This window comes from Cinclus cinclus, chromosome 1 (genome assembly GCF_963662255.1).
Source record: "Cinclus cinclus chromosome 1, bCinCin1.1, whole genome shotgun sequence".
Classification (NCBI taxonomy): Eukaryota; Metazoa; Chordata; class Aves; order Passeriformes; family Cinclidae; genus Cinclus; species Cinclus cinclus.
The window spans coordinates 144,361,762-144,505,940 of record NC_085046.1 but is presented as its reverse complement, the minus strand read 5'-3'; the positions used below and the strand labels follow the sequence as shown (position 1 = coordinate 144,505,940).

Genomic DNA, 144,179 nt, shown 5'->3' with positions numbered 1-144,179 from the left:
TCAACTCTAATAGCCCAAGGAATCTGAGTTTCATTGTCCTATAAGTGCTCTTTGCCTTTTCTACCTCTTTTTATGATGATTCTTTTTAAAGCACCTCAAATAGTCTATGAATTAAGCAAACTCATCTTATTAGAAGAGTCTCCAGGGTGCCTTCAGTACTTCAACTTCTAACTTCAGACCCTGGACACAATCAATGAATGAATCAATAATAATCAATGCACAGAGCATTTCAGCAGGATTAATGACTGGCTGGGAGGTGCTGATGGGCAGAAATTAAGTCAAGGGCCATTAATCCCAGCTGGTCATTTGCCTCCAGGCAGTGCTTTGTGCCAAGGTCATTGCTGCTATTCTAAGGAAAAATAAAAGGAAGCTGACGTTGGCACATAGATATTTTTAACCTGGCTTTTGTAGAGTCAGTGGCTCCATATGACTCTTTCTATTAAATGTGAACCTCCTTCCAGCAGGCACTTCCATTGCATAAGGTGTCCCAGCAGCATTTTCTCCATTTAGTGAATCAGCAGGTATTTTCAACCACCAACAGGCTGCACAGAGATGCACTAGGGCTTATGGAGCCTGGCAGACCACCTTCTCCTGCAGTGAGGATTTACTCACTTCCTCTCTACACTCAGCTGGGGGTAGGATAACACTTCTTCATGGGCCAAATTCTAAGAATTATGTCAGCCACGTATCGTGTCTACTTGGCCTTCAGAAAATCCTGTCAGCTCAAGTCAGAGAGGGATCTCAGAAGGAAAAGGACTTCTAAAGTTCTTTTTGGGTAAGCCCCAGGATGGTCATCTATCCACACAGATACACGCACACAAACAGATGGGGTGACACTGGAACTATAAACTTAGAATCATGGAATGGTTTGGGTTGAAAGAGATTAAAGATCATTGAGTCCCAACCTTCCTGCCGTGGTCAGGGACACCTCCTGCTAGACCAGGTTGCTTAAAAGCCCCATCCAACCTGGCCTTGAATACTTCCAGAGACAGGGCTCTAACCTGTTTCAGTTCCTCATCACCCTCAAAGCAAAAAAATTTCTTCCTAACTTCTAATCCAAACCTACCCTCTTTCAGTTCAAAGCCCTTGTTCTATCATTAAATGCCATTGTTGAAAGTCTCTCTCCAGTTCTTTTGCAGCCCCTTTAGGTGCTGCAAATCTCCCATAAACAGTATATAACTTTCCCAAAGAACCCTAAATATTCCTAACCCATTATGCATGGCAGATATACTGTGTCAACAAAACAATGGTAAGAGCAAACATTAAGGTCAGGACCATGCTTGTTGATCAGCAGACAGAAGGTTGTCAGAGACAGTTTGGCAAATCCACCTGCTGTACTCCAGAACACCTTGTTCTCCAAAGCATTCCAAAGCATTCCAGTGTGTGTCCTGAGTGTACATTCCTAAGGCACAAAGCCTGTCCCTTACTCCCTGTGCTTGCAGACTGTGTAAAATGGGCTATAACAAAATGAGTGGACAATCCAATTCAGGCTCCTTCACATAAGGATGCAGCTGTTTCCTTTTTCAAGGCACACATATTATGGATCTCTCTATATTGCTCTTGGTTGGTTGCAAAGAGAAAGGAGCCAGGCAGTCCTAATCAGGCTAAATCATAATGTTACAAGGGTCAGGAGATTGCCTCGTTTTACTTGCTGCAAGATGCACTGAGATGCATTCAAAACACTGCTTGAAATTTCCCCCCATTTCAGACTTTCATGTCATTCAAACAGGAAACTGGTTAAATTGAAGTGCCCCTCTGTTGCATGCAAAAGCAACATGTATCTAAAAACAAAAAAAGTCTGAGCTTCCCCATGTGCTCCACAACCCCACAAGTAGACTAATTTTCGTCAAAATGCAAATAAGAAATCTTTAAAAAATGTTTTGAACAGACATGGATCTTTTGGAGGTAAAGATACTAGATGAAAATACCTGAGACAGCAGATTCTACTTTCTGATAATTTGTCAAGTTTACCAGAGGTGTTACTTGCCTCCCAGGAATTTTGGAAAACTTGCATCCCAGGGAACACAGTCCAGTAAAAAAATGAAAGAGCGGAGACCATTTGGCTCAAGAGACAATGTGAAAAATCCCATTAAGGGAGGATTTCTTCTTTGTTTCATTTGGGCAGAAAAAAAAATGCAGATGAAGCCTGTATTCAGTGCAAGCATGATATCAGCAGCAGTAGTCTACAGACTGGAATCCCTCCATGTGCTGTGTGAACAGTAGTTACTTTCTGTGTGTTATTTGGTATAATCCAGTTTTTGCTAAAAGAAACCACCTGGACAGACTGGTTCCTGTTCACTTTCTGCAAGCATTTACTGATTTATAGGCTTTGCCTACGTCCCTCTTATGGCCTGTCGTAGGATGGCTGTCAGAAAGGACTATATCCATGTGTATTTTTTCCTTATGGTAAAGCAAATTTTCTGTTGAAACATTAGCAAGGCAAGCCGTGTGTTACAAGAGATGCTGATCAGGTGCTATTTTGATGCTTGAAAAAATTAATAGTTGGCAAATAAAGCAGTTTTCTACACACAGTTTTTGTTACTTTGTTTAATGAAACTAAGAGGAAAAAAAACAGTGGCTTACTTAATGACTTAAAATCCTGAGCAAATTATGCAGAACTGATAGAAATCTGGATACTGTGGGCTGGAAAACGTAACCTCTGTAGCTTCAAGAGAAGCAATGACAGTCTAGTGTTGGCCTAATTATCTTCACTAATAACTGGATCACTCTCAGCCTATGGCTACAGACATACTATAAGATATTTCTGGTGTGATTTGGAAGTTGGTGTTAACACCATCCAATTAATTAGCAATTGGCTACCTCACCCTGTACAGGTCCATATTTAGGTACAAAGTGTAACTCTGCACTGGTAACCTAGGTTCTCTCCCAGCTTCACTGCCAGGGTTTAAGCCCAAGGTGTTTATGCAGACAGCCATATTCAGTGAGATGTCTTGTTCTGGGGACTTTCTGGAGTGCCAGCACTGCAGGTCCTTTTCTTCTTGGTCCTGCCAGCTCACACAAAGCCAGCCAGTACTGTGAGCAGCATCCTGTTTCAGAGGAATTCCAGAGTGTTTCCTGGGGATATGTGTCTGAAGTCAGAGAGAGACTGTGGAGAAGATAAATGACAAAGGGACCCCCAGAAAGTGGTGCAGGGGTGACTCCATAGGTGCCATTCAAGGAGTCCCAGCAGTGAATTCTGTGCCAGTGTTGTCACTTACCTCAGCTGTACATTTGTGGTTCTGCTGCCTGGCTTCTTTCATTCCCACTGCAATTACAGGCTGCTGAGCTGCTCCTGCCTGTCAAATCACTTCAACCCAGGTCTCAGAAAGCTTTTAGTCCACGATGGGAGCAATGCCCATGGCCAAGCTTCTTTGCCACTGCTGCAGTCACTCCTGGGAGCAGGGGTGTCCTTTTACCAGGTTGCAGAGGCTGGAAGAAGTGGCAAATGACCAAGCTAGACTAGATGTCATGGAAGCAGGGCTTGGCAGCAGCAAAGGAAAAGCTGAAACAGTCAGGCAGGAAGCAAAGTCTAGCAGCTCAAAATGCAGTTAAAACATCAGCCTGGAATGATTTCTTATCTCACAAATATTTGAAATTGTTTCCCAGGAGGGCAGATGAGATATCTTGTGTTTTTTCTGATGAGAGAGGAACTGCGTTCCTGGTTGAATAAACTGTGTTTGCTTAGAGAGAGAGAGAGAGAGAGAGAAAGAGACTTTTAAATCCAAAGCTGTAATTAAATGTGCAGCAATTCTGAGAGTATTCATACTAGTAAATGTTATTGACATTTCCTTTCTGCTTTTTCCAGCGGAAACAAATTATTAATACCCTATTGTTGCAATAATGAGCTCTTGATAGACATATTTTTTCTTGCATTGCATTAGCTCTGAATCAGTTCTCACAAGTAAAAAAAAAAAGAGATAATTTTGTTTTAGCATCACTGGCAGTGACAGAAAGAGGAGTACAACATGGGAACACCATGAAATGCATGGCATGGCTGTTCTAGAGTCAAGGAAGGCAAGTCATCTGTGATAGTTGCCCCCTTCCAGTCACTGAAATGGGATGATCTGGATAAGCTGTGGAAGCAGTAATAGGAAACCATCTGACCCAAAACACTCATGATATAGAAACCAGCTTTTAAAATTAAAATTTCCTTTCCTACTCCAGGTAATTGGTTAGACTTGGAGCTCCTGGATCTACTGCCTGTAAGGTGCTTTGGTATCCGAGTTGTTCTACAAGCAATTACTGCACCTGTCCCCTGAGCAATCACAGACTTGTTTTCTTCTTTACTTTAAGGTCAGTTGATTTTCTTTTTTTTTTCAGTTTTCTAGAAACAGATACTTTAGAACATTCAGCAAAGCACTCTAGAAATCTGGATAACTACTAAATTATATTGTTCAGCCTCTCTCCAGTTTACCACTAATTAAATGTCCTTAGGATGCACTGGGACGATTATAATAATTGATGGGTTTTCAAAAACAGCTGAGTCAAAATACTTTTCTGCTGGAAAATGCCTCCTTGTGGAGCTGGAAGATGAAAGGAAATAATGTGATAATATTTTGTTGTACAGGAATATAAAAAATAAAAATGTCTCAAATAAAAAATACAAAATTCAGCAGTTTGATCTGAGTAGAACAAATCACATCAGTAATTAAATGGCCTTTTTGTTGCTGTTGTTTTGTTTTGAAAATTATTTCATTTTATGGACAGGCATGACTTGTAGGGAGAATTAATGTTTTTTATTACATGGGATGATACAGGTGGAAAAAATATTCTCATAGGCATGCAGTCCTTAATTTTCTTATAAAAATTCTAATATAGAAAAAGAAATGCTATGTCAAAATCCAAATACATTATTTTCTTTTTTTTGGAAACAAGACATTCAAAATCAGCTGAATTCTCCTTTAGCCCCATTGCCTTCATTGCTGCTTTAGAATGGAAATAAGTGTTACCTGGGAAGAAAAAAAAAATTAAAAGGGTTTTCAGTTCAGCCATACCAGTAAATTAGGGATGAAAAAAATTCCAGACACCAGATCTGGATGAAAATGAAACCCTCTGCCTGGCCACGGAGCCATCTGCCAGCAGAGCAGCCTCTCTGTGCTTTGATCCATTGATCAGGATGTTGGCAACCCTGGTCAAAGGACCCAAGTGAAGTGCAGCCCCGGAGTGCCATTAACAGGGTGGCTGTGTGTGCCCTCCTGGGGCTGGTGGGCCGGTGCTAAACGTGCCTTGGCACAGCACACATCCCGACACCTTCCCAGGCTGGCCCCATCCCTGCTTCCTTCGCTCTGCCCTGGAGCAGGGCTCTCCTCGCAGTGTTTACACTTCCCTGTGAACACAGTCCCCCAGTGTTTATCTACACAGCCAGAAATAAAAGCAAGCAAATAAAAAAGAGGCTGGGACTGTTTCCATCTGCTCTGCCCCAGAGCACTGAGCATCCTGCATGCAGCACAGCTGAGACCTGCTGCTCCTGCTCCTTTCTGCTGGGAACAGCCTGCTTGCAAGCGCTTCAAGCTGTTTTAGGAACTGATACCCACAGCACACAGAAATACAAAGTCCTTTGTGCCTAACTTACCACTGTGCCATGGCTTTGAAGAAAAGTGGGATGTGGAGATTTTTGCACAAGGCAATGCACTGTTTTCTTTTATTGTTTTCTTTCTTGTGTGCAGGTTGATTTGAGGCATTTCTGGAACTTAAAAATCTGAAGAAGGAACTTATTGCTCATTTGCACTATCTTAATTAACAACTTCCTTAGAGAAAAAAAAAAAGAAAAAAAGAAAAAAATAAAAGCAGCATGGAAACTTCATTTCTTGCTCATTGGAGATTTGTTAGACACAGGTAGACATCGCTACTTGGCTATTATAAAACTGCATTTATTGACTCTTATTTCCTCTCTAGTCCAGGCTCCTTTAGGACACCTTGGAAGTAACTGGGGCTCTACAAGAGCACTCAGAGCTACTTGCAAAATGACTTTCTGGCCTTGCTGCCCTGCATGACCATTCCCCAGACTGATCTTCCTGCTTTTCCAGGTCCTTGTCCATTGCTCTCCTGATGCCATGGGAAGCAAGAAATAACAACAAAAACTTGCCCTGACTTGAAACCCTTTAGTTTAAGGGCAAATAGAAACCATCTTTGTTCCATGATGTCTTGGCTCCTTTGGATGGACCATCGCTTACTTGCTGTGTTTCTTTCCATGTGATTTGAAAGCTTTCCCCAGATATACCAGAATATATCAGAAATCAAAGTGATATATATTTTGGATATGAGCAATGCAATGTTCAAACTGTATCCCATAGCTTTCCCCCAGAAGTAGGCAACAAAATATTGTGTGCAAAATGCAGCATGAAAGCACTGCCAGGATCCTGCTCCCATGGGTCTGGTGGGCCTCCTGATAAGCAAGGAAAATTGCTGAGAATGAGATTTTGGTAGCTAAGCCTGTCTTAGTGCTGGTGAGTATCTCTAGACTGTGTAGAGTGCTCTGTCATGCAGAGGTGCTGTTACATTTGCATGCAGTGTGCAGTGTTATTTACAGCTAAAAACTCAACTGCAAATTATTTCTGGCTGCCCTTTCTGCTTCAGGGGAACACATGGATGCCCTTCCTTACCCAGAGTATTAAACCATAGTCAGGGAGTGGGCAGTGCAAGTGTGTTTGGCTCTCATTTTGAGGTCCACATGGTTCATGGCATCATAAGTGACATGATGAGCCACCACCCATAGGGAATGCAGCATATATTGTTTGACCAGCCTAGGAGTTTAGAAAGGGAGAAAAGTAGCACTGATGGGAAGAAGGGAGGAAGGAAGACACAGAGGAAATACAGACTATTTCTGCATAGAAGAGATGGGGACTGTACTTGACGAAAAAACTGGTGCATAAAGGAAAGGAAATTATAGCACAATTTTGTTGAGTTGAAGACATAATGGTCCATTCAGGGAGAACACACACTTGAGACCCTCCTCTTACTTTGCCATATAGTGATAATATGAAGGAAGACAGATGTTACAAATGTGGGAGCTAACATTTCTACTGCTGTGTGGAAATACACACCTTCTTGTTCTCTGAGACCACTGATGAGGAGAGCACTCAGCAGGCTTTCCTGGAGCAGACCCACCACACTCAAGGGCAGAGCCAGAAAATTTCTCTATTCCCTGTCCAAGCATCAAATCAGGAAACACTAGAGAGAACACAGGTGCATGATATCCTCTCATCCATAACACATCAGAAATTTTAATGCATAACATAAGGTGCCTGCTATGTGATAGAGAGAAAAATAGTATGGGTTATGCTTTACTGAAAAAAACCCCACACTACTGATATTTTGGTTCTGTTTATCTTTACTTACAAAGGATAAAACCTCAGGGATAATGGGGACTGCCTGTCTGTACATAGTATTTTGTGCTTAATTAATTTTATGTATGGACACGAGCTGCTTTATCTGCTAGATTAGGTATCAGCTCTAATGTAACATTTCTTGCTTGTAGTTTGGGGGACAGGGCACCATTTTATTAGCCATTTTAGATTGCTTGTTTCATTTTTTTATACTTCAGTAAAACTTCTGGCATAGCTGCTGTTTTCCCTTCTCTCATAGTTGAACAGACAACAATGTAAAATTTTCAAACAAAAACCCTGGAGGTTTTACTGAGCTCCCAAAGATGAACAAAAGCAATGAGCACAGTCAGACCTGTCAGCAGAAGTTGTTTTGTTTCAATGATCACTCCACCATGTAGAATTCTTGCCACATAACAAACTCAAAAGCAGCATCTTCCAGAGACTCTCTCTGACTCCTCCAAGAAGTACCCTAGGAGAGGTGGAGCAAGACGAATGGTTTGTACCTTGCCCCTGAAGAGAGACTGATGATTACCTGGATGGGACCACAGAAGGCACTGCCAGCCAAAATCTTCCTTCCTGCAGCCATCCTACAATCTCTGTACCACTACCCTTGTGAGGATAAGACAAACCCTGTCACTCACTGAAAGGAGTGAATAGCTCAATAACAGCTTTTACTTAAATTCCAATACCTGGGGAAAAAATTTTGCATAAGGAAAACCTGATGTCCAGCATCACACAGAGCAAGAGCAGAAGAGTCCAAAAAGGCTGAGACCATGGGAGACCAGAGGAGGCATTCCTAGCATCCCAGTTCAGCAGGAATCCTCTCAGAGACACGTTCAAACCACTCTACAAGGAAAGAGCTTTGATATCAGTAGAGCTTAAGGGCTTGGGCTGAAACTGAGCTTCAAATGCTCATCTCTGAATTGAGGATGATGAGGTAGTTTAGGAAGTAATATGAGCTTGAATATGATATACAATATGATATAGACTTAACCTAAGAAAACCAGAAGAGCAGCAGAACTCCCACTGTATACAAATTACTGGCTCTATATATGCCAAAGTGTGACCTCCAGCTAGGATATAATAACCAGCTTTCATGAACAGCACTCATTATATTGTGTCCATTGTAAAAGTGCAGCTACATGACAATGCCATAGGCTATAATGTTCTCACTTAGAAGAATTTCAATTTTCTTCCAAGAGACGTCTCCCTTTTGCAGGTTTATTTTGTGCATTCTGTGCTCATTTTTATTTTATAGGGTAGGATGTAGGGTATATTTTTGAGGTTCTTTTCTTCTAAAGCAACAAAGGAACTGCACACAAAAAAAAAATCTGTCTTGATTTGAGAGGCACAGAAAGGCAAGGATTCAACCAGTGTAAATCAGCATGAACACCAACTGAAGACTTTTGCCAGACAACTATAAATCTGCCGGATCAAAGTGTTTGTCAATGACCAAAAATATCTCAGACAAATGGCCTGGCTGGCCTTCTGTTGACACAGTAGAAAGATATTGCTAAATCAGCACGAAACCTTGAATTTGTTGTGCAATGACTTAAAAGAGGTTTTCTCAGTTATTGTCTCAGCTCTTCTTCCTGAGTACTAAATGTGAAACAACTCAAGGAGCACAAATATCTGGCTAAGGAGTGGGAGAAACACCTGTGAAATTTTGGATAAAATACTGAATGACATAGGCAGATCTAGGCAGTCTGGCAGAATTTCTCAACTGTGAGTTACTTGTGCTCCAATATAGCCAGGAAGCCACAAAGATACTTCCACATGCTGCTAGGCCTGTCTTAAGAGACCCTACAGATCTCTAGTGTATAGAAAGCTACACCTGACAAAGTCTTCCCAGCACCCTTCATTCAGTGGTGTGGAGATGGAGATAAGGGAGAGCAGGATGCCACCCATCTAATCCTAAAATACCTAAAACAGCTGGGGAGAACTGCACCTCCCCACTGCTGAGTTCCTTCTTATTAGCCATAAAGGATGTGGAAAGGAGCAAACTCCAATAGTTCTGGTGTTTTCATAAAGGTCTGAGACCTGAAAGTCACTTTCCCTAAAGAGATGCCAGTCTGGGTGAGTTCATGGCCTGAGTTTTCACAGAAGTGTGGGGAAATGCATGGCAAAGTCTGCCCCCAGAGAGACAGGACAAGCAGGTTTCCACTCCAGGTGCAGCAGCTGCTACCTCTCAGCCCAGGCAGACACAAATATTCTTTGATACATCTTGCACTGAAGGTGAACAGCCCTCCTGAGGACTCTCTCTAGAATACTAAAATTTTCCACACAGCCAGGAAATATTGTCCAAGGCTGCCTTGAGGACACAATTCTGCAAAACCCAAGGCAGAGTTCACACCAGTTCCTGTCTTCAGTGTGACAGGAGGGAACCAGTATTCTTCCAAGCCTTGACAGGGATTGTAGCTGGGTTAAAACTGAGGAACAGATTTCCCCAGACCAGCTCACTGTAGAGGCACCTGCAGCCCCCTGCTCATCCTGGCTTCTCTGGGGGGCTCCAGTGGCTCTGTCTGGGCTGGAGTTAACTTTCCCCACAGCAGCCCTGCTAGTGCTGTGTTGTGTTTGTAGCTGGCACAGAACTGATAACACACCAGCGTTTTGGATGTTGCAGAGCAGTGTTCCCACAATATCAAATCTTTCTTTCAATTCCTCCCTCAAAGACACATAGGCTGGGTTTGGAGAAGACCCTGGGTGGTGATATATCCAGGACAGCTGTCCCAGATGACCAAAAGGCTGTCTCGTACCACAGGATGCCATTTTCAACAAAAAAAAATCTTATAAAAAGGGTAAGGGCAGGGCATATGTTATTAATGCATTTGTGTTCCAAAGCAACCACTACACGTATTAAGATCTACTTCCCAGAAAGTAGCTGAACATCATATGCTGATGGAAAGTAGTGAATTTTTTTTACATCCGTTATTTCCATACACAACTTTTACTTTCTTTCATTAAACTGTCTTGACCAACAAATTTTTCAGCTTATTTTTTGTCCTGTCCTGCTGAAGAGAGGGACTGACAGAGGAATTGGGTGGGCAACTGAGAGATAGACAAGAGCAATCCACCACACAGAAGATGTTGTCAATCAATGGTGCCAAATCTACACATAAAAAAAAAAAAGTTGTAAAAAGTGAAATGGCCAGTGGTAAATGATGAACCCATCAAAGAATCAAAAAATCACTACACAAGAAGAAGGAAAGACTAGGGAAGGTGGACTTACCTCTAAATCATCAGTAGTAAAGCCATCAATGGAGAGATTGTGGTTTCCTGGGTCATTGCTGATTGGAGAGCTGCAAAGAGGCATGTTAATAGAGACATCACATTGTTGTCTTCTCCTCTCCAGGATGAGTGCCCCTCTCTGCCTGCTTGGTGGTCCCGCTGTCCTCTCTCTGCATGGCTTGTGGGACACATCCCCAGGTCAGATTTCTTTGTTCTCTCCCATGCTAGTAGCCCTTGCCAGAGTATCCCAGCAACAACCATACAAACTTTGGGAAATGATGGGAAGACCAGAGAAATTGTTTCACACTCCTTGGGTAATATCAGTCCTTTCTTGCAGTCCCAGTTTCCAGCTAAACATTTTTTGCCAGTCTCTACTTTTCTTTAAAGCCCACTGTCACCAATGCAATTCAGTTTTTCTGATTAGGCTGTGTGTCTGTGTGATTTGTACTAACAACCTCTGAACCTGCTGGCCAAAAATATTGACAGATGTCAGAGCTGTGGAGTTCTAACACTTCATGAAAACCCTGTCAATCCTTCCAGTGAGAAAACCTTGAGGCAAACCTTAATGAGTAAATGCTTCAAAAAGCTTTTCTAGGCAACTTGTGGGTTTTTATTTCACTCAAGTCATCTCCTTTGCACGTTTGGGTAGCATTTCTTTTTCCCTCTGAGCTAAGAACTTGCGTGTGCAAGTAACCATGTGAAAACATTAGGGAATTTTCATGATGGCAAGCTTGTGGAGGAAGGATACCCCAAAGATACCCCATAGTCTCTACAGGTGATGTCAGAGAGGTAGATGTTTATGTTATCATTTTTGGCTGGTCTACTCATCTCCTTCATGAAAGAGTATTTTATTTACACACTAGGTGAGATGGCAGACCTTTAGCACATGGTTGACCATTAGGATTCATGATTCATTCATGGCACAAGATGAAATTAAAAACTGTTGCCAGAGTTCCCGAGTTCTACCTCCCCTACACTTGGCATGATGGTTTTTATAGCAGTACCTGCCCTAGTAAGAAAGCACCAGTAGGGCATTCATTAATAAGTTCAAGTTCAGGAAAGGTGTGGGAAGATCTTGTTGCAGGTATTTCCTGTTTCCAGGAGGAGACATACCAAATATGTCTAAGAAAAGGTCTTTCCATGCATTAATTAGAGCAACACTGAGTCACTCATCCCATTAAACTGTTGATAGGGATCAGCAAATAGTTCCTCCACAAGATTTTGACATATTCCAGGGGCTGCAGGTAACAGTACAAAGGAACATATATATACACCCTCTCTTTCACTGACAACTTCTGTGAATTGTTTTCTGATGGATCAAAATGTTTGCTATCATCTTCTGGAGGACTAAACACAGAGGCTGGCTCCTCTTCCCTGTATCCAGGACAGATACTTGGGAGCTGAAAGCTTGATACCCTCCCAACCTGGCCTGATGGCACAAGGAAGTGAGTGCAGTGAGATGTCTAATTGGTAATGTCCAATTACTGCAGAATGTTTCTAGCCAGTGACAGGAGAAAGAAAAAGAAAAAAAAAAAAAGGAGGAGAAAAAGGCCAGCAAAACAAACTCTCAGCACTCTTTAAGCAATAGTGTTTCTCCATATTTAAATTCTAGGAGAGGTGAAATGGCAGTTTTGTGCGTCTCAGGCCTTATTGATGAAATTAACCCCACTAAATCTTCCAGGCTGGCCAGAGGGTGAGAATGTTCTGTCATCTCACCTCCTCTTGCTACTAGAAGGAGAGCAAAGGAAGGAGATTCACACTCTCTTCTTTAATCCTAGTCTGCCTGCAGTTCCCTCAGCTGAAATTCTCGTGACAGATTTGATGTCCCTTTTGCTGGGAGATTGTAAAACAGCTTTTCCCGGTGAAACATCAAACTGTCTCGAAAAAACCTGTGCTCTTTAATGGAAAAAAAAAATCATTTGACCATGTCCATTAGAAGTTTTTTTAAACAACTCCACCAAAAAAGAAGCTGGAGTTGGTGATTTCATTTCTTATACATTTTGAAACAAAATTTCAGTCAGCTTAATTTATAGAATGTGTGATATGTTATTATGCAGAAACTGAAGACCATGTCATAGCTCATTTAAAATTTGATTTAGTATTTTAGGAATCATGAAGTTGTTAGTGTTAAAAAAAGAGTATTTTCATAATGGGCAATAATGTACACTTGAGTCTTGTAAGGAAGCACTCGTGTGTGCCCCCCCCCCCCTTTTTTCTCTTACAAGTCAAAGCACAAGCTAGACAGCCTAAGATACATTTTAGAGCATCTCAAAACTCCCTTTGGCAGACAACTTACTCACACTGTGGAAAAAGCGCTTTTCCAGGTTCAAAAATTAATTAAAACTGTCTATTGTGACTCAAGAAATCACACACAGAACCCCTGTGATACATTTTTAATGAAAAAATACTCCTGAAATTCATTAAATGTTATAGATTTGTACCTTCCAAATAATTCAAAGCAACATCTCCAGAATTACCAATGATCTAACCTCCCAAGCTGAAAATTATATGAAATAAGGCATTTGACATTCAGTAAATACTCCCAGATATTGTTCCAAAAAAAAAAAAAGAAGGAATAAAAGTGGAATAAAAAATACCGGTAATTAGGAAGACTGAAGGGGAATATGTCATTTGATATAAATCAGAAATGACTGTTCACAAATAATTCAGTGCTTCCATTATTACACTTTAAGTGTTTTGTAGGGTGCTCAGTGCTGCCTGCTACCAAATAACTCCACCACAAATGAAGTTATTTTGGATTGCAGGTGTGGAATTTCTGTACTGATTTGGTGCAGGATGACAGCAGCTATTTAGAAGCAATAAAAGATCTGTGAAGTGACTTGTGCTCCAAATTGACTGTATTTTTGATGGGTGTCTTGAGACACCTTGGAGGGACATGGGTTTTAAGGATTCACCATGCTCACTGCTTCCTCAAGTGTGTCTGATAAACGAAGTTGTGTACCCAGAATTGCTAATAAAGCTTTGAAGATCTGGAATAGAAATGTGCATATTAATCCTTAAAAGAGCTCAATTTTTAATTCTATTGTTGCTGCCTCCTTCTAGAAAAACATCAATTTCTCACCCTGAAAAATCATGTCTGCTTTTTTTAACATTCATGTTCTTTAAAAAAGTACATTAAGCACTTAGATCCCAGTGTCATTGAAGGGTTGGATGTGTGTTTTAAGTAATCCTTTAAAAATTTGGATCCTGATTTAGTTTGGGGAACCATGGAAGCAATGAACATCTACAGGAATTAACTGAACTCCCATCATTGACCTCCAGGGGATTCCTTCCATGAAACCCTGGTGCCCAGCACATGGAAAGGATGCATAAATGAGACTTTACCACAGGGGAAGACAAATATTTGCAAAATGTGGCCAAGGCGACCATATCTGGGAGTTAAATGCTGGCTGTGGATGAGTTACTGGCATCACACTCAGTGTAGTAATGGTCTCTGGCTAAACAGGGTTTTGCACCATCTGTCAGGGTTACACTTACACATTCCTGGGCAAAGCAGGGCAATGAGAAGGGGCTTGAACATATTGTTTCTTTAGACAGATGTAGTGTGACCACCTACCCTGTTTTTGCTGCCCATGCATTTTTATCCATCAGTCTTATACTCCAGTTAAAAACTGCCAATCCAGTAAAAAATCCAAAATTCTTGAGAATATTTGTCTACATGTGTGGTGTTCCTTTTCCTTTCATATATGTTCTTCTTCTCTTTAAAATGTTGATAATATCCAATTGAAGTCATATACTAAAGATAACTTCATGTTCGTCATTGCTACAGCTAAGGAAGTGAAGGGTTTGAAGTGATTTTAAGTGCTCCTGTATAAAAGATGACCCATCTGGCATTTAATCTAAAATCAAAATTTTTATGGGCCATTATGAGTCAGGAGAGTGAGAAAGAGGGAAACAGATAGATATACACAGTGGTTTGTAGCATGTGACATGGGTTGCGATCAGGCTGGTGGAACATCCTGACCTCATTGATGTAAGAGAGGCCACAGAATTTAACCCATGAAATAGCTAAAATGAAAATTAAAAAGAGAAGAGTAAAAAAAAAAAAGCAATAAAGAAGAAGGAGAAGGAGAAGGAGAAGGAGAAGGAGAAGGAGAAGGAGAAGGAGAAGGAGAAGGAGAAGGAGAAGGAGAAGGAGAAGGAGAAGGAGAAGGAGAAGAGAAGGAGAAGGAGAAGGAGGAGAAGGAGGAGAAGGAGGAGGAGGAGAAGGAGAAGAAGGAGAAGAAGGAGAAGAAGGAGAAGAAGGAGAAGAAGAAGGAGAAGAAGGAGAAGAAGGAGAAGAAGGAGAAGAAGGAGAAGAAGGAGAAGAAGGAGAAGAAGGAGAAGAAGGAGAAGAAGAAGAAGAAGAAGAAGAAGAAGAAGAAGAAGTAGAAGAAGAAGAAGAAGAAGAAGAAGAAGAAGAAGAAGAAGAAGAAGAAGAAGAAGAAGAAGAAGAAGAAGAAAAAGAAAAAGAAGGAGGAGGAGGAGGAGGAGGAAGATGGGAAAAATAAAAAAGTAGAAGAAACCCCCCCAAACACTTCCCTTCTCAGAAATGGGGGGACAGGAAACTGCTGGGTAAAATCTCACCTTTCACTGTAACAGATGCAGTCTTGCTGAAGATAGTGAAGATAGTGAAAGCATGCACAGTGTGCATGAAGAGTAATATGTGCCACTTAGTTGGTGCAGTGTAAATCAAGGCATAAGGGAGAGGAAAGTGAAAGGGAGAGAAGAAAATATAGATACAATTCCAATATCTCTTGAAGTAACAATTTTTAAGGTTTCTTTTGGATAACAACATAAAAAAACACATCACCCTAAATCTTCCAAACTGAGTCAAAAGAGCAAGACTCAGGTTTTTTTTCTGCAAGGAGATTAAAGAACCACCTCCAAGAAGGCAGAGCTGTTGTTTTTGGCTTCCCACAGAGTGTGAAGCAGCTTCTCAGCAGTGGTAGGGCACAAGCTGAGCCCAGCCCACCTGGCCTGAGAATCTGTTCCTGCTCCCACTGAGGATCTCGACAACCTTCCCTCCAACCTCACACTAAATCCCAGGCAGAGTTGAGCCTTCCCCCATGGCAAGCAGTGGGCATTAAAATTCCAAAGATCTCAGCTGGCTCTGCTATATGTTTATGCCAGCTGGAGATAATTTCTTCATAGCTTCCTGATCCAGAAATATTCAAGTTTGTAATGTCTTGAAATCCCCTCCTCCAGTTGAAATATGGCATTTTAAAAACCATTTCCTTTATCCGGAGACCTCTGTGGGTTTTGAAAATGCCATGGGTTTAAAATATTTCTTTTAATGGTTATTCTTTTTTTACTGAAACAAAAGTCAATTTTCACAAAACCACAAATGTCTGTGGTCACTCAGGCTTACTAATACTTTCCACAAATATCTCAGACAGTAGTTAAAAGAAAGGAATTTTTTAAAATCCTGGCACCTGAAAACAGCTTCTGTGATTTTTTTCAATATTTTTCTTTAATTGCTTGGGAAAAAGAAAATGGATGCACTCTTTTTTGCAGTATTTCTTAAATGTTCCATCAACCAACCAAGTGATAGCAGATTAATACTTGTGGAAAATTCAGTGCAAATTGACAGGTAAAATAAAATTAGCTCAGAAGGTACTAAACCTCCTGTCCTAGAGTCAGGTACTAGACAAATACATGGTTTATGCTACCTGAGCAGGACAATGAATGAATGCTTGTTTCTTTGCTGGTAAACAAATGCCATTTCTGGGATGAAAAAGAAAAATGAAATAGAGTGGGCTGTGAAACAAAGGATGCTGGCCCTGCTGAGCAGGTGGGAGGACAGTGAGCATCAGTCCAGGCGCTGAGGGATGTGTGGTGGTGGCAGAGGGCACCGCCACAAAGGTTTCACCTGAGAGCCCATGCTGGAGTCCACATGGCTTCTACTTCACCCCAGCTGCCTTAGGGAGCAGGGAAATGCACTTTCCAAGAAAAGAGGTGATTGGCTCTGGGCTGTAAATCCTGGGAATCCTGCACTGCTCTCTTGCTTCAGCTTGAGCATTAACCTAGAAATTCAAGACATTTATGGCAGCTTCCTGCACAAGGCAGGGACTGGCCTCCGAGGAGCCCCTCTCGAAGGAAGCTGGGCTGAATGCAAAGCTGCTGGCGCTGCTGACTTGTTCAGAGTAGATGTTCATAATGTTCTCTCACAGCATTACTGATCCTCAAGCTTTTTTCCACACATCATGTGGTCTTCATGACATTTTTACTTTGTGTTATCCCTTCCTGGAAAACTGAGCTCTAAAAGCCTCTCTTGTAACCAGCTGCCCTGGGCTACTGTGAAGAGAGCCCCTTGAGAAAGAGCAACACATGATCTCTACTCTGGGCAGATGTGGAGGTCCCAAATCTGTGCCTGTCGCCACCACAGATGTGCTGCAGCTGCCACCACCAGCATCCAGCACTGTTGTCTCCAGCACACCAAAAGGGGTTCATCAGGTAGGATAGAGTGAGGCTTGATTTGAGATTACAGCAACCTCTTGAACAGGCTGAGAGTGTGCTTCGCTTCAAAAATTCCTGATTCCTGTTGAAGAAACTTGCTGTTCCCTTCAGTACATGTGCAATCAATTCTCATGCTTCTGTTTCCAGCAGACAGCTCCTCATTGTCAGCTCAGTGCTGCTGTGCAGAACCTGCCACTCCTCAGAACTAGTGCTGCAAAGTCTGTGACTCAGAAGAGGATCCAAGGCCTGGCTGGCCATGAAGATTGAATTGTTTCATCATGCCTGAAGCATGGAGGGGTCCCTCAAAGGCATGGTGGGGGGAAGAATGTCTCCACCTCTGGAAATCTCTGCCTACTGCCTATTCATAAAGAATCATTTTTCATTTTTCTTTTTTTTTAATTTTAAAAAGAAAAAGTACAGAGCAGCATATGCATTTCTACAGTCTAAATCACAAAACCACAGAAAGGCTGAGGTTGCAGAGGACTTTGGGAGGTCATCCAGCCCAAACTCTTTGCTCAGGCAAGGCCACCTACAGCCAGCTCCTGAGCGCTATGTCCAGATGACTCTTGAATATCTCCAATGAGGAAAACTGCCCAATCTGCCTGGGTAATCTGTGTCAGCATTCAGTCAGCCTTGCAGTGAGGAAGTGTTTTCTGGTGTTCAGAGGGAACCTCCTCTGTTTCAGTCTTTGCCCATTGCCTCTGGTCCTAGCACTGGGCATCACAGAAAAGAATCTGACTCCATCTATTTGCACCCTTCTTTCAGGCATTTGTCTGTATTGGTAAGATCCTTTTGAGCCTTCTCTTCTCCAGGTTGAATAGTCCCAGTTCCTTTCTGCATATCAAAAATGCTGCATTGCTTTAATCATCTTCATGGCCCTTTGTTGGACTCTCTCTTGATTATGTCCATATGAGCCAGCTCAGCTCTGGATACAACATTGCAGATGTGTCTCAACCAGTGCTGAGTAGCAAAGAAGGATCCCATCCCTCATCCTGCTGGCAGTGCTCTGCCTGATTAAGCCCAGGACAGCACTGTCCTCTCTGTTGCAAGCACTCATTGCTGGCTCAGGTTCAACTTGGTGCCCACCAGGACCCCCCTGTAGTGCACAAGTGATTTCCATCTGTGGATTCCTTGGTGTTTTCCACCACATATTGTTGCATGAGGCTGTTCCTTCCCAGGTACAGGAATTTTTCCTTCCTTTTGTAGAACAACTAATCCCATCTTTTAGAAGTAAGAAACTCAACAAGAGGCAGAATGAAATGCCAAAGTATGGGAATAAATGGAGCATCACTGAGGGCATCTCTGGTGGGGAACTGAGAGAGTGAGCAGCACAGAGGAAGAGGGGCTGTGTCCCTTTCCCTGCCCTGCCCGTGTCCTGGCCAGTGTGCTATATCAAGGCTGCAGCCAGAACACACCTTCACAATAAATGACATGGGGTTTGCTTCAGGACAAAAAATGCCAATGTAGTGAAAGTTGAGCACCCTTCCTCTACTTGCTGGGATTTGCAGGGGAAGAGCTGCCACCAGGCATGCAGCCAGATGGAAATATCCAGGGAAAGTCATGACAAATGTCATGGATATTTCTGCTTAGGAAAGTCCCCCTTGGAGCTGATTCTGGAGGAGTTGTGACAGGACAACTTCCCTGGCAGAAAAGGCATTGTTTTCCAATAAACTGCTTTGCAAGTGGTCATCAGTTTAACATATTACAAAATTTGAAGGCATTCTTAATGTGAGAAAAATTGAAACAACTTTCAACTTTCCAGTAATTACTCATCCAATGTTGACAGATTAGATGAATTTAGATCACATTTTATTGTGCTGTGTATGTGTTAGAGCAATATTGCAGTAATCTGGGCTACCAACCCTTTACTTTATCTTTTTTGTTTAATGCCCTGCATCTTTGAGATTAGGACTGTAATTTTAGTCCAGTACAGAACATTTCCCATTAGTCTCAGTGCATCCTCTGGGAATGTTAAATGGAGTCAAGGGAGAGAGAGAGAGAAAAAAAAGAGCACAGACCCAGTTATAAATATGGAACAATCTTTTTCTTTAACTGTGAACTTTTACACAATAAATGATATCTTCTGAGTCTGGTGTGGTTTATATTGGGCACATATATTGTCAGTAAGAGGAACTCAGGAGTTTTCTGCAGGGAATTCCTCTGCGTTTATTAAGATTAAAAGGATTTCACTTATAACTATGCTTAATTGCCTGCTGTCTTGACACAGCCTTTGAGAAGAGTGAGGGTTCCTCTTGCTTTTCAATAGCAGAGCATCCCCAGAGACCCTACTACCATGTTTTCCTTCATTTGCAGAGGTGCACTGAAAATTGAGGATAAGAGCTTTCAGTGTCAAGCTATGCTATAAAGAAGTTGAAAGCTGAAGACTAATGAGGCTTAGGGAGAACATCCTGCGACTTGGTCCATAGATCTGAAGGGCTAAAAAGATCTAAATTTCTTCACTAATGGGGAAAATTATGCCTGACCAATCTAGTGACATTATGTGACAGAGTGACTGCAGCAGGCAACAAGGGAAGACTGATTGATGCCATCTGTAAGGCCTTTGACACGACATGACATGATTATTTCCACATGGAGAGACATGGATTGGATGTGCATAAGGAATTGTGTGGATGGAGGCAGCCAGACAGTTGTGGTCAATGGCTCCTATGGCCAGGTAGAGTTTGGTGATGAGTGGTGTCCCTCAGGCTGTGTCTCGGAACTCTTCCATACCAGTTCTCTTACCCGTGATCTGGAAAGGGAAGTAGAGTGTGCTTTCAACAAATTTGCAGATGATACCAAGCTGAGCAGGGCAGCTGACACAACAGAAGGATAGGATGCCATCCAGAGGCACCTGGACAAATGTGAGATGTGGGCCCACAAGAACCTCACGAAGTTCAACAAGTCCAAGTGCAAAGTGTTGCAACTTTGTTGGGACAATCCCAGGCACAAGTACAGACTGGGAGAAGAACTCATTGAGAGCAGTCCTACAGAGAGGTTTTGGGATTCCTTTTGGATGAAGTGCTGGACATAGCCTGGCAATGTGTGCTGGCAGTCCAGAAAGCCAACCACATCCTGGGCTGCATCCAAAGCACCATGGGCAGCAGGCCAAAGGAGGGGATTCTGCCTCTCTGCTCTGCTCTTTGTGAGGTCTTCACCTAGACCTGCTCTTACAGGTCCTCAGCGCAGGACACAAACTTGTCAGAGCAGGTCCAGAGGAGGGCTGTAGAACCTCTCCTGTGAAGACAGGCTGAGAGAGTTGGGTTTATTCAGCCTGGAGATGAGAAGGATCAAGGGAGACCTTATGGTAGCTTTCCAGTATGTAAAGGAAATTTAAAAAGATGGAGAGAAAGTCTTAACATGGGCAAATAGAGGTATGACAAGGGAAAGTAGTTATAAACTTAAAAGGAGGAAATTTATATTAGATGTTAGGAAAAAAATTGTTTACTGTGAGGTTGATGAGACACTGGATCAGGTTACCCAGAGAAGTGGGCATCCCTGGAATGTTAAAGACCAGGTTGGATGGGGCTCTGAACAACCTGGTGTAGTGGACTGTGTCCTTGCTCTTGGCAAAGAGGTTGGAAGTAGCTGATCTTTAAGTTTCCCTTCAACCCAAACTATTCTAAAATTGTATCTGAGTAGGCAGATGAGGTCACCTGGGGAGGCAGAGGGCCAAGGGATGCCTGAGAGGCACAAAACAGTTGTAATTTCATCAGTTTCCCTCCAATCTAATAAATGCATTGCCTCAGTGGCTTTCTGTAAATGTTGTAGTACTTGGTCTGCTGCAGAGTTTTTTCCCCAGAGCTCTCTGCCTGTGCATGCCTTTCATTTAAGGCCACAATGTGAAAATGTCTATTTTCCAGGACATCTACTGCTCAGGAAAGGTCTTTGCCATGCCCAGGTCTTCTTCTGCAACATGCCTCTTTCAAGTGAGTCTTCACAGAGAGCCAGGCAGACTAAAATTCCCTTCAGGTGTCTTCTTTTCCTCCCAATGATCCAGGTGTAGCTGGAAGTAGGTTGCTCCCACCCACAACTCACAGGGAAAGAGAGAACAGGCTGGAAAATCTGAAGCTATAGATCAGACAAAGAGAACTGCAGTAGCTAAATGGATACCTCTGGTGACAGCTTAAGTAACCCAGAGAGACAAGTCTCCAGAGGCAATTGAAGTGTCCGCTGTCACAAGTGAAACATCTAAGTCTTAAGATGTCTCTTGCATCAAGCTTGGATCTCTGGTTCCTGTGTGGAGAGGTCAGCTGTGTTTCAAACCACCAGAGAAGATGCAGCACCAGACAGTGATCTACACCAGGGGAGGCTGGGAAGTGAACAAGGAAAGAACCAGTGAAGGGGATTGTGCAGAAGACAAAGCTGATAGAGAGAGATGGAAAATCAAAGTGTGAGGACACAGGGAGGAGGACAGCAAACCAGGGCAAGAGACAAAAGGACAGATTGGGAGAAAATGGGAGGAGACTGAAAGAAGATAGAAACTGGGGCAAGAGAGGAGGGTAGGGAAATTAAATGGAGAAAGGGTATGAAGAAGTGCTTCCTGAAAAAGGACAAGGAGAAAGGAGCAGAACACAGTGGACCAGAGAAGAAGAAGAAAAAATACTTCCAGAATGGCAAATGTTTCCATAGAAATAAGATGCAATTGGAGAGGGGTGTGGACCTTTACTTCTCCCCAGGTTGAATTAATATAAATATATGACCTCCTCAGCAACAGTCCATCAGCACCAAATAGTTATCTCAGTCCAAATCATCATAAAGGCTTATCTTTTATATGCTTATAATGCTATAGGAGAGCCACTTCCTCTCCTGGGAACAAAACAGTCAAAGCAGTCTCTTTGAGACTTGAGAACACATTTCATCCCCATATTTCTAAGCAATGAATTTCAGCCTTATATTTCTAAGCATCCAAAAAAGGAAGAAAAGAATGAAATTAAAGCCCCCTCTGCCCTCAGCAGGACCCAACAGACAGCTTTTCCTTTAGGGGTTTAGTTTCCTTCTAGCTCTTACATGCAGCTGGCATCATAGTGGCAGTAGGATGAATACAGTTGATTGAACCCAAATCTATTTTATGTCAGAGATGGTTTAAGGTCTTGCAATCATTTTACTCAGCACAGTTAGGAGGTGAATTGCTCCAGGGTGGGATTCCTTGATAGCTTCAATAGTTAGAGTTTTAGTAAGAACTTCTCTTCCCTATGACAGATGTTATTTCTGTTCTTTCTTCTTGCAAGCAAACCCTTGCCATCATCTTACCCCTCCCCTTTCTTTGTAGTTCTCATCAGAAAGTTGAAGTAAAAAGCTCCCCCTCTGGCTCTGGTTGTATTTCTCCAATCCTTCCATGTTCCTGTCAAAAGATGAAACATCCCAAAGCTTGTTTCTCTCTATCTAGCAAATCTCACACATCAGTCAAGCATGCCAACCTTCCATCTCCATTTCCCGTTGGATTTATGCCCTTTTGTTCCACTTCCCTTTAAACTTTGCTGCCAGGTACAGGAATCAAGTCATGGCTGGTACCCACAGCTCGGAGCCCAAAGTTTGGCAGATCTCTCTGTCTTCTTCCCTGTGGTGCCCAGCTCTGTGGCTTGAGGCAGAGCTCATCACTGCAGCAGAAGTCAAGAAACATCCTCCACTGTTAATTATCTGGTTAGTACTACCCAGTACCAAGAAGTAAAGCAGTGATGGCTACTCACTTCTTAGTACAGAATCTCCCATACCAATTCTTTTTCAGGTGATCTAATTATGTGGTGTTTTCCATTTTCTGAGTTCATTCCCTTCACCCCAAGACTGCAGTAGCAGCTTGAGACACAGATGAGGTAAGCACCACATCATTTCCCAGTAAAAGTAATTCCTCAGCTCTATTATCCTCTTTCATACTGCATCACTGTAGTCCAGAAATCCACCTTGCTGACTGTCTCTACACAGATATCACCCCAACAGAGCAGATCCTATAGAAAAAATGTCAGTATGTCATTTCAGTCTAGTTGAGGAATCAGTTAAATTTTGGATGACAGCTGCAAGTAGCAAAGAGCACTATTCAAAACTCCAGCTGCAAATGAGGCTGAGGTACATAATGCCTTATGAGTTGTATGGTGTATCTTGGGTCTGGTACAGAGAATGTAGGATGCATAAACATTGCAGAGAATAAAGCCTTTAGTCCCAAATGCCACTATCAAGAAAGATGGCAACATAGCGAGGCCACAAAGAAGGGGGTAATTTCAGGATTAAGAATGGGATTACTATGAGCTACTGCTTTCTTGCTCACTCCCCCAAGTCACTTAAAATTACCAAGCAGAAATGCCCACCTGCACAAACACCCTGACCATTAAGTTTAGCTTTTTAACCCTCCTCTCTTATTTGCTGGATCTAGTTGCAGACACTGACAATTTCTCAGACATGTTTTCCCTCACTATGTATATAATTATTCAGGCTACTAAGTTCATGTGCTACCAATATACCTAGTCTTGTAATCATTATAATAATAAAACATATTCTCTTCACTATTCCTATTTTTTTTCTGCAAAGTGACTGACATATAGAACTTTTTGAAATTTAAGTTTATGATGAGTTTAGATTCAGGTGTTTTATGATGAAAAATCTTAAGTATATTGAAGATTCTGTCCTCCCATCTCTCTACAACCACAGCTATGAGGAATGTTTACCCATGGAGAGGAATCTGTATGCATCCTGGAACATGCAACAACAATAAAAAACAAATAAAATACATCTCAATATAGTTCGTTCAGGAAGTTGCCATTATTTTATTTTAAAAACTCAAACACCCCTGCCCCACCAAAGGCAAATCAACAACAGCCACACCAAAAATCAAAATACAACTAAAAACCCCAAACTGCTAAAAGGTGTGCAGATCCTAAAAGGAATTCTTTGTTTTGCTGCCAGTTCAGAGTATCTGGGTGGCAATAACCAGTGCATCCAGCTTGCTGCAGCCTACAACAGTAAACTTATTTTCTAGATGAGGACACTGAAGAGCACATCCGATTTATAGTGCTTTGAAAGCACACACAGGAGACTTTTCATTATCCAGGCCCCAAAGGAGTTATAATTGGTTTCAGAATTTATGTGCAATAAATCCTTCTGCTTGGTTATTTGTTAATAAGTTCTGTTGATAATACTTTGCAATGCCTTTAGTGCCTCCTCTGTGTGTTGTTGCAATGGAAGTCCAAATTTTGTGTGTTGGACAGTTGGGGCATCAGTAACCCTGCAAACTTAGGTATGAAAATGGTAATATCTCATGCTAAGGCCAGAAGACAGTGGCCAGGGGAGGTCAGAAAAAGTCCTGCATCTTTTAAGTATTTTAATACCTTGGTGTCTCCCAGACAGCATTAGTGTGTCCAAGCACACCTGTCCCCTCCTAAAGATATTCTGGACCCCAGGAGAATAAATGGTGATGTTCACATGTCAGTGGGCCCCCAGGTGGGGTGAAGAGCGCACAAGTCATTCTCTGGCTGCTCTCTCTGTAAGGGTTAGACAGAGACACAATCACAGAACAAAACCATAGCAATCACAGGTAATTTCCAGGTAAAGAATGCTATGGCTGATCATCATCACCATTGCATCAGCAGGGAATCCCCTTGGGGATCAGACCAGAGCAGAACACTCTTGGATGACAAGGAAATCCTTTACCCAAACAAGGGTTTAGTTTAGGGTTGGTTAAAAAAAAACGCAATGAATTGTAAGGCTACATTCAAGAATGCTTGCCTGAAAGCTGATTCCACAGAGGTTTTGATTATCATCAAATATTATGAAACCACTTATTATTTCTAACCTTTTGTGTCTATAGCACACCCTTGCCAAATTTAGACTAGTAGATCCCTTGTATTTTATAAGAAGATATGACAGTGCAAGCAAAAACTGGACTTTTATGGTGAGTTATAACCTTAAAACATTGGAAAATAAATGGTTGGTATAAACTTACCACTGCACATCTACCACTGCCACCCAGTCTAGGAAAAGGATCTCACTGCCTTGACAATGTTCCCTGCATTGTTCCCTTTTCCTCCAAAAAGCCCCATGTGCAACAGGAACCATCCTCACTGATAAAATAGCAAGGATATGATTTTTCAGAATCTAATTTATGGCTGCCAGTAGTGCTCTTTCACTAGTGAATCTTTTGTTTCACTTATGTGGGAAGGGAAGGGAAGGGAAGGGAAGGGAAGGGAAGGGAAGGGAAGGGAAGGGAAGGGAAGGGAAGGGAAGGGAAGGGAAGGGAAGGGAAGGGAAGGGAAGGGAAGGGAAGGGAAGGGAAGGGAAGGGGAGGGGAGGGGAGGGGAGGGGAGGGGAGGGGAGGGGAGGGGAGGGGAGGGGAGGGGAGGGGAGGGGAGGGGAGGGGAGGGGAGGGGAGGGGAGGGGAGGGGAGGGGAGGGGAGGGGAGGGGAGGGGAGGGGAGGGGAGGGAAGGGAAGGGAAGGGAAGGGAAGGGAAGGGAAGGGAAGGGAAGGGAAGGGAAGGGAAGGGAAGGGAAGGGAAGGGAAGGGAAGGGAAGGGAAGGGAAGGGAAGGGAAGGGAAGGGAAGGGAAGGGAAGGGAAGGGAAGGGAAGGGAAGGGAAGGGAAGGGAAGGGAAGGGAAGGGAAGGGAAGGGAAGGGAAGGGAAGGGAAGGGAAGGGAAGGGAAGGGAAGGGAATTAGCAGAAATTTCATCCTTGCAGAAGTAATATTAGGGAAATAGTCCTTCCAAATAAGACCTGTGAGATCTTATTGGGTTATTATGAAGGGCATGCCCTCTCTCATTGCCCAGTTGTGTGGGGTCCCTTAGTCTCCTTTGCTGCCCATTCATTTTTAGAATTGACATACAGCAGCAGTCACAGACTCTCCTTCATTATCAAATACTGCTCTTCCTTTTGTCCTAGAGACATGTATTTTGAATGTTCTTCCCATATATAACTGAAATGACTGAAATGTCACCTGTCACTTCAGTGTGAAAGGCTGGAAAGACAGCTTTCAATCATGCCAGTGTCAATGGAAAGGGAAGGAGGAAGTACACAAAGCTCCCATTAAAAACTCTCATACCATTCCTTGTAGTGCAGCTTTGCAATACATTTGGAGGTGAGCTGGAGATGAGACAGAAAGGTCCTGGCAGGGTCTATCTTCAGCCCAAGAGGAGACAGTCTCAGAGACCTGTTTCTGAGCCAGTAACAAGAGAGCCTTGTTGTCATGAGTATGAACATTAGCAGTGGCAAAGGCTCACAAGGGCCTAAGCCAGATCCAGTCATCGTGTTGCAGCTGTACCAGCTGACTTCTTCAAACAAAACCTAAGACACCTCCAGTACTTGGTCGAAAGAGGGTACAAAAAGAAGATAAAATGAATCTTGCTTAAGTAAAAAAGTAAACTCTTAAGAAAACAAACCCTGAAGGTTTAGTCAAACACAAAGGAGAGGGGTTTTCTCTGGACAGTTGTCAAATCCTGATCCTCTTTCACATCTACAGCAGCAAAGGAATTGCCAGGTGCTCTGACCTGCTCCCTGAACCACATCAGTGGGCATCGCTCACAGCATGTGCCCCCAGCACCTGGACCAAGCTGATCTGCAGGAAGGTGAAGCTTAATCCTCTGTCTAATGAGCTGAAACAGCAGAGTGCTCCATTTCCTTCAGCCATAATCCAATTTCCACATACGGAATAATCCACTTCACCTTCAGACAATAACTTTATCCATCAAGGGTGAAAGAATGAAACAGATTATCACTTTACTGAATGAAACAACCTATTGGTCCCTAAAAAAGCCCTTGCCCACATGTGGCTCTAGCTGTTGGCTGCTAACAGAGAATGACTTTGTCACTGATCCTGTCCTTTAATGCATGTCTGTGCTTCACTGCGATGTCACTGTCACATATTTCCTGGACTCTCTTTTAATCTTATTGTCAGGAAAGAAGTTTGATCACAACCCCCTAAAGTAGATTCTGGCTCCTCACTCAACAGAGCTCAGGATGTTGCTTTACCTAGGTTTGCTGAAGACAACTGGCAGAACTTTGTTTACATATTGGCTAAGAAGCTCAGAACCCCACCCCCGTGGATGTCTGAGGTTAACGATGGAGTGAGTTAGTGTTCACAACAAGATTAACAAGATTATTTTATCCACCTGCCATTCTCAAGGTGCAATGAGAAGACCACATTGTTGTGTGTCCTAGAGTTTATCTACTGCTGTCCTATAGAATTGTACTGTGCATCAGAAACTACTTAGAATAAAACAGAGGAATTCCTGTCCTCCTTTTGCAGAACAGGATATGTCACTAGGGTGTGGAGAGTGACCCAGGACCTTCCCCTTCACAGAGTGACAATGGTTTGCAGCTTCAAAGAACTGTCTCCAAGAGGTTCTGCTACTGTTGCTACAGCAATTAAGACGAGGGGCTGCACCACAATTATCTTCTTGGAAACAAACATGGTCACACTTGTGGGGTGTGCTTTAAGGTGTCCAGAGAGAACTACATCTAGGCTAGTCCAGGCATTGTTTCTAGTTATCTGGATATATACCACAGTTTTAAAATCCGTACAATACTTCTCCTTTGTGTATAACAACAGGAGTGCAAGAAACAGGTCACTGAACTTTGATTAAAAGACAGCATAAAATACATTAAACTCAGTTTGGGGAGCTTTGGCATGAAAGTCTGTCACACAGTTGTTCAGATTCTTGCACCAAGTTTCAGCTGTTGATCAGAAATCCATTGTGTTATTTTAAGACAGTTAACCTATGTCCTTTGAAGGAAGGGAATTACTCATTTCTCATGCTGGGTCTGGGGTCTGTTGTTAGTTACCTAGTATGAAATTTTATAATATTGAAATAACCCATAAGTCCTAGACAGGATGGCTGGAGATAGACTGAATCATGAAGAGATATACAGAGATATGAGCTGCACGTATGTACACATACTGGTACTTTTTTTTCTGTAATGCTCATTACTTCAGCATCAAAGCATGCACTTGCTTATCAGCAATTCAAAGACCTGGAAGATCTTTGAAGGAAGCAGGGAAGAGGAGATTTAAGCTACTCCATTGCTGGAGGGCATGAAGAGAGTTGGTAACACTCACCTACTTCTTATAGGAAAGAGCATAAGAACCATCATCTTAATAATGAATTTAACACAGTTTGCATTTTATATTAGTGAAATTATGCTGCAGTTGGAGCAACTTAATGCTGTCCTGATCCAGTGTCAGTATGTATGAGCAGTGTGGCACACCAACTTTAACAGCAATGAAAAACTTCCTCCTCACTCCACGTGCCTTTTCCTTATCCCATAGGAACCTGGTCCACACAGAGTCAGCTGCTCCCGCGGCAGCAGTGGAGGAAACCCTGGCAAGAGTTACAAGCAGAAGATTAGATTTAATTGAACGACATTTTGATTTGTAAAGATCACACAGATGGAGAAGCCTGATTTAAAGGAAAGCTAAAGGTCATGCACTACTTAGGCAGGAGTGGAATTTGTCCATCCTGCTAACTCTAAAAATAAACTTTTAAGAATGTAATAAAATTCGACTTAGGACTAGAGGCATTTTGTATATTTTGAAATGCGTGTGTATGAGCTGTGTGGAACACGTGCCTAATGAAGGGAACAAGGAACTTGCATAGTGATTAAAAACATGGGCATGAACACTGTGAGTCTGCAAGATGGAAGCCACATTGCTGTCCCAAGTTCACCTGTAAACTAAGACAATGATTTCTCTTCCTGTGATTTGAGACCTTTCAGCAGCGATGTCTGTAACATTTGAGTAGTGTGCACACATGACCCAGTTACTGAGATTGGGAAGGGTTATAAGATCACATCCATTGACTTCAGATGGCTTAGGAAAAACCCTTTTCAACTTGTGTATATTTCTTTTTCCTAGTTAAATTCCATGATAGATAAGATTTGGGATAAGGAAAAAACTCACTCTTCCACTCCCAGAGGACAATATCTGACCCCACATGTACATCAGTTTCAGTTAGTGTTACCAGGAAAGGCAAGCCCCTCTGAAAAACTGGCTCAGGAATACTGATTTCTCTATAATGGGTAATGACTGTGAAAGAACTCTGAGCTCACAAAATTAAAACAGCTTTTTTTCTAAGAGAAATATTTACAAAGTTTCTGCAGCTTTTAAGCCATGGATGCATTGAGCGGTAGCATGGATATCTCTATTTCTCATGCCTACTAGTCTTGCTTGTCTCCTTCTGAGCCCCAAGATTATTACCAAAGGCACCAGCGACACAAGATTTGGTGGAAGAGTTACCTGAGCCACCAGTGCAGGTGACACTAAGTGCCACCTACCTCCTTGTAGGTCCTATAGGCAATGAAAAAGTAAGAGAGCTTAAAACAATTGTCACTGTCATGATAAAATGTGAAGCTGTCATCATATGCAGTACAATTCTTCCTTGAAAGTTATCAATCCAATGTGATATTTTGAGAAGACCAGCTGCTACAGAGAAACATTAGATATATCATCAGAACAGACTTCCACCCTAAGGGAGCATATTGTTACCAGTTGTTTGAGGAAAGAATAGCTTAATGCAAAAATAAATACTCTAAGGCCTTTTAATATACAAGCATGAAATGAGGCTTCATGCTACAATACTCCAAGTAAACACCAAACCATTTTCATTCCCAGTGCCCTCCGGTAAGAGCTGAGGGCCTCCATTTCCTTGAGGAGCTGAGTGTGCCTACAAAGGAAGGTTGCCAGCATGAGGATGGACATGTGCTCAAAACTGAATTTTGTTGCTCAGAAACAGAATAACTTTTCCCTACACAAGCAGGATTTATCATGATTATTATTTGAAACCCAGAAAGCAAATGCCAGTGAGAAAAACTGGGAAGTGCTGTCTTTCAGTGGGACTTGCTCACATCACTGTAGGAAGAAGGGTGATGTTTTGAGTGGCATAAAACTGCCTACAGACCTCAAATATACTTCTTTTTCATTGCATTATAATTTGTCTAGAACTGTTCAACTCAAGGAGTCACTTCGCCATGCATGAGAACAGAACGGTATAAATAACCCTTCAGGAGCAGGTCTGATGTGAAACTATGCTTGAGATCTGGGAAACAGAAAAGATGGCTTCTTAAAACAATTGCAAATACTTAGAAATGATCCAAAAAAGAAAATTTACACTGGGGAGTGCAGGTTTGCTGCACAGAAACCTTATTACAGGACTTTCTGTGTAGAGCCAGGCATTCAGTGAAATGCAGATGTACATGAAAACATCTGTCATCTGAGAAGAAACCTGCAATAGTCCAAGACAGGGGGTTCAGACCAGACATTCTCTATGTCCCAAACCTCCTTTTCACTGCACCTGATCTTTTCTGTGAACCTCACAAGGACATCAGTCTGGTGGTAAGCAAGAGATTGGAAGTCTTCCATATTCAGAAATCATGGTTTTAATCCTGCAGGAGCCAAACATAATAAAAGCAAACCTAAAGAAATTATTGCCAACAGGAAATTCTAATCACCCTTTGGCTATATCTATCATTTCCTCAGGGTCATAACCCAGACCTTTGTGTGCAGGTTACAACTCTAGTTTTCATCTTCCAAATAATTAGCACAGACAGGATTTATGTGTTTTGCTGGTTTATGGGGACTTGCATTTCATGAGAAGCATTTTGTAAGCTCTTAGACTTCTAACTAGCAAATTCAGAAATTAATTTAAGTTAATTCAAGACTGAAGGTTCCTTATATGATCAAATTGTTTTAGGGTCTGTATCTGTCTGATTTTAATAAAAATTATTCCCTTTGGATTTGGTCTCAGTGAGACTTTTAGTGTCAGAATCAGAAGAGAGACTAAGGAATTCAGAGGGTGAACTCAGTCTGTTGTTCTGTTAACAGTGTCCCTACAAACACACAAAAGGAATGTAGAATGGAAAAGTAAAATGCATTCCTGACTTCACCACTCATTAGTGCTGCTTTGGGGTGAGAATAACACCTCACTTGCGCTATGCCAGAGCAAGATATGAAGTAATCACCAAAAGAAAGATCCTTTTGTAAAACAGGGTCATCCTATTATCTCCTTGTTAAGAGCTCCCAAAAGATCTCTTCCCCTGGTCTCATTGCTCGGGAGCATGTCCTACATACAAGCACACCAACTGGCAGCCTATTTACTTGGGGCTGAACTCCCTTTTCACTCTACTTTCCTGTATTTGTTCCTCTCAAAACCTGTTATATCCTTCCTTTTCCCTGTTTTTGTTTCCCCCACCCCCCCCCCACCCCCCCCCCCGCCTATCCCATACCAGGTCTTGTGGAATCCACAGTTGCTCTTCCTCCACATCCAGTCATGTGTCCCATGCCCAGGCAGGGATGCCTTTCCCAGCTGTCAGGTGACCTGGGGGAGCTCTTTGTCCTGGGAAGGGTCTTGCTTCCCACCCATGAAACTGAGGCTTTCCTGGGACAGCCCCAGCCCAGTTAAGAGTCTTGTGTCTCTGACTGGGATATTATGGTTTCATGGATTGTCCTTCTGCCTTTGTGTGTGTGTAGATGAGCCTTTAATCACTCAACCTAATACAGTTCTTCCAAAATACATCACATCAGGTGAAAGAAGATCCCTAGGACAACTCTGTGGCTCTGCATTTGTGTCTTGCAGTTTTTCTGTATAGCTTTGAATAAAATATTTTCTCAATCTGTACCATGGCACATAACACACTGGGTGAAGTGGAGGAGGGTGATGATGTTGGGCACTTTTTTAATGGTTTTGAGATACTGCCAAAGACTTGGTTGAGAAAAGGTTTAAAGAAGGGAACACAGAGGGCTGTGCTTCATCTATGTTAAATACAAAAAGGGAAGAGAGAAACACGACTGTTCTGAGAGAAGGATACTTTGTGGGCACTTGAGCCATCCGTATTCATTTAAAGAGCACTGGAAAATCTCGGCTGTATGGAAGTGATCTGCCCTCTCTGAACCATGAAATAAGCCTCTGTGGGGACATGGGACAGGAGAAAACTAGAACTCTGGACCTGTGCTACCTTGCGCTATCACACATTCTTTATGGCATACTGCACAACTTCCAATACCAGTTTTGCTGCCCTAGAGGGTTACAGTCTGTCCATCTTCCTCACCTGGGGCATTAAATGCAGGTATTGATGCTTGTTCCATCTTCTCACTTGAGGCCAAGGTAAAACATTACTACACTTGCTGAATTTATAACTTTGTGCAAACTGCATTTACATGACAGCAAATCTATATAACTTTCCCATGTCCATTTACTCTGTTGTTTAGCTGTCAAGAAAAGGCAGCCCATCAGGTTCTTCCCAAAGGGCATAGTGGCTGCCTCTTTCTCCTGGCTCAGCAGGATCCTTTGCCCTCCATGAAGCCAGACACCAGAGCAGAAGCCTTCTTGGGATTTTTCTTCAAAGATGCAAAAAAAAAAAACAAAAACAAAAAAAAAAAAACAAAAAACCAAAAAAACCCAACCAGATCTCTATTCTAATAAATGACTGGGATTTTTCTTCTCAGTAGTTCACCTTTAACTTTTGACAATCAGTCTGCTTCCCCTTAATATTTCCTGTTTTCCATAAGCCATAAACATGCAAAAATCAGAAAAATCAAATCAATGGAAGAGGAAGATAAGTCCCAAGAACAGGTACCAATGTGAGGGAGGAAAAATCTTGGTGTATCTGTGCCTTGTTATTAGTCATGAGATGATGACAAAACGTCACTGTGAAAACAGGCTTTGGGTCTAATGTAAGGTGATTGAAATAAAAGTCACCCACAATAGAAATCTAAGATTGCCTGATAGGTCTAGATTGAAAAGAGGTCTGGTGGATCTTATATTGGACACTGAAGACATTTCTGTTCTTAGGGGATTCACAGTACCCTAGAAGATTTTCTAATTTCTGTCTTTGTTGGTTACTTTGGTCTTTTCATACCGTAATAGAGACTGCAGAAGGATATATCATAGTGTTTTAAATTGAATATAATCAGAAGAAAATAAAGATTATGCAGTTTGTAGAACTGAGTTTTGTTAGAAAATACTGATTTGAAATATCTGTGGGAATGTATTCATTGCAGCAATCTTCCATTAAACTCTAAACTTGCATGGTACCTTAGAGTTTGGAAGCCATAGGAGGTCCCAAGGCTCTCCATTCTACTGTTAGCTTTCAGGGTCTGTAACCAAAGTATCAATCCCCAAGTAGTCTCAAATCCTTATAGACTTCATCTTGGATTTTGGTATCACTCCCAGTTCTATCATGAACACCCCAGGCTAACAGGGGATTCTCAGACCTTCTGTGTTGTCTGAGGTGGTTGGAGGAATCTGGAAACTAAGAGACAATATTCCAATGGGAAAGATCAGCAGCAAAATGTAATCAGGCTGAAGTTGATTAACCTGAGCATTACTTTAATATTTACATTTTTTTATGAAGTATAGCATCGCTGGACCCTGCATTGCTAAATCCATCCTATGCACAATTTGGAGATATTTGAAAGAGTTAATTTTAATTAGAATTCAGTAAGCATATCTTCACAATTTTTGTAGTACCACTTTAAGGGAGAAGATGCTGACAGGACAGTAGATGTTTGGTTGTGGAGTGAAAACCAACAGATGTGACCCAGCAGGCTGCTGATCCCTTTTTCTACTCCTTTTTATCTTGCCCATGTCTCACAGCTCAGCAAAGAAATCCCACATGGATGGAATGAGGCAGAATTTTACTGGTGGTCAAATCTCTTCTTATGCAGTGAAGAAGACTCAGAGACAACTTCTTAAAGTAATTTTTTCAGTGCAAGTTTAACATCTAAACATCCTGAAAATTTGTCCTAAGCTAGTGTGAAAAATGAACCTTAGTCAACCCAAGTGTTAACTTCAGCATGCTGCAGCATAAAGGGGAATAGTTGTAGGCTCCAGTTTTAAATGAAACAATACAGGAGTTCCCAAACCTCAGCTCTGCTCACAGTGTCCTCTTTAATCCTGGGTTTCTCATTCCACTCATTTTCATGATTCATTTTCTCCACTCACCTCACAGCAGCCACCCTATCAGGTGTTGGGAGGAAACACATTTGCACAAAGGCTACACAACACTGAAGGATGACAGCCCTTGTCATCTGAGACCAAACAGGAGTGTGGAGGCTTAATGGGTTGGGACAGTCAGATTCTTCCTTAAAGCCCTTATGATTAAGAAAAAAATGTTAGAAATATGTTTTTTGTTGTTGTTGCTGGTTTTGTTTTGTTGTTTTTTTGTGGTTTTGGTTCTTTGTACTTCATCTTGATTTTGCCATTATGGTGACCCATGAACAGTGCAGACCCACCATGCTAGGACACTCCATTCTTGCCGTCTTCCATTCCCTCTTTGTTAGATCACAAAAAGCTCATCTCCACACCCACAGGAGGCACAAGGGATGTGGGGAAGTCCTTGTACCCCAGCCAGAAGCACCAACATCTACCAGGGCTGTCCAAAAGGAGTTTTGACTACATAGAGTGGCATCCCTGGTGTGGGCAGCAGCTCTCTGGGTCTCCTCATTGACTGAGGAGGGTCTCTGCGTGGGGATGCATGGGAACAACATCTTTGGATTGTGCAAAGCTTGTTAAGGGGTGGTGACAGGGGTAACCAAAGGCAGGGAAAGGAAAGCATTAGCAAGAATTAGGGAGGAACAAGCATTGGAAAATAGAGGGATAAGGGGATCAAGTGGTTGGTCAAGTATAAACAGGTTGCTGGACACTACGCTTGCCTGGCCATGCTCTGTGTCTCATGAATACTATCTGTCCTGTCTTCTCAACAAACACCATATCAAAGCTCATTTAATCTCCCATTTCCTGCGTGAGAGACTCTCTGCTTTTGTGTGGGGAAAGCTCCAACGCAGCAACTGGAATGGGACCAGGAGCCACGGGATCCCTGTGTCGGTGGTGCTGTGCTCAGAGTCTGTGGTCACTATGTGGCTGGAGCTGCACCAGACAGGGAGTAGGTGACATGGCCTGGGGGCAAGAGGGTCAGCAAGCCTCTGAGGTTCAGACCAAAGAAGACTGGAGAGACCAGGGGAGTCCCAGAGAGCTTTGTGTGTGAGTTGTTCTCTAATAGCAACAGAACAGGGGCTGTGATCCCAGGGACCGGCATCTCCAAGCGCCAGTGTTGGTGCTTACTGTGTTCGTGTGTGCTCTCTGTGTGTCTGTGAGCTGATTGTCCAGGATTTATGTGCTGCGTAAATCTGTGTTGTGTAGGTGTGCCCTTTGTGTGTGCGTGTGCCTGCAGGGAATGTGTGCTCAGCCTGATGCTGCTGGAACCTGGGGCACAGAGCTGCACCAGACTCTCCTCCCCCTGGCTGCTGGATCCAGCCTTCCCCAACAGCAACCACTACCACTGCCATGACACCTCTAGGTACAGATGGGAAATAATTTCCATCTCTGCCAGCCCAACATCGCTCCCTCAGCAGAAAAGACCAAGGAAAGAAGGGACGGGAGAGCACAGCTATAAACCTTAAGATGTGATAGTAGCTGTATCCATCAGTCATGAGTCTGCCTGATATGTGGATTCCACAGCTCCTCATCCCTTCCTATCTCCTCCATTTGCATCCCACCAATCTCCTCTCTTCTGAAGGGGAAGTGTGTAATTACTCCTCAAATCTAGCCAACATTTTGCTGCCTCCCTCCTTCCTCCTTTCTCAAACCTATTCTGTGATCAAATACACCCGCCAAAGTCAAATGTCTTTCCCGGGATTAACTTTCACACAATCTTGGGAACAGTTTTCTAGTTTTGTGGTTGGTGAGAATAAAAAATTAATGTGTTATTTTTTTCTGTGTAGAAGCACTAGTCATGTATTGTGTGTACACTAAATTCACAGGGTCATAGAAATTAGAGACTGAAGAGCCCAGAGAAGAGAACTGCTCCAGTTAAGGAGCTTTGCAAAATTGTTCTCTGCATTGCATTAGGGCAAGGAAGGTCTTTGAGCATTCCTGAACTGTCATGTTGTCCTTGTTTTCTTGTCACCTTCTTCCTGAAACACAGGTGTGGGCATTGTCTTTCCCAGAGAAAGTAGCTTATGAATTTTAATGAGCAAGGAAGATATATGCTGTTGAGGAACAAGCTCAAATTAAATTATTTTACTATTATTATTATTATTATTATTATTATTATTATTATGTAATCAAATATGGGCCTTCCACAGTGACATTCAAAGAGCCATGTCATTATTTTTAGTTAAAACCTGCACTGAGCTGGCTTATGATCCATTAACATCCCTGTCTGAGGATCTGACCCAGATTAGATTTATTTGATTCTATTCTCAGGCTATTATATACTCTCCAACTATGGATTGAGTCTTAATGCCAATCAAATGGCATTGGAAAACCTCCAAATTGTTTCAGCTGAGTGGGAATGGCCCTGTTCAGACCATGTGCTTAAGGTCAGTGTCTGCTCTCAGGTATAAATCCAGAAGAGTGTCACTGAAATCAATCGAGATATAACGGATTTATAGAGATGACATTGGCAGTAGCAATTGACTGGCTCTAAGAACCTGCTTGTGGCCTCAACTCAGCCCTGAGTTCTCAGGATGCTCACATAGGTGTTGAAGTCAATGCACTAGAGGACCTGCTGTCCAGTTATCTTATGACTCTCATTTGAGATCTTTTCTGAAGAAACACAGAAATTCGGTGCATTGATTCTGGGGTGGAACATCATGATTTGATTGAAAAATGTCATGTTTGCCATAAATTCATTGTCATATGTTCACCTATCCTTGTGCAAGTGGGAGCAACAGGAAGAAAGTGTCCTCTTTTCCTCTGCCACCTCAGCTGAGGGGCAGCCAAAACATCCCTGAATTTCTCTCTGGAAACCAGGACTTGCCCCATGCTGCTCCCACCATCCCACATCCTCATTTAGTCCCTGCAGAGATCCTGGAGATGCTCTCAGAAATGCCCTCTCTTGCATGATGCCTCCTCTAGACATCCCAGTGTGGGGTATGACTTTGCTGCTCACCTTTTTCATGTCCTGAATTCATCCCCTGCTTTGTGGATTTAAAAGTTCAGCAGAAGGGCAGCCCCATGCAAAGATTTAGAGGGTTCCTAAGATACTGCTGCAACAAATCTTAAACTCCCACTCCAAGCAGTGGAGGTCTGGACATAAGAAATGCACAAAGAGGAAGAAAAAAACATTTCCTTTAGCAATGACTTGCTGACGATGTGGTTTCTCTGTCAAAACCTGTGACCTGAATTATCACTGCTGTGCTGCTGGAGGGTTTATCGGAAAATGGATAGCTTTGCAGGGAAAAGAAAACAGGCTGGTGGACATGACATTTTTTAAATAAAAGGAAAAAAAACCACTTCCTTTTATTGCATATAAGCAAAAGGGACATGATCAGAATACTCTTGATGATGAATCAGGCTGCAGAGTTCATCTGGTCCATGTGAATCACAGGTCCAGGATGTTCCAAACTACCTTTGTGCCCCTGCAACTAAAGCCCCCCAAAATGCATTCTCCAACCTTCAGTTATTTAGATGCTGCTTGAGTTTCCAGTAAGCTGAAAAAAAACTCCCAACCAACACTCAGAAGAACGTCACAGCTGAGGGCTGTCCTCACTCCATCTCCCATTTTGTATGAACATCATCCCAGTAGAGTTCTGCAGCTAGCATGGTTTCTGGCAGCCTGGAGCCCTCATTCAGATGATGTTTCCAAGTCACTGACAAAATATTAGGGGTGGAGGAACTTCTTGCTCAGCTGTGGGCATAGGTGTATCCTGCCCCACTTCTGGATGAATGCACTGCCAGGACAGCAAACAGGCTCAAATGTACAATTCCTTTGGAGGTCTGAAAGACAGACTTGTGTGAGCTCCTGGACAAATTCAAACACAAAAACAAGACAAAATAAGGTGGCCAACAAGTCCAAGTGCAAGGTCTTGCACATGAAGTCAAGGCAAGCACAAAGACAGGCTGAGAGGAGTATAGATTGAGAGCAGCCCTGAGGAGAAGGGCTTGGATGTGTTGATTTTTAGAAAGCTTGACATGACCTGGCAATGTGCCCCTGCAGCCCAGGAAACCAACTGTGCCCTGGTCTGTATTCCAAGCAGTGTGGGCAGCAGGTTGAGGGAGATGATGATCTCCTTCTGCTCTGCTCTGGTGTGGCCCCACCTGCAGTGCTGCATCCAGCTCTGGAGTCCCCAAAAGAAGAAGGGTGTGGAAACAGAAGAAGGGTGTGGACTTCTTGAAGAGAATCCTGAGAGTGAAGATCAGGGCTGGAGCACCTCTGGTATGGATAAAGGTTAATATAGCTGGGGCTGTTCAGCCTGGATATGAGAAGGCTCTCAAGGGACCTTAAAACACCTACCAGTAACTAAAGGAGGCCTACAAGGGAGCTGGAGAGGGACTTTTTCTATGTGTAGATGGACATAGGACAAGTAGCAAGGACTTTAAACTAAAGGAGAGTAGGTTAAACATTATGAAGAAATTCTTCCCTGTGAGAGTGGTAAGGCACTAGAACAAGTTGCCCAGAGGAGTTGTGGATGCCCCATCCCTGGAACTTCTGCCATCTTCAGAATATTTGTTATTGATGCCAGTACTTCTGTTCATCTTCATTATTTTCAATGCTGTGGTGATTTTACCTTGGTTGAACACCAGGTGCCCATCAAGCCACTCAATCACTCCCCCTTCTCGGCAGAGGGAAAGTAAGATGTAAAATAACTTATAAGTAGAGATAATGCAATTTACTAAAGCAAAAGAAAAAGTTTACATTCACTGAAGCAGAGAGAAAAAAAAAATAATAGCATTCTCTACTTCCCACCAGCAAGTGATGTACAGCCACTTCCTAGGAAGCCAAACTTCAGCACATGTGACAGTTTTATCAGAGATCAAATATTTTAAATAACAAAAGCACCCTGTGTGCCCTCCTTTTCTTAGCTTTTATATCAGAGCTGATGTATGGTATGGCATATCCCTTTGGTTAATTTGGGTGAGCTGACCTGCTTGTGTCCCTTCCCAGAATCTTGCCCACCCCTAGCCCCTTGATGGGGGAATTCTGGGGATACAGTGTTGATGCTGTGCCAGCTCTGCAGGAGTCAAACACTGCTGTGCTACCACCACCTTTCCAGCTATCAATGTTCAGCAGAGCACTGTGAGGGCTGCAATGGGAAAATGAACTCAATCTCAGACAGACCCAATAAAAATGTTTTTCTTCCTTCTGAGTCTAGAGTTCCTGGATTAGAAAGATTCTTCTTTCTCATAACACTTCCATAAATGTAAGTAAAGGGGAAGTCAACACCCTGCAGATACAGATGAGATTAGGCAGTGGCCAACAAGCTTGACCACTCCCCTCCAGGCCAGCCTGTCTCAAAGTCAGCTTGGGTGAACCAGAATTTTGTACCTGCATTTGCCACTGGTAAGTACTTTTTTTTCAATTTTTTAAGAATAGTGGGTGGGCTTTTGGCAACAAAATGAGGATCCCAGCCCACCTTAGGTAAGTTCTTGCTTTCCTCATAAAGAACAATTCATCCCATCTTTATCAATATGTAAAAGCTCCTGAACAAACATCAGCAGTCAGAAGGGGAATACTCAAACCTGCTAAATAGAAACCTCAGTTTTTGAAAATGTGCGCATTACTGTAGAAGCTTTTTCATACTTCTGGGTGGTCCTACATGGCTCAGTGTTGTGATGTGTAGATATACCCAAGTCATGTCTGAAAACACTATGTCAAACACAGAAAGCAGGCTAATCATATTAATAGAATCTTCCAATCAATCAGTCCTCCTGAAAAGCAAGATAAAGAAGCCAGGAATGCCTGGTTGCCTCATTCAGGACTGTTGCAGTTTCTTTGTGTGTTCCTGCACTGCTCTGCATAAATACCCCTTGACTTACAAGCCTCATTTATTTGCTGAAATTAATGCAACAGTATGCAGTTACTATGGTGATGTGGGCTTCCTGACTGCCTCAAGCTAAATCCATACCCACTTGCGAGCTGGTTCTTTCCTTGCCTGAGGTTTGCTGTCTCCAGGGTACAACCAGACTGGAAGGCAACATGTAGGAATGGCTGGGTGATCAGGGAACATGGATACCACTTACACAGAAATATTGGCTCTGAAGTAGCTAGGGACTCTGGGCATCTCAATGTCTCTACATGCTCCATGCATGGAGGGAACGAGCACAGATGACCTTTAATCTTCATGAAGAAACCAATGACACAATTCTTGTCTCCCAGCCTTGTTGCTCATGTACTCTGCATGATGCTTTCCTTTTGCCAGGCTCCTGGCTTTCGAGACAGGAGATAAGGATAGTTCTGCCTTTTTCTCTTTACTGCAAAAGGTATGACCTCAAAAGTAGGTGGAATTCATGCAGTGACAAGGTCCTCAAAGTGTCTGAAATACCTTGAACGCTGTGACATCCTGTGTTTCCAGGGCTTCAGGGCATTTCACAGGTGAACAGTTCTTTCACTGGTCTTCTGCATAAAGGGCTCCATTGTAATTACTAGAAGCAAGTAGGGAACTTCCAAGAGCTTTAACAATTTCTCTGCAGCTGGGAAAAGGATGCACTTAATCAAAGCTGTGGTTTGCTGTGAATTACCTGCTCAGCTGTTGATGGCGACTGGCTTTACCCTGCAGCTTGTTCATGTTCCCTGGAGCCTTAGATACCTCGATGCTGCCATGATGATTTTATTTTGTTCAATCTTTTCTTCAGGAATAAATTTGTGTCCAGTAGTGTCTTAGTCAGCAGGTTTTTCTGCCTGGTGCAGCTCCCCATGGCACACAAAGCTATGCTGTAATATATTCTGGAAAAGAGCATAGTTGCTCAGATATGCTATAACAAAGATGGTTTCCCTACTAGGGTGGCACAGAAATATTTACTCTGTTGAGAGATTAAAGAACATCTGCGGAGTTTTCCAGTGACAGGAAGGCGTGACTTCGCAGCCAGTTGTTTGCAGAAGTACCCTGTCATTACCCAAGCACCCGGTCTGCAGCTATATGGTGCCCAGGGAAGGAAAGAGAAGTGGGCTCATTGCACAGCCTTCCTGGCACATGAGTTACCTGCTGCTTGGAGCACTAATCAGTGTCAGAACAATATGGACTACTAGGCTAGAACATAATTATGGGTAGATTTTGCAGTGTCTAGATGTAGAAATGTTGACAAAATTGGAGGGGGGGTGGGAAGCAAGCGGGGGGGAAGGAAGACTCATGGGTAAAGGGAATTTATTTGCCTAAGAAGTTGGGGATCTTAGAGCTCCTAATTTTTTTTTAAGTAACTGTAAAAAACACAACTGAGATCCATGGATGTATTTGAGCTCTTTACCTATGGAGAGTTATATCTGTGGATGCTCTTTCAGTTCCCACCCAGTCTAAAGCTTTTCAGGTGTTCTCCAACACCTGATGCAGAGAGAGATGGGGGCTGTGAGCTGCAGAGAAAGCTCTTCATAGAGACCTGTGAGGCTGACAAAATGCTCACCCATGGGTATTGTGAAGAAGAAGAATGAATGTCTCAAGCTCTTTTCACGTCTTGAGAGGTTACCTAGAAGAGGGGTTAGACAGTGTTAAAGGAATAAAGTTACTATTTAATAGAAGGGCCTTAAAGGATACACCTTGGGCACTACAAGAGCCCGGCTGAAGCTACACCCAAGATGGACCTGAGTCATGAGTTTTCACACTTTTATAAGTTTTGGTGCATTTACATATTGGGGTTCATTGTCCAATTACAGCTCCAGGTTATGAAGTCCCATCCGGCCAGTTTGCTCTCCTCCATCCATTGTTGTTTACACTTTCTGGGCCTGAAGCTGCAATGGTGTCCTTGGTTCTCAGGCTGGAAAAGGACTGTTTTGTTTAGCTAAACTGTGAAGAGAACTTGCTAACACTTTATATGAAGTTCAGAGTTATATACTATTGCAGTACAGAATCCAGAAAATATGAAAGCTGAAACTTAAGGCATCAGTTTCAAAGGTCTTTCCTGGAGATGGAAGAACCATGAGAAAGTGGAAAGACTGTAAAAAGATAGGTTTCAACATATCAAGTTCTTTAGCAACATCAAGGCAACAACTTCAGAATACATTTGCAGATTGTTTTAACCAATCTAAAGCAGCACAAATATCATCAAGCAACAAGCCCACTTGGACAGGCACTGATGCATCTGGGCTTTCAGCTCTGTCACCCCTCCGTATTTCAAAGAGAACTGTCTCCCATGAAACTTCCCTTTGCAGGGCACAGCACAGACCCAGATGGTTAACATGCCATGGTCCTCTCACACAGACTTTCCTCTTATACCTTCTTTGTTTTGTTTCTCTTGCAAGGAAATAATTTATTTTAATGCCATTTAAGCTGAAGGAATCTGGCTGCTGTTACTGTGCACTGTAATTCTGCTGCTCTTCCTGCACAGCACAGCTCCTCCCTCAACCATGGCAGCTAAAGGAAAAGGAGAGGGGAATGAGATCTGGGCTACACTGAAGTGATTATTTTAAAAAGCTCATTGAGCAGACCATTTGGCATTACAGATGTCACCTGCCATTAAAACGGGAAAGGAATTTACCCTTTTCTCTAGCGCACCGCAGTGGGTTTTGCCTCATTGAAATGTAATCCAGGTAACTGCCTCATTCAGGATGTACTTCCAACCCTGCAGTTTGGGAGTTACAGCTCTGTTTGACTTCTTAGGTAAACAAATAAACAATAAACTCTTCCCCAAAATAAATAGGAAGCAGAAGACTGGACCTCAAAGCTAAAAAACAAAAACCGTCCTGTGTAACCACGCAATGCCTCTCCCCTTATCTCTGTATGTCCACATTGTTTCCGTGCAATGTGCACAATCACCAGTGCATATCACCAACACAGTGAATTGGGTAGCTGTGGTTTTTTTCTGTACACTGGCCAGTTCAACCCACCCATGTCAGAGAAGAAAACAAAGAGAGGATTTGGTTATTCAAAACATTTCATAGCCATGACAGTCTGAAATGAAATGAAATGAAATGAAATGAAATGAAATGAAATGAAATGAAATGCTCCTAGTGTAGGAACTAGACTACAGCTAGCAAGCAAAGTAGTTAAAATGCAGATCCAGGTAGTTGTAAGGCTTCTCAAGGGTGTGGTGCTTGAGAAACTAAGGTCAGAGGAACCCTGAGTCAGTGAAGGCTTAGATGCTAGCAGGCATTATGTAAGCCAAAAGAGGGTAAGTAGTGACTGTAAGGCCAGCAGAAGCCTTTGTGCTCATCTCTGCTGAACTCCTGTGTAATGTACAGCAGGGTTTCCTCAGTGCTTCCCACGTCAAGTACATGGCTCCTGGCTAAGCATGAGTCCCTTTGGAAGGGCAGAGTCATCCTAAACCCTCAGTCTTGGCTAAAGATAGCAAGGGATGAATACCACCCCACTGCCCTCAAGAAGGAGATGTTAGAGGAGGAGCTTGGATTTGGCCTGGAAAACCTCTCATCCCACTGCTGTCATATCCTAGCTAGGACTAACACCCCTCTAAACCCAAAAATTTGCCTGGTTGCTGCCTCAGAGGGCACACATTAGGTCTTGAGCTTATTCAGAATTTAAGCTATTAGCTGATGTCTCTTAGCCAAGAGAAAAGGCTTCACACACACATAGCAAACACCAGTCCTAAGGAGTTAATCCTCTTGGAGGAGCATGTTCCAGAGGTGGTGTCTAGCCCCAGCAGCAGCTAATGGCCCCGTCTCACAGCTGCAAGGAGCTGAGTGTTTGTGTGGGTCCCTGTCAGCATCAAAGGTGGCACAAAACCTCTTTGGTGTTTACTTTGACCTTCTGGTGAAGCTTTGTTCTCCTTTTCCTGAAGAGTTTCCAAGTCTCATGGGGTGAGACAGTGTTAAAACCAGCATTCAAAGATGTTTAAGCACGGAGTAAAATATGCATCAGGACCCACCCTCTGTCCCAAAGGCAGGTTTTGCTGGCAGCACACCTCCCTTGCTTGTGCTGCTTATTTATTGGCCTTGCTGTGATGAACTTTCACGTTACAAACATATTTAGATTCACTTTTCAGACACTGTCTCTCATTGGATACAGTGAACCTGGAGTTGTACATGGGAAGTACAAGGCAAGTTCTAACTTCAAAATACTCCATACCTGCATAAGGAGTCATGCAAAAAGGCAGGTTAAAGGTGAATTCAAGAGCTCCTAGGCAAAATCTGTTTGGGCTGCAGATGTGTGAACATCTGTGCTTTGTCTGGTTTCTGCTTCTTGACTTCTAACTGAGCATCTGGAGCCTCTCCTTTGACCTTCAACATGCTGTGATCTGCAAGCACAGAACCCTGCCTGTTCCTTGGGAGCTCCCTGCAGGGCTACCAGTCAGCTCACATGGCTCCCAGTGCACTCATTGAATTTCACAATAATGCAAAATTCAAAACAGGTCAACTAGATCATCCCCAAATCAATGTCAAAATAGCATTCAATGTTGTAATAAATTTTGTAAAGTTTTGGGTTGCATTCTAGTTTCTGAACCTTCAGGGCACATTCAGTACATGTTCCTAGCAAAATTAGAAATAGTGTGTGTGTGTATATATATAATGTATCTAAATTAAAATACAATTAATATGCATTTACAGTATATTTAAGTATTACTATATAAACATTTAAGTACATAAATATTAAAATAATTCATCAAAGCTAATTCATCATTTCAAATATAAATACTATATAGAAATATTATTTTTCTAAATCATAAATATTCCCATGTATATTTTTTTCCTGTGATAATCTTAATTTTCTTTATAGCAGCTCATATGGTGCTGCTCTGTTTTAATTTGTGCTGAAAGCCAATGTTTTCATTACTGCTGAGCAGAGTTTGCACAGAGTCAAGGGCTTTTCTGCTCCTCATCCCGCCCTACCAGTGAGGAGGCTGGGGGGGAACAAGGAGCTGGGAGGGGACACAGCAGGGACAGCTGACCCCAGCTGACCCAAGGGGTGGTCCAGACCATTTGGGATCACACTCGGTGTATAAAGCCAGGGGAGAAGAAGGAAGAAGGTACATTCAGAGGGATGGTGGTTGCCTTCCCAGGTAAGGAGATGGATCCCAGTTTTCCCGAGGAGGAACACCTGCCTGCCCATGGGAAGTGGGGAATGCATTCCTTTGCTTGGGCATGCAGTTTTTGCTTTACCTGTTAAACTGTTTTTAACTCAACCCACAAATCTTCTCACTTTTACCCTTCTCCTTCTCTCCCCTATCCCACATGAGGGGATGAGCTGACTATCAGGGTTAAACCACAACACCCTCAAACAAGCTATTTCCAGAAATGGGGGATTTCAGTGAAACAGCAACACTTCTGTGCGCTGTGTTTGCTCAAATAGTGGCAGTGATTTTTCTCCCTTCAGATTTTGTTAGGGATGGAGCCTTAGCACAGAACAGTTCTAAAATTGTCACACAAATATTGCTTGTTACATCCGTAATTTGAATGCTGGGTATTCAGAAATGACAATTCAGTTTTCTAAAACTGAGCACTAAAAAGTAAAAGCTATTTCCAAAAGCCCATGAATAACTTGCTTATGCAATAACATCCACAAATCCAGTGTCGGAGCTAAACTTTGAATTCCACAGGCTTTAACTTGCAGAAACACACTCAGTCTCTGCATATGCTACCTTGGGAGATGAAGTTCCATCTGAAAAAGTCTATAAATGTGAAAAATAACTCTCATAAAAACTAATGTGATTTATGTAAGCACATTAAGGGGAAAATACCCTGAACAGTTGGTTTAAGTGTTTAGACTTCTTTCACTTAATATTTCCATATGGTTACATTGTAATTTAATATTTTGTTGTTGCTTCATACTCTTCTTTGTTAAATTTGAGAAACAAATCAAGGTACTGGCACAAAGAAATTAAGCAACAAAGATGCCTGCAATGAGTGCTTGATTGTTCCCACATGAAGTGATGATTTTTTCTACAAATTCCCCTAATCCTCAAGGAAACATTATTCCAATTGTCACAGGGCTGTTAGCATGATTGTCTGTGAACAGACAACCATAAAAAAATTCTGATATAAAAACCAGAAAAATAAGTGAAAAAAATGAACAAACTACATTTATTTTTTTAAAGCAGGATTACATTAGCTAAGTAAAGATTAGTTTCAAAATTCCAGACATTACTTGAATTCTTAGTGAATTGTTTCATGTTTTTAACACTTTCACATTTATCCCACAAGATTTTCACTTTTGCCTAGACTTTACTACCCCTGCAATGATCCACTACAAAAAAAACTCAGTTTATCTGGAGCTCTCAAACTGGCTTATGTGCTGTTTTTTCACTACAGCTTCAAAAGATCCTGAAAATTATTATTTTAACCAGCACAGCACATTGTGTGAACCTTCTCAGACCAATGCCAGCCCACATTATATTGATTTAACTGAAGCTGATTCCTACCAACTAAAACTAAATGGGTGCTAATCACTTATAGAGCAATGTGGAGCTGCAGGGGAGTGGTGCGATCTCACCTGCACATCTTGGCTCACTGACTGCAATTGTGTACAGCAAAATTCAACAAGAAAAATGTGATTTTTTGAGCAATTTCTTCTCCGCTGCAATTCATTCTTCCCGTCCCCAAAAAATATGTTAAGAGCAAGAGAGAAGACAAAGTAATAAATGCCATAATGAATTAGCTTTCATTTTCTCCATTTTATTCAGGACCAGTTTATGCGTAAAGAGAAGGTTGACGTTCAGATGACAGAGCAAGTTTTGGCCAGCTTGTTTCTCTAGCACCCCACACCTGTTGGGGCACAGACAGAGGAAAATAAAAATGGCAACACTTGTCCAAAAGTGCTGTTAATTTTCCTGAAAGTATCTGCAATCAGAGCCAGTAAGCATCATGGGGGGGGGGGGGGGGGGGGGAAGAAGACAGGGATGGAGAGAGAGAATGGGTAAAACAGAGGGGAGAGAGAAACAGATGGGGATAGGACTCACCTGAGCTGCTCCTGCAGCTGGTGGTGGAAGACCTCCATAAGGAACAGCAGGATTCTGTCAGGAAAGCTCCTTATTTCTCCCAGCCAGAAAGACTAGAAGTTCCCCTTCAGCCCCACCTGCCACTCATCCAAGTAGGCAATATATAAATATATCAATCACATTAACCACATGAAAACATTCTAACCAGACATTCTTAACATAGAGATAAGATGCTGGGCAGGAGAAAGGATTTTTATTGCACTTCTTTCCTTCAGACCTAATAAGAATAATGGATTGAAGGTCAACACCCCAACACTCAACACACGTTTTATGAATTAAAGGGAACCTGCTGAGATAAACAACTTTTTACATTTGTAGCAGAAAGTATGTAATTCTAACATGTCTTCTTCAAGTGACAGAGGGGAAAAAAAACCATCAAGAATGGATTCATTGTTCTCTTCTTTATAACGTGGCAGATGTAAGAATTTATTTAGCAATAAAACACCTGTCAGGTGCCTGGCAGGGCTAGCTAAGCCTTGTACAAGTAAATACAGCTGAATGGTTAATGCTGAAAACCAAGCTGGATGGAAGGAGCTGAAACCTGTGATGCTGCAATGCTTTTTAGTATCAGAAAAAGGGGAAAGAGTCATGGAAGAAAAAAATATCAAGATCAATAGTTACATAATCTGCTCTTTTTCCAGGAGACCATAATTATTAAGGTGTTTTCTCATCTGAACCACATGCAACTCATTAAAAAGGTACAATCGATAGAAAGCAAAGACCGTGGACTGCATAAGTATTGAAATCCAGCTCTATCTCCCTAGCCAGATTTTCGGTGAACTGCCCCTGTGTGCACCCCCAGCATTTGAGAGAGTCCTCTCATACATAGGCAATAACACCATGCATGTGCTGGAGACCTGCAAAGCCTCATCAGTGTGATGTGCAGAGGAGGATGCCAAGGAAATGATTCAAACCTGGGAAAATGCCTTAGTCCAAAAGTCAGATTCATCTTGCCTAAATACAGAAGTCTGTGATAAATACGCAGGCTGTAATATGAGAGGTACCCAGCACAGGGTTCCTTGATTGCTGCTGAAGAGAAATAGGAATGCCGTGAGGGACATTTATCCAGTCTGGTTTAAAGATTCACTTTGGGATGAGGCAAGCTTCACTGTGAAAGGGCTGGCTGCTCTGAGCTGACTCCAAGGGGATGGTGACTAGTGCTGTACAGCCATCTGTTGGGTAGAAGTGCACATCTGGCCAGATATATCCACGTGAGAGACTGAAAAAGTTCCATATACTTAATTCATCAGAAGCAGATCACAGTGCTAACATATCAAGGAGACCTTCATGTAAAGACAGTTTTGTTTCCAATGGGCATTGTTAAAAGCAGACAGAAATGAGAATTAACAGGTGTAGGCTGAAGCCAGATACGTGCAAGGAAAATACAAGATGAAGGCTTCTGTACAGTGAATTAAACAAGCCACTGCTCAGAAGTAGAAGTGGTTTCTTGATCTCTGTGAGCTTCCAATGTCTTTATGACACATCAATGCTTCATTTCCACTTAAAGTGGATTAAACAAATAAATCTATTAACCTCAATATGACTGTTTTGCTCTGTAAATCAGACCAGATCAGATTACTTCAGAATGTCTGGCTGGTCCCTGTCTTAAATTTGTTTTAAAACTTGCATACTTTTCTATACTTAACAGTCTTCTCATCTGTTCTGCAGGGGAAATAAATAAACACGTAGAAACACAGTAAGTTCTTTTGTCTTTAAAAGAGAGATAATCCGTTTCAAAAATAACTGCATTCTACACAGTCATGGCAATGAGCACAAAGATTTCATCTGCACAGACAGGAACAATTTTGCAAGCCAACTAGACCAAGTCACCTGAGCTGCTGCTCCTGGAATCAATGGTTCTTCAGTCTTGTACTTACTCCAAGTGACACATGTAGGTTAGAGGGGTTGAGTTTGTTCAGCCCCCTCCAGGTGATACTGGTGTCCATAACCACCTGGTTTCTGAGATAACAAGAAATATTTGCCCTGAGCTCTGCACTGCTGGCTCAGTTTAGATCTTAGAGAATTCAGTAGAACATGTTCTATTGCCTCATGTGAACTGCTGCCAGCTCCTCTGACTCCTTTGTGAAGCACAGTTAGAGCATCACAGGGGCAGCTGGGAGGTGATGCATGCACTGTGCTATGTCCTCATGTCCTTACACGTAACGTTTCTTGCTTTGCACATTTTCATTGCTGTAAAACAAGAAATAGCTTTGTGGAAACATGAAGCTACCATTCTTTATATAAGAAAGTGTCAGTCTAATGTATTAATGCAGGTTATTTTCTCAAACAGGAGAAGAATATAATATATTTGTCAGGAATGCAAGCCCCATATGCAAACTTCAGAGAATTTGTTTCTCCTGGAGGCTTTCCTGCATCTTTTTGACTTTTGATATGATGATTACAAACATTATTTTAATTTACAACCTGAATAAATTCACCTGCATGTGATACTCTTCTCTCCATCATCTGCTATACATCCCCCCTTCCCTGACATTTACTTCCCTATCAATCAACAGCAATGGGGTCCCACTTCAGCTCTCCCTTTACAAGGTTGAACAAATTTCAGTCACCCATTTTGGGGCTTCATCCTGTCAGCAGCTTCAAGTCTTCATGTACATCACAATCTTTCCTCTCCTACACTGGAAGTAAAAAGCTCTTATCCCAAGGCAGTTTGTTTTATAGATTTCTAAGGGTGAGGTTCACTCAGTTACCTTGCCCTAAAGGACATCTTGACAGTTCCTTCAAATGTGTTGACTGCTTTACAGCAGTTAATCTCTCAGTCCAGGTAACTCCTCCTACATGAATATTGGAGATAGTTTCCAGTCTTAATGATTCCATGGTTCTGTGCTTTATTTGGATAGCTTCTCTTCCTGAGTGGTAGGCTTACCTATTATCTTGGGTGATGTCACACCCTGTCTCATGGAGGTGTGCTATGCAGGACTTTGAACTACACTGGACATGAACCTTGCTCCAGGGGCTGTTTCTGCAACCTGGCTGCAGGCACAGCCTTATAGATCAGTTGTGCTGTTGCAGTGGTGAATGGGAGCACCTCAACATCAGGAAGAAAATAGTACATCCAATGAGATCATAGGAGATTTGGAAATGTTCCCTTGTATCCTTAGAAAGCTATTTTGAATCCACTTCCATTAAAAGCACCAAAGGCTCTGCACCTTCATAGAACCATAGTTTGGCTTAGGCTGGAAGGGACAATAAAGATCATCTAATTCCAACCCACCTGCCAAGAGCAGGGACACCTCTCACTAGTTGAGGTTGCTCAGATCCCCATCCAACCTGGACTTGAACATTTTCAGGGATGTGGCATCCACAACTTCTCTGGACAACCTATTCCAGTGCCTCACCACTCTCACAGGAAACAATTAATTTATAATGCACAATCTAGATATACTCTGTCTCATTTCAAAGCCATTCTTCCTTGTCCTATCACTATGTGACTTTAGAAAATGTCCCTCTCCAGCTCTCTTGCAGCTCCTTTAGGTCCCCAAAGGTGCTGGAAGTTATCTCTGACTTTTCTTATCTGGACTGAACAACTCAAATTCTCTCAGCCTGTCTTCATAGGAGAGGTGCTCCAATCCTCTGATCATCTTCAAGTCCTGATTTGAAATTCCAACAGGTCCACATCCTTTTTGTGTTGAAGATCCCTGAGCTGGATGCAGTACACCAGGTGGGATTCACTAGAGCAGAGCAGAGGCAGAATCCCCTCCCTCACCTGCTGCCCACTGGGCTTTGGATGCAGCTCAGGACACCTTTGGTTTCTGGGCTTCCAGAGCACATGCTGGGTCATGTCCAGCTTCCCATCCCATCCCATCCCATCCCATCCCATCCCATCCCATCCCATCCCATCCCATCCCATCCCATCCCATCCCATCCCATCCCATCCATCAGCACTCCCAAGTCCTTCTCGTCAGGGCTGGTTTCCATCTGTTCATCTCCCAGTCTGTGTTAGTGCTTGGGATTGCCCCAACCCAGGTGCAGGGTAGACCACGCTTATCACACCTGGATTCTGCACTACAAGTCTGCTTCTACCCTTTGCCCCCAAGAAGACAGCCAATTATCTGGGTATCTTTTTTCTGCTTAACTACAGGCCAGGTAAACACAATATATTAGTCTTTTCCTGAGAACAATTTATTGTCTCAATAAACGTACAAGATAATCCTGTTTACTGTCTCTCTGATAAACACTGATTTGCATTTTATCCCACTTTATATTTATTTCTGGATGGTAAATAGGTATTTTACTTCTGGATTTACTCTATGAAATCACACTGTATTGATCTTAGATTAATTGTTCTCTGGTTTTCTAAATTTTTTCCCCAATTTCTTAGACGTGGGTAATGCTCTGAATGCAGTGCCTGTCTGCCTTACACTAAGACCATTTTCAAGTCTTTAAAATCTTTGGTCCAGATCTCATATCTAATCATTAGAGCAATTCCTTAGCTTACACAACTTTGCTCTTCTGCCATCAGGGAAGTGTACTCCAAAGCAACCGGTGATGGCAAGATTTTCTCTAAATGTTTATTTGTTAATATCAGATCTAAAACAGTATGACTTAGTGCTGGTTTAGTGAAGCATTCTGCTAGCTTTTGCACACAGAAATAATGTGACATAAGTATTTTCTAGACAACATCTGGGGAATTGATTTCTAAACTTTTTATTTTTTTTTTCCTTACCAGCATCTCAGCTGATCTGTCCTGCACTGAGCTCCAAGCTGTGGGTTAACAGCAGATCTTCAGAATTATCCCTGCACAAGCACTCACCATCCCTCCTTGGAGGGATTCTTCTCATGCCATTTATCCCTTCCCAGCCAATCCCAGTAGCTGGAATGGACTGAAAAGTTATTTTAACCTATATATCTGGCAAGAAAGTAAAAAAAAAACCAAACTTTTCTATCCTACCTGAGTTATTATATTGCTTTTTTACCATTCAAAATAAATGCCTATTCATACTAAATTAAGCTATGTGAGTAACATCTGCCAGATGTGCTTCAGTGTTTTATTCCCAATTTTCCCTGGGGATGAATTTGACCTGAAATTATAATTTTGTATTATTTGTGTTTAAGTTAATACAGAATGTACAGCCCCTGGTATGTGTGTGATATCCTTTGAGGAAAATAATTTTTCTCGAGAACTGCATGGTGGCACAGCTCATGTGTTTCTGTGACATTCAGGAGAGATGAAACTGTTAGCTGGTGCTGATCAGACAAGCACATAAGCATGGCTTTTAAAAAGTTCTTCTGCATTACTATATTTATTTTGTTGGAGCCACTGAAAAATACGCTCTTGTCAAAATGTGTCTTTAACAGGCTTTGCTTGCCATTCTTCTTGTGGGCTGGAAACTCAGACAGAAGCCTAATATACACTTCAAACTAATCAACAACATTTATTTTCTGGGTTTAATTTCACCTTCTGGTTTACTCCTGACTGTCCTGGGGAATGAAATAAAATTGTGAAATGAAGAAAAAAAAACAAAACAGTGAAATGAAATAAAAATAAATTATGCTAATAACTTCACAATCACTTGATGCACATATTTTCAAGTCTGTGTTTGGGAATAGATGGCACTCAAGGCACTGTGAGGTCCAGATGGCCAAAGGTAAATTAGGTTTATTTTACTTTTGTGATGTTCTGCAGGTGACACCTGAACTGTAAAGAAGGGTTGTAAGCTTCAACCCTGGCTGAGCTATCAGGGTCGGTGTCTTCACTGAACTCGGTGATTTTATACAGAAAGAAAATCTGACCCGACTGCTCAGTAACTAAAAAACTTTAATAATAGAAAATAACAAAAAGCAAGCCTAACAGATTTTACTGAACAAACCAGGAAAGATGGTACAGGGAGACTAGTTCCATGCATGAGGGCATGAGGGCAAAAAGCAGGTATTAGGTCATGTCAGGGGTATTTATAAACTTGTAGGACGGGAGGAATTAGGGCAGAATTTAGGGAGGGGATCCAATAAAGAAGGGTGATTAAGAATATCAAAATTATTGCAGCAAAAAGGAACCAATGATAACAAGGGAAGCAGAGAACTTTCTGGCAATGATTAACATACTGGAACTGGAGGATTCTGGGGGTGATTTTTTACTCACCCCTACTGCAAGGGTTTTCCCAGAGCCTTAAGCTGTGCTCTTCTGCACTTTTATTGGAGGGTCATTTATATTGGAGAGATTGAAAATGCTACTTGTTCAATCTGTGAAACATACGGAAAGTACACACGGCTCCTCCTTGCCATGTCGTTACTCACCTTTATCCTAATTTTAGGTGATTATGTAATTTATTCCTTCTGCAGTAAAATATTTATGGCAAATAATTTTTGTGTTCTTTTAATCATTCTGTATTATAGAATCATTAAGGTTGGAAAAGAGCACTGAGACCAAGTCCAACCTTTGACCCTGCCCACTAAACCACATCACAGAGTGCCATGTTCACTTGTTCTTTGAACACTTTCAAGGATGGTGATTGCACCTCTAACCTGTGTTATGGTTTTTTCTTCTATTTTTATATCCCCTCATTGCCTTTTAATTTTTTTATAAGTGTTTATTATTCCTCTCAGGCTTTACACTGTCCTTATAACAAAACTTGCATTTATCTAAGAGTACAAAAGTGAAGAAGTATTTAATAGCACAGAGAGATTTTTATATGAGTTTGTGGGAGCTTCAGATTTGCTGAATATTTCTGTAATTCCGGCTTTTGGTGTTTACTGTGTGTTTTTACGTACTGCAGTACTGAAAGGTCTCTCTGACTTTCACAGACATTTATTGAGAGCAGATTGTACTGAATCACAACCTTTACCCATAGCCAATGCTCCTGTATACAGCACTAATGAGTCCTAGCTGGTAAAAACATGTGTCTGTGTAATAGTTTGGCCTCACAAGAAATCTTTCTCTAAAGTCACAGCTGTCTCTCATGTGGGTCTGCACCCAGGTCCTGCAAAGCAGATGTTGAGACCACTGACTGTGTGTCAGTACCACTGTGCTCTTGCAACTCCTCACCATTTGAATTCCACAAGCAAGGAGGGGAGGATGTTATGTATTGTTTTTCTTCTCTTTTCTCTTAATGCACCCTGGTGTCAGAGCCTGGCATGTGAAGTGTGGAGGCTGAGGATGTAATCTAAAAGTCTGCTTTAAGCCTGCACTCTTACTACTTGCTTTTAGAAGACTGGATCAGGGAAGGCTGTGACAATTGTCAGAAGTGTGGGGTGTTGTTTGTGAAAAAAAAAAACAGCATGAAGACCAAGCCAGACATGATAAAACTGTGTATCAGTTATGGCGAAGTCTATGGCCACCAAGCAGCTTTATCAAGTTTGTTAGTATGGTGTATAAAGTACTGCTGTTGAAATTATTTTATAACATAATATGATATGATAAGGGCAGTGACTCTTACACATTTGAATACGGAACACAATGTACCTCTTCCGTGGAAATAAGGTACATATATCTTCTGTCGTGTGTACGGATACACATATACCATCTGTTTCTTCTGCCAGTTAGAATAAATAAATCATGTACAGTCCATCTGCGGTCAATCTTCTTAATTTCATATCTATATAGTCTGGAATTATTTAATACCTTTCACATCTAGCCATACTGATCAATAGGCGTGTTTGTGTATAGTATAAAATAAACATGAATCATTAGATAATATAAATACATAGAGTACCAGCAAATCACTTTTAAAGGAAACCACCTGTGTGGAACTTGGTCCTGAGCTGGGGGCAAAACCAGCAAGGTCAATAATCACTCCTGCTCTGTTTGCTGAAACAGGAAACATCCAATGGCATTTGGGCTTGTGCCAGAGCAGTCCCATTCAACAGAATGAGTGGGAGAAGCTGGGGATGGGGCACTACTTGGCCACACTCCTGGATCCTCTCCTCTTTCCTCCCACTGGGAGCACAGTGCAGTGGTAGCACTTAGTGCATCTTTTAGAGCAAGCCAACCATTTTTGAATGACAATTTATTTACATAGGCGAGGAGAAACAGCTTCTTGGCAACTGTGTACATGCCAAATGCTGATTTTCTATTTTAACTTCTAGACACAATGGCAATTGGCTTATTTGAAATATGATGGATTGTGAACTGAAGGGAGAGATAATGAGGGGGGAGCAAATATAAGCCCAAAATCTGCACTTTCCCAGGGCACTGCCTCAATTTACAGCTTGAATTTGGGTTTGGGCCTAAGGAGATTTTGAAATAACCAAATCCATTTATTTTTAGCTGCAAACATGGAGTAACTTTAAAACAGAAATGAAAATCTGGACAATCCAGGAAAACAAGGAAGAGTATGGGAACCAGTTGATGAGATTGAAGCCCAGGCTGCCTTTGAGCATATGCAGGGTAGATGGCTCCTCTCTTTCTTGTTGCAAGCAGTCAGGAAGGGACAAGAAATGAAATCCATAAAAGGTGAATCATTGTTATTCACCAGCAATTAGCTTTGCCTATTAAAACTGTCAAGAATTACCCCAATGGCATTCCTAGCACAATATTTAGGGACTTAACATGAGGTTGGTAAAAAAGTACTCCAGCCATCCTTCAAAAAATAACCCAAAGACAGCATGTTTCATGGCTCCTTCTCCAGCACCACCTGGGTCCATCCCTTTTGCAGCCTTAGAACAAACACATCACAGCTTGGGGCAAGGCTTCTTAAGATGGGAGAACCATAGTTCTGACCACGTCTTGTTTAGCAGTGTGTATAAGAGGAAAAAAGTACTGCAATTGCTTCATTTTGCCTCTTTTCTGATCAGTGCTGGTGATAATGGTTTCCTTGTTATGGCTTGTAGACTCCAGCATGCCGCTGTGTTGAAGCATAGGAGGGTTCAAATCTGACTCTTAAATAAAAAAGGTTTTGGTTCCAGCAGAGCATGTTTGTAAAATATCTACTGACAAGTCAAAAATTGTTCCACATGGCCTGTAAAACATATGTTAAAACTTATGCATCATAGACCAGCTTTAAATTATTCATTTTTAATTCCTTCAGCCTTGAAGGGCCTTTAAACATTGACTACTGAGAAACAATCCTGTCACTGGGGGAACAGCTATAAAATAAAAAACTGGCTACTTAAAAATATAGAGAAAAATGCTATAGCTAGACACAGTTTCTGAATTTTAAAATATGAATAAAGGTCTGGATCCTCACTTGTTAAAAGCTGATGCAGCTCCTTTGAATTCTGCAGCACTATCCCCCATCAGCAGTTGAAAGCCATGGCCCAGACTTTAGAAGAGATATAGTTTCTCTACATAAGACGACAAGCAAGATTTGCATGGTTAGTTCAAACTATTCCATATTCACTGAGCTGTTGAGGAAATACTGTCTGTGAAACAAATCCTAGGTTCTTTCCCAAAACCCTCTAAATGACACTTGCTGGTGAAATGCTACAGCATGAAAGGGATTGGATCCAGCATGCAGGATTGGACCCTACTGTAATTTCGATGGCGTTATCAGAGAACACTTGTTACCTCCACACTCGTTGGGAAACATCAGGGAAGTTGAGAGCATTTGAAGGAATTAAGTGAGTGTAACACTGATATGAAAAGGAGAAATAAGCTCCACGCTTAATGTTTCAGGTGGATTTGGTCTTGTTCTCTGCTTTAGGCTCAGCCAGGTGCTGGCAGAGACCTGTGGATCTTTTCCATGCTCTGCACTTCTCCATGCTCCACCTATGTCACTATATCATACTCCCTTGATGCATCTCTGGGGCAAACATACTCCTCTCTGCCTTGCTTTACAGAAAGGAGCCTTTCTGAGCAAACCTAGACACTGCAGACCTCACCTCCATATCTCCTCCTTGCAACTTGTGACCAAGGCTGGTGCAGCTGGAGGGGTGCACCATATCTTATCTCTTGTGTGCTCCAGAGAAATAGTGAAGAGACAGGACTGAAAACACAGATTAAAAGAAAAAAAAAATTATATATCTCACTTCCTTTCATCAGTCACAGGATCATAGAATAGTTTGGGTTAGAAGGCATTTTGAAGATCATCTCATCTCAATGCCCCTGCCATGGTCAGGGCCACCTTCCACTAGACCACTCTGCTTAAAGCCCCACTCAGCCCAGCCTTGAACACTGAAAAGGATGGGACATCCACAGCTTCTCTGGGCAACCTGTGCCAGTGTCAACTTGATTAACTGTTAATAATTAGAACATTCTTGGCTGCTGGGTTAAGCTTTCCTTGATAAAAATTAGTGAAACTTTATATGTCGTATGATGATAAATCATCTATTTTACTAGATATATATTTTTTTTTTCTGTTGAATTCATGGACAGACCAGGTGTGGTACAACAAGTAGTGAAATGCAGAATGCTCAGACTCTTCTTTCTCATCACTTTCTCACTCTCCCTCCCTCCCCCAGAAATACTTGGGAGAAATCTCCAAACCTGATGCACAACCCTATTACTGGTGAGCTGTTCCCCGGGGATTCTTTTTTGTAAACAGTCCCACTCACCCACTATTATTGTGAAGCAAACAAAGCACCAAATTTAACCAATTTGCCTGAAAGTATGAGAGTATCAAGGCAAAAAGGTAACAGAGACACTAACAGACGATCAAATTGGATCTCCTCATCCCACCTCCAGCAAAGTGTCAAGCAGCTCCTGGGAAAAAGCAGTGAACAGTATTTAATAAACTGTTTCCACCACACAGTAATTCCTTGTATTGATACATTCCTTGTAAAAGAAGACTAATGTGGTTTCACTATTTTTTTTTCTTTAATGCTCATTACTGTAGATTAAATCCCTTCCAAACCCTGTTTTTGAAACATATAACATTATGCTGCTCTTCAGTATCCAGAGGCAGGATTTAGTGATGGGGTGAGTCCCTCAAAGGGCTTGTGTGGGCTGATGCTCCCTAAGCAGAAAGCTCAGGCTGCCACAGGTGCTCTCACCCGCATGCAAATGTCTGCACAGGCGGTACATGATGTGACACCGGGCTAAATCCACACTCAAGCTTTTACTAATATAACTCTATGGAAACAAACTCAGTGGTGATTGATGAATTACAGCTCCTAAATAGCACGCTACACTTTCCAGTGGAAGTACCTTGTGCTGGATTTAATAAACCAACAACCTGGACAGTTTCAGTAACTAGATTAATCACCTGTAAACTCATCTGCTTCACAAAGGAAGTTGTGCACTAGCTCTCCAGTGTTATGGAACATGTTTTTCAGAGCTCAGGAATGCACTTTCCCCTCTGATATGTGCTGTGCCTGACTAGGGAAAGGGTGGAGAAGATCAGAGATAATTTGCTTCTTTGGAGGTGCTACAATCCCCACACTTCTAGTCATGGCCCCAGTCTTTACACATCTCATGGCTCCTACATCGACAGTAAAAAAAAACATCATTATATTGTTAAATAGTTTTAGCAGACACTTTAACTCTTGAATGTATCTGTTTGGGGGATTCTTTAATGATGCTGCTTTCCTTTTTAATTCTACAGTTTTTTATGGTCACCTTAAAAATGTCTGATGCTGGACAGAAAGAAGAGGGCTGAAGTACCTCTCCTGTAAAAACAGGCTAAGGGTGGGGATTGTGCAGCCCAGAGAAATCAGGGGGGAGACCTTATAGCACCTTTCAGCATCTACAGGGGCTACAAAAAAAAAGCTGGAAATGTTTGGGAATTTTTTTTGTTTATTTTCTGTTTTGTTTTGTTTTGTTTTCCCAAGGGAATTCCCTATCACTATAGGACAAGGGGGAATGGCTTTAAAACAAAAGAGAGTAGGTTAAATTAGATATTTGGAAAACATTCTTTCCTGTGAGACTGGTGAGACATGGGTCCAGGTTACCCAGACCAGTTACAGATGACCCATCCATCAATGTGTTTGAGCCCAGGCTGGATGGAGCTCTGAGCAACCTGGTCTAGTACAAGGTGTCTCTGTCCATGGCAGGGAGGTGGAGACTAGATTATCTTTAAGGTCCCTTCCAACATAAACCATTCTAAGACTCTGTGAATATCGACTATGCGCTATTTTTATTAGTGATGCCACATAGATTTTCTGCCCTGAGAAGTGCCAAATTCCTTTCCACATTCCTTGCTGCGATCACTTTCGGTGTACATGCAGCCCAACTTCAGACACAGCAGTTTGGGGGTGGTGGGGAACACAGCCATTCCTGGGAAGCGACCGTCTAGGGAGGACCCGACGAGAGCCGGATTTCATCCCGGCAGCTCTCGGGGTGAGTCCGGGCTCCCATCGCACGTCTCCGATGGGGAAGGGCGATGGGAGGGGAATGGGGCTGAGGTTGGGGCAGTGATGAGGGGGGGCTGCTTGGGGCGTGGGACGGGGATGATGAGGCGGGTGAGATGGGGCTGATGGGGGGGATGATGACAGGGGTGATGACGGGAGGCGATGACGGAAGGTGATGAGGGCAGGTGATGAGGGGGTGCAGTTGGGGGGGTTCGCCCCTCCCGGCCCGGCCCCGAGGAGGAGCCGGCGGGGCCCCGCGCCGTCCACGTGGCCGAGGGCGCGCTATATGAGCGGCAGGAAGAGCCGGGGAGGGAGCGAGGGGAGGGACGGGGCGCCCGGAGCGGCTCGGCGGGCAGGGCCGGCAGACGCACACAGAAACAGACAGACGGACACACAGACAGCGCGGCGGCAGCCACAGCAGCGGCCGTCCGTCCGTCCGTCCGTCCCCACGGCCATGGGGCTCGGCCGGGCCCCCGCACCCCGCCGTGAGTACCGCGGGATCCCCTCCATCCCTCCATCCCTCCCTCTTTCCCTGCCGCCCGCCTTCCTCTCCGCTTACCTGCAAATCCCCCGCTCCCTGCTGCTGCAGAAGGAGCTTCCCAGCCTCCTGGCTCCTCATTCGGCTGTTGAGTTGTTGGGGTTTTAAATAAATTATTTCTGTTATTTAGAAGCAGGGGTGTCCCCGGCGCTGGCGGAGCTCGCAGCATCCTCCGGTTCGGTGCGCGGCACTCCGGAGCGGGGAGGCTTCTCCCCATCCAGCCGGGATTTCCCAGCTGGAGGGAGGCAGAGGGGAGGCGGCGGGTGCCGGGTGGGCTCCGGAGCAAGGGGCGATGCTCGGGGGGCGACAGCGCCGGGGAGCCCCGCTGGAGCTGCCCCACGGGGACCCGGTCCTGCCCAGCGCCGTCGCCGGGTGGGAACAGCGGGAGCGGCCAGCCCGGCGCAGACCTGCACCCCGGCGTTTTATGTTATTGCTCCCTTGGCTGGGCTGTGTGCCGAAAGAGTAAAACCAGTGTTACTCCGTTAGAGGGCAAAGAGCAGACTAGCTGTCCTGGGAATCTGCTCGCACGCTCTTCCTTGTAGAGTTAATTTCTAGAGAAGCATAAATAACTCATCTTCGAGGTCAGCAGTTTGCTTTTATTGGGTTGGTGTATTTATCTCAGTAGGGAACATCTGTCCCAGGTCCTTAGTGTGACTGTGTATAGTCTTGCCACAAATGAAAACAAGCCAGTGGGGGAAAGAAAAAAAAAAAAAAAAAAAAAAAAAAAGCCTTGATGTAGATTTACTAATTTGAGGCACACTAGATTTTTCAACTCTTTGTAATGGTTGGGCTTGAATGTATGCAATATACTAAAATAACTCATTCATGTAATTGTAAGTCTGAATTATATATTTGTCTGCTGGGCACATATGTTGAAGGAAAAACCTTCCTAATTATGGATCTTTCAGAGCGATTGGAAGGGTGACAAAGCCCTTGTAATCTTTTGGGTCAATTTTCATAAGCTCCAAAAGCTCTCTTTGAAAAGGAAATTAAATTTCAGTGTACAAAAGGGACAAGAGATTCAAGGATATAAAAAAAGTCTCTTATTCTACTTTGATCTTGTCCTCAGGAGTTCATTTACTTTGGTGATCTTCAGTGACACAAGTTAAAATAAGAGTTGCCTTTAACTGGAGTCTCCCTGCCTCTTGGAATTTCAGGAGGTCCTCAGTTAGCAGCACATCCCTCCTGTATATTATTTGCACAGCTTCACCTGAATGGATGACTCTGTGTGAAGCATCTGCTTGGAAATCCCTGGCTTGTTACATCCACAGCATCCTGTGCCACCCATGCCAGTTCACCCCTCCTCAATTTTTCTGTCTCAGTCCAGAGCCAGTGGTGCTCTGCCCACTGTGCACAATGCCTCGACAGAGCTGCTCTCATGTTAGAAGAAGTTGGGGGTGGCCCTGGGTTCTCTTTTCTGCTTTCAGCAGAGGCTGGATGTTATCTGCAGGACAGGGCTGTGCTTAAGGTCCTTTCTGGGCCGATCTGGGAACCTGACCAGTTTTATCTGCTTGTCCAGTTGGTGGCTGGGGTAAAGGAAGGAATGGTTGGATGTGGATAAAGAGAGTGGGTATGTTTAATAGCCTGTGTTTTCTTTGAGTAGCCTGGAAACAACAAAGCCCTGACATAGGCCTATGGTAAACTTGGTGCTCTGTTCCTCTAGCCAATTTCTCACTTCACTTTACTCTGTTTTGGTGCTGCTGTAGGGTAACATTTCCATGTCAGGAGGTTTAAATCCTGTTCCTCAACAAAGTCCCAGTCTATGGTTCTGCCAAACCAGCTTTAATGTTACCACTAAGTTTTTAAACTACAATTCTGCTAATACATGTTTATTTTACCTTTTTTTTTTATTTACTTATGTGTAGAAGCATTGTCTCTGAAAGTGCAAAAGAAGAGAGAAATTGTACTACTTATTCTTTTGGCTCACTCACTTGGTGCACAATCTAATTCTACAGGGGAGACAGTGAGTTGTCCTGTTTGTATGAATTTGTCACACATCCTGGCCAGAAACGAACTTGAAACCTTCTTTGCAGTTTTTCTTCCAAAGTTGATTATACTGATAATGGTAATGGCTTCTGAATTGAGGAAGGTTGCTTTTCAAACTAAACATAAATTTATATAAGACGTTGTACGTGCTTATCAGTTTTCTTTCTTTTGTTTGTGTAAAACTGGGAGCACCTTGAGAGGAAATTAAGGTTATGCAGATGGCAGTTACAGCTTCTAGGTTATAAAAACATATTTTACGTCAAGTGAGTTGCAAATGCTGCCATTAAATGATAGTAGGAATAAACTTTTACTTGGAACATCTTTCACACCTATTTTCAAAAGTGTAGTGAAGCAGAAACCTGCATTTAAAAAGCAAAGGAGAGAGAGCTAACTCAGCTCCACAGCATATTTCAAGTGCTGTTAATCCCACCACCTGGTGGAGCTTTTCATGGCTCTGGCTGAGGAAACTCTGAAAAGGATGCATTTTTTGTCTTGTTTCAACACTGTCACATGCCACATGTGGAGTTTCTTCAACTTTTTTCTTTTTCATACCAGACAATTAATTTTCTATGTCTTTTGTATCTTTTATGCTTTGCAGAAGGCAGTGTAGGACTATTGGTGTCTCATTTGAGGCAGCAGATACATGACCTGCTGAAGTAAGGGATAAAGTTTTCACCTACAAGTACTTCTTAAGTAGAAGAATTATTTTTAATTACTAGCCCCTCTGCCAAGATACTCTTGTGGAATCTTTCAGTGCAAGCCCATTTAGCTTTGTACTAATAATTTTTATATTTTTATATAAATATTACTATAAAATATTTTTATTTATGATAAAATATTTGCTAAACAGCCTGTGTTCAATCAAGCTTGCAAGGACCAGAGAGGCAGCTATATTTTGAACTGATCTGAGATTCCTGATGTAGGTTATTAAATCATGGGAACGAATTCCAGGGATTAAGGTGGAGTATGGCAGACATACTTCACCCTCCACCCCCCCCCCCCCAGCACAGTCTTGCCTGACTGCATCTAAGCCTGTCTGTTATGTTTATGGTGTGCCTCCTAACTGATACATGAAAATCTAACTCACAGGTAATGCCTTATGTATGCAAGCTGAAAGTAAACTCTGGGGTTATCTGTCAGCTCTCAATTCAGAGGAATTGTTTATAAGAGCAAGAAGGATCCTTGACCCATACACACATTTCCTGTGCATGACATGCAGCCTCGTGGGCAAAATGCTGTTGAGAATGTTTATATTGCTCTTTTTGCTACAGAGTCTGTGGCAGCAGCCAACAGACAAGTGGAGGCCGTGGAAAGCCTAGGAATGTGACAGCTCCCATCTACCTCTCCAGCCCTGGCAGGAATGCTGTGCCTGGTGCCACTGGTGGGATGGACAGATGCCTTTGCAGGCCATCCAGAGCTTGTCTGCATCCCTCTCTGGGCTAGCTTGGTGTCTGGTTCATTGTCCAGCCGGTATCTGCTCTGTATTACCCAACATGTACCTGCTTCAGGGAGCTGGGAATCTCCTACCAGGCTTCAGGGATCTTGGCTTCTCAACCATAGTCTCTTAGTGCTGTTTGAACCACCCTGGACTATCTGTCCTTGTCTCCTGGTGCCAGTACAGAAAGATGTGGCTGACAGCTGGTGCTGTATTTGAGACTTCAGGAGGGTGGGTTTCATGTCCAAGGTATCTTCAGTGGCACCTAAAATGTATTTGGCAACTGAATTGACCCTGTGGCTGCTGTGTGTATTTTCTGGGCACAAACTTCTATCTTATCAATCTCTTGTGACCCCTCTTGTCCTGATAAGGGCTCTTAGCTGACCTGGCACTAATTAACAATAGTCACAGAGGAACTTCTCCCACCCTTCTGGTTGCCTTTCCCACTCTTACCCCAACCTCCTCTTCCCACTGGTGCCAAGTGTCCTATGCTCTGGTTTGTGAGTAGCAAGCTCAACTTGCTTTGTGTAAAATGTCCTATAAAACTTTGAGAAGCTGTTTTAAGTCAGGGCTGCACAATCCCCTCAAGCTGTGAAATAGCTGTGGAATGTGGAAAATGGGGGTTCTTGACAGACAGGGAGCTCTTTTTAAAAGAATCTCCCCACAATATCAGTAGAACCTCGCTCTGTAGCATGAGTTAAGATTAGGAATGTCAACAGTTGTAGAGACTGAAGTAGTTGTAAAAATGCAATTCTGGGGGAAAGGAGGGTGGAAAGCAATTCTTTCCTGGCTTTGCTTCACTTTGAACTGCCTGTGATTAAGTTGCTTCATCTGGACTGACATGCACATCCTTCCTCAGGGAGAGGAAGATTTGTGCCTTGTGTATGAGATGACCAAACATTTGAGCAAAGAGGAGTTGTACTATTTCAGGAAACCTGTTAACCTCATCAAGCCACATCTGTTTCTCTGGGCCAGTCCCACAGCTATTTCTGCCAAGCAATTGCAAATTATACTAGAATGCAAGAGAGACACAACATAAGTGGTTGAAACCTGTACCTGGTGACAGATGTTTGAAGTGTAGCTTTCTTTTTCTGAGGACATAATCACAACAGAATTTTTTGTTTGTTTTTTGTAGTAATTTTTCGATCTCTTTGGAAGTCCTTTGTCCCAACAAGTTTTCAGTGCAGGCTCAGCACACTCTAGCTTTCCATCCCAAAACATTTGAGGGGAGGACAAGGAGGAATGGGTGACAGGTTAGAGTCTACAGGGTCCAAGAACTGCTGCTGACATGGGGGTGATCACACATACTCTTGGTATCCCCAAAACCCCTGCAGTGGGACTCCTTATCTATCCCTTTGGAGGATTGTTCTGGAGAGTAAAAATTGACACAGTGACACTGAGGTATTAAATGTGGTGCAGTTTAAAAATGTCTCTGGACTAAGTAATTGCTACTGACATTTTTCCAGGATATGTAGAGTTTTGGATTTTTATTTTATTTTTATTTTTAGAGCTTTGGTACACCAATGCAAAACAAAGGTGTTTCCTTTTAAAGACACTACATTATTTCTAGAGGTTGGATCTTCAATCAATGACTTAATCTTACTTATCTGAAATACTTTGTGTGTTGATGCATCACAGCTCGAAAAAGAAATCTATCAAATCTGCCAGCTCAGTTAACATGACCCTGCCAGGGAAGCATATGGCATCACCTTCAGTTCTTTTAGAAAGGTATCAGATTCCCACTGCCAGCTCAAATTCAAAGCACAGTGCACGTGGCCAGGTTTGGATTTTAATAAAATTTTCTAAGGTAATTCTTGCATCCTGGCATGCAAAACCACAGATCAAATTGGAAGATGTCATCTGAATATTTGTGTTGAAACATAGCAGTTTGAGCCCTATAGACAGTCCTTTGGGATTAGTCTTGAATCAGAGACCTGTGTTATTCCACCCTGAGACTTCAACAAGCTCATGGTAAAAGAAAGAGGTAAAGAACATGGTGTGGGGCTACCTGCAACTTGAATCAGAGCTGGCCTGGCAGTTTTTGTCTCTTTTTTTGACACTCGAGAGTGCATCCAAAGCTTCTAGGGTGTGATAAAGACACACATGCCTGTATCTTAAATTCCTTTAGCCTGATAGGAGATAGTGATCCCTTCTACAGAACCTGCAGCCTGCATTACTGCAAGACTTTCACTGCAAATGCTGTTGCTCCATGCATCTAAAGCTTTCTCTTACTAGAGCTTCACTTAAATCAGTTTGTGCAAATTATCTGACTTAGGTATTTTTGGTGACAACACTGAGAAAAATATTCATTTACATTGAGTTGAAGCAATTTTTAGTTAAACAAAGGCAGGTCAAAATAATTGTTTTGAGAAGTGATGCATTGTTGCTTTTAGATTTACTTAGTCTTAATTCCAGGTGTATTTCAAACTTCTCAGATAGTCAAAATTACTCATATTGAAAGAATCAAGTTTGTCTTCAAAGATGTCAGAATGACAGATGTTACCTGCATTGTCACAGTTTGACAGCCAATGGCAATACTGATATTATAGCTGAATTTGGGGTTTTGTTTCTTTTCTCTTTGAAATTATTTTTATAGTGGAGTTATTGTTCTTTGGAAGGTTTACCCTGCTTTTCTCTTCAGGGAAATTTCCATTATATCTCAAACAAGAAAAGGATCTCTCCTGCTTCTCAGTCTAGTGCTTACTTCTTGATCTCTTTTCTTTTCAGGTCCTGTATCCTCTGCTTTTCCCCTTCAGTTAAAATCTGCCTTTATTGAGAAGCATTGACTTTATGATCTGATCTCCTGTGGCTTCACTCTGCCTGTTAAAACAGACCTGCTGCTCTTCTCAATCAGCTGGCTTGATTCTAGCCTAAAAATTCAACCTGAAGTGAAAATGAACTTCTGCTTGCCCCCTATCCCATTAAAAAATATTTAGCTTCAAACCTCAGACTCTCATACTGAGGGCCACCTAATTCCCACCAGGGGAATCAAGCAGCAACACTGGTGGGCACACAGAGCAGGTAGATACTAAATTTGCAGGCAGGACATTGATGCATGTACAGCAGCTGAGAATGCCACAGCCATTGGAGCTGTGGAAGTTACCATGGAATCATAGAACATCCTTAGTTGGAAGGGACCCACAAGGATCATTGAACTGGCCCTGTGCAGGACATCCCAAGAATCCCACCCTGTGCCTGAGAGATGTCAAAATGCTTCTTGAGCTCTGTCAGGCTTGGTGTTGCTGCCCTGGGGAACCTGTTCCAGTGCCCAGCACCCTCTGGGGGAAGAACCTTTTCCTGATATCCAACCTAAACCTCCCCTGATGCAGCTTCAGGCCATTCCCTTGGCTCCTGTCACTGGTCACCAGAGAGAAGAGATAAGTCCCTGCTCCTCCTCTTCCCCTTGTGAGAAGCTGTAACTGCACTGAGGTCTCCCCCTCAGTGTCCTCAAGGCTGAACATACCAAGTGACCTCAGCTGCTCCTCATACAGCCACCCCTCAAGGCCATTCACCGTCTTCATAGCTCTCCTTTGGACACTTCCTAATATTTTTCCACCTTTATTGTGTTATGTTGCTGTTGTGATGTTATGATGCAGGTCTCTCATGCTCTGGAGATTGTGCTATAATGGCAATACAGAAATACAAGGGAAAACTGCATTACCCTTTATAAAAGGTCAGAAGCTAAACAGACCCTTGCAAAAACTTCTCTTGCTTAGGAAGGCAATATTGCAATCTAAACTGGCTCTTACAGAATAGCACCAGAACAGGCAACTTTGGTTTCCACATGATAAGAGGAATAAAACAATTTGGGAGGGTAGTGTGGGGATGCTTTATAAATTTGGTAAAAGGCAGCTCTTTTCTCTTGGGCTGCCAGAAATGCCTATGGTGTGGCTTGCTGGTGTAAGTGGGAACTCTGCAGTGGATTCATGGAGAAAATCTGGAAATTCTGGAGAAAATCATGGAGAAAATCAGGGGACACAGCTGTAGGGTTAGGATATGGCTTTTCTTCAAGACCACACCTATAGGCAAAGAGACATCACCTCTACTAAGGTTATTTTGTTGTGAAGTGCCCATGGAAGCAAAAAGTATGTGAGGTACTGAGAGTTTCTACAGAGCTTTGGGAGAGTTTTTTCTAGTTTTATCTCAATTTCTCTCCTTTCTGAGTAGGTACTGAAATGTCCTTTAGTCCTGCTTTTCAGGTGTTTTTCCCTGTCATGGTTTAACCCTCCAGACAGCAGCTACACCTCACTCAGCCACTCTCTCACATTCCCTCCAGCGGGACAGAACTGGAAGGGTAAAAGTGGAAAAACTCATGGGTTGAGACAAATTTAATATGTAAAGCATAAGCTGCACATGGCCAGCAAAGCGAACTAAGGAATTAATTCATCACTTCCCATGGGCAGGCAGCTGCTCAGCCATCCCCAGGAAAGCAGGGCTCTATCCCATACAAATGTTAATGGGCAGACCCATGCCATGACTCTGGACATGCCTTTTTCTTCAGCTCCCATCTTCGTATGCTGGTGATGATGCTGTGTGATGTGACGCTGGGTCAGTTGGGGTCAGCTGTCCTGGTTGTGTCCTCTTTCAGTTCCTTGTGCTCCCCCAACCTCCTTGCTGGGGTGTGATGAACAGCAGAAGAGCTTGGCTTTGTGTAAGCTCTGGTCAGCAATAATGCAAGCATGCCTGTGTTATCAGCAGTGAACACAGCAAAAATCTAAAACTCAGCCCCATACCAGCTACTGTGAAGAAAATGAACAATTGCAGCCAAAACCAGCAGAGACCTTCTTTTGCAAGTGCTTCTCGTCCATCCTTTTTCCACAAATTCTCCTTGCTTGAAGAGAACAGGCTATTCCTTCCTCTCCCATGCTTCATTCTCTGCATGCCAGGATCAGAATGAACCAAGACAGCAGAAGAGCAAGGGGCACCCAGACTTTGCATCTGGGGACGAGTGTGTGGTGTTATGGTTGAGAATTTGGAGTGAAGGCCTCCCCTTCTCAGCTCCCTGCTCCAGACTTTCTGTCTGCAAAAGACAGTATTTCAGTTTCCTGGAGGTTTATTTCAGTCTGTACAGTGGTTGGAGATTCCAGTAAAGATGTAAACATTGCCCTTTTGACCAACAGCTTGATTTTTGAATTACAAAAGTAAAGGGAAATCTACCACATGGAGAAAAGAGCTTTAGAGAAGGGATTCACTCTCTGCCATTCCATTGAGTGGTGCAGTCACCAAAGATGTGCAAAAGCACAGCTGATGCAATATAAATCATCTATATTTCTGTTTTGTTTACTACAATGAGGTTATCACCATAGTGCTACAAAGATTGTGCAATTTGGTACTTTATCCATGTGGCAGTTCATGAACTGCTTTTGCTTGCCTAGATCTTAAGACCTTACACAGGAACATAGTGTTATTAACTCCCTGTGGCTGTCACAGCAGATTTTGTTAAAAAGTATGCAAAAATAGATATGCGAAAGTAAAAACAGCTTCAAACCCAGAGTTATAGAGAAAAAGCCTGTATTGTGGTGGCAGGATGTGTGAAATAGTAGCAGCTTCACAACTTTGTGATAAAACTACAAGGATGCTGGAGCACAGCTGTCTTGCATCCTGCTGTTAAATCTATGTCTCTTCAGTTTAAAGACAAGGATGTTGTGTAGGACAGTGTGTCACATTCTGTGTGCAAGTTCATGTAGATGATGCCAGTGGCTCTTCCCTCATCCTGTAGCATTGTAAGACCCTTGTATGTCCATTGTAGAAGGCCACCAGATTTGTCAGGAACTATTTGACATAATGCTCACAATTACAGTTAATTACACTGTTAATTACACTGACAAAAGTTGGGTGTTTAATGCCCAAACAAGACACTGTTTCGTGTTACTCCAAAAGCTATGTAACTCTGTTGTGTAAAATGCCCAATACTTCAAACAGAAATTACCTCAAGCAACTGCATAACTGGTTGTGAGGCCAAAGAGCAGAGGAGAAGGAGATGGACACTGGGTGTTGAAAAATACAAGGTTATTGAAAAATAAAAAAAGGTGATTGGAAAAGGTGATACTGTAATTGCAAAAGTGTCTAAAACACTTGGAAGTAGCAATGAAACAAAGGAGTTTAGGATAAGCTGCTTCTCCCCAAGGCCAAAGTCTCCTGTCTTATACTGAGCTGAGTACTGGCAAAGGATGTTGCTACATAATTGCAATTAATTTTGGAATGTTTTTAATGGAGGAGAACGATGGAGATCTGTAGGGAAAAGAATCAAGGGGTTAGAATTACCAATCAAACTCCTTTGGAGGGGGATGTCTCTGTTTCACAGAGAACTAGAAGAGGCTGCTTGTTTATTCTTCTGTTTCCATCTGATCTGCTGCTGCTATAGGAGAAGGGATCCTTTGCTGGGCTTTGGTTTTGCTCTCCTAGGAGGATGCACACTTTCCCTTTGCCTGTAAAAGGGCTGGATGAAGAATTCTATAATAGAATCAATTAAGTTGGAAAAGATGTTTAAGATCATCCAGTCCAACCATCAACCTAGCACCAACATCACATTCACCATTAATCCATGTCCTCAGGTGCCACATCCACAAGTTTTTTGAACAATTGCAGGGATGGTGGCTCCACCACTCTCCTGGGCAGCCAGTTCCAATGCTTTGCAATGTATTTCATGAAAAAAAGTCTCTAATATTAAACTTCCTCTGATGCAACTTGAGGCCATTTCCTCTAATCTTGTCACTTCTTACGTGGGAGAAGAGACTGACTTCCACCTGGCTATAACCTCCTCTTAGGTGTAGAGAGAGGGAAGGTCTCCCCCCAGCCTCCTTTTCTCCAGATTAAACACCTCCATCTCTCTCAGCTGGTCCTCATAAGACATGTATTCCAGCCCTTTCACCAGTTATGTAAAGCTAAAATTCTACCAGACTAAGGCAGAAGTGCTCAGTGTGGCCACTGTCTCTTACTGTTCCTTGGAGAAAAACTTCCCACATTCCAGTGCCAGTAGCCCTTTGTCCCTTTGGTTTAAAATACCCAAGCCCTGTCTGTGGTGACTGTGATCACACTAATTGAGAAACAAGCCTATGAATTTTTCCCCATTTTCAAGTTATTATCTTGGAAAAAAAGAGAGTTATCTTGTGGGAACAAGCTGGACCAAGAGTTACATCTTAGTGCAGCAGAAAGCAGTCCTTACATCCTTCTCAGGAAAGCTGTCAGAGACTCACCCAACTTTTCTTCTTATGTGTGTGTGAATTTTTAAAGAAGCATTGCTCAAGATGTCTTTTTTTTTCTGACTTATCTTACCCCAGACAAACTTAGGAGTTCTCTGTATTTTATGAAATAAACCCATCAGGCACAGATCCATTTTGGAAAACAGCTTTTCATTAAGGTGCAACTCTCCCCTGCCTTGCTCTCAGAACCACTAACCTTATTTTTGTTATGTCTCTGAATTCAGAAAATAGTATTATGAGTCTGGCTCTTGTCTGCCACTACAATTTTTACACCTTTACTGTCTTGCTTGGAAATATAGTGCATCTGACATGCAGAAGATACCACTGTGTATCTTCAGAGAGGAGCTTCTCATGGAACAGACTGGATCTGGAATAAGACCCCAAGGCAATTTGATGCACTTGCTATGGGAGTTTCAGGCTTGGCAGAGGGGCACACCCTGAGGATGGGATTACCAGGGTGACATGTAACCCTTCCCACTCTTGGAAGAGACCAGCTGGCTTTACACGGCAGCTCTTCCTCAGGGAAGTGTTCCATTGGGACTGGTGGGACCCTCCTCACTGAAACAGAGAGATGTGGCACACTGCCACCCCTACCCCAAGGGTTAAGTTAAGCGCAAAGCCGGGAGAGGTTTCCTTGTTTTGATTGAAAAGTATCTCTTTCACAGTTCTCATCTCTGCAAAGGGAGTCCATCCAAATCTGCCTTTGTTACTTTTGTATCTGATCAGGCTAGTTCTTGGAGCTGGAAATTCTGTTATTAGGGCACTGATACTTTTCTGAATATTAAAAACCTCTTTCTTTTATAGCTGTCAGAATCAATCTTTCAGATCACCCCTCCCAGCTGCGGTGTTCTCTTGTGAGCTAATTGCTACTCCTGGGCAGGTAAGTGCCAGCATTGTTTTGCCTGGCACCAAAGGTATTGACTTCCAAGGAAAGGAGGGTATTTCTGCATCTGGGATCAAGTCCTGTGTTTCATTTATGATACTCTCTTCTGCCAGAAAAAATGCTGCATAACACTTTCCCCTTTCTCCAAGAGCGAATAAGGTCATGCTCAGTAACCTTGAGTATAGACTTGTCATATCTAGTGAGCTCATTAGAGTTTGATCTGCTCATTACCTGGAGAATGTTGAAGGCAAGACCAAAATATTTCAGAACTCAGCGAGGGCAGCATGCTTCCCTCTGAGTGAGCATGGGAATGTTGTACAGCACATGTATTTGAATTGATTGCTGAAGCTGACATCTGCTTACTGAGGTTTACTAGCTTGTGGCTCTCATAATCTGCAAAACATGACATTTGTGTGAACAGGCTTGCCAATTGTAGTTCCCTTACTCAAAGCCAACAGGACTCTTCCATTTGTGTAGCAGAGCCCTTTCCTTAGAGCCATCAGTCATCACTAAGAGTCTGTCTGAAAGTGAGTAAAAATAAAATTTTCTTTCTGACTCTTTCCTTCCCCAAGGAAATTCTTTCATAGGTGTGGCAGCCCTTACCAGTCCACTTATAGCTCCTATTGAATTTCAGCTTCCTGTCCAAAATTATTGTGATGTGAGATGGTTAACAAGATGTTCTTCCTTGAAGGCCACAGGACAAGGGATCCTTGTCAACATTACATAGTGGAAGTTTTCAAACCTGATGAGTGATCTTTAGGGCATAGAGCACGCACCCAGAGAGTACCTTGGGTGTTGAGAGAATTAAAATTAGTTTGGATTTTTTTTCAGGAGGTGCAGAATAAAGCCACAGCACCGTCATTCGCATTAAAGATGTCCTTCAGCCTGCGCAGTTGGCTATTTTAGGAGGCATAAGTGATGTAAACACCATGGCAGAGACTAAAACACTTGTGGTTTAACCCCAGCCAGCAACTAAGCACCACTCTCTCACTACCCCAGAAAGGGGCCTGGTGGGAGAATCAGAAAGGTAGAAACTGGAAAACTCATGGGCTGTGATAAGGACAGTTTAATAGGGAAAGCAAAAGCCATACACACAAACAAAAGAAGGAAATAATTTCCTGCTTCCTATGGTCAGGAAAGTGTTCAGCCATCTCCAGGAGTACAGGGCCCTGTCACAGATAATGGTGGCTAAAGAAGACAATCAACATCACCCCAAATGTCCCTCCTTCCTCCTCGTTCCCCCACCTTTATGTACTGAGCACCATGTCACTAGAATATTCCTTGCATTCCTTGTCAGTTGGGGTCACCTGTCCTGGCTGTGTCTCTTCCAGCTTCCCATGGATTCCCAGTCTTCTTGCCACCATGGCAGTAGGAAAACCACCCAAAACACAGCCCTTTACTGGCCCAAATCAGACACCACTCCAGAGCAAATAGAGTAGTGTTTATGCAGGCTCATGCTGTCCTTCTCAGTGGGTAGCTTCATAGTTCCCCATCACTTGTGGGACTTGTATCATTATCTAAACAGGATGGAGATCTGTCACTTGGCTTCTTTCATCAGGATTCTCTAGGGGCACACTGGAAGCCAGCAGGGGTGCACCACAGCATTGTGAATGGCAGAAGCTGCATCCTTTTGGTTTAGCTGAACAGAGATGAGCCTTTCATCAAGGTGGTTTCTGAGCCTACCTAAAAATAAACAAGGTGCTGACTGGCATGGTTATTTCTTCATTGCTTGACCAATCAAAGGAGACAGTGGCAGGGAAGGGACACATCTGAAAATGTCTGTAGCAATGCTAGAATTTCTATTGAGATTATTCCTAAGGATGTTGCAGACATCCTGAAAAGGCTCTGCTTATTCTTTCCTTTGATATATGCCCAGAACCAGAGACAGGTACTGTAAAATGGAATAATTAAATGTGTTGATTTCTTGTAAAAAAATGGTTACTGTAGTTCATTTCATAGTTTGGGGGTGGGGGGGATCTTCAAACATATTTTCACTCTGCTTGTATAATTTGAAGGTGGACTTTTTTCTCTTTTTTGGTGTTGGTTTGTGGAAGGATTTTTGGGTTGAGGTGTTTTTTTTTTTTTTCTTTTTAAAGCACAAGAATTATTTAAGAACTTTTTAAGAAAAATCATTTTGCAATGCCAAACATCTTCTGTTGTGTGTTCAGAGCAGGACTTTCTGCTCTTCAACTCAGAGTGCTTTAGACAGAATGGGAGAACGACATGAAGGAGAATTGTATTGTACTTAGCAGAATTAGAATAAGCCCACAAGCACATGGTTTGTACTTTTTAATTCCAAGAGCCTGAATCTGATCTCACTCCTACTAATCTCTAAAGGGATTATTCCTGATTTACACCATCCTGAATGAAATCAGAATCTGGCCCTGAAAGCCTGTTTGTACTTCAGACATTGTCTGTCTCAAGGCAGCTGAACTGCAAATATGAAAAGGAGACCTGAGTTCCTGTGGGTTAACTGTTTAAATCTGTCAAGCTAAGTCAACTACAGCTTGTTTAGCAGAGAAATGGTACTGCAAAACCTCAGGCTAGAACCCATTTACCTCTATTGGACTAATAGGAGGTAATCAGAGGATCCTCTTTGGTACAACACAGTGCTCTGCATTTGCATAGCACCTTTCATCTGAGGATATTAAATAACTACTTCATTGCACTTCTGGAAGCTGTTTAGCCAGACAAATCTCTTTAATGACCTGCTGTGACTCTGGTTGCTAGCAGTGAAGCAAAAATAAGTTAGTACATTGAGTCTCTGGTCATGAGTGGCATCTGTAAGAAGAGGTCTGCAACCTAGAACAGTGGGAAGCTGTTAGCTGAAAATAATGGGGTTTCTGGAAAAAAAAGTCTATGTCATACTTAGCTGCTGAGAAGAAAATTGATTTTTATTAGCACAGGTTCAGTTAGTGTTCACTGAGACAGGTACCAAAAGTAAATGTACAGTTTTAGGGCAGGAAACATTTGTTTTTCTTTAGGTTGCCTTTAAGTCATCATGCCAACTCCTTTATGGCCCCAAATTAATATTCTTTTTGTTCATGTTTTGGTTGTCTACATGCTCAGTTTTAAGGCTGTGTTTGTATATTGTGATTTAGGGAAAGTTGAAAATACTTTTTTGCAGGGTTGCTCTAAAGGAAACTCATTTATATATATTATTATATAACTGTGCATATTCTCAAATGAGTATGTTATGTTTGTCATTCTGCAAAGCACAATTTTGGTGTGGTAACGTATTTGCACGGTGTTTGAACATGCTAAATGCAGCCATGCTAAATGCAGATGAGTGTGGAGGGTCCTGTCTTTATGGACTGTAGGATGCCTACATCTCATTATTCACCCAGCAAAATGGAAAAAAACACTAAACTCTGGGACACATCAAAAAGGCTCAGTATAGGAAGATTTTGCTCACACTGGTTCAGTTATCCCATGCAAACATCTGCTGCTGCTGTGGAGCTGAGACACTTTTTCCTTTCCAACCTGAAAGCATGACATTAAATATATTGAACCAAATTTGACATGCACAGTCATTTGTCTGGAAAACACCCTTAATTTTCCTTACAATAAGTAAGAAAATCTGCTATTTCCTCAAAGATGTATTTAGTTTTATTGCTTGTTACTCCAAGTTGTTAGCCACGGCTGATGTAAGCCTTGCCTGTCTATCAGCAGAGACTAGAGGAGCTAATGACTGTATTCCTGGAGGTGAGACTTCATTGATTCAAACTGAAACAGCTGGTGAGCAATGCTCTGAGGAGTTGGCATTAGAATAAAAATCCAGGAAGGTTTGTGTCTATAGTTTATATGAGTAACCCAGAAAACTCTGTAGAGACATATCTGCATTTTTTATGTTTTCCACAAAAAAATCATCATCATCATCATCATCATCTCAGGTCCACATTGCTCTACCTTTCTATATTGACCTAAATATTGACCTTATTGATATAAACCAAAGTACTGTGTGGGCAAATGTGGGATTTACTGGGGGAATGAAAACTTCTGGTTAATCCCACACTCTTCAGCAAAGCTCTTCCTTCCTTTGATTTCACCTCTATGGTAATGTGTGCATCAGTCTGGGTCCTCTTCAGTGAAAAAGAGTGATACTGGACCTTCCTTTGAAGCTTTTGCTCTTTCATTGAATCAAATTCTCTAAAAATTCTCTCCATCTATCTATTCTCTCCACTATAAGAGACATTTTCCCCTGTTTCTCTCTGCTCTTGGTTGGTCCCACGAAGTCTGTTGCCACAGCAGATGTAAAGGTGGAGAAATTTTAAAATACACCACATACCAGATATAAAATGTGCTGCCATGCTGAACTGGCTAATTTTGCTTAGCTGACATTTCTGCAGTGTAGGAAAAGTTATATATTACTGGCCAAGCACTTTGTAATTTTCTGTTATTTCTAAAATGGATGCCAGCAATCGGAAATATTGAGTAATTTTTAATTGAAATTATATGATCAGTGGGTGATTAGTTTTTGGAGTGCCTTGTATGTATGCTGTGTTATAGACACAAGCCATCTGGAGCAGGGCTGTGGTTTAGCTGCTCTAATGAGTACCCATGGACTGCAGTGCCAAAATGACCAAGTTTATTACATTGATGAAGATCTTGAGTAATTCAATTCATTTTTGCAGATCTAAGTGAACTAAAATGGGAACATAATTTGGCCTGAAGTTTTAGTTTGATGTTCTTGATTATTAAACCGAGGATCATCGATGCATTTTCCACTATGCTTAAAATAACCAGCCACAGCAAATCAGGCTGTTGAGTTCTTTCTTCTGCCTGCAGCTTTTACCAAACTTGTCATGGCTAGGGTTTCACCACATTTTGCCTGGATGGCCAGTGTGACTTCATTAGGTGCTTCTTGTATTTGCTGCTCCTCTGATCTACAAGCATCACACTCTGCCTCTGGCCTTGGGGATAGGCTGACAGGGGAGAAGAATCCTAGAACCACAGAATGATTTATGTTGGAAAGCACCTTTAGAAGTCACCTAGTCCCATTCCCCTGCAATGAGCATGGACATTTTCCACTAGACCAGGCTGCTCAGAGTCCTGTCTGTGCTGACCTTGAATGTTTCCAGCTGTGGAGCACCCACCACTGCTCTGGGCAGCCTGTTGCAGTAATGCTCTCACTACTGGGGTTACTGGGCAGATGAGTCCAGCCATAAATCTAGGTTAGTCACAAAGCTTGCAACTTGCATTGCTGCAGGGTACCTGCAGGAGCCCTGTTTGTGTTGCCAGGCTTGTAGCTGCTGGACTTAATTACTCTAAAATGAAGACTGATTTGTGGTATCACACTGAAATCAATCCTCCCCCTTCCTGAAATTTTCATTACACAGACTTTTTGTTGAAGTCTGATCAGTCATGGTGATGTACAGCCCTGAAAGTTGAATCTGAACTGCTGCCCTGTATTCAATGTATCAAGAGGTGTTTGGAGCAGTGAGGGTTACTTGAGGAAGTGACTGGAAGTGGCTGGAAGAAAAGAAAAAGCAAATAACCTCTGAGAATGCTTTGATCTGAAATCAAATATCTGCACCAAGGAGGCAGTGTATTTTTAGGAAGAGGGCACAGGCTGCATGTAAGTAGATGTATTCCATTTGATGTGCCAAGATCAAGGTGTTGGAGTCTTAAACTGCTCATCTGGCCATCTTATCTTGTGTTTTCCCTCTTAATTTTTCCCTTGTGTTTTATAAGATTTTTTCCCCCTTTATTCTGTGAAACATTCTTATGCAAACCCAAGCCCCCTGCAACTCAAGTAAGCTTGTTTGTAGCACAAGAGCAAAGAGGTGTCAGAGTTTTGCATAAAAACACACCACTTATTTCCTTTTTTTTCCTCTCCAAGCTTGTTATTAAATGAGCAGTACTTTAATGAAGCATTTAATGGAGAAAATGAAACAAAACAACTTCTGTATCCACTATATTGTTCCCAAATCCCTGAATGAAAAGTTATTTAGAGATTAAAGCCTTTGTTGTTTCCTCTGTCATTTGAAAGCAATAATGAGTAGAACTTGAAAAGCTCTGCTCTCTCCTGGTTTGGAATACCAGCCTCTATCACAGCATCAAACAGCTATGCCAGCCCTTTTTCATGGTACCAGATGATAAAGTTTCATAGCAGATTCTCCCCCAATTTAATGCTGCTAGTGACTATGTGAATGAGAATTACAATATAAACACAAGTTTGAAATCTCAGCTTCAGCATTTGAGTTTAAGCAATCTGTACAGGAAGACACTTTTGAGAATGTAAGCATCAGTTTAAAATTGTCAAGTTTTCCAGTTTTTATTGCAATTTCTCCAAAGCCACGCAATCCACAACAGACACAAGAATAAATTGCAGGAATCAGGTTCTTGCTGTAAGCAGGGATAAGTGGCATGCCCTGAGCACTGGCACATGATGAACAAGTCAGTGGTTTCTCACAGCAAGAGGTGAGTCACTTGGGTAATTCCTATTTTAAACAGAACTGGATTCATGCTTCAAGCAGCCTCAGACAGCCAAAGAAGAATAAACTTCAGGTTAAAACCTTGTGTTTTGTGTCATTACCTTCTTCTCCTTCCTTTTTACCCTGGCAGTGATAGTGTGTCACAGGGTAAGAATGGGAGGGAGAGCTTTGCTGCATGTGGGAATAATAAAAACCAGCAAGGTGTGCACTGTGCAGTCCCAATCTGCAACAAGAGAAATAGAGCACTTGTCTTGCCTTCTGATGTACAGGAAAGAAAAGCAGAGGCAGGTTTAAATGGAATTTTAACTAAGTGGTTTAGGTTTTGAAAGCTACAACCCTGTAGCCTTTAATGCACTAGATGAGAAGAATGAGTGGCTCATTTTCTTTGGTGGTGGTGAGACACTGGAACAGGCTGCCCAGAGAAGCTGTGGATGTCACATTCCTGGAGGAGTTCAAGGCCAGGTTTGATGGTCCTATGACTAACTTGCTCTAATGGCAGCTCAGAGCACTGTCCTCCTGGGTGTCCTGGGTTGGTGCTGAGGACAGAAAGGGACAAGAGAAAGCTGGCAATTGGATCCAGCAGTCAGAGGAGCCAAGAAAACAAACAGCTAGGAAAAACACCTGGTTTCTGGCACTTATTTCCCTAAGAAGCAAAGTGGAGAGCAAAAAACATGTGGGATGACTAAGATATGAAAGAAAACCATGCTCATGTTTAGCTACAAGCCCTACCTTTCAGCACTGAGGGTAAGGCTTGGTTTCTTCATCTTGGTCCAGCGCTACTACATGTGTGGCTCTCATGGACAAGGCTCCCACTCCATCTGCCCCTTGTCCTTGCTGCTGGCTGACAGAGCCACTGGCAGAATCAATAATACTGGGAATAATATCCTGCTGTGACCCCATAATGTAAAAACAATCTTGCAGAAATGAGTCTCAGAGGGAATTGGATCTTCATTTTCTTTTAAGAATACTTCAGTTTCTCTTAATCAGGAGAAAACTGCTCTCCTTATGAAATGCAATGAAAGGCAGTGAGTGCATGGAGGACAGGCATGGTACAAGGTGAAAGCAGTTAATCTTCCTTTTGGAACAAGGAGAGGTATCCTGTGCTAGAATTTTCTTAGAGTGCAGATCAGTGTTGGGTACATCTGACACAGTACAAGCACCTGCAAAGCATGTGCTGCTGTCAGACCTGATAATCAGTTCTCCTTTTATGGGTCACAGTGAGAAACAGGTACTTTAATATGTCCTTTGTCTCATTTAGAAGAGTCATTGGAAAAATAGGCTCTGGAGGTGGGACTTGCTCTGTGCTGACAGTTAAAGAAGCCTGGAGGACTTGCTCTGGCATTGAGGTGTGACGTGAGATCAGACATGTCCTGCCCCAGCAGAGCTGGGAGTGAGATCCTATTAACCTCTTAGCTGGGGCTGCACGTGCCAGAGGGCAGAGGCTGGGGTGTCTAAATGAGGGAGCTAGTGCTGGGTCTGTTGTTACCTTCTTCTGTGGACAGCTTAAGCACCAAGGTAGTACCCATCCAGTAACCTGATGGAGACTTTCAGAGCCCAAATAGCACTGATTTTTCTCTACCTTAATAAAAGTCAGTGAGGGCCATGCTGCCTTGCTTCTTTTATGTCATTAAAAAAACTCAATCCAACACAAAACATATATATGTATATGTGTGTATGTTATCTTTTGAAAAATATCCAACACATAGGTGTTCCTTTTAGGTTAGTGTGGAAGAGATGGAGAAGGTTCCTTGTGGTCCAAAATGAGCAGATTCTGCTCCTCTCTGTAGGAAGAAAAAAATATCACTGGCCTGGTTGACTGAGATGTGTCCTGCAGAACTGAGGACCCAGACTCTTTTCCATAAAACCTTAATATATGAAACAGAGTCAAAACCCAAATGCTCAATAGTGCCCAGATCTATGGCTCAGCTGAAAACTGGTTGGTGCCTTCCTGCTGCCTCCACCCCCTGTACACTGTCATGGATAGGTGGTCCAGGCTGATCCGATCCCAAGTGCCCACACATGCAGTGTATGAACCCTTTTCAATGTGTTTTTTTTTCCACATGAGAAAACAGCTTCCTCAATATTTATTACTTTGCCTTGTCCCTTGATTGAAAGGATGCTGTGAGCCCTCTGTACAGAGCAAACATTAGGGTGTTCTTTTTTGTTCCAAATGAAAGGATAGCGACATTTGAGTTCCAGTGAAGTGGTGGTGCTTTGTCAGAGTCTAGTTGTCCCTGAAACTTGCTACTGTGGTATAGTTTTGAGTACACCAGGAGAGCAGGATTTCTGATGCACCACGTGCTGTGTCTCCTGTTTGGGCTGTATTGCTGCCTCCATAGGGTCAAGGAAGAAATGCCTCTTCCTGCCTGAAAGAACCTTTCATAACATTCTGGTGGTCTTTTGGAACACAGCTGCTGGTGATAATCTGAGGATGGACTTTCTCCTGTACAACTATCTGAACAGTTGTAATTTCAGTGGCAATTTCCCTTTGTACACATTGCTCAAATGCACTTTTCTGATGATTTGTAGCAGAGGGTTCATTAGCTCCTTTTTCAGCAGGACAGCTCTGCTGTGCATGCAAGTCAGTGTTGATATTAAAACACATTTGTCTTTAATTTGATAGCCCATTGCTCTTACACATGTTCACTGTCATTGAAAAAGTGCGCTTTTTGTTGGCTTTTCTCAGGAAGGGATGAGGGGATGCAGAAGTGAAATTTGTTTAGTGAAGAAATATCCTTTCTGTTCTCCGCTAACAGCTGAGTATGTAAAAAACTGAAGGCCAGAAATACTGGTCAATTGTAGAGAAGTAAAAGGAGCAATGCTTTGCAAATGCAGCTGAGTGATGTGAAAACATGATTCATTTTCAGAAGATTTTGTATTATAATTCTGCATCACACCTCTGGTGCTCAGCACTCTGTTCTCTGCCTCTCTGTGTGTTCAGCTCATAATATTCTGATTATTTGTCATTAGCTGGGCAGCTATAGCCTTAGTTGTGATGTGATCTAAAATCTCCTGAGATACCAAAATACTTGAAGACAAGGAAAGATGTTGCTAAATAGCACATGATATAGATGGAAAATCTGACCACAAAAGGCCCAGATTTCTTTTAGAGACACTATTTTCTTAATTACCTAATTTTGCATCCTTAAAATAGTATGTTAAAAAGAAACAAAGCTTGGTTGTGGGCAGTTTTTTGAGGTCTGACATGACTGTTACAGATGGTCCTTAGTCTGTCAGATGCTTCCAGAGAAAACAAACAGAGAAACCTCTACTGTATGCCATTATAGCATGTTGATTATTTTATTTATTAATTTTTAACTCTGGAAGCTTTTAAATCAAAAGTGGCGTTTCAGGTTGAGGAATACTAAGTCTGTTTCACAATGAGGCTTTCCTTATTTGCAAGTTTTTTTCTGAACCTTTTATAAATATTTGACTTTGCAGAAACCCCCAAATTACCATCTGCCCACGTGCAGCTTTGCTCTGGTGCTCTGGCTGCCCTTTCTCAGTGCCAGGCCTCAGGGAGTCACAGCATCCGTCACAAAACACTTGCCCTGTAGTTCTGTTTTTGCTTTGTTATATACCAATTTTTTTAAACCTTTTTTTCCCCCTCTGACCTGCTGATGATGACCTTGCTGAACTTCTGTCCTGATCTGTATCTTATGCTACCCTGAAATATCACACAGAGGAAGCATCTGGCTGTTCCCCTGCTGTATGGGGCATTCTTTCAGCGGATTATCTCTGTTTCATTCTGCTTCGTTCTGGCACAAAGCCTGCAAAAGTCATTTGACAAACCTAAGCCCTCTGCAGATCCAGATCATCCATCTCTCTCCACTCCTGAGACGCCAGGGGTTCCCGCGGTGTCCACTTGCTCCGAGCTGGCTGCCTTGGGGACGTGGGCATTTGTCAGGTTTGCTTTTTTCCCCTTCTCATTGCTTTGTCAGTCATACCCCCTAGAAAAGGAACTTCAAATTGCTAGGAGAAGGTGAATCAAAATGTGCTCAACTTTGGGAAGTGAAATGTGAGATGGAGATGGGATGTTTTTAAACATCCACTTACAGTGCTCATGGTGGCAAGGAGGGGGTGTGATTCTCACAAGCTTCTGGCTTCTGCATTTGCAGATTTCCTGTTGAGAAGGAAGTTAGCTTTGCTTTTGCAGGTGCAAGAAAGAACAAGTTTCTGTGGCTTCCTTCCGATTTTACGCTGGCTTTTCCTTTTTTTAAATAAATTTGGCTTAACTGCTTTGCACAGCCCTGGCAGGTACCCAGCCCCCATCATGTTTCTTTGTTGAGTCCACAATAAATCCAGCCAGGAGAACAGCTTAATGGTCTGTAGTAATCATCCACCCAAAATCCTGGCTAAAATCTTCATCTCTCCAACCTGTGTAGCTCCTTTCCTCCCCAAGGGGAACCATTTGTGTGTGGTGGGTTGCCAGAGGGTCCTTGTTGTGCCTTAGTGTGTGTCCAAGACTAGGCTGGATGAGGCTTAGAACAACCTGGTCTCGTGGAAAGTGTCCCTACTCACAGCAGGAGGCTGGAACTGGATGATCTTTAAGTGTCCTTCCACTCCATACCACTCTGGTTGTTTGTCATGAGTAGTGCAGGTGATGTTGGTGCAGCATAAAATGTTTAGGATCCCTGGCATCCCCACATTCCTGGTGAAGTATGTGCCTAACGTGTCTCCTTTTGGAAAATCAGGAGAACCTTCAACTGGGATGTAATACCTTTTTCCAGGCTAAAATATAGTCTGCTCAGTTCCAGATAAATGGGTTTCACTTTGATGCTGCAGTTTTTAGTCTTGTGCGTTATTGCTGTGTTGATAAGATTAATGATGTCGTCATGGTCATCTTAATGGTCTTTCACTAAAATGCCTCCTTTTCAAGTTGGGTAGCAATATGGGAATCTCTCCCTTCATGCTTTAGGTTTTTTTTCTGACTTTCCTATTAGCAGGATTAGCATTGAGGTGTGATTCCCAGTGCTGAGACTAGTCTATTCAAAGAATTCAAAACCTCATAGTTCCTGAGGGCCTACTGAAGGGTGTTTAATATTTGGGGCTGCACCAAACCCTTTGGAATACAGCTGCAAGGAACAAAAGCCTTTGGGAGATGTACTTTTTCATTACTGTGTACAGTCATACATTATAAAGTTTAATGCTTGCTTGCAGACTGGGTGTCAGGGACTCCATTTGCCCTGTGTTTGCCTCTTAATTATTATGATAATTTCTTATACATCATCTCTGAAAGGCAGATTAAGTCCAAGCATGGACCTGAAACCTCCCATGGTGTTGCTGCTGAGATCTGCCCAATAAAAGTAATGCTGGGTTTCTTTTTTCTTTTTTCTTTTTTTTTTTTTTTTTTGAGACAAGGTTCTTATTTACATATTAACAATCAACAAACCATGCAATTACTTAAAGATATCATTCTTCTGCTCAGTGGTTAAATAAGCCCCGAAGTCACACCAGTGGGGTCACCCAGGTACCTGCAAATGAGGTGCCTGAGCTTAGCAGCACTTTGCTAATTACAGCTGCTGCGGTGCCCTGGAAGCAGCATTCATTAGCACCATGCTGCTTGGCTGTGGCAGTTTCCTGCCAGGGTACATGGCATGCTGGTGGCTGTGCTGCTCTCAGCATCATGGAAATCCTGAAGTGAGTGATAACTCTCCACTCAGCACACGAGCAGAAGCAGGGCAGACATCCTGACAGAGACCAGCCAGTGCTGCTTGGTTCTCAGCACTGTCCTTGTGAACTGCAAGAATTCAGTTTCCCTTTTGGGGCCCCTGAAAAATGAGAACCATATTTTGAGTTCCAGCAGAAAATCAGCTCCTCTTTCCTGCTGAAAATCTCCCAGTGCTGCAAAGGTGTAAAAGTTAGCCAGGCTCTGGTTAACATGACATTTAGTGTTTTGTGTTTGCCAGACTGGCTCTTTTGGTGGGGTCCCTGTGCCCCATGTGGGCTGTGGCTGAGCAGGGGAGGTCCCACAGCCCTGTCACACTGTGCTGAGTGTGGCTGCCCTTGCTGCCTACAACTCCTTCAGCTCATTTTGTGTGAGATGTCTCTCTTCCAAGTGGGTAAACCACAGATGCAACTTTCTGCAAAATTACCAACTTTTACGGAGCACTTACTGCTCCCTGCGAGGTCTCCTCCTCCGCTCCCACTGTGCTGCTGCTTTTCTGAAGGCAAATTAAACAGATCTATTCCAATCTGACTGAAGCCATTGAGTTACTTAAACAAATTGACCTGACTTGGGCTTATCAATTTCTTTAATGAGGTGTCCTCTGCAACTTCTGCTTGGATTTTTGCCATCCTTCTCATTAAAAAATTTATTTTGGAATCTCTTTGTTCTAGGTGGAGTCATTGCCAAATAGTTGGCTGGGTATATGCCAGACCCTTACCCCCTAATAATACTTTAATTTTCATTTTTTTAACCTAGAAAAGGCACTGAGAAATTACCTTACTTATAGATGTATGATTTGGAAAGTGTTTAAGTGAGAAGCAGCAGAGAAGAGGGTGCTTCTTCCCTCTGGCACCATGGAAATAATTCTGCATAACAGAAAGAGTTTCAAGATTAAAATGCTGGTTTTTGCAGCCTAGGTGAGATGTCTCTTTATGGTCACCTTTTAAAACAGCAACAGTGACAGATTCCACTCAAGCTGGAGGGATAACGACTTCCCATTGAAACTTCTTTTTGAAATTGAACCTTCAGGATCAAATAGTGGATATCTGAAAGGTTTACCCAAAGTGTAGGGAAAAAAAATCATCACTGATGTATAGCAAAACTGTTGTGCTGCTTTGGGATGAATATGTATCAAAAATGGTTGGATTAATCCAGATTTACTCCGATAAAACTGTACTTGAGCATCTCTCCCTGGGCATGTATTTCTCGATGCTGATGGTCCTTCCCACTAAAACTGTTGAAATAGCTGATGTTAGGAGATTCTTTTGGTCTTTTTCTGTGAGCCCTTAAGGTCATTTATGTATTGTACATCAGTCAAGGACAGATCCTCCACATGTGCATGAAGTCGTGCCTGTTTGAAGGCCTTGCTCAGGCTGCAAGGAGAAATCGTATTTTGTACTCCAGATCCTTCAACTCAAACCTTCACCCAAAAGTACCTTCCAAGTTCTTCCTCCTCTCCAAAAAACTAACGAGCAGTGCTGGCTGTCTTCTTTCAGGTCACAGGTTATTAATCCTTCAGGTGTAAGCCTGAACAGGGCTTTCAGTGATGGGAAAAGAGGATGTCCTTCAGCCTTCCTCTCAACTAAACTGACTTTCTGCAAAAGCCCGTCTTGTCCGTGTGTGTTGGGCACGGCACATGCAATGTGGGGACTCTAAGGGAGCACAGCAGAGAGAGAAATGAGTGATTTTTGGGCATCTGTTGTATGCAGCCATGAGGTACAGGGCAAACACTCACCCTGTCAAGGTGCAGCGTGCTGGGACATCACACCAGGTACCTCTGAGAACATCACCACTGCTACTACTTTGTTTCTTTTTTCTTTTAAGACAAAATCTCTGTAGAGTTTAAGTGCCAGTGTATGAAGAGGGCTCTGACCAGAAGAGGTTAGATGCATAGGGTTTGCACTCAGGAATCTTCTTGCTGTCTCTCTGACTGTTTCCCAGAGCTGAGGACGGAGTTCCCTCTGAGCTGGCCAGGTTTAGCAGGAACTGGTTTTGCTTTCCTCTTCTGCATGTTCTCTCTATACTTAGTGGGGGCAGGTTCCCAGCTCCAAGGAAGAGTTTTATTCTTCCATCCTGATAGGAATAAATCCAATTTCATGCAAAGTTGCTGCAGAAGAAAAGCCTTCTGCTCTGGCAAATAAACCTTGTCTGTTCCTTGTGCCCCTCCTACATCAGACACCCAGCCTTGCTCTTGACAATATTTTCATCTCAAATACACAGTTAGAAGAGCAGGGCAGGGAAACCCAAGATACATCTTGCAAAATAGATACCTTCTATGTAGAAATACATCTCGTTCCCAGACAGAGAGAGGAGGAGGAGGAGTGTGTTTGGCTGTGGGCCCTGGAGCCAAGCAGGGTGCAGGGAAATGGAGGCATCCCTGTAGCATTAGTGGGGATGGTGTGTTTCTGATCCCAGCAGTGTGCTCCAGCCTCCTGGCTGCAGAGCACAGTCACAGTATTTATTACTGAATGCTCTTGGATTTTTGCTCTGATTCAGCAGAGCATTTGGATCTGCACTATTTAAGGGAGTGGGGAATGACTGTGTGGTTGCAAAGTTGGATGTGTGCTTAAGTCTTGCTGAGCTGGTATTAATTCAGAGAAAATAAATTGGTGCTTCCTGGCTTCAGTCTGGGGCCAGTGTGTGCAACTTGATTAGATTTAGGACGTTTCAGTTCTGAGTGCCTAACTTAAGAAGCCTCAACACAAAAGCTAATAAAAAAAATGTGAGCACCCACCAGAAAAGCAGAGCCTTAATGACATTAAACCATGTATAACACTCATTTGCAGAGGGCTTTTCAAGGTGTGCAGTCCAAGCAGTTGGATAATAAATGTGCAGCTGTCCAGAGGACCATGTATATTGGATTTGCAAACAGTGTTGTTGAGCTGTGGTCAGACTGACCCCAGATAGGCCTGTTCTGACTCAAATAATCAGGTAACAGTCTGCATGGAAGCTATAAGATTTTGGAGAAGGTATTTTTTGTGTCCTGTGTGTGCTCAGTGGGCCTGATCCTGTATTCCTGTGCTGGTTCTGAGAAGTTGACCATTAAAATCAAAGAGGCTTTTGACTGACTAAGAAGTTCAGACTGTATTGCTGTGGATTTTAGTTCCTTCCATTAATTTTCCTTTGATTATCAGTACAACGCTTTATTTTTGCACAGTGTAATATTTTATTAAAGGCACATTTGTAGCTAATAACATTTATGAAGAGGCAGCTTTGACTGAAACTGCATCTGAAAGTCACTTGAATAATGAATGGGAATTCCATATAGCCATTAAAATTTGAACAATGATAGCTGTATGTCTGTTAGAGTCCCCTTTTTGATGGATATGGCCAGCAGCCATTAAAATACAGTGAGAATTCTTGTTCACAGTCCCACACTTGCTGATAATAACACTCTTGATAAGAATTTGCAGCTCAAGACACCAATTTTACAAAAGGGATTTATTGCAGCTAACAGCAGCTCTGAAGATTAAAATGTAACCGTCACTCAGTTCTACTTTTACTTTAGTATTTTTTTTAAGTCTCAGGTATGTAAAGAAAGGATTTTACTTCCCCATCACTCTCTGGAGTTGGATTCCTGCTGGCTCTTATTAAAAGTTACTTACTTTTTGAATATAAAATGTTAGCCAATATCCCCACTGGTTTGAAAGAAAAAAAAAACAACAAAAAACCTAAACTTTTCATCCTATTTTTAACACAGAGAATTTGTAAAACTTAGAAATAGATGTGGCTTGGTGGGTCATCTAGTCAATTTTCTATACCCCTCCATTATTTCCTGCAAGCCTTCATGTTTCTGGACTTTTTAATGTTTATAGATGCATTGCTGCTGCAGCTGTTCTCCAGCTCAGTGATGTGTGGATGTCACCAGGCTCTAACAAGGAGACTCATGTGGCACTTTGAAGAAGGAGGAAAATAAGGAAAAATCTTCTTAATAGAATCTATCCCAGAAAGTGACTTTGCTTATCTTACAGTAAATATGGGGTGCTTCAAGAAATGTATTAACTGTAGAGTCTTGTAACTGTTTTCTTGGACCTACAAAGCTGATGCAAGAGGCAGTGTAGTACAGTGGGTGAGATGACTGACAGATTTATATTCTGATTTTTGACCTTCAAAAAGTCACTTAATCGAGCTTTTCCTTTCCCCCCTCATCCCTTCTGCAGAACAGGCTTTATCTGAGTAGAAAGTGCTTACTAAGCACCAATTGAACACCTACTGTGCCAGGACCCTGAGCTTTATCTCTCAAGCCTGGTCAAATCCAATATAATAGGTTGGTCTTCTGAAGAAATAGGTTGTTGGAAGAACCATGTAGGCTCGGATTTTCAACTGGCACAAATAACTGGATTTCTTAAGTATTTGGCAAGCTGAGTTTAGCTTTTCTTCTAAAATTATGGATATAGTTTGTTGACTTTGCTGATTCTTTACCTCCATTCCTGTGTTCAGTTCCGATCTGGCAGCAGGAGCTGGAAGGCTCACGTCCTTGCGCATTAAACAGGATGCAGTGCCTAATTATTGGCTTGATTAAATTTGTGATTAAGTGATCTGTAATTGTGTGCAAGCTCAGACATCCCAAGATATTATTCAAAGCCATGGTGACTGATCATCTGGTCAGGGTTGGGGTGGCAGTGCGTTGATTAAATCTTACTTTAAGGAGAAGTTGGTTCACATCTCTGCAAGCTTAAAGCTCTTTGCTGAGCAATATGTAAAAGTACATCAAGTGCAACTCTAGATAAGTAATAAATGTCAAGAAAGTATCAGAAAAACAGAAGGATGTATTTCTAAAATATATTAATGGCTCCCTGTATAATTTAAGAAGACAGAAAAATAACACTTTCCTTATAAATTTCTGAAGTACAAAAAACATGAGAAAATAAATATATGCCAGCATCATAACTTCCTCTGGATGACTAAAGCTATGGCATTTTTAAAGCCAGGGATGAAGCAATTTTAGGTGTGATTCAATTGAAATGTCTGCCTTTCTCTGTCCTCCTGAAATAAACCACCCATGCATTTTAAATTTTGCTCCATTCATATGTTATGGGATATTGATAAAAAATAATTACAATAAAAAAGCAAAGCAATGCCCCTTTATAGCAAAGAAAAGGCAGTCTGGTAGTCAAATGTTTATCAGGCTTGGTGTAACTTGGACTGAAAGACTGGAATATCACACAGTAATAAGTTTGTGGAGATTAAATCCACTTGGATAAAAAGTACAGAGCTATGCAACTTGACAGGCTGAGTCCTTAAGGGCAGCAGTCTTGGATCCAATAGTCTCTCTCATTTTGAATAATTGCTGTGCAACACAGAATCAAGCATTTATTGCTGAGTACAGGTGCATTTGCTCTCCCTGGCGACCCTCTATAAGCAAATGTGCAAGACGATTTTATTACCAGGAATGCAATTCACACAAACTGTTTGCTTTAGAGAATTAAATAAACCCAGACAAAGGACAGTCAATACTGTTGTTTTACCTTCTTGCATTTAAATGCTGCCTCCTGGAAGTTACAATAGCAAGCTGGAAGACAGAGGGGTTCTATGTAATGATTCATGTGAAAAAATTTACCTTTGAGGAAAAGTCACAAGAGCACTAAAATTAAGGGGTTACTTTGCTGTAGACGAATGCAGAGTATTACCTTCATCTGAGCAGGCTGCTGTGATTGATGACTAGTGAGAATTCAGTTGACTGGAGAAATCTTGGCTAAAAAATTTGTTTGCAAACTGGAATGGCCAAGCAGTGGCAAAGCTTTGATTTTGCTGCCAATGCAGCATTTGAAGAGTGAAACCATATTTGTGGCTGTGGTTGAAAGAGCTTCTAGGAGACTTTTTGAGCCCATGCCATGAATTTTTGAACTAGGAGCATTTTTCATTGCAAGGTAAAATGATATCTTGGAGAAGCACTTGCCTGGGAAGGGGTTGTGATCCGTCTTGTCTTTTGGGCAGAGACTTCCCTGAGACCAGTATCTCTTCAATGCAATTAAAGGCATTTGGTGCCTGCCTTTTGGTGATAACAGCACATTGTTTGGCTGTGGAGGGACATTAGGAGCCATTTAAAGTGCTCACTAATGCCTTATTTGTTATTCTACTGTATTCATACAGTGTTGACTATCCCTTGCTGGACAAAGGTTAATGCCTTTGGTCTTCTCCTTTCTATCAGCTTTATGAGCACAAGAGGGCTAAGACATCCCAAGTCTTTGTTGTCTTCATAAAGCCCTGAGAACTCCATTCAGAGATACAGATACAGATCCAACACAGCACCCTGGCCTCTCAAACCTTGTAATTGCTTGCATTCAGATACCGGCTGGTGTTCTTTCCCCCAGAACTGTGTTTTTTTACAGTGATAAGGCAAAGGAAAAGAGAAGAACTATAAAATATATATTGGATGTGATTGATAACACCTCATGGAAGCAAGAGTAAATACTGAAATGCTGATTTATATTTCCAAGACCAACAGCTGGGCTTTTTATGAGACTTGAAGTAAGGAATATAAACACTGGGTGACAGCCACAGTAGGACTGACTATTCAGGCTATACCTCCAGTCTATCCAGTTATTAAGAGCCAGCACGGAGCAGTGCAGAGAAGCCATCAGAACATTGCAGGAAGTCCTCAGCTGCTGCAGATCTGTTTGTGGGGCTGGAATGAGATTTCCTGGAGCTCAAACCCAGCCAGGTATTCTGGGGTGTTCATTCTCTGCAGGGTTCAGGATCAATCCTTCAACCCCATGGGGCACAAATATCACAGGCATGGGATAAAAGCCATCATGGAAAGGCATTTTCTGTGCATCTAGACCTGGGTCTGGAGCAATAAGTTTTGTCCTGAGCAAAGATAGGTGGAAAGAGATGTGTCTTCTCAGCACTCTTGAGAGTGTGGGATCTGGCAGAGGAGTCTTCTCTGCCAAAATTTTCTTTGTAATAATTTGTGAAATAAATAAACTAAAGATGTCACACAGCCAAATGAAATGGAAACTATGGCAAAGCTGGTCAAGGGGACTTTCCCCTTCAAAAACTCATGTAATGGGTGACCTCAACTTTCAAGACAAAATATTTGGCAAGTGAGTTCAAACTGAAGAAATTCTCATATTCACTCAAAAGCTTGTGATTCTTGCCAACTCAGTAATGTGCTATTGGGACAGGTAGAAAGGGCTACTTTCCAAAAATAAGCAGGTATTATGCAACAAGATTAGTTATATTAATAAGTGAAAAATTGATGTAATATTCATTATCTGCTTTCAAATCCAAGTAGACAGTCATACTGATGATTACTGATATTTTTGTTATTATTCTTACAAAGAGAAATGTTTGAGGAAAGGCAGAACTCAGTCTTTAGCATTCTTTTGATTCCACATTGCAGCTTGGTAATTGATGAAAGATGTTCCATATGTTGAACACGTTACTTGAAACTTTGCTGTTGGCTTTGTGATCTGAACTAGGTCTGACAAGTTACATCAAGAGTTCTTCTCAGGATACTCCCTATTGCAAGAGTAATAACCTTCTTGCAGGACCTGCTTCTGGAGTGCTCATTGAAGTGAATGGACTAGATGTGGATAGACAGCATTTGTCTGTATTCTGTTATTTGGAGGGGTTTTTTGTTGATTCTTTTGAATATAGGAGCTGTCCTGCATGTAATGTCCACTGTTATAAATAGGAGCAGTACTAAAATTCATCCTTAATTGTCTTTAAAAAGGGATTTTGGATAAAACAGCTGGTGGAAATAATTTGAAAGACTCATTTGGCTTTGTGTGAAGTTGGAGCAGGCTCAAAATACACTGACAAGTCCAGCAGTGAAAAAAATCTCTGTTGTCAGCTGAGGTATCTCCTTCCCCTGCACTCTGGGTTATTCTCACTGTCTCTCCTTAGGCACTGAATTTCAGTGTCTAAATTTGGAACCCAGTAAATGAGAATGCAAGTCTGATGGGTTTGCATGACAAGATTTTGGCACTGGAGGGATTGCTTCCAGGGGTGGCTTCTGTGAGAAGCTTCTGGAAGCATCCCCATCTCCAGCTGAGCCAATGCCAGCTGGCTCCAGGATGGACCAAGTCCATCTGCAATGCTGGTAGTGCCCCTGAGATAATGTGTACAACAAGGGGGAAAAGTTTCTTCTGAGCAGCAGCCAGAGGAGAGAGGAGGGAGAATGAGAGCAGCAGCTCTGCACTCCCTGAGGTGCCTGGGTCCTGGAGGATTGCACCCTGTGGAGGGGTCCCATGAACTGCTGGGACAGTTCATGCAGAACTACAGCCCATGGGAAGGACTCACATTGGAGAAGTCTGTGGAGGTTTGGCTCCCTGAGGAAGGAGGAGCAGAGACCAAGTGTAGTGAACCGACCACAGCCCACTTTCCCTGTCTCCCTGCACTGCTGGTAGGGTAGTAGGAAGAGAAATCAGGCGTGAAGCTGAGTCTCAGAATAAGGAGGAATGAGGGGGGAAGATATTTTAAGGTTTGGTTTTATTTCTCATTGTCCTGTTCTGATTCTCAAATTGAGTCTGTAGCTAGCTGTTATAGTAACTGCCTGTCCTTATCTCAGCCCACAAGTTGTTCATTTTATTTTTCTCCCCTGTCCAGCTTAGGAGGGGAGTGACAGAGTGGCTTTGGTGGGCACCTGGCATCTAGACAGGGTCAACCCAACACAGTGAGGCTCTCCACATTTCCAATGGCAGGAATGAGTCTCTGCACTGTTATCACTTAGGGGAAGCAAATATTTAACTCCAAAATTGCAAGTGTGCACTGAAAGCATGAAGCTGAGGGTTCTGTCTCAGAGATGAGAACTGGAACTGTCTCAGGGCTGGAACTGCACATCCTGGTTCTTATCCTGGGTGCTCGTGGGGAGTGACCCAAGAGCTTAAACACCTCCATTTACCTGCTCCATCATCACAAGCATACTTACATTAACCTCTGCAGGAGTACTGCTCTCTGCATAAGCAGCCTGCTGTTAATACCACACTAAGCACCCAGATTCATGTCTTTGCAACCTCAGTGGCCTAAAAGGGGTTGAGCAAATGTGAATAGCTGCATATGGCTTCTCTGACCCTGAGAAAGGCAGCATGTGAAATTTGGGGTTGTATGCTTACATGGCTATACATAGGTAGAAGAAAACAAATGAGAAACAAGTTGATAACATGTACCCGTGTCACACACAGAAATGCTCTTGTATAGGGTGGGTGACAATAGCATGGTGTCTTCTAGATGCAGGTGGAGGCAGCAGATAAACTGTGGTGACAGGAGCCAGGCAAACCAGCTCCTGCTGCCAGGGCCCAGCATGGAGCCCCATGGCTCCTTTGCAGGCATCACCATAGGTCAGAGAATCACAACAAGGGAACCAGCTGGTAGCTCTCTTTATCCCATAAAAATTTCAAATGCTACTCCCTGCTCCTTGCTTTTTAACAGATGATATTGTAGGAGTTTCACTTTCTTCCCCTCCAGTTTTTTTTAAGGTTCTTACTGCCTCATCATGTCATGGGTGATGCCCCTAACAGCTGACCACCGAATTCTGCACCAGCAAGATTTTCATGGAATCATAGAGGAATTAAGGTTGGAAAAGAACTCCAAGATTATCAGGGACAGATGTCTTTTTTCTTGTCCAGAAACCATTCTGTGGCAGGGCTGCCTAAAATCCTCTCTTCCCGCTGCAGGCACTAAGCCCTCAGCCCCCTCCAAATGGCTCCTCCATTCTTCTGCCAGAGGCATCAGGGATGGGGCACATCCAGACCCTGGGAACAGCCACCCTGCCTCCCTGCTCAGCTGCCCTTGCCAAGCAGCTCTGCAATCTGGGCTCGATTCCTGAAGCAAAAGGCAGCTGAAGCAGCTCAGTGTTACCCTCTCCAGGGATCAGCTGCTCTCACCTGGCGCCTTGCAGCTAATCATAGTGACAGGAGCCATTGTTTATTTTCCTCCATCCTTGTCTTTCTTGTTTTATGGAAAATTAGAGCAGGCAGGCAAGCCATCCATCAGCCCATAAATGCTGCAGAGTCTTTTGGCTTTGTGCTAAATAATTGTGCATTTTATTGCTATTTACACATTTATTTTCTGAGGCAATAAAATACAAACTGCAGTCCTCAAGACTTTATATTTTGCATCTGTATCGCAGCAGCCACACAGGCTTCAGCAGCAGCATGCAGCCTGCTGCCATAAATTCACTTTCTTATTTTAGTAGGTCTAACATTTATTTATAATTAATGTCAGAGACCTAACACAGGAATGCCAATTATTGATTTTTTCTTTTTTTTTAAGAAAAAAGAAATTACTTTTTTCTTATTACTGCCGTAGCAGCACAATCAAATTGCAGAGGCTAATCTGGCTCTTAAAAACTGAGTTGGTGGTAAAATTATAAAAAGCACCAGGCAACCCTTTAACTCTGGAGTTTGTATATATGGAGATTATTGTGTGGGGGGCAGGGGACAGTAATTCAAATTAGAAGCTCTGCTGGCATCAGTGAAGGCATGTGGGAATGGGAAGATCTACAGCAGGAGCCATTGTTACCACTGCAAAATGAGAATCTTTGGAAGTGGTAAGGGGGCTCAGTGTCCCAGTGCAGCTGGGAATGGGGTACCCAGGGTATGGGGTGGATCCCCAAACTGTGATTGCTGTGATTAAGGAGTGACTGCTGTGCTTGCAGGTTTGCACTGCCAGCAGTGCCCATGGGATGCAGCACTTCCTATACAATGATTGTACTTGGAACTCAGCTCCACGTGCCACAGTCACATGCACAAGGATGTGAATTGGACCAAAGAAGTCTTGAAACATATTTTTATGGTTTGAAGCTCCCATTACCTGCTTAGTGCTAAGATATCTACCCATGCATTTGTAAACTAAATGACCCTTACCAGTAGCCCTTGCACAGCTTGTGCTTCTCCTTCAGTCCAACTATGCCAGGAAATCTGCAGAGGGAGGCATCAGATTTGGCAAAGAGTGATGGGAACAGCAGCCAACTCCATATTAAACTAATTTTTACCTCTGGCAGGGATGGCTTCCTAACAAGTGTTCAGAGGCTGGAACACAGCCCTGAAAAAGCTGCAGGTTGGAGGCGTGAAGGGGCTGCAGAGGGCAAAGTAATGTGTCTGCTACTGCACCAGCTTCCCATTCCTGATGATTACCATCAAAATGCTCAGCAGCTTAGGGAAAAGGAAGAAGTGGCATTAGAAGCAGAGTTGGAGCCAGGGGTGGATGTTACTTTTCTACCTCAAGCACTATAATGGTGAGAATAAGACGGATGCCTGCAGGCTCACTCACCCCTTCCATATCTGCAAAGCAGAGCTGGCAACAGCATGTCATGTGTATGGTGGTATTTGGAGGGATTACAAAAAACAGGGCTGGTTGTGAACAGTTGTCATGGGGGTTGGATAACCCCCTTGTTTTTTGCCATATTCCCTTCCAAGGGGTTCTCCTCCCACAGCAAGTGAACCTCAGTGGGTCAGGAAATAAAAACAGAGGTGATAAGTCCATCTCTGTGACACCTTCCCAAAGAGCTTCAAAAACAGTAAGGAAGCCAGCCTGTGTCAGCTGGGAGGGCTGTGATGTCTGTACATGAATGTGGCAAGAGCTGCTGTCCCAGCAAAGCTGGATGCTGCTGGAACGGGGGTGAACTGTGTCATTCAGTCTGAGGAACAGCAAACCAGTCCTGAAGGATTCTGCTCTTCCTTCCTGGGGGTCTTGGGTGGCAAAAGTTGTGGAGAACAGTGAGGGGTGGATCCTCAGCATCTCTGGAAACTCATACCCCAAACATCTCATGTGGAGTGCCACAAATGGAAGCAGTGAGCGCTTTGGCTGTTATTTGGTGGCTTTTTTTTTTTTTTCTTTCCTAGCACTATTAGGGTTTTTCTTTCTTTGCTTGCTCATCAAGAAGACAGTTCTATTTTCATTTCTTAATTAGCTTGGTATTTTATACTCATTCAAAGATGTCTGGCCAACTTGAAGTAATGTGCAATACCTGCCAAGCCAAAGGCTTTGCACACCAGGACTAGATACCCTGGGAACAGAAGAACATGTGTTCTCACAGAGCTGTATTGTCTGGGCTTGGGGCAGGTATCACCCCCAAGAACCTCACCTGCACAAGGGGCAATGTTGCTGACAGGCATCTGGACATGAAGGAGCTTTATTCGAGCTCAGTACCACTGATGGGGCTGCAAAAACGTCTTTATTTGCTCTGTCTGATAGGAAGTGCTGGGGAACCTGGCCACCAAATGTGCAGCTCAGCTCACCTCCATGGGTTTTGTAAAGTTTTTTCTGAAAGCAAATCCTGATTTTATTCTGCTTGTGTTGAACAAGTTGAGCTGTAAATCATGTTTCACCCCATGGATGGTATTGCAGACCCAGCCCTATTTTTTTGAGTTGGAGAAGGCACCAAAAACATCCAAGGGCTTGTAGGAGTGGGACAAGGGGTAAAGGTTTTAAACTAAAAGTGTTTAGATTCTGACTAGATATAAGGAAGAAATTTTTATGAGGAGGGTGATGAAATCCTGGCACAGGTTTCATCGAGAGAGGTTGTAGATGCCCCATCCCTGGAAACATTCAAGGTTAGGTTGGATGGGGCTCTGAGGAAGCTGATCTTGTTGAAGATGTCCCTGCTCATTGCACAGGAGTTGGACTAGATGACCTTCAAAGGTTCTTTCAAACCCAAACTATTCCATGATTCTAATAAAAGCTATGAGGATAAAGACTCTCTCATTTTTTGTCCTTTGCTACACGGGAGTTTTGTCTCAGTGGGAGGTTGGTTTGATTTAGACCAGCAGAAGTTTGGACATCCCTGTGTGCCTCCTACCCTCCTTGCATGCAGCAGCATGACCCATCTAGGGGTTAATTCCAGCAGTAAGCCCTGTCAGCAGGTCAGTAAACTGCTCCCAGACCCTTCCTGCTCCCTGCTAATCCAGGCAAATCCTCTTTCCCTGTACCTTCTCCTCTTTCTTACCTTGGAGTAAAAAGGTGAGGGTGAAGGAAAGGAAAGAAAGTTATGGAAACACACTTTAACCATTTTGGCAGGTGCATGAGAGCAAAATCAGTCTCCCTGAAGTGCAGCATGGCCCCTGCTGTCCCTGTAGGCTCTGTCCAGATGTCTGTGTGCAGTCTGCCCACTCTACTTGCTCCTCCCCCCATGACTACCTGGACAATGCCATCCCAGGACTTCCCCTATCTTTCCCAGCACAGAGTCATGTCCTGTAATTAAGGCTGAGCTTATTTCCCAGGTTGCCTGTATCAAAAATCAGGGGGCCATTTCCTTCTGGGTTCATTTAGTCATGAGAAAAGGAGGCTGAGGGGAGACTTTCCCTACAACTCTCTGAAATGAGGTGGTAATCTGGTGGGGGTCAGTCTCTTTGCCCAAGTAACAAGATACAGAATGAGAAGGAACAGCCTCACATTGTGTCAGGGTGTTTAGATTGGATATGAAGAACCATTTCTTCACCATAAAGGCTGTTGAGCGTTGGGACAGGCTGCCCAGAGAATTGAGGAAATCACCATCCCTGAAAATGTTCAAACAACATATGGATGTGGCACTGGGGACATGGTTTAATGATGACTGGACAGTACTGGATTAACTGTTGGACTCTGTGATCTCAGAGGTCTTTCCCAGCCTGAGTGATTCTATGATTCTTGCCCCCTGTACTGCTGTGCAAGCCAGGGTGCAGCTTCAGCTCAGTCTCTGCAGGGGGATGCTCTGAGGTGATCCCAAAGAGTTTAATTTTTATTCAGGACAGTGTTTCATCTGAAGGCTGGGCTTTTTTCAGTTTCTTCTTTCAGTCCTGTAAGACTGTTAAATAAGACTTTGGGGAAGCACATCTTTTGCTGCTGTCTTATGATCTGGTGCTGATACCTAATCACTTAAGAGAGGCAAGAGAAGTTTCTTTGCTAGTTGTTTGTGGGGAAAGAGTTAAAAGGTCATCTATATGTGTGACTAGTTAGTACTGCCTTTGCATGGGAGGAAACCTCTCAGCACCTCACCCAGCTGAGCCTCCCACGAGTGTATGAGCAAATGTCCAGGATTAAAGCCAAACCATCTCAGTTTTGGGTGTCAGCCAGGAACTGCACCTCTCCGAGTGGCTCTGAGGGGTGAGCAGTCTTGTCCTTGGCCGCCGTTCTGGCTGGTAGCTTCATGAACAGAAATGACTGCAGATATTTGTAATACTCAGAAAAGATCACTTTGCCTCCGTGTGCAGCGTGCTGTCACTGTGAGCCTCCCTGCCGTGCATCTCTCATTGAGGAAATGAGGGATGCACCAAATATGCCATGCACATAAACCAGAGCAGGGGCAATGAAATTCAGAAGCAAGAAATACAGGAGGCTGCAAAATGAGAACGATTTCCATCAGCTGCAAGTTTGCAAACATCTCAGCAGCAGTGGTGCTGGGAACTGGAAACTTTGAAACTTCATCTTTCAAACAAAGATCCAGCAATACACTGAGGGACAGGAACCCCTGGTAACCATTCTCTTTTCCTAAGGATGTAAACTCCCCAGCAACAGCAATTGCCAAGTACTGGATCATCCCCCTGTAGCTGAGTGTAACACTTCTGGGGCTGAGAAATCACGACTCATGTCAAAGGAAATGAAAAACAATGGTGCCCTTCAGCTGATGCATCTCCTCTATAAGAAGTCATAGGTCAGTTCTCCTCTGAGAATGTCTGAAGTCCAGTTTGTAATGACTTCCTTTTGGATGCAGTCATTATTTTTCAGCGTTCACTTTTTATTTTTGAGTAAGAGAGGCATGGCATGAAAAGATTAAAAACTCACATTACCCTGTTTAAAACCAAGCCAAGCAGAACAGCACATTTCTCAGAGTTTCTTGGTATACACTTATTTGCAAATCTTAGAGAGATTTTAATTAAAAGTTTCTTTTTCCTTTCCTTAATAAAGGCAAAACACAAATAAAAATCTTGTAGCTGCTGATTTTAAAGCAAACTTTTGGACACAAATTGGTGGCTCATTTAAGAGAAAACCCAAAACCCCAGAGCTCTGCTGCCTATGATCACTGGGGACTGTTAGTATTTTACAGTGTGCCCATTAAAACTTGCCAGGAACTTTATTTCTAGAGTGAGTAGTGACATTTTCATAAACTCCATTTTCAAAGTTACCACGAAATTTTTCATTGGAGTGAGAGCAGGATCCCACATTCGTTGCAATAGTCATATGCCCAAAACCTTGCAATCTGAAAGAAAAGCTTCCCTGTCCCACTGAAAATGGAGTGATGATTTGGGGGGCCAAGGATATTGCAGTGAGTGTGGGATCCTGTTCTCAGTGTTTGAATGGGAGGTGTGATCTTGAACCCAAGGACAGAATTTAGCTTTAGATGTTGCCCTGCTGTGGGTTTTGTGCTGACAAAGGGCTCTTACAGTTTTGGTCACTTCAGGACAGGGACACTGAGGCTGAAGCTGAAGTTTCTGACAAACACCAAACCAGCCCATCTAGGACTGCTGTTTGGCTTTTGTTAATGCACAATAAGTTTTGTTTTGTTTGTTTTCTAATGTGTCCCTAACAGGGAAGATGCTGGAAAATATTACTGGAGAAAAGTCAGCAGCCAGGGCTTCCCCATCCTGATTCAATAACCAGGAGCCCAAAGGACAGAGATCTCCCCTCTATCACTCTTTGTCATAGGTAAAAGGGTCAATTCAGGCTGGTGTTTCCACAGCATCTTGCCTGCTACAGTTTGATTTCTAGGTGCATGCTGGCAGCAGTGCAGAGGCCAACACCAAAACAATATTGAATTTGCCACCACTTTCTTGTGTTAAAATTTCTCCTTTTATAAAATTAATGATACCATTTTAGAATTGAAAATTTAAGTACTTAACTAATTGAATCTTCCTCTGCTAATTATTTCTGTGTGGCTAAGTGATATTTTGAATTTCTCTTTGAACAATAAGTCCTTAAATATCCTAGGTTTGCTGGCTAACTTAGCAGACTCCCTGTTTATGTTTTAGCCATCTAAGTAAGACAGGTGGAAAAGATGCCATAGTTGTGTGATTGTGTGTGTTTCTCCAGCATTCAATTATCAGTATCCAAAACCTTAGTACTACCATTTTTAATGCAGTTCAGGATGCCCAGCTGAGTGCTGTATGTGCAGCTCTGATGTATGCAAATCCATTTTGCATGCAGCTCTTGACATATTTTCATATTTAGGATTATGGGAAGCTTTTTGTGTGCCACTTTGATGTATGCTAATCTTTGTTTTCTAAAAACACTTTTAAAAGTCCACACAAGTAGACAATATTTCTTCTTCACTGAAACCCTGTGTTTTTTTCTGTACCCAGGCTCCCACACATTTCAGAGCAAAGCTTCCACCAGTGGTGTGCTGTAGAGCCATATTCATGTGCCCTGCTCTGAGCAGCTGCCTGTATCCATCAGGTATCAGACACAACCTGAGATCTAGCAGTCCTCTGGATAAAAGGCAGCCTGATTCATCAATTTCTTTCTTGACTATCACCTCTGTTGCAGATGCTGAGCAAAATCTGGAATGGGAATCTCCCACATGGAGGCTGGGTGATGCCTGGGCTGGTAGCAAGAGCACCCAGTGCAGTTGGATCCAAATAGGTCAAGTACACCTATTAGGGACATAAGTGATCAATCAATTAAAGTGGTTGCCTAATGGCTTTGTAATTCTAGCTTGTAACACGGTATATTAATTATCAAATGTGTTACTTATATCTTTAATATATTTTATTGTATCATTTACGGACTTCATGTAAACTTTCTGTGGCTGCCAAACTGACCATAATGTGCACAGTATATTAAAAACCTGTAGTATTATTTTGTTCCTGCAAGGTTTGCAGTGGGTGCCAGGTCCAGATTTTGCACAGATGCTAAAACACCTCTGAATTTAATTATGGGTAGTTTGACACCTTTGTAGTACCATAAAGACTAAATATAAATCCCAGGTTAATGAATGAGAAAATCCCTGTGGTGTCATTAAATCTTACCCAGAGTGAACTCAGTCTGCCCAATGAATAAATGTTTAATGCAATGCTGTGTCAGATGGAGCCATCGATTGTGAGAGAAACGCTGTTGGTGTAACAAGGATTCATCAGCTGAGCTCCAGTTAACAGCCCCACAGTGCCAGCAGCTGCTTGGTATTGCTTCAGGGCAGGAATCCCAGCAAAGAGATTCAGAGGTGCTCAGGTGGGCACAGAAACATTTTTCCTAGATTTTCTTAGAGTTTTGGGATTATTGACAATATCATCAATGTCATCATCATTACCATCTAATCTTTCTTGGCATCCGGAATTGTAACGCCATGAGATCCCCTGCAGTGCAGTAATCACTTTCTTAATATCAGAAATTAATGTTCCTCATAACACATTCTTTGAAGTCACAAACAACTGTATTTATATTCACATACATTTCCCTATGGCTTTTACCAAGGAATAGCTTGGTGAATATTTTTGAGCTGGATATTCACAGATGGTGTAGCAAAACACCTGTGGTTGAGTTCCGTTTTGTATTGGGATTGTGTGTAGCCAGATTTTGGTGGTGGGATTGGGGCAACAGGGTTGCCTTCTGTGAGAAGCTGCCAGAAGCTGCCCTCATGTCCAGCACAGGCACCTGGCATCCAGACAGGGCCAACCCACTACACACCTTTAGTTCGGAGTATTCTACAGTCTGAAATAATCCTATATCCTCACCTGTAATCCTATAAAATTCAAACAAATGCAGTTAGAGGATTCACTTTTCAGTAGTTTTATTTTTCATCTGTTTCTACTAATGCTACTATTGTTAATTAGTCACTGTGTTCTTGAATTGCATGAAAATAGTTTTCTTACTGTCTTTGGTGAATTAGCAGGACTTTAAAAGCAATCCATAATCAACCCAACATGAAGCTAAAACCAAAAAGAAGAGGTGAATTATTTTACATTTCTCTTACAAGGAATAAAAGGAGTGCTTTTTATTTGGAGGGTGGTGATGGTGACGGTGTTGTTTTTGTTCTATTTTGAATTACTAAATGTTTTGCTTTCCTTTAATTACCAAAAGTTACACATTTTCCAGAAAAAGCTTTTGCAAAATGAAAAGTAGATTTCTTCATTTAAAATGCTTAAGATCCTTCTTTTTGAATTTTTTTAGTACAGCAAATCAATATTAAAAAAATAGATCTAATTTTGACAAACTGATTTGCAACAAGACAGAAATAAAAATAAATCATGCTTGAGAAACACTTTACCAGCTCCAATTCTAGACCTGTTCCTACCATGAACCACTTAAAAAATCTTCTAGGTGCAAACACACATTGGTGTCCTAGAAATCTCTTTGATAACTCTTCTTTTCCAAGCAAAGGGTAGCAGAGCTTTGATCACAGCCTGCAAATCACGTAATGACATGGGAGGGATGTGGAAGTACAAGGGCAGTCTGTCCACCATGGACTTTGCTATCAAAGTTTGTCAACACGAATCAAACAGCAATTTTTATGTGTCCAGTTGTCTGCTTGGATGTTTTTAAGAAACACTTTGAAGTAGACCAATTCACAGAGATAAAGCAAATAAATTCTAGTGAGCAAGTGAATTTTAGTTTAGAATTTTCACCACAGAATTATTCTTTTCATTGTCCCAGCTTTGGACTCCTGGCATGCAGCCCAAGAAAATCCCATCCCAACCCATGGTGAATGCGGGCCCACCACAGAAAAGCTCTTATCCAGCAGGTTAAACCTATGTATCTGTCCAGCATTGCAAACTACAGGACAAGGAAGGAAACAAGTATTTTTATGAACTTGTTACAATATATTTGCTATTTAAAACATCAATGTGTCTGTAGGAAAGGGGATTTGGAATGCATAAAAGAAAATTAAGTATACCACCAGGGAAACAGAGGTGCCATTTTCTGATTAATGGAGTGTGTGCAAAGATGTAGGGCTCCTCCAAAATTACTTTCTAGCAAGGCAGGGGCTGTGGAAGACATTCTGACCAGCAGCTTATTTTTCCACTGTTGTTTTTCAACACATCCCTGGTTGACCTGGCAGACTCCAGCCTCTTGGCTGTAGATGCTACTGTTCACGATTTGGCTGGACAGTTCTGTCATTCCAGTGCTCCTATTTTGTCCTGAAAATATTTGAACTGAAGATTGAGCCGGAGGAATGGACTATAAACAGGTCAGCAGTAGAGCTGCATGTTAAATTTGAATTCATCAACAAATTCAGGCCTCTCCCAGTTTATCTCATGGTTGTTTCCTGCTATGAAGATGAGGCTGAGTGCTCCCTTGGCACTGTAATGACCTGGAAAACTTAGGACTAAGCTCCTACTGGCAAGCTGTGGTGCATTACCAGTGTGCTTTTCTTCACTGAACCTGGCTTGGTATCAAGCCTGGCTGCAGTAACAAAAGGCCACTATATAAACAGTGACTTACTCACATTATAGTTCCCAGTGGAAATAAATTGGTCATGAGTTTATCTCCACGGTCCCAGACATTCATGTTTCCGAATGATAAGTGATACCCAGGTAAATGGCATCCTTGCAGAGCTGGTGCTACCAGTGGAGGGAGCTGGGCTCTCCCCAACCTTTCCCTTCACCCCAAACCCAGTTTCATTCCTCTCTCAAGGCTGGGAGTCAGGTGCTGTGTGAAGAGATGGTGGTAGGGGACATGATGTTTATCAAATAGGAGGAAATTTTACTGGGATAGTAGAATGGATCATAAGTATTTTTACTTCTTAGAATCACAGAATTAGAACTGGAGTTTGGGTTGGAAAGGACCCTTAAAGATCATCTAGTCCAACAGGGCCCCTCTGCCATGGGCAGGGACATCTTCAGCTAGATCATTTTGTTCAGAGTCCCATCCAACCTGGTCTCCAACACCTTTCAGGGATGGGCATCCATCACCCTACTGGGAAACCTGTTCCAGTGTTCCACCATTCTTGCTGTAAAAAATCCTACCTTGTATCTAGTATAAATTTACCATTTTTTTTTTTAATCATTCTGCCTTATCATGTCACTTCAGGCTCTACTGAAGAGTCTCTCTCTACCTTTCTTAAACTCCCTTTCGGCACTGGGAAACTGCTCCGAGGTTTCCCCAGAGACTTCTCTTTTCCAGGCTGAACAAACTCAGCTCTCTCAGCCTGTTCTTTACAGGAGAGGTCCTTCTCCTCATATCTGCTCTCAATCTTTTCACTCCCTTGCCTGTATTGACACATGGGGTTGCCCTTGCTGAACCTCATGAAGGAGATTTTGGAGCCAGATAATATTTTACGGTGTTTGCAATCGCATTCAAAGCAAAATTTCCCCCTTGGCCTCACGTCATGAGTACAGAACGTAGCCCATAGAGGACAGCACAATTAATCCTAGGTATTAACTCTGTTTTCTCCAGCCTTTTCAGGAGTGAACTCTTGGAATGCAAGGGAGGAGGATGTGGTGGAGGAAGAAATGTCTTCACCATGATGGGAGGTTGCAGGGATGGCAGTTCTCTGCACCCAGTGATAAAGACAGACTCATGACCTTTCCAAGCTAGATCCTCCTGCCCTTTCTTCAAACACTGTAAGGGAGTTTTCATTTCCAGACCACTCAGCAGCAAGCCTGATAAAGTCTGCCAAGATAAATACTTATTTTGGGGCAACAGAATGAAAATTACCCGCCCAGGTTTCTGTTGGTCCCATACACATCTTGCACAAAAAGGTGCTTGCTTACCCTGACCATGCAGACCTGTTACACATGTAGGCAGGGCAGGATGTGTCACAATACCAGGGAGATTCCCTACTGACCTGGCCAGCCCCAGCCTGCTGCCAAACTGCTCACTGATAAGGCACAAAGGAGTAATGATTTTTTTTATTCAGATCATTGGCACCTAAAATGCTGTGCAGGTTATGCTCTATAAACCATCTCCAGTTTTTCTTCTACTCACTATGATGGATGAAACATTGCCCAATAGCGGGCTTCACATTCAAGAAACACAGAGGAGCTGCTGCATTCAAATTTTTCTGAAGCTACTTTCTCTCATGGCTTATATGTTCCTGAATGCTTTTGTTTTCCAGGTAGTGTTGATATTATTTGTTAGAGTTGCTTGGAGTGAACATTATAATAAATTGAGAGCAATATACTAACACCTTGCCTGATTTCAATGCTGCAATGCCATTTGACAGTGGCCATCAAACAGATTTATGCCTCTCAGCATGGTCAGTAATGGGGTAGAAGAGTTACAGATCATTTTCTCCCTAATTAAATGGCAGGTGAGACTTGGATCTGCCTTTCTGTCTGTGAGCACACAGGACAGCAGCACACATGCCATCTCTGTGAGGATGTAATGATGGACCTGAGAAAGGAGCCGGCAAGCTCTGAGAGACAAAACACAAGCTGATTTTAATTAATCATAGAGTGGTTTGTGTTGGTGGGGGACTTTAGAGATCATCTAGTTCCAAGTCCCCTCTGCTGTGGGCAGGGACACCTTCCACTAGACCATGTTGCTCAGCATCCGAGTCAGACTGGCCTTGAACACTTCTAGGGATCAGGAATTATGAGGAATCCATAATGTAATTAAGGGATGGATGGATGGATGGATGGATGGATGGATGGATGGATGGATGGATGGATGGAAGGAAGGAAGAAGGGAAAGGGATGTGGCAGCTTGTGCTTTTCCAAAATTGTGTCATGTGGTGTCTTTTGGTGCCCTATAAGGGCAGGGCTCACCTTTGCCAAGGTCACCATCAAACAGGCTGAAGTGGCAGAGGCTGTGCTGGGGCACAGGCAGGACCTCGTCGTGTCTCCATGAGACCTCCAGTGCTTGGTGAGACTGATCTGCTGGAGCTGAAGGACAAAGACCAGAGGTCTCACAGGGGTCCCAGCATCACCTGGTTAAGATCCATGCTCACTCCCTGTGCTCAGCTCTGCCTGTCTGTCCTGTAATTCAAATTCTGTCTCATGTAGCAAAAACTCAGAGGTCTCTGGTGAGGTGTCAGACCAATGAAGTGTTTCTTTCTAAATGCCAGCCAGCTCCGGTCAGGGGGAGGCAGGCAGTGATGAGCCAGGGTAGGGCAGACAAGCCTGTGGTTTGGAGTGAAACAGTTCCTTCCATTGTTTCTCTCTAGGCCTAGCAAAGACCTGGGGTGTGAATTTATGTGTGTTTTTCCAGGGACGTGCTTTTTGTTGCCCTAGAACAACATCTTTCATGGCTGCTCTGGGCCCTTGTGGGTACAGTAAGGCAAGATTTAACCTCCCATCTTCTCCCAGGCCAGGGCTTTGAGACCAAGGGTAGCTCGAGTAGTTACTCACAAGAAGTGTGGACAGGAAAAATGTCCCCAAATGGCAGAAAGGATGCTTAGGGACATACTGTCGGTGTTGCCAAATTTATAACAGTATAGCTGACAGTGGCTTAGCTGAGAAACTACCTAATCTCTGTAGGTTTTACAGGGCAGGGATCTGAGCTGTGCTTCTGAAAATGAGCGCTTGCAGTTCTTCTGCTGAGGCCTTTCTAGCACAGCACATCCTCTTGAAGTCAAAATTGCAGCAAATCTTGAACTTGCTCCTTCAAGTGTAAAGTTTCCAACTGTAAAATACTGTGGGATGTCCAAGGGTTGTGTGATGGCCACCATCAGTCATGAGAAAGCTGCAGCAGGTCACACTGTCCTTTCCCAGATTCCAACAGGGCAGGTGGATATGTGAGTTTTGAGTCTAAAGGATTTTGGGGCCTTTGAGCTTCAAGCCCTGCATGGAGCACTGGCAATGTCTCTGTGCTGGGATGCTGTTGTTCCCTGTATTCTTTGTGCTCTTTTGCCTGACATACTGTGTCTGGAAAATGCTGGCAACTTCAACTAGACAGTGTGTTTCACACCAGGGTTTTAATGTGAGTTACAGACCAGAAAAGATGGTTCCTGAGCCATCAACATCTAACATGAGATAAAAAAGATCTTAACATGGTGTTGGTACAAAGTACTTTTTTGCTAGGAAAGTAGGCATCAAAAAAGGGCCAAACACCAATCAATGTACTGAGACATTTACAGTGTGGGGGGATGAGTAGTAGTAATATGGTGATTTTCTTTCTCAATGTTTTTTCAGTATTTTTTTCTTCATGCATTTTGTCTAAGGCCCATCGATTAAAAGAAATTTAAAAAAAAATAATTAACCTTTACGCTAGTATTGTGTGGCTGACCACAAGACCTTGTGTAATGCCCAAATGCCCTTCCCCTGCACCCCATAAGCTGTCCCGTGCCCAGGGCAGCAACCTATCTCAGTCCCAAAGGCAGAGGTGACTCACCTGGGTGAGTTTCATGCCTCAGGCTGAGGCTGTGCTGGGCCAGCCCTGGGAGGGATGCAGACAAGGTGCCCCTTCTTTGAGTTCTTGTTTCAGGTTCCCACCTGCCTTGTGCCCCTGGGCTCCTTTGGGCTGCTGCAGTTGGTGGCTCCTGGGATGGGCCTGGGAGCAGCTGGAGCAGGGAATTATTTTTCTTTCTGTTTCCTCTGTGGGAGATGTGTCCAGATTTGCTTTGTGTGCAGATGAGCTTTTGTCAGAGAGCCTGACAAGTGCAGTGAGAATACATTGCATTTGTACGTGGATTTGTAAAAAAAAATATTTTCTTAAGGTGTTAAGAATTGCTTTATATTAGTTCATTGAACCAAAGTGTTTTCATCTTTGTTAATTACCAGACTGGCAGGGGAGCAGGGACATTCTTCAGATTGCGAGTTTACAATGCAAATAAAGTCTACCTTGGAGGAGGAAGAAAAAAAACAATAAAAAAATGCCCTTTCTTTTTTCTAAAATGTGAGAACACAATGACGACAATCACAATTGACTGATCCTGGTATCTTTTGCAATGTAAGATGTAGACAGAAGATTAAACTTAACTCTCACTTTTGACCATTTAATTCCCCTGGACCCACTTCTACACTCAGGACAGGGTTTGGAGGAACTTGTCTCTTCTTCTGAACCTGCCTCTCTGGTCTTCCTGGGACATGGCCCTTTGCATTTTCCCTGCACTGCACATCACTGGGTATTACCAGCATAAATAAACTGTCCCAGGGTGCACAAAGGTGCTTTACATGGGGATAATGACATTGGCTGAAAGAGAAGAGAGTGGGAAGGTAGCAGGCAAAATCCAGACCAGAAATAAGACCTTAAGCACCCAATCACTTAAGGTAGCTTAACCTGCTGCTGGCATGGGCTGAGCTGGGATCTCTGGGCATAGGCACAGCTGCAGACATGCAGCATTAAGCTCTGCTTATCTCTCAGGGGACTATAGCTGGGAGAGGGCTGGGCACTAAATCTCCCTACCTTAAGTCCCCAGAAATTGTTTCTGAGTCTGAGGCCAAAATAGCCTGTTCACAGATGTGCTAATACCGAGGTCATGCCAGGGATGGTGACAAGGACTGTGACTGGTATCATGCTACTTACTTGTAATGGCTTAATTTAACTATCACAGGTAGTATTCAGAGGTGAAATATTCCCAACAGCTGGGGTTGGCATCCCTGCATGGTTTCCCACATCAGTCCCTGAGCTTCCACTTCCCAGCACCTTGGTGAATCCTATGGAAACATTTTTGCAAAGATTTATGCATCTTGTATGAGCAGAGGGAGGGAGGCAGACAAAGGGATAGTCTGAGATGTGGTAGAAGATGCTGTGAAGAATAAAAGTAGTGATGACTGGGTAGGATCTTCCAGGTGTTTTAAGAAAGAAGAAGAAGAAGCAAAAAAAAAAGCTCCAAATCACACTGAACTCAAAAAAAAGATTTTACATTCATTTTGGTCATCCTTTTTCTCAAGCCCTAAATCAAATACATATATTTGGACCCTTTCTATCAACACAGATAGATAGATACATATATATATTTGTATGTGATATATGTGTGTGTGTATATTTTTGTATATTTATCTATCAAAAGGAAGCATGAACATCCAGAGGAAACCATAAGTAATAAGAATTAAAATAGAGTATCCAGTATTCATATCCACAACGGAAAAGGTCCTTAGGAACTCTGGTTTCTCACCTTCTCATCGCATGCTAAAAGACAATGATGAGGAATTTGCAGAGATTATAGGTCACTGTGTAAACACTGTTTTGGGTTTGGGTTTTTTCCTCCCCATGTTATAAATATCAATTTAACCTTAACTGAGTTACAATAAATAAATAAGTAAATCTGGTGAAATGGGTGCTTGTTTTGGAGGCCAGAACTGTTTTATCAACAATATTCCATTTTATAGGCTTTCCCAAGAAATGCTGGATAATCTCCCTCCCTTCTTCTCTTAAAAATATAACAGAAGTGCAGGAGCTGTATTTACAGATACTGACTCGGCCCAGCGCTGACAGCAGTGGGGGTTTGACCTGCCAGCATTACAGCTCCTGAATTATCCACTCAATAAATGGAAAATCAATTTGCTTCTGGGATTCAGCATGTTTTCGGGGTTGTTAGAGGCTGTGTTTTTGTTTAGACTCACAGCTACATCCGGGCTATGAAAGCAAACGTGTTGGGGCTGTTCTGCAGCAAAGAGAGCAGCTGGTGTGGATGGGGCTGTGCACTGGGGCTGTTCTCCTGAGCTCCCTTTCTGACTCTCCAAGTCACAGTGGCAACATCCCCATCGCATCTCTAATGTTGGGATTCCTGAATTTTACCCGGGAATACTTCAGAAGATTTCTGGTTAGTGTAAAAACTTCCCTCTGCAGCATTAAAGTGAATGCAGAAGGGTTCTCTGATTTACTGGTGCAAGGAGCCCAAGCAGATGGGGTTAATAAAGCCCTTTGTTATCTAGCCTGACCCACTTGTCTGCCCTTGAGCTCCTATAAATGCCTGTGGAGGGGCCAGACTTAAAATAAATCTCGAGGCATTTGGCAAACAGCAGCTAATTGAAGGGCACATGCTGCTCATCACGTGCTGAGGAGGAGAAACCTGGGGCAAAGGCTTAAAACCAAGGTCTGAGGCTCCTGTTTTTGGAAATGGCTGTATGGGACTCTCTAAATATTTACACACCACCTCTAAAATCCAAGCTTTTTCCAAGGTGCTGTGTCAAACCCCTTGGAAAAGCTGTTTGGCTTGGGGCAGCTCCTTGCAGATCCCCAGGAGAGGAGCCAGCAGGAAAGCTGGGGATGCTGCAGCTGCACTTCCCTCCTGTCTGGAAAAACAGCACATTTGGGTGATGCAGTGAGGAGGGTCCTGCATCAACGCCATGCACAGAATGGGTTAAAATGATGAGGTTTCATGGTAACAGTTGCAGTTTTGCTGGCAGTGAATGAGACTTCTCTTGCTGGGCTTTCACTTGTTCATAAATTGCACGTATTCTGACATGGTTGCTCATCTGAATTTTCCTACCTTAAAAAAAAAATTAAAAAAAAATTTAAAAAATACAATAAAAAAATACACTCCCCAAAAAACAAACCAAAAAAAAAATACCACATGAGTGTTATTTAAGAATGGCACTTTTGGGACTTTTTGTAAACATCTGAAGTTTTATAAACAACATGTTTTTCTTCCCACAAAACAATGCCTATCCCACAATGCCATTCCCACAAAACACAATGGGATGAACAAATTCATTTTATGACCTTTTAAAAACTTGTTTAAATCACTGCTGCCACGTAGGGAACACTAGGAGAGGAAAGGAAAACAGCTCTGGGTCCCTCTGTACCTCCAAATCAGTTCTGTGCCTCTCTGCCTAGGTTGGGGTCAAGCTGCTATCACCTGTTTTCCTTGACAGAAAAAAGAGCAATTTTCGGTGTGAAACAAATGCCATTTATACCTTGATTTCCCCTGTTTGTCCCAGGACATATGAGCTGGTTTTGCTTGGCTTTCTCTAATCACAAATCTAATCCCAATCCTTAAGAAATTAAAATGGCTGGGGAAGGAAAAAGAACTGATGCATCTTCCTCCCTATCCTGCTCCTCCCTCCTTTGCTGGATGCTTGTTGTTGGGCTGCTCTAAGTTATGAATACTTTGCTGGTATCTTTTGGCTATCAAGGTCAGCCTGAAGGAGGGAGGTGAGTCATTGTCATTCAAATAGCTACAAACTGTAATTCAAATAAGGCCAGAGCAGAGTCAGGAGGCTGACTCAATACAAGGAGACTCAATGTCCTCAGGTCTATGCTCTGCCCTTTCCAAAATTTCACCCTCACACTCCTCAGTGTGCAAATACCTGAGCATAACTTGAAGCCAGGGCTGCTGTTTTGAGGGGTCTGACTTATCAGAAGTTCTGGGATGGGGAGGGAAAAGCAGAGAAATTCGGTTGAGAGGAATAAAAAATAAAAAAAACTGACCACTTTTTTTTTCTTTTTCTGTCTGTGTGTCTTTAGGTTGCAAACTTCTCTCCATGGCTTAAATTAATATCAGAGCATGTCTCTCTGATGGAATGTACAACCCCAGATGATCTGATCCTTCAAGAACTAAATTCCAAGAATATAAGAATGCTTGTTTTAATGAATTGCTTGCTCTCACACACAAAACCTGAGTTTTAATTTCTGTATGCAGAAAGGAAAGGGTCTGTCTTCAGCAAGCCTCCACCAGGAGAGATTAGCAACAGAACACAGAGAGGTGGAAGGAACTTCAGAGCGCTGTGAGGAGGTGAAAGGAAATACCCAGCTTGTCCTTTTTTAAGCCCATTAGGGGAAGATGAAGATTCTCCCTTATGGCTGGAAGTAGTGGAGTCAATCTGTACAGCCTAAGCCTGGGGTGGTAACTGGCAAGCACCTGCTGCAGCTTTTCCTTTTTACCTTACTTTGGACCCTGTGTTGTGGGGGCAGAACCCAAGGGGCAAAGATGGTTGTGGTAAGGAGGAGGAATGTGAAAATGTTCACCTTCGCCTTTCTGCTCATCACAGTGACATCATTTCTGCTGAACTACACACACCAGGTGACCACGACCACCTGGGATCCCAGACATCTCGTTGTGCAGTTTTCTGAACATGTCCAAAAACTCTTCAAGTACCCCAGGAGACCTTGCAGCTGTCACACGTGCATTTCAGAGCTGGGACATTCCCTCTGGTTTGATCAGAGATTTAACTCAACTATGCAACCTTTCCTGACCTCACAAAATGCCTTGATCCCAGAAGACAGCTACAGGTGGTGGCTGGTAAGTGGGGGGTATGGATACAGCCCGGACTTTGGGTGATGGTGTCAGGCTTCCAGGGATGCCAAGAACATGGAAAGAAATGTTTTCTGCCCAAAGCATTTGCTGTCTCAGCTGACAAGGCAGAGGTGGAAGGAAGTAGGTGTTTGTGCTGCTGTTTAGCTCGGAGGGCCTTGGAGTGCACATTCACTTGCTCCAAGCTAGAGAAGTCCATGACAGAGTTAGGTGGTACTTCCAGAATTTGCAAATGTCAATACTGTCATTTTCTCCCTTCTCTTCCAAAGGCCAGGCTTTGTAACCCCTCTGTTTCTGCTTCAGGTGAGCTTCTTGCCATTCATGAAGGTGGATAATCAAACTAATTGTGAAGTGTGCAATTCCCCCAGGGCTCTCCCTACCACAAAATAAGTAGCAGGATTAAATAAGAAATTAATAATTCCATGCATATGAGAACATTCTCTGTTGTGGCTGATGGTGTAAAACAGATCTGGAAAGCTCACAGGTGTCTGTGGGTCACTTGGAAGGAACAGCCCCAAGTGTATCCTTGAGCAGGGTGGTGCAGCTACCCTTGATCCAAGCATCATGAAAGCAAGTGGATGCCTTGTTCATAAAGCACAGAAGGGAAAAAGATGCATCCTGTTGTTTTGCCTAACGAAAGCCCCTTTTATGCTCTCTTGAAACAAGACATCAGTTGTTTGATTTACTCATGGCTATGCTGCCAAGGTGCAGAAGTGCAGGTTCTGCTGCAACAAGTCCAGTGAAATCACAGTTTCATTGCAATTGTTTTACCCCTCTTCTGGAAAAACAGTCCCCTGTGCCTTTCTTTGAACATACAACAGCCTGCAACTTGGTGTCTTTCAGCAAGCACAACCCTTGTTGAATGCTGGGCTCTCAGGCCTTCTCTGGTGCCCTGAAGGGGCCTGTCCAACAGGCATCCACTATTGCAGTGGGGACATTTGGGATTTAGAGGGGTTGTCAGTGCTGTGGGAATGAGGCTGTATTGGATTTATCGCTTCTCACTCCACTGGATGTTGCATTTAGTGTTGAGAAATAAATGGCACAGAACTCTGGCATCTTTAATTGTTGTGTAAATAATATAAATGTTTTATGATGAGGCCTCTTTTTTGCAATGATCCTCAAGTACTCCAGGTGCTGTATATTTTCACCTGCCCCTTGGGCATAACCAGCACAGCCATGACTTTGATTTCCCATTGCTTGTGTTTTTTCTTGCAATTTCCAGACACTTTTCCTTCTGTTCCTTCTGTTTGTTGGCTGGACTTTGCTGGAGCCTTGAGAAGGGAAGATGGCAAGCTCAGGTCCTTGCCCTTGCCCTGGCTTGAGGTTTCACCAGGGAGTTGGGCTGATCTAACAACTGGCAGTTTTCAAAGGAGTGGACATAGCCCAGACTGAGCTCAGTAATGAGAGGATGAGGTTACTCATGGACACCATGAGCAAAGCCACTCTGTATTCTGCACTCAGAACTTACTGATTTAAGCATGAGGTCTGAGCACATTCTCTCTTAGGAAAAAAAAATAAAAATAAGAAAAAGCTTGGGACTCTACAGAAGTCTGAATATGTAATGTTTCTTTTTGTAGTGGGACAGAAAAAAAAAAAAGGAAAGAAAAAAAATAAGCAGTGCTGCCTCAATTTACAGAATCAATTAGGTTGGAAAAGACCTCTGAGATCATCAAGTCCAACCAAGGTGTCTGAACCCCACCTTGTCCACCAAACCAGGGCACCAAGTGCCACATCCAGCCTTTCCTTTCCTTAAACACTTCCAGGGATGGTCACTCCAGCACCTCCCTGGGCAGCCCATTCCAATGTCTCATCCCCCTTTCTGTGAAGAAATTCCTTCTAATGTCCAACTTAAACCTCCCTAACCATAGTTTTAGACTGTGTCCTCTTGTCCTGCTGCCAGTTCCGTGGGAGAAGAGACTGACCCCCACCTGGCCACCACCTCCTTTCAGGTGGTTGCATAGTGACAAGGTCACTCCTGAGCCTCCTTTTCTCCAGGCTAAACAACCCCAAATCCCTCAGCCTCAGTCATCTCATAGGACTTGTGCTCCAGACCCTTCACCACCTTTGTTGCATTCTCTGGTCATGCTCCAGCACCTCAGTGTCCTTCTGGAAGTGAGAGGCCCAGAACAGGATGAAGCACTCAAGGTGTGGCCTCACCAGTGCGTTAAAAATTCAGCTCAACCTGAAATAGATTCTTTCAGAGGAAGTTTGTTTCTTTTTTCAGCAAAATGAAAAAAATAAACAAAACAAACAGACTTTCAGAACAGCTGAAGGTCTCCCCTCCCCGTCCCAAACAAAAGCTGTGAATTAATTTTCAGGGCTGTCTAACCATGTTTCAGTGTTTTCTTTTTTTTTCTTTTTTTTTTTTTTTTATATTCAGATGAAGTTCAAAGGGAATACACCACTTCAGAATACAAAATCAAAGCCATTTTTTTCAGATGTTAAAAATAAATCACCTAAAATTCCTTTTTCAGTCATCAACCAGGATGCGTGAAATATTTTGATGGCCCCCATAACTGCATTGTTTGTTGGAATATATTGGAAGTTTTTACTTACTGTAAGTCTTGCCTTAATGTGTAATAGATGGAGGAAGAGCCCTGACTCCTCTGAAAGATGGTTTTGGGTAAACCCCAGGCATGATGTGGCCTCACCTCCTCATTGCAACTGATTCCTTATGTACATGTTGCTTTGGGTAAGCTTTTCCAAGACAGTGTCATTTCTTCAGTAAATAATTCCCAGGTGCATCCTGAGGGCAACTCCCTTTTCACTGTTCATTTTCAGGCTCATCTTCAAAGCAATTCTGAGATTTCAGCCAGTCTTTAAGAAAACATTGCTCATGGCCATGAGCGACTCAGTAATTTGTGACTTTTTACTATATTTGTACATAGAAAGGAAGTATGAGGAAACATGAGATTGCTCAAACTTCTTTTTGGCAGGGAGAATGAGTGTGTGTTCACTCTCAGGAACTGATTTCAGACAGTGTGTCTGTTTTTGTTGAGCTGTAACTGAGGCTCTGAGATGCACTGGAACTCTTTATTACATGGCTGTGACTGGCCTGCCATGGGGAGACCCGTGTGATGTGCTGCCCTAAAAGCAGGCAGAGTCCTTCCGTGTCCACAAACTCAGTCTGCCCTCCCTCCCTCTTAACCCTGTTGCTGTAGATGTGAATGAGTGCTATTCATCCAAACAGTCCTGCAGTATTAGTATCCCTCCAGTACTAGGGCAGTGAGGACTGATTGCAGAGATTCATGACCAGTGTTGGAGACAATGGGACATTTGGGACCAAAGAGTGGGGTGGTTTCCCTTACTTACAGCTCTTCCCATGGCTGCCAGGCTGCTACATGGTTTATTTGGAGAATAATTTGAACACTTTCTGCATGGTAGGATGTGACCTTTAGAAGGAAGTATTCCTGCTTGCTCTAAATGAAATTGTTTGTGTATACTGGACTTAGTGCTACCACCTGTGCAGGTGGGAAGGAGCAGGGGAGAAGTCAGTGCCACCATCAGTCAGTGGCTCATCTTGCTGCATGGGGCAGGTCTGCTCCAGAGAAAGTCCCTGTAAATAGCTGGCTGTTTCTTTCTTCATGGAAACAAGGGAGATGTTGTCAGGACTGTTCCCTGCTTCTCATTTGCTTAAATATACACAGCTGATAAAGTGTCCCTTCATTATTTTAGTTGGGTAGCAAATAATGGCCCAAATTCTCCTCCCGTGTACACCCCTGCAGCTGCTCTGTACTTTTTGTGACTTAAAGTTGAATTGGAATCCTCTACACTCAGGGAGGATCTGGGCATTAATAACACTTCAGACTATGAACATTCTGTAATAAATTCCTTCCTTCCTCCCTCCCTTTTCTCCCTCTCACCCTTCCTGTCTCTTGCCTCTTCTCTCTCTTTCTCCTCTGCCTTCCCTCAGCTTATGCTTAGGGGCTGTGAAAGTGTTTTTGCAATGTGGCACCTGGTGTTACATGATACATTCCTTTCTGTTTATCTTTTCTTCCCCACCTCCCTGAGCTGGTTCACCTGCAAGCTTTCCATTGTTTTACCATGACACAAATGCTGTGGATGTTCTCAGTAAATTTAGTAACCCATACAAAAGGAAACATGGCAAGAATTACATGTTGTAACAAAGCACAACATTTATTTATCGTTTTCTTGTTTTGTTCTAAGGGGAAGCATTGTTCTTGGTGGTCAGAAAGTATGAAAAATAGATCAGAACCTGCTGTTCTAAACCCAGATGTTGAAGTTGATGGACTGAAGTTGTGATAAGTAAATTTAGGCTCAGTTTCCTGGCAATCTTCTCTGTAGCTCATTGTTTATAAACTATCATGTTATAAGAACTTTTATCTCAAATCTTATGATGTGTGAGGGTTTTGCCTTTTCTTTAGAAGAAAGCTCAGATCTTGGGGCCATATTATTAGCAAATCTAAAAGAAAATCTTAAACTCATTATGTTTGTAGGAAAAATGTAATATAAAAATTAAAAATTTGCTTTCAGCCAGTGAACAAAGGGGTATTCCCACCCAACAAACATGCTGGGGAAGTTGGGGCAGCTGCACTAATTTTTAAAGCAGCAGCAGAGCTACTTGGCACCTGAGTCATGCATTTTGCATGCTCTCTGAGGAAAATGTGTCCAAATACTTTGATCACCAGAAGCTTCCTTTGAAACTGGGTTGCTGTCTGTGACACTTTGAAAGCAATACCGAGGGCTCAGCACTTTGAAGGTAGCGTGTAGCTACCAGATCACTGCAGAAGGTGGTACCAAATCCCAAATCCAAGCCAGGCCCTAGGCTCTGGTCCCAGTGCCTGCCCAGTCCCACCCAGTCCCACCTGCAGTTGAGCTGTTTGGCTGTCAGTGTGACATTTAGATCAGATTGGGCATATGGGAAGAACCTGACTGTGGGCCACCTCTTACCCTTACTGGCAGCCCCCACACAAGTCCAGCTGGGCTGGAGCTGCTCCTCCTATGGTGAGGACAGATGGATGTGAAGGCAGTCCAAGCTCACAGGTCTCTCTCAGCATGAGGGTCAGAGTAGTGTAGAGGTGACCCATACCAACCATGGAAGTCAGTAATTGTACAACTCAGCATATTATTGTGTGTTATTTACAAAATATATGCAGGTATATAATTATATTTGACAAGGTAAATTTTTTGACTGCACAGATCATTAAACAAACCCCAAACTCTTGACAGCTCCTCAATTCTTCCCCTTCAACTCTTAGATGCATAGCAATTAAATGACTTTAAGTATAACATGAATAAAGCCATATTTTCCAGATCAAAGAGGCATTTTTTAAATTGATGATTTCCTTTTAAGCTCTCCTTGAGTCTGTAGAACAGAGATTACCTGGATTTGCCCCACCAGACTGTTGCTAAGATTAATCGTGTAGCTGGGAAGTGTTGCATGAGTGTTAATGCCACCAAACTGCAGCAGTGAGACAATTAGTTGCTGTGGAAAAGAGCTTCTTACAGGGCTTTATTCATTCTTTTTCTTTTAAAAACAGTTTAAAAAAAATTAGAAAAGCCACAAACCCCAGTACTGCTCCCCAAGATAAGAAGGATGTGGATGTCTTGGAGCAAGTCCAGAGGAGGCCAGGAAGATACTGGGAACACCTTTCTTTTAAAGACAGACTGAGAGGATTGTGGTTGTTGAACCTGGAGAAGGCTCTGGGGAAACTTTATTCCTAGCTTTCAATATCTAAAGGGGCTACAAGAGAGCTGGACAGGGACTTTTCACAAGGGCATGTGCTGGTAGGACAAGGGGGAATGGCTTTAACCTGGAAGCGGGCAGATTTAAGATTAGTTATTAGGAAGAAATTCTTTCCTTTGAGGATGGTGAAGCACTGGCACATGTTGCCCAGAAATTGGATGCCCCATCCTTGGTAGTTTTCAAGGCCACGTTGGATGGGGCTTGGAGCAACCTGGTCTGATGGGACCAGTCCCTGCCCATGGCAGGGATGTTGGAATGATATGATTTTAAGGTCTTTTCCAACCCAAACCATTCTGTGATTCCATTACTGTAGCTGCATCCTCACCACTCCAAGCCATTAGCTCTGAGCAGCCTTGGCTGAATTCACACTCTCCCTTTGCAACCCATGAGCTAAGTTTTGGGTACTGCTGCTTGGTAGTGCTGTCAATGTGATGGTACTGGGGACCCCAGTGAAGCCTTCTGAGAAGTTTAAAAGAACAGCAAATTCCTTGTCATCCTTAGTGGGGGCATGCACAGTGATGAGGAGGGAACAACGAGCCCATCCTTGGAGAACCATTCATGGGTAAAATAAAGGAGTGTATGAACTCTGAAGGTTCTTTTTTCTTGCCATTTTCTTTTCTTGCTTGTTTTTGTTTTTAAATAACAAGATGCAAAACTGGCTAGTTCACTTCTGTATGTGATATGGGGAGTTTCTAAGGCCAGGAGATGATTTAGGAAACTTCTCAATCTGAACTCCCAAATATAGTTTTTAACAACTTAAGGTGGAGAGCTGACTCTCAAGTGACTCACAAATATTTTAAGGAGGGAAGCTGGACTGTTTAATGATCCAGTGATATTTTATATGTGGACACAAGATGGGTTAAAATGCTTTATGATCTTGGACAGAAAGTTGAACTGCTTCTTTAGACACCCCTATTACTTGCACAGTCTTCTGAGAAAAGCAGGCACTTCACTCAGGACACAGGGGTCAAGTATTTCAGTGCAGTTAAGGCCACTTGTAGCAGCTATATCTATACACATATCCCTGTCACACATCTACAGCACTTGGAGGGAGGATGCTATCCTAGCAGAGCCGCATGGCGCTGCTGTGCATGGACAGACTTTCACTCTATGCTTTTTGTTGATTTATGGGAAAGGCCAGACCAGTGAGAGTTTGATAAGGCGGGGGGGGGGGGGGGGGGTAGGGGGGAGGAAAGAAAATACAAAAATACTAAAAAAAAAAAAAGAAGAAAGAAAAAAGAAAAATATGGGGCAGAAAATTGGTGTGGGAAAGTGAACTATAATCAGCTTGTAATTGTAATGCTATTAAAATGGTCTTTTTTGAATAAGCCAAGCAAACATTGTGCAATAAGGAACTAGCTGTATGTGAAGTCTGAACATTTACAAGCTGAATATGCCTTGGAGTTAACCTGTTTTGTTGCTTCCTCTTCTCTGTTTTGCTGAAATGTCAAAGACTAGCCAGTGTTGATAGAAGGTTAGGCTTGAAACATACAGTTCAATCAGATAATCACTGGGAAATCAAAACACAGCACTTAAAATGCATTAAGGACAGATGTCTCATTGTGGTCTTTCCCATGGAAGTTGTGTACAACAGGGGGATTATAGGACAATGGTTTCAGGCCAATGTTGGTTCCCATGTCTCAGCTTGGTTGCAGTAGAGTTACTCTAGAAAGAAGCATAAAAGAATGGTAGATGCCTGAGCTCTGTAAATGGAGGTGCCTATCCAGAATGTTTCTTACTATTTTAATGCAGCAAAAAATACTCCAGGAGTTTCCCTTTTCTGATATTGTCAATCTGGATGAAAAGAAAATTTAACTTAAAATGGGTACCCAGGTACTTGGAATTTTCTGAAAATTACCTTCCTGTTCTGAATTTTCTCAGGCCAAATCAATTCAAGAGTAAGATTTTGGTGGATTTCCTTTTCATTTCTTAAAGACAGTTAAGAGTCAGCTCATCTTTACAGAGAGGGAGAGTATATATGTAAATGTGTATGAAAATGTGCGTTCAAATAACTTAAAATAAGTTCCTTTTTCAAAAAAAGATTGTATTTTATTGCATTATACACCTGTACTATGCTCTGTGACATCTATGAACTCTCAAATTATTTTGAAGTGTGCAGGTTTTCTAACATTGTTTTTTCTCATATTCAGAGCAAGACTAGGTTAAATTTGATACATAAAGAAGTATACTTTTGATACACAAAAGTTCAGATATGTGGCTATGTGTTTGTTGCATCACACACAAATTTAGATGTCTTTTCTTATTTATATAATTGAGCCTAGTGCTGAATTGTGACATAAATGGCTATAATTTCAGTTCTTGTCTAGTCATCCTAATTACCTCGCATCTTACAAGTCCATATACAAGTATACAGATTAGGAAGGATTAGTGGGAAGGTTAAGTCTGTGCATGCATTTCTTTGTCCTCTTTGTTTCAAGTTGTCATTGTCATTTTCTAGCTCTGAGCTCCAAAGACCTGTTGTTCATTTCAGTGCAAATAAGGTCCCGCAAAAAGCACAGAATTTAAACAAAAATTACTGTGCTGAACCTGTTTGTGTTTGTGTGAGAGAGGGCAATAGCAGGACAAATTAACAGTTCCTGGTGCAGTCAAGGGAAACACATTAGAAACTTAAGCCAAATTAGTCCAGGTCATTCCTGGGAGTCGTGGGAAAAGGTATTTCTCTTCTCTCCCTCCCTGTCTTTCCATGCCCTGGGCTGGCAGAGCAAGACAGAGCCTTTTTGGCCCATTCTGTGCTGGACCTGTTCTCCTTTTGTGAGCTTGGAAGCAGGTGGCACTGCGAGGGTGGGCAGTGCTCTTTGTGAGCATGCAATACTCCCAACCTCTTCAGTCAATCTCAGAGAGCTGAGCCCAGAAAGGGAGTGTCTGACCATCACCTGCCCTGCACCTTGCCTGTACCTTCCCAATCCAGCCATTGTTTCCACCATGCACCACAGAGCTGCTACAGAAGAGTTTCCCTCCATGGCAACAGACACAATGACCAAGGTCCGGGTGGTTTTCTTCATCCTGAAGATTTTTTTTTTTAGATGACTATACATCTCCAGCCCTCAGGACTAACTCTAGTAGAATTTCTTTTTGCATGAGCAGCTGGTTCCTCCACAGTTCACTTCCCATTTCCCTCTCCACTCCTAGCATATGCCAAAATTTGTGGCAGGGATATCAGCCACTTCTGTCTTCCATCAGCTCCCTAGAGACTTTTCTGTCATTTGTAGGAGAGTTACAAGAAATCTTGCACGTCTTCCTCCTAGAAGACACCTGATCCAGAGTGGGTTTAGGCTTATACAATGCCAGAGAAACATTTATTCTGCTAAGGCCAGCCTCGGGGAAAATGCTTGATCTGTTCTATCATTTCTAGATAGAGACTGAGGAAGTGTGGGAATCTTATGAGAAAGAGGAGAAAAAGGAAACTAAGTTTAGAAAGTTAAGGGGTTTTCCACTTGATTTTTTTCACACTTTGGCTCCTAACCCAAAGCCTTGTGCTGCAGAAAGCAGTATCTGTGGGTAGCTGCAGGAATGCTCTTTGAGTGGACTTTTCAAGCCATCTCTAGCTCAACAGAAAACCTGCCTGTGTTAGTAACCTGGAGCAATTTTTCTCCCTAACAGAAACTGCAAGGAGAGAAAGCTCCAAAGAGTTTGAACGCTACTCTGACAGAGTTGTTCGGGGTCATCCCTGGGGATGGGGACCCCCTGCAGGAGCGGGGTTCCTACAGCTGCAGGCGCTGCGCCGTCGTCGGCAACTCCGGCAACCTCCGGCAGTCTCACTACGGCCAGGATATCGACTCCCACGACTTTGTCCTCAGGTGAGGGAAAACCACCTCAGCTACACCTCAGCTGTCTCAAAGTCACTGCTATTTGCAGGGGACAAGTGAGTAAACAAGGTTTCAGGGTCTGTCTAGTGAAACCTTGTACTTAAGTCAAAACTAAGTTTCAGGGGCGTAAACTATGTGTGTTGGAGATAAGACCTCATGCTTTAGCTTGGACAAAAAAAAAAATTAATAGATATAGATACTGTAGCTTGTTCTGCACTATCCATAATTGCCTGTGTTAAAAACATACAGGAGAAAAAATGTTTGCACTTATGAGTAAAAGTTATTTCTGCAACCAGTGCTCACAAATGATCTTTCAGATATTTAACTAATTGTATTCGATTTTAATTTCTTGCACTAGTTCATTTCTTAAGTAGTGCTAGGGTGGGGAAGCCAAAAACAACTCTCAGTGGACAGGAGTCACCTGTAATTTGTAAAGGTAATTTGTAAAGGTAATTTGTAAAGGATGGCATTGCCTCTTCCTTTCAAGGCAGCAAGGTTGACTACTTTGTTCCACTGAAACACAAGCAGGAATGAGATAAGCCGAGCTTATCACCCAGAGGGCAGCCACAATATCTGGACTAAGTTCATCTCCAATGTGTCATCTGCCCTTTACACCACAGCTGCCAGCACAGTACAATCTGGAGATCAATAAAGGACAAGAAGGGAGGGATTGCTCTTGAAATGCCACATGTGGGATTATTCTCTCAGAAGAAATGAAAGCCTTAGTAGGAAGCTGTGCACTGAAGTCAAGAATAAATCAACAGAAGATCAACACTGTTTGAACTGTTAAGCCACCTTGGCTTCTGATGTGGCTTGAACATGTCATAGAGATTTCAGATGACATCTAAATTTTCACAAATCATATCAGGAGTTGCTTCCTGCAGTTGCATGTCTTGCTCCCTGCCAGAAGTACCTCCTCAGAGGCAGAGGCACCAGCCTGGCCTACAGATTCATGAAGGGAAAGGGAGAGCCCTCAGCATTATTCCTACCAGTTATAAATGTGGGGCAGCTGCAAATGTGTGAAGCTGTGGTGTATTTATTCTTATCTCTGTCCTTCCTTATTTATTCTTTAACTCTGTGTCCTTCCATATGGAGACAGCCCTATTCCTGTGAGGTTCTCTTATATTACCTCTCCTACATTTCCAGACTCATGCAGAAAAGACTTTGCTAGACTCAGAAGCTGGTAGTAATAATTAAAGAGTAACACACCCAGGTGCATGTTTCTGCTTCAAGGCCTTATCCATCCCATAGCCAGCCATCCCTGGCAAGGGCAAAACTCTTGGTAACTTAGTGAGTCTTCCAGTCTCAGATTTTTATTTCATCATATTATATTTATATTTATATTTATATTTATATTTATATTTATATTTTTATATTTATATTTATATTTATATTTATATTTATGTCAAATCTGAAAGGATTGCACAGAGTTTTAGGATACACCATGGGAATTGGTGCAGAGAAGGTGACCCCTCTGTGTGTCAAACACAAAATCTCTGGTGACCTGAAATTCACTTCCACATGCTCTGGCAATACAGCCAAGTGCAGGGGAGAGCCAAGGAGTCTGATTTGTATAACTATCTACTTTCATGACAGAAGGAAGTTCTGCTTGGTCCTTCCTGCTGAGACTGGTGTGAGTGCTGCCTTCTGCCCTGTGGCACTGACAGCCCCACCATGGGTAATAGGAAAGGTACATAGACCCAGGGGCTGATCTTAAGATGAAAAACATGCCAGCCTTGTCTTTGTCTTGATGGAAAGAAACACCCATATTTTATACCTTTGACTGGTTAATGTCAGAGTAAAACACAGAAAGTCCCATGCTTTTCCAGTATCTCTACACAGAATGGTGTGGGTCGCTGGCAGGGAACTCAGTAACAGGGAACTCAATAACAAATCCACTAAGCTGGCAGGATGTTCTAACTACACTAATAACTGCCTTGATGGCAGTTAGAAGAAACTTAAGTAACTCACCTGGGGGAGAACTGCAATAACACAGCCTGGCATAGACTTGATAAACAGATTTTGCCTCTCCTGTTATCATTAACCAGGGCAGCATGTTGTCTGGCAATGTATGATACTCCTTGTTACCTCATGAGCTACATCCTTCCTTGTCCTCCCTGTGCTTCTGCCAGGAGCTGAGCTAATGTTATTGCAGAAAAAAAGAAAAATTGCTCAGAGACAACCGCGGGGTTTCTCCATGGTTTTGCACAGCACCATGGATTCATGCAAGTTGATTCAGGGATTTCTTGTGTGCACTGTGCTGCACCACAGAAATATGCAAATCCCTGCCACTGAGGAGCTAAAGTATGAGGGAGAGAATTGCTGATGTGTTCTTAGATTGGCTTTCAGGAATGAACACAGGCATAGAGGCATTTCTTCAGTCCTGAGTTCAGAAATCCTCTCTCTGTTCCCTATATGGGGCATTCATTTGAGAGTTAGACACTATGATCCTTGTGGATCCCTTCCAACTCAGAATATCCTCTGATTCTGTGAACCTGTGATACATCCAACATAAGGTAGGGTAGCCCTGTTTAGCCAACACTTCTTAACTGAGCCCTGGAAGCCCTGGGCAGATCTCCATGCACTGACCCCAGGGTTACCTAAAGCACCCCATGTTTGTGCAGAGTGACCCTGAGTGTCTGTGGACGTTGTAGTACATACTACAAAGTAAAAATAAGGTTTGAGAAAATGAAGGGTCAGCAGCAGGTCCTGTATTTGCCAGTGTCTTTGTGTCTATTTGGCACTGTCTTTGGTGCTTTTTTTGTGGGAGAACTATAAGGAATATTTGCTGCTTCTCATCACACATAACATAGTTTATTACTTTGACTCTAGACATTCAAATACACCTGTATGGATAAAGAGGAAATGGAACTACAAGAAGTCAAGCTGATGTACTTCAGGGTAATGTTTTTCTTACCAGCTTTAGGATGGTAAGGAGGATGCAGCTTTAGGATGAGGTGATGTGTCCTGATGGACTTACCACTCTTTTGATGACTGTAAGGGAATGCAGGGATGTGTTCAGAGATACACCTGCTTGGTAGACACTCCTGTTCAATCCAAGGAATTCCACACTAAAGCTGAGCATTCATTTAGTGTTCAACCATATGGATTAGGATCATTCCAGCTTGCCTGAGGACCCCTACACCCTGTCAGGGCTGTCTGAAGACCCTGCATATAGCACTCCCCTTAGCCATGGGAGCATGTTCCTGCACCTCATGCAAATGTCTTGGTGAAAATTCACATGTACTTGTACTTACCTAATTCCTCTTCTGTCTCACTTCTTATTTTTGGGCTGCAGAATGAACCGTGCCCCCACTGCTGGCTACGAATCAGATGTTGGGAGTAAGACCACTCACCACTTTGTTTATCCTGAGAGCTACAAAGAGCTGGCAGCAAATGTGAGCATGATCCTCATCCCCTTCAAAACCCTGGACCTGCGCTGGGTTGTCACCGCTCTCACCACAGGCACCATCAACTTGTGAGTAAGGGCAGGCACAAGGGGTGGGAGCTCCATACTGCATGTTGCTGTAGGAGATGAGAGCCTTTGTGGGGCAAATCCCTGCTTCTGATAAGTCCTGAGGATGCTTTACAGACCCTCTCAAGTCAGAGTTCAGCCCTAAGCACTTGATTTCTAGGAAAAGCTTAATGTTATGATGTAGTTGTTGAGGTGAAGATCGAGATCCAGTCCCTTACATCCCCAGTGCTCTCAGAGAAACGAAAAGAGGAGTTTTTGATGGTGGAGGTGACCAGTTTGATCAAAAGGCTTGTGACCTTTGGGGTTCAGTGCCTCATTTTAGGCTTCTGCTCATGCTTCCTCCTCTCTGGTTCCTTGGGAGTCAGTACACTTGCAGAAGAGGATGAGGAGACAGAGGGGACTGTTCAGGTTGCCCACCTGAGGCAGTGAGAGCAGGTGCAGACCACAGCACTTAGTATCCCATCCACAGGATGAGCTCCCCTGGACATGTTGGTCAGGAGTTTGGTCTGTCTTTTCTGGTGGAACGTGACTGAGAACTGCACAGAAGAAACAATGTTTTACGTGTCACCTGCATGTCTTAGCCTTAAATTCAAGTGTTCTACTTGACAATAATGTGACATGCTGGGAGCTATTCTCCAATTCTTTTCTGAGTGCTGTCAGAAGTAAAGGTTGTCTCCTGCTTTTATGGCAGCACCAGAATTAGAAATGTGATCAAAATGCATGGTTTTTTTTTCTGGAACCCTTCTAGCAGATTCTCTTCCTTCCTGTAAGCTTGTTTTTCCTAATCCAGAGTATGAGATATGTGACATTTGTACTGTGTGTGAGATTATCTGCTAGATGTGAAACTACAGCCTTATGGGATTGCTTGGTGACACTCTGCTACACATAGACAGCAAGAGCAGATCAGATTGCTTTACTCCACGGAGAAATATTTCATGGCATTTCAAGTTTTTTCCCAGTTTCAAAGTCTGAGAAGATTTAAAGTGGGAAAAGTGTGTTTTGGGCATGTTGACTGGGGATAAGACCCACTTTGCAATTTTAAGTAAAACTCTTTGATGGAAAAACAAATGAAGCTTTATTTCTTCTCTTCATTTTCTTTTCTCTCTTTGTAGATACATTCTAGTTTATTTTCATTTCTTATTAAGATTCCCTTAACTTGTAACAAATCTGTGTTATCTTCCTTTTACCTTTTTTTTTTATCACCAGCATTTCATACATACAGTCATAAACTGGATTGGAAAAAATCCACCTTCAAGACATATTCACAACTTGCAAAAATCAGTACGCTTAGAAAAGTGTGCCATTCGCTACAAGAAAGTCATTGAGGTGCTGAAGCCTGTCCAGAGAAGGGTCATGGAACTGGGGAAATCTACAGCACAAGTCTGATGAGGAGCAGCTGAGGGAGCTGGGGGTGTTCAGCCTGGAGAAAATGAGGCTCAGACCTTATTGTTCTGTACAACTGCCTGAAAGGATGCTGTAGTCAGGTGGGGTCAGTCTGTTCTTCCAGGTAGCAAGAGACAGGGCAAGAGGAAATTCTTTCACCAGGGGAGGTTTTGATTGAATACCAAAAGAGTGAAGCACTGGAATAGGCTGTCCATTGGAGTGGTGGTGTCACCATCCCTGAAGGGATTTAAAAAATATATAGGTGTGGCACTTAGGGACATGGTTTAGTGACGACTTGGCAGAGGTGTGTTAACTGTTGGACTCAGTGATCTTAGAGGTCTTTCCAACCTAAATGATTCTATAATTTACATTACATGTTTTTCAGGCAGGCCCACTGTCCCTTCCTCAGGAGAAGGCTCTTGGTACTTCCTGAACTGAGCCCTGCACTGATTTCAAGTGAACCCTAAGCCTGTTAGGAATATATAACTTGTTGACTATAATGCAGTCAAAGCACATGAAAGAGAAAACACCTTTGCTTACTCAATTACAGGATATATTATATATTTACAATCAGATTGTATACATGGGCTTGGTAAGCATCTGGTATAAATTAGTTGTGTGAGTATTTAACCACATGAAAGAAATACCACTATTTTAAGAGACTTGCCATACTCAGAACAGGGAAATTGTATAATTAATAAGCTGGAATAATAAAAGCAGAAAATCATAAGCATACAAATCACAGCAGTGTATGTAACATAATTTAGCCTTTGTAGAATTAACCTACAAGCATGCATTAAACCCACAGGGTCAGATAATGGGTATAAGGAAATTGCTGAGTGAACATTTTTAAAGGGGAGAAAGCATGATATAAAAATAAAACACATTTGAAAGTCAGTATTTTAGAAAGGAAGAAGTACTTATCTCCTTACCCTGGTCTGCTTGGGCATTGTTCCATGTGCACAGGCTGCATAATGTCAGCTGAGTTTAGGATAACAAGAGCCCAAGTGTACTCACAGCTAAAAAAGATATGCATCCTGTATTGGTGACACTTTTACACAGTGTTTAATTTCCTGTATTTCAGCCAAATGAAAGAATTTTCTAAAACTCAAAATCTGTGAGTTAAACATATTCTTTCTTAGTATTATCATAATTCTTGCAATTTTTACAATTTAAAACAAAAGCCAAATTTCAGATTGCCTTAATATTAGCTTCAGTTGATAAGTGAGTGATTCTCTTATTCTTGGTCCCATTTACTGATTTATTTCCATCTAAAAATGTCTCTCTAAGATTAAGCTTGTTCCAGAAAAGACTAAGAAATGCCTTTTCTGAAATAAGACATTTTCAAGCCCTCATCAGCCATATATTTACCCTGGTTGCCTTCACTTTAAGTCTTTTAGGAATCTGTATGGTGAAAGAAATCCACTTAGTTTGGCAAAGACAGTTCCTTAAAATGTTACACATCTTGAGTCGAGGGTTCATGTTTTTTTACACCTTGTGTACAAGGTGCCCTGGGACAATGACAGAGTTCCCTAGAGCCCTGCAAAGTGGCTCATGGAAATTGCTTCCCAGCTGATACAGTACACTGCCTGTAGCCACCTCCATCACAGGTCTCACTCTGTCTCAGTCCTGTTTGATACCTCCTGAGTCACTCATTCCCTGGCTGCCCTGCAGCCCAGGTTTTACATGACCATTAGAGCAGATGTCTTAATCAGTGTGCCAGTATCTTCTGTCATTTGATGAAATTCTGCAGACACATGACAGCAGGACTTGGGTATTTCTTCTGAAACAATGAAGCAGCCCTTGGTTAAAATGACTAATATGTCATCTGACAAGAGCTACAGCAGTCTCCTGGTTAGATCAGAGATGTCCACAAGTATTGTCCTGAATGCTGCATACTTGTCTCTTTGGTCTGCTACTGTATCTATCCTTGAAATACAGCCCTCTTGTTTCTTCCACATCACCTTTTCAGAAAATATTAACTGTTTGTTTATATGATATTAAAGAGATTATACCAGCAAAGAAGCCCTTTTTGTCTTCATGAGCACAAAAAGGTCATGGGATCACCAAAAATATGTTTACTGATTTGCTGATCAAGGTCAGGCATGGGCTGCAGCTGCCAGGGCATATTTGCTGAGACCAGACTGAGAAGTCTGCATGAGTGTCCCTTTTCCCAGCAGCATCAACTCTTAGGAGCGTTGGAACTGCCCATCACCTCTCACTGCCTCCAGCCCAGAGCACGGATTGCAGGTCAGGAGAACATTGCCAGGTCACCACTGGTTTGGGAAGATTTAGACTAAGTTTTAAAAGTGATGATGTTCCATGGTTCAAAGAAAATAAAACCTTAATGGCAGGAACCTTGTCACCAAAACCCAAGTGAAAACATTTAGACTGAAGTAACAGAAGGCTTTTGGCGACTTACCACAACCCATCTAAAAAATGTGGAGGATATATTTTGGGATATACTCCAATTACAAGGCCAGCTCACTCAGATTTTTTCATTTGAAACAAACTCGGGATGATTTTTTCCATACAGCAGTCATGATGAGCTGTGCAATGCCAGACACACTGTGCATGAGATTCAAGGAATAAAAGTTTTTTTTTCATTTTCAGTACATGACTTGTGATTTCAACCCAATCATAATGTGTAACTTGGAAATTTTATGCTGGAAACTGCAGGAAGCCTTCAGCATCACCCTGGGGAGGAGGGAAATAGCTTTTCTGTGAGGGGCAGTGTACTGGGAATGCCCGAGTTTCTTATAACCACAGACAGACCTGGTGAACTCTGCTGCCACCGACTCTGAAAATCCTGTGGTAGCTCCGAGTATTAGGAGAGGAAAAGTCTCCCTCTGGTGGGAGGTTTTCTGCCATGAAATTAAATGGAAAGTCTCTCCCATCATCAAAGAGCAAAGTCTGCAACAATAATGATCCAAGAATTACAAGTCTCGAGCTCTACATAGTATTGACTCTACAGTGTATTCTCAACTAAATCTTTGGTGTCCTACTGTCTATAATTAACTTGAATATTTAAGAACATAATAGTTTCCTATGAAATTGCTTGTGACAGCTCAGTTTTTTTCCTGCTGTGTTATTTAATTGCAGCATCATTTTACAACAACTTCGTGAATTTACTACTTTCAGATAATTTGAATGTATTACTGTACATGAAGAATATTCTTTCTTTGGAATTACATGAAAATACTAATTAGCTGGACTTTTATTTATCATGTTGCTGTCTTTCTTTTTTTCTTTAACAGCACATATGTTCCAGTTCCAAGGAAAATCAAAGTCAAAAAAGAAAAGGTGAGCAATGATAGTTTGTGGATTTGTTCTGCTAATTTAATTGTAGGTCTTTTGCTTCTGTGGGAGACTGCAAGGACCCAAGCAAGCCCTTGACATTCATAAAAAGTTGCAGCCAAAATGCAGACACTTTGCAAGGCTCAGCTAAGCTGAAGATTTGGCTCCTGTGTGCCATTTAGGCCGTAGATCAACCACTAAATAACTGTGGTTGGAAATAAATTGCTCTTGTGGCTACGCCATTGCATGAACACTGTTCTGAAGGTTGCATCACTTCCTCTGGTGCTGCTCAGGGACATTAAAAGTGCAGCATTGTCCTCCACAGTAGCTGCTCTGTTCCTACCCATTGCAGTCATTTGTGTGTAATGATACTGAGGAGAGACTTTGGAGGTTTTTTTTTAAATAAATTTTATATTTGAACACCAAGGATGTTTCTCACTCCCAGGTCAGTTCCTTAAGGGGCTAAGTGAACTCTGAACAAATAAAGCTGTGTGTTTCCAAGACAGTGGAGAATTCCTGGTGGTAGGTTCTTAGCCCACAGCTGCAGTAATTACTTGTACCCAATTAAACAAGCTGGGAGCCTGAGCTCGGGCCAAGTCCAGGAAGGTTTTGCTCCAGGTGTATTACAGGTCTCACAGGCAATGTTCAAGCACAGTTTGCATGAGAGCACAGACAGGGACAGGCTGGAGGCAGGATTTGCCATGGGGCAAAATGGGGCAGGATGTTAATTCCCATGTAGGAACTTCAGCCACTGTGCAAAGACTTCTGTTGTTGTAGCTGCATGGTTTGAGGATATAACCAAGTCAGGCTGGCTGAGAAAGGAAAAACCTCTTCCATGGAGCTTCCAGAAAAATAAAGGTCTCATTCTCTCAGCCTTTGGAGAGACTGATTTTCCAAAGAAGTACAGGCATCTTGTCCATCAAGGGCTGTTAAAGTATGACATTAGCTGGAGAACATTAAAATTACAAATTAAAGCACACACCTTTCATTCAAGAGGCCAGGTTTTGCCAAAGCCTTCAGGTGAGAACCTGAACTAGTATCAGTTTATTTTCCTTTGCTTCAAACCACGGACCTCCAGGGTGCATTAAATAATCCCTTACCTCATCCTTACCTGTTGTGAGGTACACGATAACCCCTGCAAAACCCCTGTGAGAAGCACCAGGGCAGGTTGTCAAACTCACATCACAGTTGAGTGGCAGCAGCCCAGAGTGTGGTGATATGCAGCAGCTTCCTGAGCATGAGAGGAGAAGCCTGTGTTTCTTCCCACACTGTTCAATGCAAAACACCCTATGAGAAGAGATTACAAACAGATGCAATATCAGCAATTAACCTCTGACTTTGTAATGGGAAAAGCCTTGCAGCTAATCAGATACCACCGAAATGCTGTCACTCTAATTACAAACACAGCATGGAGGGAAAAACCTCTGTTTGCCTCACTCAGGGGAGGGGGTTGAAACCAAGGACTCCTACCAGTCCTTGGGTTTACTGTACTCTCAGGTCTTGTCTTAAGTGCCCTGTCTCTGTGAGATGACCTCGGTGAGATAGACAAATGCATTTTATGTCTCCTGAGAAAAACACATACACTATAGAAAAATGGCATGTTTGAAAAACAGGATAAAAGAAGCATACACAACTTGATAGGCTTCCTGAGAGTTTACATTTGACCCTTGGTTTCCTTAGATCTGTACCTATAGAGATACCAAGACATTGTGCAGAAAAGGCTGTTGCTCTGATGTTCTCATTCAAATTACAATTGGACTGATAATCCTAGGGGTCTTTTTCCAGGCTAAATTAATCTGTGGCTCTGTGAAAGGTATCATGGCATCTCATGCTTGCCTTCAGGACTCCAGCTCCCCAGAGGTCACCTGCAGGGTGCTGCAGGGAGAGTTGAAAGGCTAATGCCTAATTTCCATCTCACTTGTGCCATTTCATACCCATTGGTTTCAGTAGGAATCTCCAGGACTTACATTATTGTAAGCAGGAGGGATATAAAGACCAAGGAGGAGCTACTGATATGCAATTGCACATAGAAAATATTCCTGAATGCACTTAATATGGCACTTATTTTTCCCTTTCACCTGTCTTCAAAAATAACTATTATTCCTTTCTTACCCGGTCCCCTACCCTGGTGTTCTTTAAGAATGATGTACTACCATTGTTTTTTTTTTCCAGGGTGTTTTACTAATGAGCCTTTCTCTCCAATTTTCCTAGATCCTGGTTTATAATCCAGCTTTTATGAAATACATCTATGAAAACTGGCTTGAACATCATGGGAGATACCCCTCCACAGGTCTTCTGTCTTTGATGTTTGCTCTCCATGTATGTGATGAGGTAAAGTCTGTGTTTGGATATATGGATAAAAAATCAGGACATTTCACACTGAAGAGCCAGGAACAACTGCTGGCCACTCACTCAACCTTGATTTCGCCCTCTCCACCTTCTCTGCTCTTTACGTCTTCAAACATGTGCAGACTCCTCAGAAACATGTAGACACACTCAAGTGACAGTGATGGATTTTTTTAATGTCAGCAAATTGTAGGGTTTACGATGCACTCCAGGAGAATATAATTAAACATAAACAAAGATTTCAGCTGGTATCAAAAGACATCTAAATATGAATGGCATCTATGCCCATCTTGCTAGTGAAAGTTTGAATTATGTTTTGCCTCGTATTTTCAAACTCAGGCTTGTGGGCTTATACTGTGGGTTATAGTAAATGCCTTTGCTCCAGCAGTTGCTTGGGGAAATTTCCTGGTTTGAGTGATGTGAGGTGCTCCAAGGTGACTGGAGACTCAGCTAGTTAGAGTAAGGCCAGGTCAACCCTACAAAATCCTGCTAGCATGGGCTTGTCAGCATGGGGGATAAAATCTCTTTGTTGGTAAAATCCCCGTCCTAGACACACATCTGCTGATGAGAGTTTTGGCCACCCAGGCCTGTTTTGCTCACCCAAGCTTGTTTTGCTTGGAGAGGTGATGGAAATACTCCTAAAGATGCTGGAAGAAACCCTATCATAGTCACAGCAGATTGGGTGGAACCTGCTTTGCAGTAAGCAGGCAATGAACAGGGCTCTCACATTACCTAAAACAACTTTAAAATAGCTCATATTTGAATGGGCCTGTGTGTGCTTGGTTTAGGGAGCTGGTTTGGGGCTATGACCCATTCAAATCCAGTCAGACATATCACCATTCTCAGTTTAAATAAATCAGTGGTGATGTTTGGACTGTTATCATCAGAGGAGACAGGCATAGCCATTGACAAATGAGCCTTTGGGAGAGGAGAAGCTGTAGGTGAGTACACATGCAAAGAACACATGCAATCTATCTGTCTCTGCAGTAACTGCAAATGTCATATAATCAAGCATATAAGTGTGGTCACCATGGGTTATTATTTGGAAGACCAGGGCCAAACCATTTTTTTTTTCACTCTTTGTAACTTAAATCAGCTGAAGAAGAGATTCCCATCCCAAGCCACAGATCTCCTGAGGTCAGTCATGCTTAAGCGATAGGAATGTGTTTTCATATTGCTAAACAAGAATTAATGGATAGAAATCTCCTTTTCCCTCTGAGTTCAGGTCTGGTGGTGTCTCAGCATAGCTTAGGATGTCACGTGCCTTGGGTAGCCCTTGGGCTGTTTCTCTGTGGTTGTGTCATGCACCAGAAGAGCTCAGGATGCCACTGAGTATCTCAGGTGCCTGTAAATACACTGAAAATAAAGAGTTTCTTCAGCATTTCTGATGAAGATCAGTTGCTTTCCAGTCTGTAACACTAGTTCTCATTTCCATCCTAGGTGAATGTGTATGGCTTCGGAGCAGACAGCAAAGGACACTGGCATCATTACTGGGAAAACAACACTTCAGGTGGGGCTTTCCGGAAGACAGGCGTCCATGACGGGGATTTTGAGTTCAATATAACTTTGACTCTTGCCTCCATCGAAAAAATAAAATTTTTCAAGGGCAGATGACCCTGGCCACGGGGACAAGTGGGGGCTGCAATTTCCAGCATGCAGCAGAACAAAGCTCAGTGAAGATGAGGCACCAGCCAGGTTTGAATGAGTGGGTGTGCAGTGGATATGGAGCATCTCACTCTGCAGGGAACACAGCCGAGGACTGGTTTCCAAGCTGCACATGATTTCCTATCTGCACATAGCCAGGAGCTACCAATCAGTTGTGGGAATAAATTAATCTCTGCTTAGGCTCTAGGTCTCGATTCTTGAATTACTGATGAAAGATCTGCCTGTTGCAATTAGAGGAAGCCTGAGCGCAGGAACTGCTGTCTGTGTGTGTGTTCTCTCCTCAAGCGAGGCAGGAGATTCTTGAAGAAGAGTGAAAATGATTTCTGGGACTTGAGATCTGCTAAGGCAGCTGTAAACATCATAGTAAGGATTACCTCAAAAGAAATGAATTCACTTCTGCTGTTGATCTTCTTTTTGAACCACCTCTCCTCTGTTTTCTTATTACTTCTGTTTTCATGCTGTATTAAGGAAAAACATGACGAAGTTGCCTGGAGGAGTAAATATTTCAACCATTGCTTCATTTTGCATTGATAATGTCTAGACATATGAATCAAATAATCTCATGTGTTATTTAGTATTTCTTCCAACACAGCCATAATGATGGAGAAAATAATACTGAAAACTCCAGGGAAAAACAATGGCCTTTTTAGCCACTTGTCTGTCTTGTTTGATTATATGTAATTTTTTTTGGTTTTTGGTGTGGGTTTTTTTGGGATTTTTTTTGGTTGGAAAACACTCTGGAATGTTTGTTTGTTTGCTTGTTTGTTTTGTTTAATCAGTTTAAGATTGGGAAGTGGACTTTCTTCAAGTCATTTATATGTGCCTTTTATAATTGTGCAACAAATGTGATTTTTTTTTAAGATGACAAACTCTAAATTAAACATTTTTGTAAAAGGGGGGAAAATTAACCAAAGTTTAGATTCTGTCTGGTATGCTTTTGTAGTCAAAACAAATAATAACAAATCCTGTATTACATTTAAACAAACACAAACAAGACAATTTTTAAAGGTAGCTTTTACCTTTTTTCACCGGAAAATATTCAAAACTCCCAAGAAAAATCTTCTTAAAGTTTTTACAAGTTTAAAAATGCAGTATCTCTTTACAAGGTCTCTATCTGAAATGAAAAAAAAAAAATCATGGTTTGAGATGTTACTTAAACACTGACTAGTTATATACTAAGAATTTTTGCTCTGTAGCAGCACCTGCAAAGACAAAATCTGCACAAATTGATCTTAGAGGATGAGACAGATTTCAAAATCATGTGCATCTCTGAAGAAATTAATATATTGATGTCAGTACCTCCAGGCAGTGAGAGGAAGGAAGTTACAGTGGAAGTTTTATATCCACAGATTTTTGCTGGAATCAATGCATTAAAGCTTCAAGGACAGATAAAGTACAAATCCAAGTTCAGGCAGTGAAGAATGGAAAACAGCAGTCTTTTCTTCTTGATATCATGAAAACAGGACTTATTGGTTATGGATCTACTTTCAGCCTTGGTGAAACCACAGGACTTTCTGCCACAGGGACTTTTGATCAGGCTTTGAAAAAAATGGCATTTTTAATTTTTAATGTATCACATTGGTCGGAGTTTATGGCAAAAGAAATCATTATCTAAATGTCCTCTCTTCTATGCACCAGTTGTGGCAGAATGTCCAAGCAGGTGAGTATTTGATGTGTGTCATCTGAGATTTATCCCCTTGTCATTCTTCAGCAGTGGGTACCAGTGAGGTTCCTTGCAAGGCATCAATACATGTCACAGTGTCATGATCAGCTGGAATTTTGGGCCACAGCACTGCTCACCAACATGAATTGCTTTACCCATGTGAGTATTACTGGACTCGTGGCATATAAAGAGCCAAGGATGCCAAATGTCTGTGTGGGAATCCATCAGCTCATGTGCCCCTTCACTTCAGCAGGATTTTCAAACCCTCGTGATGAGACTTGTTCACAGTCCTCATGTCAAGAAGCCATTTCCCAGCATGATGGCCAACAGAACACACTTGCATGTCACAGGCACAGCAGACTTGATGGCCTTACTGTCTTCTGCATGTTCTTCATAAAAGAATGAAGCATTACTGCCTGAACCATGTTTGCTTGTTTTAAGCATTCCCTGCTTGTTTAAATTGCTGTTAATCAATATGCCCTTTTTGAGATGCTGCAGTAAAACAAACATAGCAAGTTTAAGAGGTAAAAGACTACATGCAAGACACCAGTGATAACTTCACAGGGGGGCAGGATTTTGGAGCTTCAAGTATTTTTCTTTTTTCTTCATGGACAAATATTAGTAATTCAGAAACATTGACTGCTCCTTCAGTCATTTTTGGAAAGACTTGGAAGAAAGCTCATGGTGGTTTATCTCCTTGATGTTTCAGGTTTTGTTTTTTTTATCACAGGGATCAATTTGGAATCAAAAACAGTGGAAAAAGAAGCCAGCTATATTCTAGCCTATGTTCTGAAAGTTTCCTTTTGCTGTTCTAATAAAATTTCCATTTTCCCCTGAACATTTTGCCCCTGACAGCACATATAAAACTCATGGCTCATACATGCAGATAGATTTAGTGTCTTCATCATGGAACAAGCAGCAATTCCCATTTAATTTTGTTGCCAACACCAAGCAGTAACTGTGTACCACTGATAACCATTTTTCAGAGTGTAAGGAGAGCAGAGAGTGGCTCTCCAGGTGTAGGATGAGGAATAGTTTGTCCCATCACATTTCTATTCCAGGGGAACTTTTTCTAGAGTCCTTTAGGCAACCGACTGTTGTGTTAGATTCTTGTCTCAGTTTCTCCACAATTTTGCTGCTCTTTCAATTGCCTTCAGAATCTGGAGATACCAACAGAAGATGCTGAGGTAAGAATTAATTCCCACTGGCATTGTTGAAGACTGTTTTCCTGCAAGAAACTTTTTGGATTTATTTGGTTTAAAAGAACCAAGGAAAACATTTAACAACATGTCAAGGCTTCAAACTCTTGGACTATTTTTGCCACCTCTGCAAAATCTCTGAAGCACTCCTTGAGTGTGTGTTATGTTTTTTACCAAAGCCAAATCTCTTGAGCACTTTTTTCCTCCCATGACCAGGATTTCTTTGTACTTTTCTCTGACTACGCAGTTGATGATGATTCTTTTTCTCTAATTGTGGGGAGTCTCACACCATCATTCATTGACATTTTATTTATTTAATTTTTCAGTATGATATGAATCAAAATAAATTTTTTATTGTAATTAAATGAAAGTGTTTCTGTGCACCCTTCTTTTCCCACAGTATTTTCATTAGCTCCTAGAATCTCCTCTGTCACATAACAGTATAATGAAACTTACTCCACTTCCTCATGCCCGTCCAGTTGGACTAATGATCTTAGAGGTCTTTTCCAAATGTTATGATTCTGTGATCCCTTGGGTGACACTGGCATGTTTCAGGCAGCTTGTGATCATGGTATCACACTGCTCACATGGCAGCTCTAGGCCTCTCTGGAGGAAAGAAATTGAACTTAATACGCATGTGGTCTCCTGATGGATCTGTTCTCTATTTAAGAGATAAATAAGGGCAAGTAATGCAGACTCTGAAATGAGTGACTTGAGAGAAGATTCAACTTGTCTGACCTGGCTGAGATCTGAAGATCCACCCCGGGTCCCTCTTTTCAGGACCTGCTGTGGTCACATAAGCACTGCAGTCATGCTGGCTCATCTGCCCATCAGAAGAACCCCATCCAGGAGGTGAATCCCTTTGATCAGGTATCACTTCAGCAGGTCACACCTGCATCTGCATGACCATGGCTCTAGTGTGGAAACTCCACCTTGGCTATTTCTCACGCACCTCGTCAACTCCTCACTTTTCTTATCTGTCCTTTCCTTTTCATTGTTTAAGGGACTGAGTAGGGTAGATGGTCTGGCAGTGATGCATGTTTGAAATGCCACCATCCTGATGATAGGAGCTCAGGGAATCAACAGAGGCCAGCTCAGGAAGCTCCTGTTCTGACACAGGCAGTGGTAAGAATCACAGTAAGAGCTGCTGTGTAGTGTGAACTTCAGAGAAGGAGGTTCTCAGAAACTTCTTGAAAGTGTTTTCAGAAACACTTCGTTTTTCAACCCAGGCTCTACACATGCTGCATCAGTGAGATATTAATCTCCATTAATGGATATAGCCCAGCCAGAATCACACTTGTTGAAAATGAGTGGGAAGTAGAGACACACAGGTCTGAGGAGCTATTCCAGTCATTTCGGTTGCAGAGGAGATGCAAAGCATTTGCTCCTTTGTAATCCCCAGCAAAGCAAAATAACACCAAGGAGCAGCTTTATTGGAAATAATTTTGTATTTTGCTTCATATCCACTCAAAAGAGGTGCAATGCAATGTGGCTTCCAGGTCTGAAATTATTTTGTCAGGAAAGTAATTTGCATTAAATGACAGTGTGGAACCACTTGAGACTAGTAAGACATGCAGCAGCAACAACAGCAGCATGCAGACAGATGGACTGACCACAGGACTTGGACAGAGGACTTTGCTTATAGCATCAAATGAAGAACAAAAGTACCCATGGGGGAACTGTATGGCTTCTGTCCATGGCATGGGTTCCTTTGATGGCTCACAGTCAGAATAGCAATTAAACCCAATGAATGAAAAGGCAAAGGAGTCCCATGCCACACTAAAAAATCTGTTTTCCCATGTCTTTTCTATAGAATTTGAGGGAGTTGATCTCATTACATTTATTGTCTTCAGGCAATATGAAATAAAATAGGCTTCATACAGTGAAAAGTTCTTCACGGTCAGGTACTTGTATGCAGAGGTAAACCTCTGGGTTTTCAATTAAATTTTCTCCAGTAGGAAATTTACCATGTTGGTCTACCCCTTAGTTTGTAGTTTCTGAGGTAACCTTTGGCTGGCAGAATATAAATATATCCATATGGGAGTTTGTCTGCCCCACGACACTAACACTGGTACTAAGACAGGGCATTTGCCACAATAGTTACTATTTCCACATAATCAGAGACTCCAGAGTTTCACAGCAACTACCAGCTGGCCTCCCTGTCCACCCAGACACCAGATCAGTAAGGAAAGCATCCTAACCTGTGCCACAAATGCCGCATCCTGCAGCACCTTGGGCTCCCCCAAGGATGCCCCAAATCAAGTGGGATGTGATGATCCCAAATCAAGTGATGTGGGATGCCCCACATCAAGGAGCTCCTTATGGCCATTTCTCACCATGTGCATTTTTGTGTTCCTCTCCTTGCTTTACTGGGGCTGGCTGCAAAGAGCTGCCGCTATCCAGGGAAGCTGCACATTGCTCCCCCAGCCCCATCCCAAACCCACAGTCTGGAGCTGGGGGTGTGAATAGACTGGCCATACATGAGCTGTGCTTTGAAGGTGTCCAGTTTGTGGTCGCATCCCGTGCTCAATCTGTGCAGATACCAGCGTGGTTTCCATATGGTAGAAAATAGCAACGTGGTTTCATAGCATCAATTATAAAATTAGTCATAGAATCATTGTGTCCTGGTGTGACTTTATGATGCTGAATTCTATCCCCATTTGTCTGTTTATCCCAGAAATAAGTTTTGTTCCTTTAAAACTAGATCTGAGAGCAAAGTGGGGGAGAAAGAAAAGAGGTGGAATTTTTTCATGGCTGTATTCAAAAACATAGAGATGGTTGGAGAGAATGATTGGGTTGGAAGGGATCTTCAAGACCATCTAGTACCAACCTTGCTGCCATGAGCAGGGATACCTTCCACTAGACCAGGGTGGTCTGAGATCCATCCAGCCTTGGACAATTCCAGGGATGGGAACATCCTTGAACACTTCCAGGGATGGGAAAACCACAGCTTCTCTGGGCAACCTGTGCCAGTGTCTCAACACCCTCACTGTAAATAATTTCTTAATAACATCTAATCTAAATCTCTGGTCTGTTAACTTAAAAGTGTTCCCCCTTATCCCACCACTATTTTAACTCCTCTTTCTCCTTTAAATGCTGAAGGGTTCAGGTGTCAGAGGGTGGGTATGTGTGAGCAAGTTCCCCAAGATGCTGATGAGGCACAGAGCTCCTGCCTGCAGTGGTAGAGTCACAAGAAAGAGACATGGGAGAAACTGATGAGTGATGGTTCTTCACTGGGGAAACCAAAGAGTTGGCTGCAGGGAGAAATTCTGTAAACTGATAGGCTCTACCATTTGAGGGTTTGATTTGAATAGGTAAGTCAGGAAATAGAAATAAACAGATTTAAAGGTGAAGACAGGATAGATAAAAATAAAGCAAATTAATCTTTTGGAGAACCTTTCAAAGAAAAGTAGAGTTTTTCCCATTTGTTTGGTTCATCAAAGTAGGTGGGCCAGAAGTGAATTAGGCTGGTGTTGCTTTTGGGCACATATGTTGTGATTTGAGTCCAGTCAGTAGCCAAGCACCCACACAGCCTTTCACTCACTTTCCACAGCCACCAATCCAAAGCACAGCACTATCTGGGTGCTAGGAATAAAACTAACTCCATTCCAGGCAGATTAAAATAAGATAGATACTTGAGAAATCCTGTGGATTCCAGAGAATCTCTGGAAGTCTGTGAACATGTATTGCCAACAATACCTGAAATAAATCTCGGTCAAACTTACACCCAACTACCTCAGTTGCTGGTTGCTTCTAATTACTCATCCATCCCAGAAATATCCCACTGGAATCGGGTGAGATTAATGCTCACCACTAGCAGCAAAGACAGGAAACTAGCTGAAAAAGCTACAGGCTGCTTCAGGAGGGATGCACCTGGGGCATTGGTGGCTTTTCACTTCTTGTTACTTGTAGGGGCTGGAATGACATTTTAGACCAACAGCCAAAGGCAATAAAAAAATCACTCTTATGTGGCTGTGGACATGGTGTTTCCTTTCTTCCTTGAGGGTGGGTGCCATTCCACCTCTCTGTGGTGGTGTCCTGTGGGCCAAGGGAGCGTCACTGTTTGTCACCAGTTGAAGGTTTTGCAACGTGGCTTTACAGCTTAGCAGAGAGATCCGGCAGATGCACACAAAATAAAGCCAGAATTATGTTTTTTATTTCCTGTAATAAGCAAAGGAATGGGAAACATCAGCATGCACACAGATTAATGGGCCTTTGAGAAGTAAGATGTGATTAATTCATTTTAGTCAGCGCTGGGGATCTCAGCACCTCATTAGGTTTTTCATTAATGGTTATAACTAATATCTGATTAGCGTCTGTTTTGCCAGTAATGAGATCCCCTTCTTAATAGAGACAGAGTTTTCTATTGTGTGACAGAGAAAGGAAGAGGCAAAGAGCTTGCTAATTACTGTGCTGATGGACACTTTGCCATCAGGGCTGACCCCACTGTCCCCCCACGTCCCTCTCACTGGTCCTGCCACCCTGGCACACACAGGCATGCCCCGTGCCAAGTGCACTCAGCCAGGCTGAGGGCAAGGACCCAGTTCTGGCTCCTTTATTCTGTGTGTCAGTCGGTGGGACAGCCTTGGAAGGACTGCCCCTGCCCGGGCTAGGGGGCACCAGGGGCAACAAGTGACAGGAGATGCACAGTGATGGGAGAAGAAGCACTGGATAGAGATAGGAAGGAACAGCTGCTCTCACATGCGGCATTCAGAGCAGTGATTTGTTTCGCAATAGATTTTTCCAACAGACTTTAATGGTTTCCCCACTAGAGCGTGCTGTTTTCCCGTTCCCATGAGTTATCCCGTGGCTTCTGAAGCACCCTCGCAGCAGTGTGAGACACATCACAGGCTCAGAGCATGTTCCCTCCTGACACTTCTATCTTCACAGCTGTAAGGCTTGGGATTTATTTGCTGAATCTATCTATTTTGGCCTCTGGGTAATAAGTAAATGCAAGAGCCCGAAGGCTATGAGGGAGAACAAGACAGAAAAAGTTCTGCAAGGCTTCACACCCTAAGGTTTTCTATCAGTGCTGTTTTTTGTGCAATTTTCTTTTCTGACAGGGGACAGAATTCCCAGATACGGTTTTTTATTATTTTTTTAAATTTTATTTACTGACCCTTTAGAAATGCTCGTCATTAAAAAAAAGAAAAAAAGTAATAAAAAAATTCTTCCCTTGTAACCAAATTTCCTGTTAAGGAACAAATGTTTGGGACTCCTGGCTATACTGTAGTAGTACAAATCTTTTATTTGGGGATGTAAAAGGCTTTAGTTATAGCAGATCAAAATGTCCTTTGTTTACCATAAAGGCAACTCAGTTATTTTTAAAAAGACTTTGATGTTATGCTACCAACACCATCAGCTTGTGTAGTTTTGGATTTATTTTTCCTCAGCTGTAGTACCCAAATGTTAAATGAGGCACAGATATATAGTACAAAAAAAATATAAATAAAAAGAATAAAAAAATCGGTGCTGCAAATTAATGATCTGGGTTCAATGAAAACAGAAATCTATCTGGCTGCTGGCTGCAGCAGTATGTGAGCTGTTTGCCCAGTGCTTTCTTCATTACAATGGAAAGCATAGTAAGACTCATCTACCAGCTCCAGATCTCTACCAGCTCCAGATCTCCTTCCAGGAATAGCCAGCTATTCATTCTTGTGGCTACATCAGCACAGCTCAGACAGCATTTTCTGAAGCTGGTCTCACCCACAGTGCTGAGGATGAGTTCTCTCCAGTTGACTGATCATATCTGTTCTGATTAGCACCTAACCCTGCATCTCATGTAGCCACAAGTACTGTTCCTGTTACCTAAAATAATGTTATTCCTTAAACTAGTATATTTTAAGTAAAAGCATAGTAAATAATGTAAGAGCACTGCAGCAGCACCATCAGAGTGGGATTCCTATGACACAAAGCTGAATGTTTACACTGTGACCCCATAGGTAGCAGGAAAGGAATGCTGGACATTACAAAGGGTGAACTGGCAGCTGGAACTTAAGAGGTGTGTTCTGGGACATGTTTATACATGTAGATACATAAACATTAAAGTAGAATATAATAAGATAGGTCATATCCCATTCTTGTGACCAAGGGCATGGACTATGACTCTACAGTTAAACTTTAGTGTCTTAAAAATACTGGATGGCTTCATCTCTACTGTCTTTAGGAGTAGCTCTTGGCTGATGCTGTGTCCCAGGCTAAGCCTTGGCACAGTCTGTGGGGAGATGAATAGCCATGATCCAAAACAGTGCCAGGAAACACACTATGGACTAAATAATATTGATGATATCAGGTCCTAGTTAGTCCCTAGCCTGAATGTGTACCCTGAGCCTTCTTTTCTACCATATGAGCAAACCATGTATAAAAAAGGTCAGTAAATACTGTCTGGCTTTGATGTCCTTGCCCTTCTGTTAAGGGGAGGTGAAGATGTCTGAGAATTGTTCATTTCTGTAATATCAAGCGGCAGTAGAAGCAACAATGACCATACATTGCAGTTTGGGAGGTTCAGGATGGCCATTCATTAGGCAAGACGCCTTTCTCACTAGGAGGGTGAGAAGGAAAAAGGTCAGCCAGGAGGAGAGATGGGACTTCTGTCCCTGGAGGACATCAGGGCATGGCTACCTAAAGCCATGGCTGGTGTCATACAGTATTGTGGATCCCCTCTCGGGTCAGACACCTTCAGACAGTCCTTTCAGCTGAGGTTTCTAGGAAGCTCTGGTGAACAGTGTTTTTCTGTTGTTTGCAAGGCTGGGGTTATGGAGTTATGGCAGTGGGCTACTCCAGGAGGGGAATGGCTCTGGTGAACCAGATGATGTGCAGGGTTTGGAACAAAAGAAAGAAAAATTCCTTTAAACTCATCAGTGAAGAGTCTCTGTCATCCAGGTTTTTTTGGGAGAGGCTCTATTTTGCAGGAAGGACAGAAAGATAACTGTCCTTACAGCAACAAATGTTGGCCTCATGATTGGTACTGAACAGTTTTAGTTTTTGTGTTTCAAGTATTCACTTCCTTTGATAACAGTGCCCTTCAGACCCTCCTCTCCTGTGCAGTCATACAGCACAGTAATTCTTGGCCATGTTCTCATGGATGTAGATCATCTCCTCCTAGAGGTCAAAGCTACATCAATTTTTACCAGGCAGCATGATTTTCCATTAGTCCCAGAAGAAATAAAAGGACGATCAAAAAAAATCCATTTTTGTAATCACTTGTACCCTCTCCTTGAATTTAACTTTCTGGATCTGGATTTATGGAAATGCCACATGACATTTATAGATATGCCATAGTTGATAGCCATTCCATTCAACTATTTCAGCTTGTCTTTTATCAAAACTCTGCCCGGAGCTTAGCACAGGAAGATCTGGGCCTTGACCAGACAGTTTCGACCTGCTCACAAGCTATGAAAAAAAAAACCTGGCAAAACTTGTCTGTCAGTCAGATGTTTTCCTGTACCTCAACAGGTTCCTAAAAATCCTATCACTTAATGGCATGCAGCCGGCCACAGGTTGTCATTAAAATAACAGTGACATGGTGAGTTCTTGCTGCTGCAGCAAAAGTGTTCATTGTCCTCATAATGGTGTCTGTCCTCAGTACCAAATGTATAAACACAGAACAAAAATTATTCCTATCCCCAAGATACACACGCTATGTAAATATTTAATATATCTTCTGTGCTACCAAGAATAATCAAGAAATTGAATTAAGAACTATATAATTTTCAAAATTATCTTAAACCTTATTTTTATAAAGTGGGTTGTATAGAAATATGCATATATTTACACAACAAAAATCTACTTATCCTTGGAACCTAAGTTTTATTTTTTTTTTTTCACGTTGTCCAAATCTTTTTTTCCAGCCTCCAAATTTTTTAGGAGTTGTGCAGTAATTTTGAAGGTCAGAGAAGAGAGTAAAAAACACCTCTGTAGCTATGAGTTCCAGAACAAAATGAAAATTTTCCTTGGAAAAAGTTATTAACTTTTGAAGTCCCACTCTGTTTTGAAAGAACACTCATATGTGGAGGGAGAGTACAGCATGGCTGCTTTAAGCATGAGGTTAACAGATTTTACTGGCAATATTTTTTTCTGTGGGTCAGTCATTAACCATTATCCAGGCCACTATTCTAAAATTTACCCTGACTGGACTTGTCATGCTCACAGTTTTAAATTCCTGAACCTGATGACCAACATCCATCCTGACTTTGAGGGAGCCCTCGCCCCTCAACACCAGCCCTGCTGCTGAGAATTCACACCAACCACTCCACTGATAACAGCCTAAAGCTGCTTAGGCACTGAGGTTGGTCTGATGATGTGTTGGCCTGAATTCAGTTGAGGACACGACGCAGAGGACACGACCAGGAGATCTTGCCATTGTCTTCAGTGGGTTTGGATGAGGACTGCAGGTGATGTTCGTGTCAGAAGTCAAAAACCTTCAGCATAGCTCCCATAACCCCAGCCAGCAGCATTTAGAGACATGTTCCAGGTGTTGCCTCATAGGAATGGCCCCCAAAACCAGGCCAGCAAGTGTGTAAACAACCAAGCAGAAAGGACAGCTGTGGGAC

At 42.5% G+C, this 144,179-nt stretch overlaps 1 protein-coding gene across 1 annotated transcript; it reads left to right on the top strand.

Moving 5' to 3' along the window:
* Nucleotides 1-59,327: 59,327 nt before the first annotated feature.
* ST3GAL1 (ST3 beta-galactoside alpha-2,3-sialyltransferase 1) lies at nt 59,328-135,910 on the top strand. The gene is made up of 7 exons (XM_062491858.1): nt 59,328-59,467; nt 110,279-111,053; nt 120,394-120,590; nt 123,898-124,077; nt 128,715-128,760; nt 130,966-131,085; nt 132,541-135,910. Exons 2-7 carry the CDS (start codon nt 110,742-110,744, stop codon nt 132,712-132,714), a joined length of 1,029 nt encoding a protein of 342 aa, XP_062347842.1. The 5' UTR covers nt 59,328-59,467; nt 110,279-110,741; the 3' UTR covers nt 132,715-135,910.
* Nucleotides 135,911-144,179: the final 8,269 nt, after the last annotated feature.

What these genes read in the sequence shown, in the direction of transcription:
- ST3GAL1 (XM_062491858.1), top strand. Translation starts at nt 110,742, where the DNA reads ATGGTTGTGGTAAGGAGGAGGAATGTGAAAATGTTCACCTTCGCCTTT. An exon ending in ACAGCTACAGGTGGTGGCTG is followed by an intron (nt 111,054 to 120,393) that starts GTAAGTGGGGGG and finishes TCTCCCTAACAG; the next exon opens with AAACTGCAAGGAGAGAAAGC. An exon ending in CTCTCCATGTATGTGATGAG is followed by an intron (nt 131,086 to 132,540) that starts GTAAAGTCTGTG and finishes TTTCCATCCTAG; the next exon opens with GTGAATGTGTATGGCTTCGG.